The sequence below is a fragment of the Myxocyprinus asiaticus genome, chromosome 7, assembly GCF_019703515.2.
Source record: "Myxocyprinus asiaticus isolate MX2 ecotype Aquarium Trade chromosome 7, UBuf_Myxa_2, whole genome shotgun sequence".
Classification (NCBI taxonomy): domain Eukaryota; kingdom Metazoa; phylum Chordata; class Actinopteri; order Cypriniformes; family Catostomidae; genus Myxocyprinus; species Myxocyprinus asiaticus.
Genome location: NC_059350.1, coordinates 22,279,014 through 22,398,785, shown reverse-complemented (window position 1 = coordinate 22,398,785; position 119,772 = coordinate 22,279,014). Strand labels below are relative to the sequence as shown.

At 38.4% G+C, this 119,772-nt stretch overlaps 3 protein-coding genes and 1 non-coding gene across 12 annotated transcripts; 1 reads left to right on the top strand and 3 right to left on the bottom strand.

Moving 5' to 3' along the window:
• Positions 1-14,821: 14,821 nt before the first annotated feature.
• On the top strand, positions 14,822-31,853 carry LOC127444305 (matrix-remodeling-associated protein 5-like). Of its 3 annotated transcripts, XM_051703577.1 has the most exons (8): positions 14,822-15,145; positions 15,421-15,671; positions 17,094-17,223; positions 17,366-17,756; positions 18,035-22,210; positions 23,474-24,395; positions 24,770-25,308; positions 25,413-25,570. In XM_051703577.1, exons 2-8 carry the CDS (start codon positions 15,493-15,495, stop codon positions 25,427-25,429), a joined length of 6,354 nt encoding a protein of 2,117 aa, XP_051559537.1. In that variant the 5' UTR covers positions 14,822-15,145; positions 15,421-15,492; the 3' UTR covers positions 25,430-25,570. The 3 variants fall into 3 exon arrangements, with proteins under 3 accessions (XP_051559537.1, XP_051559536.1, XP_051559535.1); XM_051703576.1 differs by having other exon boundaries at positions 15,463-15,671; positions 24,770-31,853; XM_051703575.1 differs by having other exon boundaries at positions 24,770-31,853.
• Positions 31,854-55,432: 23,579 nt separating this feature from the next.
• gyg2 (glycogenin 2) lies at positions 55,433-77,170 on the bottom strand. Of its 5 annotated transcripts, none has more exons than XM_051703595.1 (9): positions 77,024-77,170; positions 71,710-71,848; positions 69,578-69,752; positions 67,851-68,013; positions 65,309-65,435; positions 64,945-65,158; positions 64,312-64,476; positions 62,390-62,533; positions 55,433-55,873 (listed from the first exon to the last, which is right to left on the bottom strand). In XM_051703595.1, exons 1-9 carry the CDS (start codon positions 77,028-77,030, stop codon positions 55,748-55,750), a joined length of 1,260 nt encoding a protein of 419 aa, XP_051559555.1. In that variant the 5' UTR covers positions 77,031-77,170; the 3' UTR covers positions 55,433-55,747. The 5 variants fall into 5 exon arrangements, 4 of the variants coding, with proteins under 4 accessions (XP_051559555.1, XP_051559556.1, XP_051559554.1 ...); XM_051703596.1 differs by lacking the exon at positions 77,024-77,170 and adding an exon at positions 74,776-75,348; XM_051703594.1 differs by lacking the exon at positions 77,024-77,170 and adding an exon at positions 72,215-72,632.
• Positions 77,171-78,382: 1,212 nt separating this feature from the next.
• LOC127444320 (CD99 antigen-like protein 2) lies at positions 78,383-108,055 on the bottom strand. Of its 3 annotated transcripts, XM_051703609.1 has the most exons (15): positions 107,960-108,055; positions 107,725-107,786; positions 94,284-94,325; positions 93,816-93,866; positions 93,645-93,677; positions 89,200-89,241; positions 88,933-88,953; positions 88,740-88,772; positions 88,186-88,236; positions 87,963-88,046; positions 87,331-87,354; positions 86,585-86,608; positions 81,343-81,459; positions 80,723-80,776; positions 78,383-80,367 (listed from the first exon to the last, which is right to left on the bottom strand). In XM_051703609.1, exons 2-15 carry the CDS (start codon positions 107,780-107,782, stop codon positions 80,339-80,341), a joined length of 663 nt encoding a protein of 220 aa, XP_051559569.1. In that variant the 5' UTR covers positions 107,783-107,786; positions 107,960-108,055; the 3' UTR covers positions 78,383-80,338. The 3 variants fall into 3 exon arrangements, 2 of the variants coding, with proteins under 2 accessions (XP_051559569.1, XP_051559570.1); XR_007897797.1 differs by lacking the exons at positions 78,383-80,367; positions 80,723-80,776; positions 107,960-108,055 and adding an exon at positions 81,594-82,096 and having other exon boundaries at positions 107,725-107,953; XM_051703610.1 differs by lacking the exons at positions 78,383-80,367; positions 80,723-80,776; positions 81,343-81,459; positions 107,960-108,055 and adding an exon at positions 82,566-83,936 and having other exon boundaries at positions 107,725-107,953.
• On the bottom strand, positions 80,916-81,007 carry trnar-ucu (transfer RNA arginine (anticodon UCU)). Its single transcript is given in 2 exon segments — positions 80,916-80,951; positions 80,971-81,007. It is a non-coding gene; the product is annotated as a tRNA-Arg (tRNA).
• Positions 108,056-119,772: the final 11,717 nt, after the last annotated feature.

Here is a 119,772-nt window from a genome sequence, read left to right as displayed (position 1 = left end):
CAACCAGTTCAGTTTCACTGTAAAGCAACAGTGAATTTATTTTGAAAAACGGAAAGGCGAACAGTTTCCCTTCTCCCTCTTTTTCATTCAACGTTGACTACTTTCTGCATTCTTCTCCATCGCTGGATCCGAAGAATAAAGCAGAGAAGCGTCTTTTCGCTGACGAGCGTAAGACAAGGGACCATCCAGACCGTTTCTCCTGACCGCTCAATGCAACAGGAATTCCAACGGACAACCCTACTGAAATCACACAGGATTTCCCAAGTAAGGCTTGATATCTGGGCAGATTTAGTTTAGAAACTGTGATTTTTTCTTGTGAAACTAAATCGTATTTTTGATTCTAAATGCTGATGTTTTGAGTATATTTGTATGTTAAACTCTGCTCGCTGTTTCGAGTTGGGAGATTTGTTTTTAGTTTCTTTTGGGGTTACGTTTGTTTTGTTGAGTGATCTGAACTAGTAATTCAGTCCCGCTGTTACGAGCGGTTACCCTTAATTAACTGCATGCACTTTTCCTCTCTCTCCCGCTCTCATTCTCTCTCTCTCACTGATATTCATTGAGTGAGCGGCGCCGTGGTTTGTGTTCGACTCAGGCTGATGAACCAAATTCTCCTGCCTGTTTCGTCAGTTCCTTTGTGTGTCCGCTCATTTCCACCCTCACGTGGTATCGGCTCCATTTTGGATTTAACCCTCCATTTTGAACCTGATCCTCCATTTTGATTCCTTTGTTACCACATCTGGACACACACACACACACACACACACACACACACACACACTAGCATATAGCTCCACTGTTAGTTTAGGATTTCCTTGATTTATTTTTTGGATTATATTCGGATAGTATTGGCTGTGTTCACTACTGCTTGATTATAATAAATCTTGTTATATTATAATAAGTACTCCTGTTTGTTTTTGTTTGTGTTGAAGCCAACCTCTGCCATGTGAAGAACTCCCAAGTTACCTCAGAGTACTGTTATTTTATTTGTGTTAGAAACTAACTGTAATTAGATTAATATTAGATTTGTATATCAATAATTTAACTAGTTTTTCCCCTTTTTGATTATTTTGATTAACAATTAAGATACTCAACCTACAGGGTAGATTTTGTTTTATGAGACTCAATCAGTAACTTGCTATCATTTTACTCTTTTCAAAGAGTGGTGCCCCGAGAATAGAATTTAATGAGTTAAATTCTATTTAATTACTATTTAATTATTTAATTGTTATTTGATTATTCCATAATTAATAACAATTAATTATTGATTATTTCTGATAGTAAAACTGATTTAAACAACCAGTAGCACCTACAGCATGAATGGACGAGTTAGGGGCCATTCACACCGAAGGTGTTTTTGTGCATGTCTGTTCTGTTTTCCCATTGTTTAAACACTTGCTGGACGAATGTCTTTGACATATGCACCGCATCTTGCTTTTTCATCAGCGTCTCGCACAGGACCGGCATATTTTAAACACCATGTCAAGTTAAAAAGAGCTTCACATTTTCAAAAACGCATGTTGAGACATCTGCGCTGTTTCATTCTTTGCGCTGCATCTAGATTGTTTTCAGCGCGGTTATCACAAAGATTCAACAATCTGAACAAGTTCATGCCGCATAGAGGGGACTGTTGCATTGTTTCATATTATTGCTGATTGTTCTGCACTAGTTGAAGTTTCAGCAAATAAACAGTAAGTCAATGCTTTTTTTCCCCTTCTGCTCTAGTGTACTAAGGCCTTGTTAAAACTGTGTATGTTTACTGTTTCAGTACTGTTAAGAATGTTGCCTCTATGGTTACATAAAATAGGCTACAGCTATACTGGGAGAAGATACTAGGAGAAGAAATTAGATAGTAAGCGAATCTGCGTTCGGGCTTAAATTCTTATGGTATTGTTCGGGCCGGGTAGGGTCAGGCCACATGGTCTTGGGTTTGGGTCGAGTTCAGGTTTCATTTTAAGGTCCGTGCAGACCTCTAGGCAGATTTCTGTGCGTACCCTCAGATTAAATCCTGCAGGCGCCCATGTATATATACTCTCTCTCTCTCTCTCTCTCTCTCTCTCTCTCTATATATATTATTTTTTTTCTTTTCTCTTTACTGTTCACAGAGACAGATGTGATTTCCAAGGACACCTTATACAGTGACATCTGTAAGCTAGTAGGAACATTTTAGGCATGATATTCCAAAAAATAAGCTTACAGCACCGTTAAGGCCTAGCTTTTTAAGTGTTGTTTATTCTCAACAGCCTGTCCTGATATTTTCCAGTTATGTGAATTGGGCACTGTATGGAAGGACTTTAGAAGGAAAGGTCATCAATATAATGTAATGAAGCCAACATTAAATCCTGCAAATCATTAGTCAAATTTTAGTAGATAATTATAAACACTTTCTTCATTTCAAGCATGTTTTGGAACATAATTATTCGATATTTGCTTGAGGTAAACAAAGAAAGCAGACAGCTGAATCTCATCCTTCTCTGGACAGTGTATCAAGATTATCTCAAATTGCATGTTTCTAAGTCATGCACTGATTACTTTTCTCTGCTGATAATATCCGCATCCTTGTGCACTATAGATGATAAAGGTAAACACATAATATAATGTAACTGCTCTTCCAAAAAGAGGAAGGGTTGCTGATCTAAAGATTTGACAAGATGCATGATTTAGTTTGTAGAGACATGTAGGTCTATCACATTTATATTCAAATATTGGACAAACAAATCTTTAAATTGCCATTCCACTGTCATCCCAGGATTAAAGAGGTAGTTCTTCCAAAAATGTACATTTTGTCATAATTTACACACCCCCATGTCGTTCCAAACCCATATGACTTTCAACTCAAGTATGGCAACATGTCAGTAACATAAAACCTCATTGGTTTTTGTGTCATGATGTCATGACAGTTTGTCCAATGAACCAATAAAGTTTAATGACACTGACGTGTCACCATATTTTATTTGGGCACTGAATACATGATTTGATCAATGATTTGATTTCAGAGTGAATAATGACTTAAATTTTGGTTGGTTCATCACACTAAGTGATTGTTTACCTTCAGAAGAATTGGAATATGAAGCATGAGTTGTAAGGACATCTTTTAATGACACTTGTGGGTGCTTTTTTAAGCTTCAAAGTGATTCACTATTAACTGCTATTGTATCGAAATCAGTTATTGTGACATAATTGTTTAAAATGTATCCTTTCATATTCCACAGAAGAAAGAAAGTCATATGGGTTTGGAACGACATATGGGTTAATGATAACAACAAATAAGAGTAAATAATAATATCATCTTTTGATTAATTTATTTTCTGGTTGAACTATTCCCTTAAGGTGTCAGTAGAATTATGAGATATCCACCCTATCATAGTTTTATGGGACAGTTTTTGCAGGACAGTTAAGGTCAGCAGATACAAAAAGACCATAACTAGGTCAGCCAAGATCCCCCATTTTTACACCGGCAATGGTGTAATATTTCTTGATTAACCAGCTGTTGAGTGTAATGGGAACTGAATTTGAAGCAGGCCTCTCTGGTGATGGTCATTGCACAAATATGCTTACTCAAATCTGAACGTCCATTTGCAAGGCCTATGGGGAAAGGATTAACTGCCACTCTTGTGATTGCAGTCTTACAGTCTGATGAGATGGGACGTCTCTGCACGGAAATGAGAATCAAATTAGAGGGGGATCTCCTTGCATGGAGAAAAAGATCTAATTGAAATGATATTTCACTGGTCTTATTCAAGTGGTTTATCATTTCAGCTACTTTGAGGACCAGAGGAGACTTTTATGTGTACATACTGTATATATGGCTGTATCTGTCAGAAAGATTTGGACTTTGGTACAAAATATTGATCCAAAACACTCAACATTTATCCAACATAATTTATTCTCTAGTGCTTTGCCATTAGCCTTATGTGTACAAGACTGCTTTATCCAGTGTTGATTTGTGTTATATTGATTGTGTGTTACAGTATATTGATTGATTCAACTGGACTTGAACTTCAACATGAACTGGTCTTCAGACCTTTACAGAAAGCAGATACAGATATGACACAAATAATTAAGCAAACAATTTTGTAATGGGAAAGTAACTTTTGTATTCCACAGAAGAAAAAACATTGTATTTGGAATGAGACGAGGGAAGCATTTTCCAGGTTATTGACATACATCAGTGTTTTCTATTGCAGAAATAATTATTATAAGTAACCAAATGTGGTAACAGACTCTTCCTTTATTAAAATAACTTCCTTTCTTGAAGTGTTGGATTGGAGGCTATCAAAATTTTTATGTGTGTATTTTATTGATTTGTAATTCTGTTTGTTTATAGGTTGGCCTCTGTGGGACTAAAAGTCGTAGCATTTCATACAAGCCAAGTCATTCAATATCTTACGATTTTGGCATTTTGAACGAATTATTCTGAGTTGTCATGAGACTACATGTTGGAAAGGTATAGTGCACTTGTCAAATTCCGTCTTTGTTTCAGTAACTGAAATATGTATTTTCTGTTGTGCGGGTGTGACTGTGATAATGGTAGTGTCATAATAGATGCTTTTATTTATTTATGGTGTTTCTGCCTGCAAACCAAATTTCCCTGTGGGTTAATAGAATTTGAATTGATTTGACTTGATTACATTATTCTATTTGAAAGCATTGACTGATTTATTTTCCAGTTCTCATAAAAGCACAAACCAGCCATTCTAAAGACAAGACACTTCTCTAGCATTTCTGTTTGTTAATCCTAACCTCTGTTTTGATGTTGCTTCCAGGATGTCTTGTTGTTTGAAGCTGCAGAGCAGAAAAGACTCTGATGAGGTTTCCACACTCATATGTCAAAGGACAAAGCAGCAATGGTGAACAAATGTCAATTTACCTGTAAGGCAGTAATCACTGGGTGATGACAGGGTCACCCTTTACGGGAGACCATGTTTACTTGATAATTTAATGTCAAAAAGTTACAGAGTTCATGGTATCAGCAAGATATTAGCCCAAATTTGGTTGAAGTTCTCTTCTCTTCTCTTCTCTCCTTTTCTGCTCTGCTCTGTTCTTCTATTCTTCCCTTTTCTTCCTCAACTTAGCACATCAGCTATTTAAAAAAAAAAATTGCACACTTCAATAAAGAATGCTGAATCACGCAATACATTTCTAAATGTCTGTATAACAAGTGAAACCGGTGTTCTATACATGTCCTATTTGTTTGTAAGCAATTTTATCAACCTGTTATCACTAACCTGGAAATGTCTGAACTGTCTTTATAGGAAATTGCAATAAGCAGCAAGATGGGCTGATAGGAAGGCCTCAGGCAGTGCTTAAACTGATGATAAATCTTTGTTTTGTCTTTCATCCATGAGGTTCAGTTATATGTTTCCTCTCTCAAAGCTAAGACATCTTCTGGAAACTATGCCAGAATACACTTAACTTCTGCCAGGGCATGACTCACTTGTCTGCTGGTGCCTATTGAGTATGTCAGTGTGTCAAGGACTGAGGGGCGTTTTATTGGGGCTTAGAACAGGAAGGACAGCTGGGACCTGCTGGGATACTGAACAGTGAATGATCATATAAAATTATAAAGTAGAGATGTTGTTCACACGTTATATTGCAATGTTCAGGTTATTCTGAATTTACATATGCTAGAACTGAACAATTAATTAAAATTTTTCTCAATTGCTTAGATACAATTCTTGGAACAACTCACATTTTCTCAAATCTTCACACACAATTTTAAAAACTCACACGCAACGGTACAAACATCTAACTTCCCTCCGACAACACACACAAGCTGTCAAAAACACAGACTACATGACTGTTTGTTACACACTGGAGGGATTAATTCACAACACTGCTACCAAAATGTTTAGAATAGTTTTTCAGATAAATAATCTGGAACTTTGTAAAATCACAGCACTGACTATCCAGAAAACCCTTTCAGGAACACCCTGGTGAGAGAAATTCAAAACAGTACTGTAATACTGTAAATACCTCTAACATTAGTGGATAAGGGGATACTACTGTATATGCTGTTTTGGTCAAAAACTTGACCTTTGAAATGTCACACTGACAAAACATGTAAGGAAGAGTCCATGCACAGATTTCCAAAAGCTTTATTTCCAAATGCAGCAAATGTACAGGTTACTCAGCATCAGCATCAGCATTCTCTTCAGCTCGTCTCAGGTCTGGGTCAGGCCATAATATCTCATCAGCATCACATATTATGTTTGCTCTTGCCAGGCAGTGTGGGAAAAATGCCCTTGGTGTGCCTTAGATAACCCTGGATAGATTCCACAGACACATCACCACAGGTGTCCACCATTGCCTCCAGGAGGTTTTGCTGTGCGTAGGGGTTGCGGTCATATACTCTCCACCGCCATGCTGAGAAAAATTCCTCAATTGGATTCAGAAATGGGGAATATGCTGGCAAAAAATTAACGGTGAACCTGGGGTGGTCATTGAACCAGGCACGAACCAGAGCAGCCCAATGGAAACTCACGTTATCCCAAATGACAACATATTGGGCTTGCTCTGGTTGCCCTGGCTTCCCTTTCTCTTGAAGAATGTTATTGTGCAGCTGATCTAGAAATTGAAGGAGTTGTGCCATGTTGAAGATGTACTCATGTGGGTCAGCCATGGCATCCAGCTCAAAGATTCTCTATAGAAGTAAAAAAAAAAAAACACACATTTTACTGTACTACAAATACAGTACTTTAGTGTACTTCTGTACTGGAATGAAAGATTGTGTACGGCAGTTACTGTAACACGTTACTATACAGTACTGTAATACAATTCTGTACAGTATAGCAATAGACCCTATTTATTAACCCTGCAATTCTGATTGGTGTATTAACAATTTTGAGGCTTAGTGTTTGCACCTGGAGAAAGGTGTGCTCTTTGAGTTTAGGTTGTGATGACTTGAGTTAATTATATTGAGAGCATGTGTTGCTGAATGAACATATAGTGCAATTAATGATTTATTTGGCTACTTTTGTGTACATTTTGCAGAAAGAGTTTTGAATTTTGAAACGTGTGGAAACAGGTGAATAGTGTTTATGGTTATGGGAAATGTGTGAGTGTTTTGGGAATGACATAAGGGCATGGGATTTTGTGCTACAGGAACCAGTTTTATGTTTAAACAATCGAGAAAAACTGTGAAATCGTAGTTAGGTTTAGGGTTTGGGTAAGGGGTTAGACTTTATGGTTAGGTTTAGGTTTGCGTTAGGGGTTAAACTTAGTTTTAACATTGTTTGAAGGTAATTTTATTTTTCTCAGTGTGAATAAAAGTTGTACACCTTTGTACGAGCCAACTCATACAATTATAACGACATGTCACGAGACCACGTTTGTCTTTCCTCTTAAGATTCAGCATCCTAATTGCTGTGGTATTTAAAGAGTGTCTTTGACTGAGACAGTATTAACTTCAGCTTTCTAAAACAGCAACCAGAGAGCATCAGTTCAAACTGTTTTTAAGGCGATGGCCAGGGCAGTTGATGATAGCATTAGCTCCTAAGAACATGTCTCTCAAAAATTACTAACATCTTAGTCTGGCTCACCCCAATAACTTTAGTAGATACTATAATCAGTTTATCTAATCTGAGTCTGTCACAAAGATAAAACTCTGGTAAAACAAAGACATAATATACAAAGACATCAAATGCATGATTTCAGTAAAGTGATTTCCTCTCTAATTGTGTGATTGTTTCATTCCTTTCTTTCCCCTTTTTCATATTTATATACAGTAGTTTGTATATAGAGTATCAAGAAACTGTTGAAAGGGACATTCAGAAGGACACGTTTAGCTTTCCAATGTGTCTTATTCCAGAGGCAAAAGGACAATAATATACACCACATATTCCAGATGAGCCACTGACTGTCAGTGTATGGCAACTTTATTAATGCCTGCCATAGGAAGACACAAAACTAATCGTACATATGATTTGAGATCTTCTTGTTCTAATATCATCATACAGATGATCTAACTGAATGAGCAATATATGACATTCATGTCACAAGCTCTGTAATTTAATTACTCTCCCATAGGAGACCCTCCCTCAACTTGTGTATGAATCCTGTAAGGGTCTTTTCCTCTGGGGGTCATTCTAAACCTTTTCCCACATACCAGCCTTTCACTACATTCCTCAAAATGAGCCCATGTGGATTTGTTTAGAGATACATCTGTTAAAACCCCTAATGCTCACAGCTACTATTTGACAATACTTCTTCTCAGGACATATTTTGCATTGGTGTGATATCAGTCTTTACATTGTTAAGCAGGTAAGCACTCAAAATTTGGGGTACAAGTTTATTCACTTAGAAAAGATGGATTCAAACCAATATTATTGTATAAACATTTAGCAGTCAGACCACTAATGTATTAGTAGACCTTATCCGGTGCACCCCAACCATGGCTAAGTGGTTTCAGAAATCTTTCAAACAAAATCAAAGTTTAAGAATATATCCCTTCTGGAGGCACAGTTATCAGCATATGGCGAACATGCTCGTCTAAATAATAAAAAAAAAAATAATAGGTCTGTTACAAAATGTAATGGTACAGTTTTTTATCTGGTAATCAAATCGAATTGAATCGAAAGGCATTCTTGTACATTTGTTGAGTTAATTATGTGAGCAGGTTTGTTTTAGTCATTACTGTTTCTTCAGGTAGTTGTTATGTTATATAATCCTGTACTTACAGTAGAGATTTTCCTTTTTATGTGCTTAGCATCTGTTTGTGATATGAGCCAGACATGTTGATAATATGTTACACAGCCTAATCTGGGATTTCTAGGATAATCTTGATTTATATTTTCTCGTTTACCTCAGGTTTTCCAAGCAGTTTCAACATTTGCATCAACTAAATTTAGCATACTATCCCAAAATGTTCACATTTATTATAGAAAAGATTGCTCAATTTATGTTATATTTCAAAAGGTGTCTACCTTGTTTAGGTTTAATAAATAAAAAAAAAAGATTAGATCGGGCTTTTTTTTCTCTCTCTCTCTCTCTTTTGCTGTCAGGTATTTTATTAATGATCTTTCTGTCACATAGTCCCTGTTTTCGTGCTTTTATTTTGAAACTCTTGTTTAGTTCCTCGTTCCTGTTTGTGTTGTAGTCCTTTTGTAGTTTCATTTTATGATTGGTTTTCTCCAGATTGTTTCCCAGGTGTTCCTCCTTCCCTGCTTGTTTCCCCGGGTTTTCCTTGTCTTCTCTTGTGTATTTAAGCCCTTGTTTCCATTGGTTAGTTTGTCAGTCTTCACATGTGTTGTCATGTTCTGTGCCTGGTTTTCCGTGTTTTGTTTCGTTTTGTTCCAAGTACTTTGTTTATCTTTGGTTTCCATTAAAAGCTGCATTTAGATCCTCATTCCTCGCCTGCCTCCTCACACTTTCTAAGATACTCTCCCTCAAATGCAACAACCTGGAAAGAAAGGTATTCGTTAAAGTACCATTCCACATATGGTCTTCATTAAATTGTTTTAATCAGAATACCAGAGTTCTGCTTCCATCTCTATGGGGTGCATACATTTGTGAGAGGGGAAAATCACCATGGACAGGGTTGGGAAGGTTACTTTTTAAAAGTATTCTGGTACATATTACAGAATACATGCTGTAAAATGTAATCTGTAACATTGTTATATTACTCAAAGTAAATAATGTGATCTAAATTATTTGGATTACTTCAGCCCTGGCACATTTTTTTTCACTTGTTTTGACTATAAACAAGTAAATAAAGAAAATTCACTTAAATGTATCTTGTTTAAGGTTTTTTTTAGATATTTTTACAGAATAAGATTTTTGAAGTACATCTTTGCTCTAATATCAACATGCATTTGTGAATTAATTATAAAATATAATCGTGCTGGTAACAGATGCATGTAAAGGCTTGAAAAAGCATTTTAGCTTAGTATTAAGCTAAATGTTCACATGATGATTTACACAAGGTTATTTTTGCTGCTCCAAACTTCAAAACCCTACAGAGTGTACACATTGATATCCTTTTCTGATCTTATGTGGATTCTGTTCATAGAATGAGACAGAAAATATATTGTTTGTAGCTTTCAATACAATGTTAAAGGCTACATTGTTTAGCATTTCTTGTAAAAAATACCCAAACTGTATAAAAAACATTAACAAGGCATGTAATCATGTATTTATCTGTCAAAGTGTTTCTAACTGTTTTTGTTGAGATGTAGAAACATTATGTAGCTTCTCTATGAAGCTCCCAAGGGAAAGTTCCTCAATGACGTCATACCCACCTTTTCACTCAAAACATTATGAACTTATATGAATGTAACACATCACAAGAAAATGTTTCACCGCTGTTCAAAAGCTCCTTGGTTCGCATCATTTATATGGATAAATGTTTTCAAACTGAATAGTCTAAATATTAAACAAATGACAATATGCAAAGTAATCTCTTCTGTAATCAAAATACTTTTTGAATGTAACTGTATTCTGATTACCAATGATTTAAACTGTAACTATAGTGGAATACAGTTGCTAATATTTTGTATTTGAAATGCGTAATCCTGTTACATGTATTCCGGTACTTCCCAACCCTGACCATGGAGGACACAAATACTGCTTCCTTCTCTGAAGAGCTGGATAGCTCATTTCTTCATGATTCTTTTATACCTTTTAATTTGAAACCTGTAAAAAAAAAAATGTGCCAGGGCATGTTTGCATAAGTGTGTCATCATGTCCAGTAGTTTCCACACATACCTTTGCCATGATTTCTCAGTATTGCACACATTTCTTTGATTTACTGTCATCTCATATCACAATAATCCAGACCAGGTGTTGTGTTGCAACTGACAACATGTGATTTCTGTTGCAGGAAGCATACATGAACAAAAGTGGGACAAAATATATTTGTCAGCAAACTCATAACTATAAAGTGTGCCTACCTGAAGACAGATGTTGCCAAGTGTATATACTGTAAATAAAGCCCCATATAAAGATTTAAATGCTGTTTTGAAGGGCTATAATGCAATACTACTTTAAGATAATTCCTGCATTCTTAAGACAGATGTATCTGTAGAGAGATCCTCTCAGCTTCTCTGCCGAGATATTTCACACACTATACTACGGGAGGTATACTTTTTTATTCTAGTCAAGATTAGCAGTATTCATCTCAGAAGTATGATAAATATTTTTTAAACCAACTATTCTGTGCAGTAAACGAGTGTGCACACTAAAGGATTAGACTAATGTGCATTTGATTTTGAATTATTTGCTGTTCTTTTCAACTTCATTCATGAGACTGTTTGTTTGTACCGACCAGTGACAGACTGGGGGAGTGTTGGGATTTGTTTGAAACCTGTTATTTTCTTTGCAATTCCTAGCAGTAATTACACACTTTACATTTTCTTTACTGTTTCACTGTGCTCCAAGTCTAACGTAAGACTGTAAGACAAGGAATATATGGGTTTCCACTCTTCGTCTGATTCTAGCAATTGCCCAGCTGCACACAGCAGGTTGGGAGGCTGTTTATTATACAGTTCTGTCAATGTGGAGGCCTTGGGGATCTGGGCCATAATGGCAAGACAAAGGCTATATGAGAATTCAAGAAGATGTACCAATAAACCTGAATGCTATAATACTGACATAATGGAAACCATATAGTGAGCTCTACAGTAAAATGCCAAAAGCAATTACAGCAATGGCTGCCGAACATGGCATCTGTAAATGTCTTGTCAGTGCTTGCCTTCTAACTCCTATCTTTCTCAGATATGCCCTTTTCATGAGTTCGAAGGTACATATATTCCTGCAGTATATTAAGGTAAACGTATTTGGCATGCTGTCCAAAGCAGAGGGGCTCAAGCACAGGATTGTGCTTGAGCTCCGAGATAAATGGTTTATACATTATGAAATAAAAAGTTGGAGATGGGGAGATGGAGGGATGCCAAATTAATCGTCGCAGAAGCGAGGGAAGCAAGCGCTTATATATCCTTGGAATATGATTGGCAGGCCTAGATGAACAAGCTCCTCCGAACTTACATTTGAAACTTCATTAAATGTCCATCAATCGCTTTTTCATTAAAGTGTAGATAAAGTTGCCAATATTTCAAGAGTCATGGTAATAACAGATGTGATCGGTTGATTAATTTCAGGCTTACTGAAAGTTAGTTATGTATGCCCTTGTATTCCATCTTTTATTAGAAACTTTGTTCATTATAGCTACTTTACAAATTATAAGGTAATTTGTCTCACAAATATCACTAAAACATATGTGATCAGACCACCTGTGAAAATAAACAGTGCTTAATTGTCTAGGGAATGTTGTTTATTATTAGAGTTGTATGCAGGTCAGTCTTGTGCCAGATGGTCAAACAACCAGTACTTGGAAGTATAGAACATTGTTTGTAGCTGCTTTTTGCTAATCTAAGACCACCATTGCTGTTTCTATTTCAATGGATGAGGATCAGCATAAATGGGAAACTGACGCTTTTTCATTAGTACAGGGAGTAATAAAGAACACATTTCAGGGCCTAAAGAGGACAACAAATAAAAAATTTAATACAGCTGGTAAAATGTTATAAAGCACTGAGATTAAAGGAATCAGCTATTACATTTAATATTTGCCACATGTGCTGTGGGTAAAGACTCACAGTCTTTTTCTATAGCAATATTCATGATATCTCAAAGGTCTAAAGCAAAGCTTTTAATGCATCTACAAGGTATTTGCCAGAAGATCATGCATGCATTAAGTGTTTAGGTCATTTCCATGTCAGGGGAAAGCTCAGGAACCACTGTTAACATGTGCTAGCCAGGTGGACAGGGCCTACATTGTATGGCTTCATTGTTACTTACATTCGCTTTCAAAACCGTGTCTGGAAGAACAGGTGCAAGCTTTGATTCCTCCCACCTCTGTAAAATATTATTAAACCAATCCAGGGTTCTTGTCAAAGTGTGACTGCACCCTTTAATGTTAATTGTAACTAGTTGCTAATTCTTATAGAGCCTCTCTTGGAGGCCTGACTTAAGTTTGAGAACCCCTGTGCTAGGCCATCAAAGGTGATGGAGGAAGAATTCACAAGTTTGTTTCAGGTGTACAATCCAGTTTATCATCAAACCACAGTAGAAATATATTCAAAGTCAATTTTGCATGGTTGTGGTGTGGTCTGTGACATGGGTGACCTTTGCACCTTTGAAATGAATCGCCACATACTTTTGAACCAGTGTGAGTCAAAATGATGTCCCTCTTTTTTTCACATTCTTGCCCTGTATTTAAATGTCATTCTGACAATAAATTAGTGATATTTAAGGGTAAGTACATAAAATAGGAATTAGTTAAGCATTTTTTTTTTGAAGAATGTAAAGGTGCTCAGATAATCAGTCACCTTAGAAAGCTTTTTTTGATTACTTTTTAACAATGCATTGATTGAGAATGCTGAATGGAATGTCTATAATTTCCATTCATGTTTTCTTAATCTCTAGGTATTCTGGCTATCAAAACTGAAGTGTTATTAGATCAATTACTTTATTTTTTTCCATGTAGAGGTTTCCCATTTTTATCCCAACATTCAAGACTTACATAACAAAGGTTTCATGAGTTCGCTGGCTCATATAATCTTTGGCATATTGGTAAACTGATTTGGCGAGCTGAACAGACCCCCTTAAGAAATATTTAAACACCTATTTATTTTTGTGAACCTATTTATCATCTTCATAGATTAGGTCCATATCTAATTTCTTAATAATACTAACAATGGTTGTTTTATGTTATACTTTATGTTGGAGATGGTGATTATATTTTCTGTTTGTATTATAGTTTTATCATGTATACAGTCTGTTTATGCTCAGTGCCTCTGTTTCCTACATTGATGATGACTGCACCTACATGTCATTTTCAAACAGGTGTGCTATCTGCTTGAAATGACGTGATGTATGGAATCTCCCAAGTGGTCAATAACATGGGCAAGATCTTTGACATTTGCCCTGGCCAGCCCCCTACATTCTCTTCTTTAATGCTTCAGGGTACCTTGTGAACTCACTTAGGGGAATTCATGGGTCAGTTTAGAGTATGCTCAGTGTGTGTGTGTGTGTGTGTGTGTGTGTGTGTGTGTGTGTGTGCGTGTGTGTGTGAGTGAATGGCATGGAGGATCAGGGTCTAGGAGGAAAATGACAAGGCTTTGAACTTTGCAACCTTTACTTAAATAGAGTCTAACCCTTTAACGTGGGGCCAGAACATTCATGAAAATGTAATTATTTCAGGTACCATTCCTAAGGTACCAATAGGAACACTGTTTACATATAGGATCATGTATGTAGATACTGACCAAAATTTTCCTTTGGATTGAATTAGAAAAAAATACACTATTTTTTTGATGTGGACTTTTTTAAAGCTTTTGGTAGCACTATACAATAAGGTTCCATTTGTTAACATTAGTTAACAACATTAGTAAAAATGAACTAATAAACACTACTTATTAAGCATTTATTAATCTTAGTTAATGTTTTAACTTTAACATATAGTAATACATTTTTAAAAACAAAATTTGTGTTTGTTAACATTAATGCACTATGAACTAACATGAACTTACAATGAACTGTAATATTTTTATTTACTAACATTAACAAAGATTAACAAATGATGTAAAAAAAAATATATTCTCAATTGTTTGTCCATGATAGCTAATGCATTAACTAATGTTAATGAATGGAACCTTTTTGTAAAGCGTTACTAAGCTTTCCAGCAAGTCCTTGTCTAATAATGCATTGCCTTCAGGACAGCGTGGAAAGGCGGTCGGTCTGTTACTCCCCCACTGTGCCCAGAAGAATTGACGCGCGCGCCACCGCCATATGAAAGTTCCACTCTCACGTTTCCCAACATAACGAGCAGTTCCACAGCTGGAGTCTTCAAGGCTTTTCTCAAATACAGAAAGACGCTTCTTTCTGTAAGATTTTAAAGATTTATATTTATTGCATGAACAGAATACAAACGATCGGATTCGTCGTAGATTAAGGAGATACTTTATGAATGAAATCAGTTTCCTTCTCTCTCTTTTTTTTTTTTATCATCGGTTGAGAATTTAGCCTACTGCCCGAAGTAAATGGACTATCACACCATTATCTCCGGTGATGAAATTTTGAAAGGTGCTGTGGACCAAAATCATGTCGGATTGTAGCTGGAATAATTTCCTATCAACAAAGAAAAAATAAGGTTTGCTTTTTATTTGATTATTCAGTAACTTGATGAAATCAGAGTTCAGTATTGATAGCCATGACAGTAGCCTATTGTAACACCTTTATGTTTATGTATAGTATTGCTAGATGAATCATAACCGCTACATTCAACATCAAATGCTTTATTTCATGTGTCTCGATAAGCACCGTTTTGCTTAGTCTTTCTATTTAAATACTTCTGGACAAGCGCCTTGCTACTGTAGATATTAACTTCTGATAAGGCACAAGTAAATTTTTTTTTTTTTTTGACAGTATATTGCAATATCCCGCTCCAACTGCTGCGTCTTTCTGCAGTTTGAGGCGGTTGCAGCTGTGGGGCTGAAGATGGGCCGCTTTCATTCTCAGGTTTTCATGATGCTGGTGATGGTAGCACTGCCAGTAGTGGTACGTTGTTGCCCACAGCCATGTGCATGCCACCAGCCCGCAGAGGTGCACTGCACGTTCCGTTCCTTACTTACAGTGCCAACTGGCGTGCCCAAACAGGTGCAACGGATGAACCTGGGGTAAGACTGTGTGCCATGTGAATATTGTCTACACACATTGTTTTTTTTGTTTGTTTTTTTTGCTTTCATTCTAAATTCAAGCTTTTAAAACAGCAAACACTTCCAAACTGATTTATCTTTAAGGCTTGTCAGAAGGGTTATTAATTTCATTTTTAACATTTCACTAGAGTTTGTATTTTTATTTGGTAAAAATCAGTTTATTTGTAATTAGTTATAATGTTTCTTATCTTCTCATCTTATAGCACCACAAATTGTTTCACCTACCTATTACTCATACTGCATGATCAGGAACTGCACAATAATCAAACTAATTGCAACAAAGTTGTACTTGTGAAATTTACAACACAACATACTGCAGTGCATGGAGTTTAGACATCTGCACCACTGTAACCTGCACATTGGTTTACTATTGTGGAGAGCCCCTCTCAGATTTACCTGCCCCTACACGTCATGTACAAAAAGTGAACTGTGATTAATAGATGTATATTGATAAGACACCCCTTCCTGTCTAATTGAGCAGAATCAGTAAATAGAGTAAAAAAAAAAAAAAAAAATCTCCAAAAATGTTGTTCCTGTTGTAGTGCAAGTTTTTCATTTAATTTCAGTTTAGTTTAGTTTAGTTTAGTTTCAGTTTTGTTTTTATTTTCGTAAGAAAAAAAAAGAAAAAAAAAAAAAGAAATTCACTCTAGTTTTCATCTGTAACAGTTATTGTTATTGTTATTGTTATTGTTATTGTTATTGTTATTGAATAACTGACCCCAAAATGACTTTCTTCTGTGGAACACAAAAGCAGTGGCATAGCAACCATTATAACTGGGGGGTCATTCATACACCCCTACACAAAAGGAAATTAAAAACAAATCTTCACTTTATAAATATATATCTTCACTTTATATTACTTCACTTTTATATTTAATATACAGTATCTAGTGACTCTGGGCTGTCAAGCTTAAAGGACAAAAACACCATAAAACCACAGTAAAAGCAGTCCATATGACGTGCACTATTTTACAAGTCTTCTGAAGCCATACAATCACTTTGTATAATAAACAGATCCAAATTTAAACCATTATTTATAATATAATAATAACCTTGGTTATCATTCATCTAGGTCATTGTAGCATGTCTGAAACTAAATTTTATTATTCATTGTTTCAAGACTTTTCACCAGTCATCCAGTTGGGTTCATCTGTAGGTTAGTGGGAATGTCCCTTGATGATGTTAAATGCCAGGAATATTCAGACTATTTTACAGATGAACTACAACAATGCACGGATGTTCGAGACTTAGTCTGGCTGTCCCAGGCAAGATTGGCATCATACCGAAATATATTGAAATTTCATGTTAGATTCTATTTGGTAAATCTGCAGTATATCAGTTAACATTCTTGTTATTTCACTCCTTTGTCCTTCCTCCACTCAGGTTCAATACTATAAATAAAATAGCGTACAGCTCTTTTGCTGGGCTACGAAAACTAGAGCTGCTTTTGATGCATGGGAATGATGTGAATCGAATTCCTGATGGAACATTCCGCGACCTCGTATCCCTTCAGGTGCTGTCAACACTATTGTTTGAAATTTCCCATTAAGAAATCATTCTCTCTGTACTTTTTTTTTTTGAAGGTTTTGAATTCAGATTGTTAAAGCAAATGTAAATAAATAAATTTATTTGGTTCAATGCTTCTTTCTCCTCAGATGCTGAAACTAAGCTATAATAAGCTGAAGGTAATTAGCAGACAAACCCTTTTGGGTCTCTGGAGTGTCACTAGGCTGCACCTGGATCACAACAAACTTGAGTTCATTAACCCTGATGCATTTCAAGGCCTCACCTCTCTTCGTCTTCTGCAACTGGAGGGTAACCAACTTCAGCAGCTCCACCCAGCCACCTTCTCCACTTTCTCTATTCTTGGGCACTTCCCAGTGTCCACCCTGAAACACCTGTACCTGTCTGATAATGCACTTACCACACTGTCACAGTGGATGCTGGCAGGCATGCCATACCTAGAGAACCTGTCCCTGCATGGGAACCCCTGGACCTGTGACTGCCACATGAGATGGTTCAAAGAGTGGAATACAAATTCACAAGGTCATTGTTATCATGACGTTGTTGTAAAAATCTCCAAATTTGGATGTTCTTATCATATAGATGGAAAGTAATAGAAATAGATTTAGCACAATGTGCTGCATAAGATTATATGATGACATTTATAATTATACAGTATTAAAAACAGCAATATTAGTTGCAGATTTGTTTTCAATGTGTTTACAGGATAGAGCATGCTAAAGGGACATATAATTTTAGGACTTTATCTTATCATGATGAATGTCCACTTACTTCTGACCCCCTCTTTTTTTATTTCCCAGGTGTGTTAAAATGTAAGAAGGACAAAGCTTATTATGAAGGCCAGCTCTGCCCTGTGTGTTCCTCTCCAAAACACCTAAAGAAGAAACATCTCCAGGAGATAGAGAGGCCCACTTGCAATATTCCCGTTCTCAGCACCCCACATGGAGTCATTTCCTCTGAGGACACAGAAAGTGAACTCCTGACGATGGATGAATTTCGTCAACCCCTAGGCAACATTTCCCTGGGCCTGTCAGACGAACATGGACATCAAGTAGACTTGAACTGCCTTGTCATTGAGCCAAGAGAGCTGACTAGCATAGGCTGGGACTATGTTAACCAGAATCAAATATCAGCAAACCTGACTCTGACATTAGATCTACAGTGTCCCATTGACAGGTCGAATTATGAGAGGTTGTGGAGATTGATTGCATATTACAGTGGTGTTCCAGCCCACCTTCAAAGGGAAATTATGTTAAGGAAGGACCCTTACGTTAGCTTCAGATATCGGCAAGATGTTAAAAGGGATGCTCTTTACTATACGGGAGTGAAAGCAGATATAGTAGCTGAGCCATCCTGGTTAATGCAGCCATCAATGGACCTCCAGCTTAACAGACTTCAGTCTACAAGTAAAAGTGTTAGACTCCTTCTAAGCACCCATCTGACTGAAGTTGTGGAGACTGAATCTTTAAGACAGCAGAAAAGGGGGTGGGTTATAATTGATTCCAAAAATGACACTAAAACAATGCAGGCTGCTGTGGTGGGAAGTCCTGTTGAGATAAGCTGTGCCATACATAGCTCAGGGAACCAGTCAGTTAAATGGATGCTCCCTGATGGCTCTATATTAAAAACACCTTATAGCAGTGGTGATAACAGGCTCTCAGCATCAAGTTCTGGCCTGCTTGAAATCAAATCTCTTGAACATTCTGATTCAGGAGTGTACTATTGTATTGCACAGGTCTCTGATGACCTCACTATCCTCCCTTTTCGTCTGACAGTGGAGGAATCCTCCAGCCCACCTCCTGGAGGTGAAGGAGTAACAGAGCCAATTACAAGATTTGCAGGAGGAGCTGTTTCCCTTCCATGTGTTGCCACTGGGTCGCCTGATGCTGATGTACACTGGATTCTTCCTGATGGAAGCATTGTAAACAAGTGGGTAAACATTTCTAAGACAATTGTGTTATCAAACGGAACTCTGATTATTCGACACAGTCAGCTTTCAGACAGTGGATATTATAAGTGTGTAGCAGGAAACCAGCATGGGATGGACACTTTGGTAACAAAAGTAATAATAGCTAGACCACAAGGTACCCTCCCCTTAAGGAAATACTCCAGCAGGCCTCAACCTGCTGAGGGACTTTCAACCAAAATAAAAGTCATCATGACTAATGATGTGGAGTCATCTGGGGATAATGATCCTGAAGAGCTTTCTGAGAAAGCCCCTCTAAGGCGTGCTGATTTACCCAATGGAAGGAGGGTCCCAAATATGGGAATAAGGGGTGGCCATCCATCTAGGAATACTTGGAGACGCCCTATTATGCCAAGGGGAAGAGTAAGTACCACAGGAGGGGACAGGGTTAACACTGTAGAGTCAAGAAGAAGAATTAGTATGTCAAACAACCAAATAGATCCAAAGCGCTGGGCTAGCATTTTGGCAAAAGTTCGCAGTGGTGGAACTAGTCCAAAAACTACTAATCCAAACTCTGTTCAAAGCAGTACAAACAGAATACAGGAGTCAGAGACTGCCTACACAAAGAAGTCAGAAACTACTAACAGGATTGAAGGATCATCTGCAGAAGGTACAACAAAAACAGTACCATTTGAAGAGGCACTGTACGCAGTCACAATGTCACAGATGCCTATTCAGGTTACTAATTACAACATGGATATAAGACCTCTGGATTATGAGGACCAGAGACATGTTGTTTACCAGATAGCTGCACCTGAAACTGATATGAATTCAGATGTGTTTACAGTTAGCACACCTATTGCACAACCCACAGTTGGTCCACAGATGACCCATTTTACTGTGGGACATTCAGAAGTTGCAGAGGGGTTTAAAATGAGCACTATGTTGAGCACAATGTCATATGGAACTAATTTACAGGAAAAACAAAGCCACACAATGGATGATAGTAGAGCAGTTGAAGCAATGCAGAAGTTTGATGATGACGATGATGATGATGAATACAGGGTTTTAAAAAGTCTTGAACATGTGGGACAGGATTATCAAGGAAAGACTTATTACAGCTTAGCATCAACCTCCGCAAAGGCCGACATAGGACCAAGTTCAGAAACATATGGTGATGCCAACTCATTTACTGAAATCCCAACTACAATTAAGCAAGGAACACAGCCCCTACAAAAGCACACAACTCAAGAGAAAAATAATATCTCAAAAGTTCCACTGCTTACTACTGTGACATCAACCACCAAACCCACTTCAGGAAATAATAAAGCAACCTCCTCTAATTCACTTACTGCTTCATCCTCACGTGCTAGGAACTCGTCCAGCAGGAGGAGGACTGGTGGAAGACGTAGAAAGCCTAATAGAATTAGAACTAAGGCAAACAGTTTTAAATCATCTGTATATCTCACAAATGCCACCCCACAGCCCACTTCAGCTTTAATTGCTGAGGTCATGAATGGGTTTTCAGTCGTTACTAAGACAACTGCTTTCTTTAAAACTAATATTGAAACATCTCAATGGGCCAAAAGTGCAGGAGCCAAGATTAATACTACTGTTCCATTAACTCACAGCCAACTACCGTCACTAGGCAAAATGACTCATAACGAGAACACAGATCCTTTATACAGTGGCAGGAATCACCAAACCCATAAATTCATACACCAAGAAAAATTGTCTGTAACAAAGTATAGATACTCACCCAATGCTAAGACAACTCAAGAACTCAAAAGCACCACAACAGTTTCAGTGACTCCATCAACATCCATTAGTTTTGGAAAAGAAGACGAGAAAGCAACTTTGCACAATGAAAAAATATACACATTGTCTCCTATTCCAAATCCTCCATTGAGGGCAGCCGACCATGAGTGGTTTACTAGTATCCGTACCCCTGCAACTAAAACTTTTGAAGAGACACAACAGAAAAGCATTACAGAAGACACCAGCTTAAGCCCAACATCAGATGACTCCCTTGAGAGCTCTCGAGCACAATCAGAAGAGATCCCAGGTGAAAGTCCAGACAAAACAAACAACCAATATAAACCCACAGATGCTGAAAATGTGATGTCATCCAAAGAGCTTGTGAGGATGTTTCCACTGAGGCTATTCTCTTCATCTTCCCCAAGCACCCAGCATCAAACTCTCGAAAATGATTATGCAAAAATCCCACGTGGTTCAGTGACGGCAGTCATTTTTGAAGGAGCTCACCAGAGTTCACTGGTTCCAACAGACAGGCCCAAAAGCTCTCAACAATTAATGCTTGCAACCACACAACCCAGCAGGGTTTCAGCTGATAGCATTCACAACAGAGAAGATTCAACTCCAGCTATGAATCTTTGGAGTCCATCAGGAAATGTTAATGAGCCTCCATTTACTAAAGAAAACATACTTACCACAACCACAATAACTACTACAACAGCCATAAAGCCCCCTACAGCATGTACACATACGCATTGCCCAATTACACCCCTTTCTGCAAGCAGGGTAGTTGAAACAGACAATGCAAATCACATTCCTGACAGTCACAAAGAAAGATTTGTAACCCCAGGCCAGGAAACCATTGGTAAACTTGAATTTAACAGACCATCCAATAGAACAACATCTCCAGTTAGACTATTTTCTTATCAATCAGCCAGTGTTAAACCATATACTGTCAGTGGCACAAATTTCAACTCTGAGGAGACGAGATCTCAAAGATTAGAGGGAAACATCTGCAAAAAGACCATTACAAAAGCATCCATAACTCCACCACTGTCTTCAACATATTCCTCAACACAGCAACAATTTCCTATGAGGCAAGGTGTTCAGAGTAGTGGCAACTCTTCTATACATTACACCATATCAGGAGGAGTTCAACAAAGACAAACAACAGTGCCCGAGGGTAGAGGAAGACCTCAAATCACCAGCACAGACATTAGCTCTGTTGCAGCACAGATTGAAACTGATGCATATTTGCCCTGTGTTGCTGTGGGGATGCCCAATCCTTTCCTTTCCTGGACTAAAGTTTCTACAGGTAGGATAGATTAGGAAGTTTTTTTAAACTATCACTTGACATGTCCTTAAATTTATTGTGGATTAATTTATGTTTTGTTTTTTTTAAAGTAAGTATCTTTCATTCTGTCAATATTTACTCACCCTCTGTGCCATTCCAAGCTTGTATGACTTTCTTTCTTCCATGGGAGACAAAAGGAAAAATAAGTCTCACTACACTTCACACTTCTAAGACCTGAAACGCAAGCAAAAAAAAACAAATCACATTTCATAAATACGCAATCTGCGCACCAAAGTTTAAACTTGATAAACTCTTACCTGCAAATTTGGATGAGAAGACATGTGACCAATAGAAGATCAAATGTCACAAACTGGCCTCTTGGCTTTTTTAAGCTGAATGTTTTTATTGTTGCAGTAAAGTAAGAAGATAGTATGTTTCAACATTTTTAATATTATATTATTTGTTATTCGTGATTTATTATTAAAAACAGAAGCCCTCAAGCGAGACATCATATCCTGTCTGTTGCTGTGTCCAAAATAATTGACAGTAGTTTTAAGCAAAATGTCAGGGACTGACAGCCTCAGTCCCCATTCACTTTCATTGTATGGGAAATAGCATTGTTAAAAAACTTTCCTCTGGTGTTCAGTGGAAGAAAGTAAGTCATAATGGGTAGAAAACATCATGGAATCATGTTTAATCCATACACCAAGTTTATTCTACACTACTAAGTCAAAAGTTTGAGCATTCTTGACTGAATTTATGTTTCTCATGATCTTAAATTGAGCTTGAATATGGATTCTTTACTAAACAAAAATTTGAACTATTTTTTTTAATGTATGAGTTGGACAAGATAGTGAAGGAAAAGTAGCCAACAAGAGCCCAGAATGCATTGGAACATATTCAATACTGCTTAAAAATCATCCCAAGTGGATATCTCATGAAGTTGGTTGAAAGAATGTCCAGAGTGTGCACTGCTGTAATCTGGGCAAAGGGTGACTACTTTGAAGAAGCTAAAATATAAGATAGTTTGGATTTGTTTGAAATTCTTCCAGTGGTGTTATTTCATAGTTTTGATGAATTTACTTTGGCTAAATAACTATAAATGGCAGAACTAGTAAGAATAATATAGTAGTATTCCATTACGAACTCAGACAATTTTTCTTTTATATGGAAAATAGTTATAATAAAAAATGAGAAGGTGTGTCCAAATTTTTGACTCGTGGTGCATTTTGAGAGCTCAAAATGATTTTGTGGTGTAAAGCATGTCATTGTATTTTCCTGCAGGAGTTAGTGTTGCACAGAACACTAGGGTCCAGAGGTTTGAAGTCCTCTCTAATGGCACACTTGTTATCCGCAAAGTAATTCCTCTGGACCGAGGCCAGTACCTCTGCAGTGTCCAAAACCAGTATGGAGAGGACAAGACCATGGTTAATTTAATTGTTTTGGCTGAACAACCCAGAGTGCTGCAGCCACGCTATAGAGAAGCCACAGCATACCTTGGAGAAAGTGTTGAGCTTGATTGTCAGTCTCAAGGGCATCCTCAGCCTCGAATCACCTGGGTCCTCCCTGATAGGGCAATGGTACATTCTGGTGGACCTACTCATGGCTTGTCTGATCAGAGGGTCTCAGCCTCATCCAATGGCACGCTTCACATAAAATCGGCCAGTCACACAGATCGAGGAATTTATAAATGCATTGCTAGTAATGCAGCAGGTACTGATGCCATATCTATTCGACTCACTGTTGCTGCCTTGCCACCCATCATTCAACAGTCAAGGCATGAGAATGTCACTCTTCCAGAAGGAAGCACTGCCCAATTGAAGTGCATTGTCAAGGCTGCCCCTCCCACTTCCATTAGCTGGACTACCCCTGATGGCATGCAACTCCATCCCTCTCAGTTTATTAATGGCCAAAACATGTTTGTCTTCCCCAATGGGACACTATATGTTCATAGTCTTTCTCTGACAGATACGGGTAGATATGAATGCACAGTAACCAATGTGGTTGGCACTGCATGGAGGGTCATTAATTTGACTGTAAGGAAATCCATAATATCCTCCAGGGCCAGGATTACATTCTCATCATCTCAAAAAACAGATGTGGTCTATGGAAGCAGGTTGAACCTGGACTGTATTGCATCAGGGGATCCAGAACCAAGGATCATCTGGAGGACTCCATCCAAAAAGCTTGTGGATGCTCACTACAGGTAATATAAACACTTCACTGAAGCACATATCCTGTCCTGTAAAGATACTGGGTTTGTACACTTAGGAAAAATGTGCACATAGTACCTTTCTCTTTCCTCCCTTCTGCATCTCTCTCCATTCGGCTTTGACTGATCGGACAGGTACACTTTGCATGCCACACAAACACTCTAACAACTTCCTAATTACAAGCATTTCTACAAAATAATTACATAACTTATTTAGTCATTTTTCTATAATACAAATGTAATTTCAGCAATGTTTTTGCCTGTCACACATAGGCCTACCCCTGCAGGCTGCTTTTTTTGTTGTTAGAACAGAAAATGTTTCTCACATGCTTTGTCACATGTATTTATTTATTTTTTTCATATTTCAGTTATGATCCGAGGATCAAAGTATCTTCCAATGGTACACTATCCATCCTTCCTGTGACAGAGAAAGATGATGGTGAATACCTCTGTGTTGCTCGCAACAAAATCGGTGATGATTTTGTGCCCCTTAAGGTCAATGTCCTGACAAAACCAGCCAAAATTGAGCAGAAGACAGAGGTGGATAGGACTGTATTGTATGGCGGTAACCTAAAGGTTGACTGTGTGGCCTCAGGGCTACCCAATCCAAAAATCCAGTGGGCATTGCCTGATGGCACCATGATCGACAATGTCATTAAGCCTGAACATCATATTTGGAGTCGAAGTCGAAGGTATGTTGTCTTTGACAATGGAACACTCTTCTTCAATGAAGTAGGGATGCGTGAAGAGGGTGACTATACTTGTTATGCTGAGAACCAGATTGGTAAAGATGAGATGAAAGTGCATGTTAATGTAGTTGCAGATGTGCCTGTTATTGAAAATAAGACACATGATTTCATCAGGGTTCTCTACGGAGAATCTGTATCTCTGAAATGCAGTGCCAAAGGTGAGCCAACGCCTCTTATATTGTGGTTCTCACCCACTAACAAAGTCATCACTTCAGTTTCAGGCAAGTATATTATACATACTAATGGGACTCTATTCATTCAGAAAGTTCAGCGATTTGATGGTGGGAACTATGTATGTCTGGCGAGGAACACTGCAGGGCAGGATCGCAAAGTGACCAGAGTAGAAATCCTTGTCTCTCCTCCAACAATTAATGGTCTCAGAGGCACCACAAATTCACTAAGAGTGTCTGCTGTAAGAGATCAGCGAAAATTGATTGAATGTGAGGCCACTGGCACCCCTGCTCCACGTGTCATGTGGGTTCTCCCAGAGAATGTTGTTCTCCCTGCACCATATTATGGGAGTCGAATGACAGTACATCGCAATGGCACTCTGGATATCCGCTTAGTGAGAATAACAGATTCAGGCCAGTTAGCCTGTATTGCTCGTAATGAGGGAGGTGAGACAAGGCTTGTTATTCAGCTTGATGTAACAGACATTTTAGAAAAGCCAAAACTTAGGAGTCCAAAAATGGAGTCAGTCTCATTGACTGTGGGCAGGATCATTAACCTAAACTGTTCAGTTGAAGGGTCACCAGCCCCACAGGTGACATGGATCCTTCCAAATGGCTCCCCACTATTGAGAGGTGGGCAATTCAATAAATTCCTCCACAAGTCTGATGGGACATTGGTCATCAGTAACCCTGCTCTCTCAGAGGCAGGCACATATCGCTGTTTGGGACGCAATGCCGGTGGAGTGGTTGAGAGAACAGTTACACTAACGCCAGGGCAAAAGCCAGATATCAATAACATGTACAACTCACCCCTTAGCGTCATAAATGGGGAGGATGTCCAGCTGCACTGCTTGTCAAACACAGACTCTGTCCGTCTCAGCTGGACTCTGCCAAGTGGGATGGTCTTAAACCAACCTCAAAGAGCAGGTCGTTATGCCGTTCTTCCCAATGGAACCCTCTCCATCCAGCAAGCTTCTGTCCATGACAGGGGATCATACACCTGCAGGGCTTCCAATGAATATGGAAACTCCCTGCTCACTGTCCAAGTTATTATCATTGCATATCCACCTCAAATTACTAGTGGCCCAGCTCCTGCCACCTATTCTAGAAGAGGAGTAGCAGTACAACTTAACTGTGTGGCCATAGGTATCCCCAAAGCAGAAGTGGCATGGGAGACCCCAGATCGAACACGGCTTGTTGCCAGCTCTCAACCACGTCTGTTTGGGAACAAGTATCTCCATCCTCAGGGCTCCTTAATCATCCAGAACCCTACAACAAGAGATGCTGGATTCTACAGATGTACAGCCAGAAATGTGATAGGGGTTGACTCAAAAGGTACATACCTTTATGTATACTGAGAAGCAGACAACATCTTCTGTTCATATGCCCAAGGAACTGCGTTGTTGAGCTGTCATCCAAGTTTGATAGCTTTAGCATTTGTCAATGTGAAATATTGAATGGAATCAGCCCAACTCAAAAACATTACATTATTTCTGACTAATCATGGGTGCTTAAAATTACAATGTTTGCAACAAAAAATTTACAAAACGTTTAAAGGTACTTTTCTTTAGAAGCTTGCAAAGCGATTCATGTAAGCAACATAACCAACCTACTGATATTATGAGGCATCTTTCTACCTTTATTGTTTGACAATGACAGTTTATGTCAAAATGTATAGATGAAAAATACTTTATGGCAGCCTTTTATTCTGAATGTCACAATTTTTCAGGGATATAATTATTGTAATAATACTTCTCTACATATTTTTTCAACCATACTTGGAGAACTTGTCATTGAATGACAAAAGCTCATAATCTGTTATCACAACTGTGGCTAGAGCATGTTTTTTTGTTTGTTTGTTTGTTTTTTTTTTTTTTGTTTTTTTGCAGTAGAAGCAGCCTTTGAGAAGCAGCATTTATTTGCATCACACATTATACATTTTGAACATATACAGTGAAATTTTTTTTTTTTTTGCACATCCCAGCTAAGCTGGGGTCAGAGTGCAGGGTCAGTATTAAATTTATTCACAGATTCTCATTAATAATTGACAGAAAATCAGGAACACAGTTGTCTATTATAGTGTCTGCATATGACTCCTGTCTACATAGGTCTGTTTAAAGATGGCTCATTCTTGTACCCACTTTTAACACTTATAAATTATTTGTCTTTTGAAGACTAATGTATTTCTATTTTGTATATTTTTTAATAAATAAGACTTTAAAAAATGTTCATGTCAGCCTTTCTGAGGTCAAACAAGGTGACCCATCAGTAGTTGTGACAGTCATAGCAGACTTGGCCATATTACTATTATTAGGGGTTAAGCTCTTAGCCCTGAATCCCTATTGTAATGTAATTGTTAAGATTTTTATTATTATTATTATTATTATTATTATTCCGCCATAAAACTGATCGGGCAGAGCAAACCGTAAGGCCTAGAGACTTGAAAATTGGTCAGATGGTAGTTTTCGCAAAAACGCGAAACTGCTCATAACTCCTGGACCATTTGTCATAGACTCAAGTTCTTTATACCATTGGAATCCTTGGCTCAAACAAAACAAAACGTATATCTCTGATTCAATTTCTGCCTATAAAAGTTTTCCGCCATCTTGGATTTTTTGTAAAACCTACTATTGCGAACTAGTCCTAGGTTTTTTGTCCAATCGGGACCAAACCAGTGCCAAATGATTCTATGGAGTGTCATTATCAAAAGTTATCAAAAAAAGTTTGAACTTTCGACTTGAGCTAGCTACGGTATGTGAAAACATAGGAAGTAGGAGTGGCCAATTTTATGTAAATGGATATAACTCTTGAAGGAAATGAGATATCTTCACCAAACTTGGCATGCTTATGTAAGAGGTCAATCTTTGATCGCCCAGAAAAGGTGGTACAGTTTTGCCACATGATGGCGCTATAATAGCAAAAAAAAAAAAACATGACATTGGTTGTAACAATGAAACTGTTAAACCTATTGACTTCAAAATTTGCATACATTGTCTTTGTCTCATCTGCCATTATTGTCTGTATGGACATTCACATATGTTGAAAAACATGGACGCTATCAGCCAATCAAATTTCAGCAGCTATTACACAAGATTAACAATGACCGATCGGAACGAAACTTGGTGGACCTATTTGACTCTTAGTCTGAGAGGATTGTGCAAAGTTTAAATAAAATCGGGCACTAGGTGGTGCTATCACGATTTTTGTAGGTGTTAATGGTTGTATATAATGCAGTGTTGTGAAAAAACATAAGTAATGTATATCACCTGATAGCTCTTCTCATTCTAAACAACTTTGCCTCAAGAAGCATTGGTGTCTGTCAAACCGTTCTGTAAATATTTCAGATAATGTTAAAAACCTACTTTTGCGAACTAGTCCTAGGTTTTTTGCCTGATCGGAACCAAACCAGTGCAGAAATATACTATACTATATAATATACTCTGGAGTCTGATTATCAATAAATATAAAAAAAAAAATAGCAAAAAATGGCTATAACGCCCGAACGAAATGAGATATTTCACCAAACTCAGTACACATGTGTATGAATGAGCTCAATCTGAGGTCACAGTAAAAAAAACACGGAGTTTTGCCACTTGGTGGCGCTATAACAGGACAACAACATGAAAACAGCTCTAACTACGTAACCCTTAGTCTGATTGAGTTGAAAATCGGCATGCAGTGTCTTTGTCCAAGGTACCATGACTGTGTATGAGTACATTGGCGTATCTCAAAAAACATGGCTGCCATCAGCCAATGAAATTTGAGGACCTATTAGACAAGGTTAACAGAGGCCGATCGGCACAAAACTCGGTGGGCCTGTTCGACTCCTGGCCCTAGAGGTCTGTGAGAAATTTGAAAGAAATCAGCCAATGGATGGCGCTAACGAGTTTTACGCCTCTGTAATCATGTGGTGTTTCACACATACACACAATGGCTGTGTCCCAATTCAAAGGCCACACCTTCGAAGGCCGCGAAGGTCGGACTGAGCATTGTTAATTGGGACAGTCTAGCCTACGGAGGACTGTTCTTGTCACCTAACAACTGTGACAGCTGCCGAGTAACTGTAATGTTTGTATTGGACTTTTTTGAAAGTTATATTAAACTGTCTGAAAACAAAACAGGGTTCACAAACTGTCTAAATATTTTCATCATGGTCCATTTCTGTATATAATAAAGAGTATAATCTATATATAATCGCATCTTAGTAAGATATGTCAACATTTTAACCACTTTAAATTTTTTTTTTTTTTTTTTTTTTTTTTACATTTGTATCATTAGATATTTGAGTAAGTTGAAACCCAATACTTACGTTTAAAAGAGTAATTCGGCAATTTCTCTCAAAATAAATCCTGTCATCACTGGCGCGCAATGAATTCTGGGGTAGGCAAGGCCGCAAAGGTTCCATCCGTTGTATCCTTCATTTCACGAGAAACGAAGGACACATTTGGAGGCCGCATTTGAAGGAGCCTTCGAATTGGGACAGCCTTTGTCACGCAGCAGTGACGCAATCGGCCTTCAAATGCGACCTTTGAAGGATGCAGCCTCTGAATTGGGATGCAGCTATAATTCATATCATTTGTTAGATCTCCTCATACTAAACAACTTTGCCTCAAGAACCACTGCTGTCAATCAAATCGTTTATTAAATATTCATGATTATGTAAAAAACCTACTTTTGTGAACTAGTCCTGGGTTTTTCGCTCAACCTCAATAAAACCAATGCAGTACAATTCTCTGGACTCTCTAGGTCAATAATTATAAAAAAAAAAATGTTAAACTTTACCCTTTGGGTAGCTATAACAGTGTCATTTAGAAAATGGGCGTGGTCAAGTATACAAATAAGCCCATAATTCCTAAACAAAAACTCAGAACTTCACAATTAGGTGAGCACATGCGACACATGATTCTAAACAAGCATGCAGACTTTTATGAGGATCGGACCATAGGTGGTGCAATGAGCTTTAAAAAGCTTTAAAAACCATGTATTTCCTTAGTAAATTGCCTGTATTGGCTGCAAATGGTCTATTCCATATATGATCTAGGTGGTTACATGCTTGCTAAATAAAACATAATAACTTTTTACGCATGTGCTTAAAGGGCTTAAACTGCTTGAACCCCGTTATATTTATTATTATGATTATTATTATTATTTTAATTATTTTATGCTGTTTAGTCAGGTCAGTTTAATTTGGATAGCACATTTCAGAATAAATTGTTTTTAAGCTGCTTTACATAAAATAGTTTCATAGTACCCCCAGTGAGCAAGTGAACACAAGAAAAATCTCTCTGATATGGTTAGGTAAAGGAAAAAACTTTGAGGAACCACACTCAGCAGGAAGAAATGCAAACTGTCTAGTTAAATAATATGTGTAATACAAGTCATATGTTTATTTAAGAAAATTTTAATTATTTAATGTTTTAGTAAGATAATGATTACATTGTAATGATAATGATAAAGTTGTAATCTTTTGAGTCTGAAAGAATGCAGGCAGTGGTCAGTAAATTTTCCCTTGATGTGATTTTTATTTTTATTGTGCAGAATTAAGATATCCTTAGAATTGTTTGTGACTAATGCAAGCATAAATACAAGATTGACTGCCAAATTAAGAGTATGTCTGGCTAAAGAGATAAGTGTTAAGTCTAGACTTGAATTGTGAGAATGCGGTCTGACATAGTAAACAGAGAGCAGGAGTCAGACATTTCAACGGATCCCACACACATTTAAAGCATCTGGACCATTAAAGAAACTTAAAGAACAATATCCTTCTGTGGTTTACAGAAATGGGAAAGAAATCAGAAGGAAATGTTTTTCCAAGAGAGTGACTGAAAAAGCATATCCTCTGTGGGAGTCATTACACTGCCATGAAAATGTTATAGAGATATAAAACATCAGGGGGATTTGAGGGGGACTTCATTTTCTATATTTACAAAGAGTATAGGCCTGGTCCATAATCCATCCTTGGGGACTCAAATTGCTAATAATGATGAGCTAATCAATAAGGATAAATAAAGTCCCTTATTTATCTTGCTTGGTAATCTGCATTTCAGCAGAAATTATTTATTCAAGGTGAATTGCTTTTGTCCTAACCTTCACTGTAGCTGCATTGTACATATTTGCCTGTCATTAGCATCTTAATTTATTTGAGTGTACTGTTCTGTATTGCCATGGAAGAGTAAAAACAAAAACAAGATAACCTGAGTTTTTTTATTTATTTATTTGGTGCCTGTTCACCAGCTGCTGAAGAGTCTGCTACTAACTCAATGTTCTGCATCAGTGAAGACAGACATGAAGCTTGAGCTCCACATCTTTGGCACACCTGGGCACGCTTGTCTGCACCGGTTAAGATGAGGCAGTTAAGGGATGACTGTACATTCTGAACAAAACCCAGCTGTCTAGCTCTTTTTCCATGATTTTGTTTTGACACTCTGGAATTGGTGTTTTGACAGAGATGTGAAAAAATAACTAGCCTAAAACTGCATGTAATCTATTAATATAGCCTATAGAGTAATGTAGTTTTCATGCCAATCATAAACCCTTCCAAAAGCAAAGTCTGAATCCATTCTTTATTTAATTAAATATAGGTATCCCTTGATGTTATTTTTAATGGCAGAAATGTGAATGTTTTCTCTATTCCCAAATAATAGATGACAATAAATAAATGAGTACTGCTCATGAAAATAAGGATTTTGGAAACTTGGAATTGGGGTGTTCTCTGACTTGATGAAACCTCTGACTAAACTGAACTCTCATCCACTCTATGGTTTTTAGATGTAGCTGATTAGTGTAATAGATTATTACCATGTGTGTGTGGGTGTGTGTGTGTGTGTGTGTGTGTGGGCAGGTTTAAGTGGTTAACGAGGACTTTTTTTAGGTTACAAACTGGTAATTACAAGGGTATTATGCTATAAATGTGGTTTATGAGGACATTTCTAGTGTCCCCATAATTCAAATCGCTTAAAAAACATACTAAACGATGTTTTATTGAAAATGTAAAAATGCAGAAAGTTTTTTGTGAGGGTTAGGTTTAGGGGTAGGGTTAGGGGATAGAATCTATAGTTCATACAGTATAAAAATTATTATGTCTATGGAGAGTCCTCATAATGATAGCTAAACCAACGTGTGTGTGTGCGTGTGTGTGTGTGTGTGTGTGTGTGTGTGTGTGTGTGTGTGTGTGTGTGTGTGTGTGTGTGTGTGAAAAACTAAGTCTCAGCTTTTGTAATTGGTGGGGTTGGAAGAGGTTTAAGTTGCAGTTGTCATCTTTACATGTCTGTCACAGTGATATTTATGTGTTTTGTTAAATGCAAAAGCAGATGGGCCACAGCAGATGGGCCTTAAAACATCTTTTTTAAAGAGGAAATACTCAAATGTGTCTCAGTGTGGCTGTGGATTGACATTAGCAAACATGGAGCTACTGAAAGTTCTGAATGAAGAGCTTGGCTAAATAGCCTTCATTTGATTTAATTATGACATCAGAAACAATAATTTTACATGTAAAACGAGTTCAGCAAGTTAACATTTATGCTTGTCAGAATGTGCTTATATTGGACTGTATTAAATATGTTACCTCTTCATTCTATAACACCCTACTAGTCAAAGATATATATATACAGTGGTGTGAAAAAGTGTTTGCCCCCTTCCTGATTTCTTATTTTTTTGCATGTTTGTCACACTTAAATGTTTCAGATCATCAAACAAGTTTAAATATTAGTCAAAGATAACACAAGTAAACACAAAATGCAGTTTTTAAATGAAGGTTGTTATTATTAAGGGAATACAAAATCCAAACCTACATGGCCCTGTGTGAAAAAGTGATTGCCCCCTAAACCTAATAACTGGTTGGGCCACCCTTAGCAGCAACAACTGCAATCAAGCGTTTGCGATAACTTGCAATGAGTCTTTTACAGCGCTGTGGAGGAATTTTGGCCCACTCATCTTTGCAGAATTGTTGTAATTCATCCACATTGGAGGGTTTTCGAGCACGAACTGCCTTTTTAAAATCATGCCACAGCATCTCAATAGGATTCAGGTCAGGACTTTGACTAGGCCACTTCAAAGTCTTCATTTTGTTTTTCTTCAGCCATTCAGAGGTGGACTTGCTGGTGTGTTTTGGATCATTGTCCTGCTGCAGAACCCAAGTTCGCTTCAGCTTGAGGTCACGAACAGATGGCCGGACATTCTCCTTCAAGATTTTTTGGTAGACAGCAGAATTCATGGTTCCATTTATCACAGCAAGTCTTCCAGGTCCTGAAGCAGCAAAACAGCCCCAGACCATCACACTACCACCACCATATTTTACTGTTGGTATGATGTTCTTTTTCTGAAATGCGGTGTTACTTTTACGCCAGATGTAATGGGACACACACCTTCCAAAAATTCAACTTTTGTCTCGTCAGTCCACAGAGTATTTTCCCAAAAGTCTTGGAGATCATCAAGATGTTTTCTGGCAAAAATGAGACGAGCCTTAATGTTCTTTTTGCTCAGCAGTGGTTTTTGTCTTGGAACTCTGCCATGCAGGCCATTTTTGCCCAGTCTCTTTCTTATGGTGGAGTCATGAACACTGACCTTAACTGAGGCAAGTGAGGCCTGCAGTTCTTTGGATGTTGTTGTGGGGTCTTTTGTGACCTCTTGGATGAGTCGTCGCTGCGCTCTTGGGGTAATATTGGTTGGCCGGCCACTCCTGGGAAGGTTCATCACTGTTCCATTTTTTCGGCATTTGTGGATAATGGCTCTCACTGTGGTTCTCTGGAGTCCCAAAGCTTTAGAAATGGCTTTATAACCTTTTCCAGACTGATAGATCTCAATTACTTTCTTTCTCATTTGTTCCTGAATTTCTTTGGATCTCGGCATGATGTCTAGCTTTTGAAGATCTTTTGGTCTACTTCACTTTGTCAGGCAGGTCCTATTTAAGTGATTTCTTGATTGAGAACAGGTGTGGCAGTAATCAGGCCTGGGTGTGGCTAGAGAAATTGAACTCAGGTGTGATAAACCACAGTTAAGTTATGTTTTAACAGGTGGGGCAAACACTTTTTCACACAGGGCCATGTAGGTTTGGATTTTGTTTTCCCTTAATAATAACAACCTTCATTTAAAAACTGCATTTTGTGTTTACTTGTGTTATCTTTGACTAATATTTAAACTTGTTTGATGATCTGAAACATTTAAGTGTGACAAACATGCAAAAAAATAAGAAATTAGGAAGGGGGCAAACACTTTTTCACACCACTGTATATATATATATATATATATATATATATATATATATATATATATATATATATATAAACATTATTTTAAATAGAATAAATACCAGATTAAACTATTAAAATTTGATCATCTCAAATCCAAATTTTTATTTTTCTTATTTAAGAGTTGACACAGACCTGAGAAATGTGTATATCACAAACAATAAGGATGAACAGATGTGGACAGGCTCTCCTTCTTTGTCCACTTCTAGAATAGTTCTTAGAAGACTTCTTTTTATAACTGGGTAACCATGTTTACTTCAGTTTTCATGATGCATGTCTAGACCAGACCATGACACATGTAATGTAGTAGAGCAAAAGACAAAGAACAGCATGACAAATCTCTCAGAGGAGGCATAATTAAAAATAAACATACCATAAAATGATTCCTTATACAAATTGATAATCTTTAAAAATCTTTGCGAAGCACTGAAAGTATGTCCGGTGCCAGATGTTCAAATCAAATCAAATCAAATCACTTTTATTGTCACACAACCATATACACAAGTGCAATAGTGTGTGAAATTCTTGGATGCAGTTCATGTTTCATGTTGATGAATTTAAAAGTATATTGATAGTATAACAATCAACTTAACTTATGCCATGGCCTTGCATGGCAAAATCTGTACATGTGGAGGACAAACATATTGCTAAACATGACAGTAAAATATGTTTATGGCTAAATTATATACAAAGTATGGAACAGTTTTATGTTGGAATTGGCCACTAGTATTGAATATTAATATAAAATGTTGCTGGTATGTAAAGTGCATCCGGAAAGTATTCACAGCGCTTCACTTTTTCCACATTTTGTTATGTTACAGCCTTATTCCAAAATGGATTAAATTCATTATTTTCCTCAAAATTCTACAAACAATACCCCATAATGACAACGTGAAAGAAGTTTGTTTGAAATCTTTGCAAATTTATTTAAAAAAAAAATCTAAAAAAATCACATGTACATAAGTATTCACAGCCTTTGCCATGACACTCAAAATTGAGCTCAGGTGCATCCTGTTTCCACTGATCATCCTTGAGATGTTTCTACAACTTGATTGGAGTCCACCTGTGGTAAATTCAGTTGATTGGACATGATTTGGAAAGGCACACACCTGTCTATATAAGGTCCCACAGTTAACAGTGCATGTCAGAGCACAAACCAAACCATAAAGTCCAAGGAATTGTCTGTAGACCTCCAAGACAGGATTGTATCAAGGCACAGATCTGGGGAAGGGTACAGAAAAATGTCTGCAGCATTGAAGGTTCCAGTGAGCAGAGTGGCCTCCATCATCCATAAATGGAAGAAGTTTGGAACCACCAGGACTCCGCCCGGCCAAACTGAGCGATCGGGGGAGAAGGGCCCAGTCAAGAACCCGATGGTCACTCTGACAGAGCTCCAGCATTTCACAGTGGAGAGAGGAGAACCTTCCAGAAGAACAACCATCTCTGCAGCACTCCACCAATCAGGCCTGTATGGTAGAGTGGCCAGATGGAAGCCACTCCTCAGTAAAAGGCACATGACAGCCCACCTGGAGTTTGCCAAAAGGCACCTGAAGGACTCTCAGACCATGAGAAACAAAATTCTCTGGTCTGATGAAACAAAGATTGAACTCTTTGGCCTGAATGGCAAGCGTCATGTCTGGAGGACACCAGGCACCGCTCATCACCTGGCCAATACCATCCCTACAGTGAAGCATGGTGGTGGCAGCATCATGCTATGGGGATGTTTTTCAGCGGCAGGAACTGGGAGACTAGTCAGGATTGAGGGAAAGATGAATGCAGCAATGTACAGAGACATCCTTGATGAAAACCTGCTCCAGAGCGCTCTGGACCTCAGACTGGGGCGAAGGTTCATCTTCCAACAGGACAACGACCCTAAGCACACAGCCAAGATAACAAAGGAGTGGCTACAGGACAACTCTGTGAATGTCCTTGAGTGGCCCAGCCAGAGCCCAGACTTGAACCCGATTGAACATCTCTGGAGAAATCTGAAAATGGCTGTGCACTGAAGCTCCCAATCCAACCTGATGGAGCTTGAGAGGTCCTGCAAAGAAGAATGGGAGAAACTGCCCAAAAATAGGTGTGCCAAGCTTGTAGCATCATACTCAAAAAGACGTGAGGCTGTAATTGGTGCCAAAGGTGCTTCAACAAAGTATTGAGCAAAGGCTGTGAATACTTATGTACATGTGATTTTTTTTTAAATTTATTTATTTATTTAGTTATTTTTATAAATTTGCAAAGATTTCAAACAAACTTCTTCCATGTTGTCATTATGGGGTATTGTTTGTAGAATTGAGGAAAATAATGAATTTAATTCCATTTTGGAATAAGGCTGTAACATAACAAAATGTGGAAAAAGTGAAGCACTGTGAATACTTTCCGGATGCACTGTAAAACCTGGGTGAGCTCAAATTAAGTATTTAGATTATGTTTTAGGATGACGCTAATCTTACTTTAATTATTAATCTTAACTAATCTTACTAATTATTTTAATAATATTGATTTAATAAGATATCCAATATAATATACATGTACAAATTATGCATACTTATATTTATTAATGCATTATTTAATAATATGCAAAACAGGTCATAACTGTAATTCATCAGAACTGACTTACCAGATAATAATGATAAGCAACTGTCTTTGTGCTAAGTTTAAAACATTATTTGAAGAGAAAGATCCCTCAAGCAGAGCATTCCTGAAGGCAGGCCTTAAAATAACATCAGAATGCTGTGGCAGTGTTTATTTCACTTGCAGCACCAGATCAAATCTCTTAAATTCACTGAAAAACATAAGCATAAATAGAAAGGTACAATGGGACAACCCAGGGTAAAAGGCACTTATGATTTTATTTTCTTCCACAACATAAAAAACAGATTTATATCAATGTGAATCCCTGAAATCATCACATATATTAAAAAAAAAAAAAAAGAAAAAAAGAAAAAAAAGACGATTATTTTTATTAAATTAATTGCATTTGATGACAAATGTTTCCCTATCAATATCAACCCTATATTTACAGTATACACTATATGATTATAGTACCTCCTGGAGCCTTTTACCCAAGTGTGGGGTATTTTCTAAGATCTCTTATGTAGACCAGGCTAAAGCATGCAATACTGAAGGGACTATAAATACTGGAAAGGTATTTGAAAATATGGCTCCATCATATGGTTCCAGAAAAGGTAGTACGTTTTAAGTTTGTGTACCAAAAAAAGTTTGTGGTGCCTTGTAGATAAGATTTGGAGACAGGGCGTAGCTCAATGTCCCTGAAGAGAGATAAATGGGCCATTCTACCAAATTAGCTCAAACTGCGGTGCCACAATAAAAAGATATTAGATATTCCATATGAAGATGTTATGATCTAATTTAACCCAAGGCATTACAGTTTTTCTCAATTGTTTCAACACAAAAACTGGCTCCTGTAGCACAAAAACTCATACCCTTACATAATTCCCAAAAACACACACACATTTCACATAAACATAAACACTATTCACCTGTTTCCATACATTTCAAAATTCAAAACTCTTTCTGCAAAAACGTACACAAAAGTGGACAAATAAATCATTCATTGCACTATATATTCATTCAGCAAACACATGCTCTCAATATAATTAACTTAAGTCATCACAACCTAAATTCAAAGAGCACACCTTTCTCCAGGTGCAAACACTAAGCCTCAAAATTGTTAACACCCCAATCAGAATTGCAGGGTCAATAAATAGGGCCTAGAGATGTTGGGCCTCATGTATTCAGATAGAAGACAAAGGCAGGCCTAACACAGTCATAAAACCTAACTCAGCCCCCCACATACCAAGTCGTAAATCTTACTGATAAAAACCGTGACAAAATCAAACAAAGGGAGTCCAAAACAGACTACAAATCCCATGAAGCCTTGCTCACTAAAGGATCGAACTCTCAACTCCTATTGGATGAGGCACATAACAGAACGCACCTCAACCATGACATCATCAGGAGTAGAAATAACTCTGAGACCCTTCCGGGATTTGCTTCCAGCAACTTTGCTCGCCGTAGATAGATGCAGCTCATCGCTGCTCTCAGGTGCAGTCTCGTGGCACGAGGAAGTAACGTCCGACTTGAAACTGTGGACATACAATCTCCATCTTGCTGGACGAGTTGAGATTACTCTGTGTTCAACCGAACACTCTAACGGATCCAAAGGAGACCGCCGAGCAATCCGCATCTTCATCCGTTTGCCTGCAGGAGTGAAGAGATTAAAGATTTCTCTTCCATTTTCAATCAAGTCGACGTTTCTGATTTCTCCACCAGCCCGCCGAGAATCAGCAGCCATACCGCCCGCCGACAGAGCGAGGAAACGGCCTCCCGTCATCACCCAAGCCTTGTGGAACCGAGTCTGAGTTAAAGGACAGATGAACACACATTCCACCTGCATCCTCATGCGATTCAAGTAAGAGGTTTACGTCTGGGCAGAGATAGAATATTATAGTGTGTTATTCTTGTGTTTCAAGGTTTTTGCTTGTACAGTTTACAGACCACCATGTCCGCTCATTATTAATACTCAGGGTATTAATTATCACAAATTTGATTTGCTGTATTGTGGTCCAACCACAGTTGGCTGTTGTGCATTTCCACCATCACGGGTGAGACCGGCAAACTGAGTTTATCCATTAAAGAATCAAAGAACGCGGGACTGTTTACGAGCCGTCCACCGCGTCTCTGAGTGATAAACTAACAGCTGCTTTCTCTCCCACGATCGCGAAATCACTTAATTCTCTCTCTCTCTCTTTCGTATTAACCACACACACACACACACACACACACACACACACGTGCACACGCGCGACCCCTCACAAACATTCTGGCACACATTTTTGGCTCATAGATAGCTTCGTTATAAAGCTCAGCTTTGTCCCTAAGCTATCGTACAAGCAGATACACGCGGTAACTGGTAGACGCCATTGACTGGTTTCTCTTCGCCCACATTCGCGGTCATATTTCCTGGCCGGAAGTCTCGCGTGACATACTCTCCACGAGAGTCATGTCCGCCATTTTGTGCACGTCCCTCCTTACACACACACATACACACACACACACAAACTCTCTCACACACACACACCCTCATGATTATTTTGATTTCCATATCTAATCATATCACTGTTTAGTTTGTAGTTGTAAGTCAGAAGTTTATTGACTGCATTGTATTAATTATTAATTGATATTACTGCATAAATAAACTTTGTTATATTACAAAGAGAAGTGTTTTGGTTTGTTTTGCATACACCTGTGTCATGCTGACGGGATTTCAGTGCTCAGATTCAAGCCTTCATTCATAAAATCTATATTCTTCAGATGTCAATTTTCCTAAGAAAACAATCTAATATTGAGACTGTTATACTATCTGGTTATTAGTCCCTAATTCCAGGGTGGTGCCCCATCAGTGTTAATCCTTATTAATATTCCATTGATTTTTGATAATTGATCATTATCTTTGACGATTGTTGAATTTGAATGATCAATAAGATAGTGTTAATTTTAATTAATGTTTCATCAATGTTAATGATTGGTGATTATCTTTGATAGTTGTTGATTTAAAGGATTAAAAAAAAGCTAAAATTGATTCTCATCAATGTTCTATTGATTTTAATAATTAATAATTATCTTTGATAATTATGAATTATTGCTAATAACCAAACCCACTCCTAAACGTAGCGCACTACATTTACTGGAGCCCCATATGAGGTTTTAATGAGTTAGATTCAATTAATTAATTTAAATATTCATTCATAACTAAAGAAATAATTATTAATTATTTCTGATAGTAACACTGATCTAAACAACCAGTAAAGCCCTACAGAGGCATGTCCATGTATTTTGGAACAATGGATCCTAACAATGCTGAAGTAGCAAGACAACAGAGAGGATGACGACGACAACGACAACAAAGATATTTAATCTCCGATTAAATCCGTGCCACTCTAGTTCATGTGCTCATACATCGGAGGACTATGAGAGTAGCTGGACAGCTAGTGCAACCCAACTGAAGCTGTTACATGCTTGCATCCATTGTCTGTACTTTCAGAAGGGAAAATAGGTAATTTGCCTTGTTGTTACTGTGATATATGCAATGTTGTAGTGCATATAGACTGAATCTCCACTTTGTTCTCAGTGTAGTTTTTACCATCGTAATTGATGATCTTAGGTAAGTAATGGTCAAATTTCATTTTTACAGAACTGAGAGGTGGCCATCTATTGGAGGTAGGTGGAGACTTTTAACAGCTGAACAGGAGACTGCCCTGGTGAATATGGTAATTGCCAGAAATCCATCCATTTGAGGGACATTCAAACCCAAATAGCTGAAGACCAGATAGTCTTCCAAGGAACTGACAGCATCAGCATTTCCACCATTGACTGGATTGTTCAGAAGAACCACATAAGGACAAAGCAGCTGTACCTTGTGCCTTTTGAAAGGATTTCAAACTGAGTTAAGGAGCAATGATTCCATTATGTGCAGGTAATTGCTATACTGTACAGAATTAAGTATGTAGAGTATGGCTCATCTCTCCAGCATATCAATACAGTACTGTATAGTAATGTGTTACAGTAACTGCAGTACACAGTCTTTCATGCTAGTACAGTAGTACACTACAGTACCGTATTTGTAGTACAGTAAAATGTGTTTTATCTTCTGTACAGAATCTTTGAGCTGGATGCCATGGCTGACCCATAGGAGTACATCATCAACGAGGCAGGGTTCAACCTAAAAAGGAGGCACAACATCCTTTGTCACCATGCCATCATAAAAGTTCCTGGCCAGAGAGAAGGCAACGTCACCCTATGTGCAGCCATCAGCAATCATGGTGTTCTCCACCACCATGTCAAAGTGGGTCCATACAACAGCACAACTCCTTCAATTTCTAGATCAGCTGCACAATAACATTCTTCAACAGAATGGGGAACCAGGGCAACCAGAGCAAGCCCAATATGTTGTCATTTGTGATAACGTGAGTTTCCATCGGGCTGTTCTAGTTCGTGCCTGGTTCAATGACCACCCCAGGTTCACCGTTCTTTTTTTTTCTTCTTTTTTTTTGCCAGCATATTCCCCATTTCTGAATCCGAATGAGGAATTTTTCTCAGCATGGCGGTGGAGTGTATGACCGCAATCCCTACACACAGCAAAACGTCCTGGAGGCAGTGCCTATGGTGATGTGCCTATAGAGTCTATCCAGGGTTATCTAAGGCACACAAGGGCATTTTTCCCACACTGCCTGGCAAGAGCAAACATAATGTGATGTTGATGAGATATTTTGACCTGAGACGAGCTGATGAGAACGCTGATGCTGAGTAACCTGTACATTTGCTGAAATATTGGTATTTTACTGTGCGTGGACTCTTCCTTACATGTTTTGTCAGTGTGACCTTTCAAAGGTCAAGTTTTTGACCAAAACAGCATATACAGTAGTATCCCCTTATCCACTAATGTAAGAGGTATTTACAGTATTACTGTACTGTTTTTAATTTCTCTCACCAGGGTGTTCCTGAAAGTGTTATCGGGATAGTTTGTGCTGTGATTTTACAAAGTTCCAGATTATTTATCTGAAAACCTATTCTAAACATTTTGGTTGCAGTGTTTTGAATTAATCCCTCCAGTGTGTAACAAACAGTCATGTAGTCTGTTTATGACTGCTTGTGTGACTGCTGAGGGCAAAGTTTGAATTGGGATCCAGAAGTTAGATGTTTGTACTGTTGGGTGTGAGTTTTTAGAATTGTGTGTAAAGATTTGAGAAAATGGTGAGTTGTTCCAGGAACTGTGTCTAAGCAATTGAGAAACTGTAATTGAGAGAATACAGTTTTTCTGAATTGTTAAAACCTATTTCTTGAAACCTTCAACCATTTTCTCACAACTTTAAATCAAACCAAATCTTCAAACTATATTCACAAAACCCTGACTCTTCCGGCAAAATCAAACTATCTCCTTAAAACCATTTACAACACAGCAAGTCGATATATAAACACTACAGGGCATTCATTAGACACTATATCAAAAACAGCATCCAGGGCATGTAGTTACAGAAAAGGTTTATTGTATATAGTAAGTGCATTTTGCAATTACGGTCAAAAAAAAGTATAGTAATCACGGCTTGCAGTAGTACAGTGAATATATTATATACTGTAAGTACTGCAAGTAATACAGTATTGAATGTCTGTATATTCAGTACTTGCATACTTTAAAAATACAGTAGTCCATCTGCAAAACCCCAAAGAACACTCTAAATGAATAACACATTAAAGTAAACTCAAAAATGTTTTGCAACTGCAAAATCAGTCAACAAGAGATTCATTCTGCCTCAGCATCATGTTTTCAAATCATAAGAAACAAGTCTGAACAATTGAGTCGTTGGGTGTAAATTATGACAACTGTGTTGTAGTTGTTTAACTTTTGCTGCGAAATGTGTTTTAGTGAGTGATAATGTGCTTAGAGTTTTGCAAAAAGAGTGACTGATTTGACATGGGTTTAGGCCACTGAGCATTTGGTTCAGAGAATGAGGTTTAGTTTTTTAGCAATTCAGAAAAACTGTAATAAGCTAAATATATATACAAAATCATCATTATAGAGTACCTTCTATTAGGAAGTGGCTATCCCAAACCCTAACCCCTAAATTTCGACTTTATAATACTTAATACAGTTTTTCCACGATTGCTAAGACACATTTCTTGAAACCTTCACCCATTTTCTCACAACTTTAAACACAAAACCAAATCTTTAAACTACATTCACAAAAACCCTGACTCTTCTGGCAAAATCAAACTATCGCTTCAAAACAATATAATCTGTGCTCAAAATCAAACAATGCTTTCAGCTCATACACACAGCCAGTCAATATAGAAACACTACAGAGCATTCATTAGACACTGCATCAAAAAAATGGAGAACACAGCATCCAGGGCATGTAGTTACAGAATTTTTTATTGTTATTATTGTATATAGTAAACACATTTTGCAATTACTATATATTAAAAAAAAAGTATAGTAATCACAACTTAGTACAGTGAATTTATTCTATACTGTATGTACTGTGAGTAATACAGTATTGAATATCTGTATATACAGCACTTGCATACTGTAAAAATTCAGTAGTTCAACTGAAATAGCCCAAAGAACAAAGAAAACTAAATGAAAAGCACGGTTTAGTGTTTTAGCAATTCAGAAAAACTGTAATACTTTAAAAAAAAAATTTTTTTTTTAATTAATATATACTTTTTTCAGTGTTGTTTTTAAAAATATTTTTGTTTTCTTTTAAAATGAAAGGAAAAGATTTACATTCTACTCAGGGTTTAATGTTTAAATAATTCAATTTTATTTTCAAATGTTGTCCCAAGTTTAAATTTCATTACCGAACAACAAAAGGTTTTAGTCCATTAACTAATGTATCTTCAAAAAGTCTGTAACAAATTAAATAGATCCAACATCTTAACGAAAAACACAACCAGGAAGTCAGACTGCATCACTGTCCATCATGGCTGTATGGATAATAGTTAGATTTCATCATTTTGAAGTAAATGTGCTCCAAAGTCTGAAAAAAACAGTGTGTAACGTCATGGTTACTTTCGTAACCTCCGTTCCCTGATGGAGGGAATGAAACGTTATGTCGATGTAGTGACACTAGGGGTCACTCTTGGGAGCCCCAAACACCTCTGCAGTGGAATTTGCATGCCACTCCCCCGGACATCCAGATATAAAAGGAGCTGGTATGCAACCACTCATTCAGGTTTTGTGCTGAGGAGCCGAGACCAGGTCCCGGCCATTTCAGCGGGTAGTTCAGCACTGTGGCAAGAGGGACACAATGTCTCCTTCCCTTCATCAGGGAACGGAGGTTATGAAAGTAACCATGACATTCCCTGTCTGTCACTCACTTGACGTTGTGTCGATGTAGTGACAAAATGCAAAATGCCACAACTAGCTGAACTGTGTTACGTGAACTGGCAGTGCGAGACGGGCAGACCTCTGTGTGCCTTGTAGCCAGCGCACCAGGCTATCACATAACCTCCCCCAACACTCTTATGAGCGTCGAACGGTTCTTCAGGAACAAGTCGACTGCCCAACAATAGGGACAGGCTAGCCCAACCGAGGCCTCTTTTCCTCTTTTTCTCCCCAAAAAGAGTGGAATCTGTAAACAGACTGGGAGCCATAAGTGTCTACGTCGGGGGGTGTCCCTCCCAAGGGGAAGACACTGCGAAGACCAAAACGGGGGGGGGGGGGTATTTTGAGTGGAATACGTCACATGGTCTTACCGAGTCTTGTCAGAAGTATATCATGTGGAGAGGTCCCATGGTAGGTCCTACCCGAAGGGGGAGGAGTTTCTACAAAGCATGGTGACCGCCTCTGCCCAAGAAAGATGCAGTTTACTGACAGGGAAACGTTTTTGTGGAAAATATCACATGGGGTCGCCTTCGGGGAATCAGCACATGTGGAGCACCTACCTCAGTACAGGGCCTCATTAGGACATGTACTGGGCCGGCAGCAAGTTTCTCTGCAAACTTAACTGCCAGAGGGCTAAGGAGGTATGTCATCCAGGGATCACAGTCTGTGAACATGACTGGGAGTCAAGAGTGCACGTCTTCACCTCAAGGGAGGGGAAAGGCGCTATGCGCAAGTGGTACACCCGGCCAGCTGTCCCAGAACTTACCTGCTCGTGCCTACCAATACACGGGATGAGACCGGCCCAACCCGGAAATTGTAGAACCTCGCAAAGGTGTTGGGTGCTGCCCAGCCCACTGCTCTGCAGATGTCTGCCAAAGAGGTGCCACTGGCAGGGCCCAGGAGGCCGCCACACTCCTGGTAGAGTGGGCTCATAACCCCGTAGGGGGTGGCTTGTCCTGAGCCTGATATGCCATCGTGATGGTGTCAATGACCCAGTGGGTGATCCTCTGTTTGGAGACAGCGCTTCCTTTCCGCTGTCCACCAAAGCAGACAAAGAGCTTCTCGGAGCTTCTAAAGCTCTGCATGCGATCCAAATAGATGCGTAAAGCTCGCACCGGACACAGCAACACCAAGGCTGGGTCTGCCTCCTCCTGGGGCAGTGCTTGCAGGTTCACCACCTGATCCCTATAAGGGGTCATGGGAACCTTGGGCACATAGCCCGGTCGGGGTCTCAGGATCACCTGAGAGTAACCTGGACCAAACTCTAGGCATGATTCGCTGACAGAGAACACCTGAAGGTCCCCTACCCTCTTGATGGAAGTGAGCACTGTCAGGAGGGCAGTCTTCAAAGAGAGTGCCTTAAGCTCAGCTGACTCCAAGGGCTCAAAGGGAGCTCCCCGTAGACCCCAAAGGACTTCAGAAAGGTCCTACAAGGGGACGAGGTGCGGTCTGGAGGGATTCAACCTCCTAGCGCCTCTCAGGAACCTGATGATCAAGTCGTGCTTCCCCAAGTACTTACCATCTACTGCATCGTGATGAGCCAAAATAGCGGCTACATACACCTTCAAGATGGAGGGGGACAGCCGCCCCTCCAGCCTCTCCTGCAGGAAGGAAAGCACCGATCCGACTGCACATCTCTGGGGGTCTTCGCGTTGGGAAGAACACCACTTAGCAAACAGACGGCACTTAAAGGCATACAGTGGGGTGCTACTAGGATGATCTGCTCCTCGTCCTCCCTGACCTTGCACAGGGTCTGTGCAAGTAGGCTCACTGGGGGAAACGCGTATTTACGTAGTCCAGCGGGCCAGCTGTGTGCCAGTGCATCTATACCGAGGGGTGCCTTGGTCAGGGCATACCAAAGCGGGCAATGGGAGGATTCCTGGGAAGCAAACAGGTCTACCTGTGCTCGACCGAATCGACTCCAAATCAGCTGGATCACCTGGGGGTGGAGCCTCCACTCTCCCCTGAGCGTGGGGAGAGCGCGTCCGCTGCGGTGTTGAGGTCACCCGGGATGTGAGTGGTTCGTAGTGACTTGAGGCGCTGCTGACTCCAGGGGAGGAGATGGCGGGCGAGTTGTGACATGCAACAGGAGCGTAGACCACCTTGACAGTTAATGTACGCTACCGTCACTGTGTTGTCTGTCCGGACCAACACGTGCTTGCCCTGGATCAACCGGAACCTCCGCAGGGCGAGCAGTACTGTCAACAACTCTAGGCAGTTGATGTGCCAACGCAGCCCGTGTGGGCATCTTTGTGCCACAGCTGGGCACACAGGGGTGGGGGGGTCTGCCGCTGGAGCACCTTACCTGCAAAAATGGGACGGTGGACGGTGGTCCTGACGACAGCTGTGCGCACTGGACATGTGACCCAGGAAACAAGAAAACCACCCTTTTGTTGAACTTTTGGGTACCACAGCCTCTTGGGCATGCGGCAAAAAATGAAACAAAGGATTCTCCTCCCGGCCCTCCACCAGGGGATGGAGTGGTCTGTTCACCAGCTCCAGAGAAGCAGGTCTCCTCACCCCTGGGTTGCCCATCTCAGGGGCGCTTCGAAGCCTTCCTCGGTTTCTTAGCGGCCGGCTGTGAGACGGGTGGAATCTACTTCCTGCATTGGGCTCCACACCAGGGCCGGGCAATGGGGGCGGGCTGTGGCGAAGCCGGTGTTGTTGCTGCAGGAGGATGCCCTTGGTGACAAGCAGACAGGGTGCGGGGTCTTGAGCCGCGCCGAGGCAGGATGTGTTGTATGGCCTCCGTCTGCTGGGCAAAAGTCCTCGACGGTGTTGCCAAACAGGCCAACCTGGGAGACGGGGCGTCAAGGAACTGTGCCTTGTCAGCCTCTTGTATCTCAACCAAGTTGAGCCAAAAGTGGCGCTCATGGACCACCATGGTGGACATCGCCTGCCCGAGAGTCCGCGCTGTGACCTTCGTCGCCCGAAGAGCAAGGTCGGTCGCCGAGCACAGTTCCTGCATCAATCCCTGGTCATAACTACCCTCGTGCAGCTCTTTTAGCACCTTGGCTTGGTGTACTTGCAGGAGAGCCATGGTGTGACAGGAGCTTCGGGTGCCCATGCCAGGTGGCGGCGCTCTGCAGACACAAGTGCACCGAGAGCGCCTTATCCACCTGGGGGATCACCGAATACCCCCTGGCCGCTCCACCATCGAGGGTAGTGAGAGTGGGGGAGCTGAAAGACCAGGACTGGGTAGTAAAAGGTGCCTCTCACGATCTTGTCAGCTCCTCCTGCACTTCCGGAAAGAAAGGAACCAGGGTGGGGCATGACCGTGGGCGGCGCCCTGAGCCCAGGAACCAATCGTCAAGCCGCGAGGGTTCAGGGGAGAGTGGAGGGTTCCACTCTAGCCCGATGCTTGCGGCCGCCCGGGAAAGCATGTCCATCATTTCCACATCGGCCTGAGACTGGCCGACCATTCCCGAAGGAGGAAGCCCAGCCGAAGCCTTTGCGTCCGACTGGACGAGCCCACTCTCCGATGCTGCACTCGATAACTCATCATCTTCCTGGGCTCCGAACAAGAGGTCAAACTCGCCCTGAGATGAGCCAGCGGTCTCGTCCAAGCTGTAGGGCTTTACTGGTTGTTTAGATCAGTGTTACTATCAGAAATAATTAATAATTATTTCTGTAGTTATTAATTAATATTTAAATTAATTAATTGGATCTAACTCATTAAAACCTCATATGGGGCTCCAGTAAATGTAGTGTGCTACGTTTAGGAGCAAGTTTGGTTATTAGCAATAATTAATAATTATCAAAGATAATTACTAATTATTAAAATCAATAGAACATTGATGAGAATCAATGTTAGCTTTTTAAAATCCTTTAAATCAACAATTATCAAAGATAATCGTTAATTGTTAACATCGATGAAACATTAATTAAAATTAACACTAGCTTATTGATCATTCAAATTCAATCATCAAAGATAATTATCAATTATCAAAAATCAATAGAATATTAATAAGGATTAACATCTCAGTATTAGATTGTTTTCTTAGGAAAATCGGCATCCGAAGAATATCGATTTTCGGGAAAAAAAAAAATGAATGAAGGTTTGAATCTGAGCACTGACATCCTGTCAGCATGACACAGGCGTATGCAAAACAAACCAAAACACTTCTCTTTGTAATATAAACAAAGTTTATTTATGCAGTAATATCAATTTATAATTAATACAATGCAGTCAATAAACTTCCAACTTCCAACTACAAACTAAATAGTGATATGATTAGATATGGAAATAAAATAATTCTATAACACATAAGGTGTGTGTGTGTGACAGTGTGTGTGTGTGTGTCAGTGTGTGTGTAAGGAGGGACGTGCACAAAATAGCGGACGTGACTCTCGTGGAGAGTATGTCACACGAGACTTCCGGCCAGGGAAAATGACCGCGAATGGGGGCGGAGATGGCGTCTACCAGTTACCGCATATATCCGCTTGTATGATAGCTTAGGGACAAAGCTGGGCTTTAGCATTTAAGCTATCTACGAGCCAAGAATGTTTGTGAGGGGTCGCGTGCCTGCGTGTGTGTGTGTGTGTGTGTAATTAGTACGAGAGAGAGAGAGAAGTGACAGCCCTAAAGCTGATTTCGCGATCGTGGGAGAGAAAGCAGCTGTTTAGTTCATCGCTCAGAGATGCGGTGGACGGCTCGTAAACAGTCCCGCGTTATTTGACTCTTTAATGGATGAACTCAGTTGCTGTCTCACCCACGATGGCGAAATTGCACAACAATCCAATTTGGTTGGACCACAATACAGCAAAACAAACTTGTGATAATTAATACCCTGAGTATTAATAATGAGCGGACATGGCGGTCCGTAAACTGTACAAGCAAAAACCTTGAAACACAAGAATAACACACTATAATATTCTATCTCTGCCCAGACGTAAACCTCTTACTTGAATCGCATGAGGACACAGGTAGAATGTGTTTTCCTCCGTCCTTTAATTTTGACCCGGTTCCTTGAGGCTCGTGTGATGACGGGAGGCCGTTTCCTCGCTCTGTCGGCGGGCGGTACAGCTGTTGATTGTCGGCAGGCGGAACGGCTGTTGATTCTCGGCGGGCTGGCGGAGAACTCAGAAACATCGACTTGACTGAAGATGGAAGAGAAATCTTTAATCTCTTCACTTCTGTAGGCAAACGGATGAAGATGCGAATTGCTCGGCAGTCTCCTTCGGATCCGTTAGAGTGTTTGGTTGAACACAGAGTAATCTCAACTCGTCCAGCGAGATGGAGATTGTTTGGCTACAGTTTCAAGTCGGATATTACTTCCTTGTGCCACGAGGTTGCACCTGAGAGCAGCAAAAAGCTACGTCTATATTCGGTGAACAAAGTCGCTGGAAGTGAATTCTGGAAGCATTTCAGAGGTATTTCAACTCCTGATGAGGTCATGTTTGAGGGACGTTCTGTTGTGTGCCTCATCCAATAGGAGTTGAGAGTTCGATCCTTTAGTGAGCAAGGCTTCATGGATTTGTAGTCTGTTTTGGACTCCCTTTTTTTGATTTTGGCCCGATTTTTATCAGTATAATTTACGACTTGGAAGGTGGGGGCTTGAGTTTTTACGACTGTATTAGGCCTGCCTTTGTCTTCTATCTGAATACATGAGGCCCAACAAAGCGCCCGACTGGGGCAAGCGAGTGTGCTGGGGAATGGGAGGTCTGTGGGGGGATACCTGGCGGAGGTGGTCCCATTGATGTCCCCAAATTGCCCCAAGTGCAAACCGGCATGGCCTCATACCCGTAGGTAGAATGACCAAGGAGGGGAGCCGCTGGGGTGGCTTGCTTTCTTACGAATGTAAGCCGCGACCGCAACATTGCCATGGTCATGTTCTCGTAATGAGGACAAGACCCATCCATGAACGATGTCGCCGCATGGGCAGTGCCCAGACACGTAAGACAGCGATCATGGTTGTCAGAAGCGGAAAGATAACGACCACAACCAGGAATAACACACAAACGGAAAGGCATCTTTAAAAAGACGTTCTGTGTGTGCCGCTCTTTTCGAATGAAAATATACTCTTTTTAGAATATACTCTTTTTGTTATTCTGCCGAAGTGCCCAGGGGCGTTCTCTGCACTCCACGGGTGCAGAGGGGGAGAAGCCGCTGAAATGCGCCGTAAAATCCAGCAGATGAGGTGAATGAACTCGCGGATGAATTCAGCTTCAATGAATAGAACCGCTCCGCTCCGAAGAGAAAATCTGAATGAGTGGTTGCATACCAGCTCCATTTATACCCGTATGTCTGGGAGAGTGGCATGTAAATTCCACTCACCAATTCCCATTGGCCTTTTTTAAAAAAAGCAGAGGTGTTTGGGGCTCCCAAGAGTGACCCCTAGTGTCACTACATCGACACAACGTTGAGTGAGTGACAGGGAACTAAGAATAATAACAACCGAACACATTCTCATTTAATAAACTTTTTTGGGTTTTATTCTAAAATATAATATGTTGGTTCAATTTATCAAAGCTTATGACTATTTCCTCATAATCATAAGATAAATTTAAATTAGCTTAAACTGTCACAACCGACACATGATAATCTTTCGGCAGTGACATTATTTCAGTAGTGACAAAATGTTATGTTCAGCCACTCATTTTAAGGAAATAGTCATGCGCTTTGAACAGTTGCACATACACAAAATACGTTTTTTAGATTAGAGCCCAAAATAATAAAATAAAAAAAATAAAAAGCATTTTTGAGTAATGCTTAAAATCAGCTAAAATTGTTACTACCGGAGTAGTTTCGGTAGTGACATAATTATTTCAGTAGTGACATGTCATATTGAAAATTTTATGTTCAACCATTCATTTCAAGGAAATAATTATTAGCTTTGAATAGTTGTACATTACTAATACATCATATTTTATATTAAATCCGGAAAAAAGCTGAATTGCAAAGAATGTGTTCAGTAGTATAATTATTAGTTAACCCTTTAAATGCCTGGGAATTTCACTAAATGCTTACATATTTGAGTCTTTAGAGACCTGGCACGTATATCTATCATAAATGGATTTACAAAATGGCCAGATAGTGTAAAAGTTTCAAAATATTTTCTACATTTTGATGTTTTATTTTTCATATATCAAAGAGATAATGCAACAAATGACAAATCTAGAACAGGATTCATTATTTTCACACTGAAATTTCATGAGATGCAACTGGCTGATAAACACATATTGAGCTACACATGACACATAATCTGTACATAAACTACACAAGTATTTTCTCAGGCACTTATTGAGTCTAAATAGATGCACAACTTACATTATTTCAGTAGTACACCCAAATGGCAATATTCATATCATACTGTTGATGTGTACTTGCTATAGTTTACTTCCATGTTGTTTCTTCAGCAAATAGCAATGTCAAATGTAAATCAAGTCAATGACTGAAACAACAGCGCAACCTTGAGTAAGAGATAGCATGTATATTATGTATGTGTACATGCATATAAAATACTGATAATTCACTATTGTTGATTTCAACATGATATAGTATTTATTTGTATGAATATAGTAATAATTTCTCTTGTAATAAAGAAATAGATATCCTGTGATAGTAAACTTATATAGATATTAAATAATCATAAAAATAGAATTTATGGAAGTGCAAAAAAAAACAAAAAACAAAAAGAAAAACAAACAAAAAAAAACATTATTACATACCTAGGGTCTCAAATGACCGTTAACACTTTTGGTACTTAAACCATTGTATATATATTTGTGTGTGTGCTACACTATTTATAAGAGACAGATTGAGGAATACTAAAGCGGTGTGGGCACAACTCCAAAAAATGGATGAGGTAGGGGGTGAAATTAGGTCAGGGTCTCTAAAGATCTGAGGTATGCATTTAAGGGTTAACAGTACCCAGAAAGTCAGACAGCTATGTCTTAATATTACAGTTTTTTTTTCAATTGCCTACAAGCATTGTTCAATACTGAAGCCACATTTTCAAAAGTCTTCACACATTCAGCAAAACAGAAGTCTATGCGGACCAAACTGTGAATCATTTTTCATTGCTTTCAGACAAAATGCATTCAATGACCACATTTTTCAAAATCCACGAACACTTTTGTCATTCATACTCCACAGCCAGCAAAACACTTTATATTTTCAGCTCATTTTTCAAATGCTAACACACTGCTTTCAAAACTGATAAAAACACATTCAAAACAGAATGATGGCAAATTTCAAGCATTTCTGCAGTAATTATTTTGAAATATAGAAAACCTTAGCAGAAAATGAAATAATAATCATTCCAAGCTAATTGCAATTTCAACTGAAAGCTTACCCAGGTGTCCTGCTTTAGTCTCATTACCATGTTTTAGTAAAAGGGGATAGCTTGGAACAGATTTTGTTTGGAAATATGGATCAAAGAAGACAGGTTGGTGGGGATAGAGGAGTGGTACAGAGAGGGAGAGTGCGTGGAGGACAAAGGAGAGGAAGACCAAGAGCGATGATCTCTGATGCAATAAGGGCCACAATTATTGACCATGTTGTAAACCATGGTCTCTCTTTGAGAGAGGCTGGTCTAAGGGTGCAACCAAATCTGCACCGTTCAACAGTTGCATCAATAGTACAAATTTTCTGGCAAAACAACTGGTGACATGAGCATCCTTTGATGATAACTAAACTACATATTACAGTACAATACAATATGTCTACATTTTTACATGTACTGACATTTTGAAACCTATTACAATACAGTAATTGTTGTGTTTTAAGATCCAAAGATTGCCTCCGAGAGGAGGGAGAGGCAGAATCTTTTCAGATGTGCAGGAAATTGCCATTGTTGACATGATAATTGCCAACAATGCAATAAAACTGCAGGAAATTCGGGACAGAGTGCTGGCAGACAATTTCACTTTTGGAAATGTGAATATGGTCAGCACAACAACAATTGCCAGAGTCCTAGAGAAACATAAAATAAGGATGAAGCAACTGTACACTATTCCCTTTGAGAGAAACAGTGAATGTGTAAAAGAACTCCGGTATCAGTATGTCCAGGTAAGATGTCTGTTCAGTAAACAAACAGGGTACATACACAGTTATGCATAATGTAAATTACTGTAAAACTGTCTGTAATTTAGAGGGTAATGGAGATGGAAGCCAGCCGAACTCCACATACTTTTATCTTTGTGGATGAAGCTGGATTCAACCTGTCAAAAACACGCCACAGGGGAAGAAATGTGATTGGACAGAGAGCAACCGTGGATGTCCCAGGCCAGAGAGGAGCTAACATCACGATGTGTGCAGCACTGTCCAATGATGGTTTGCTGTTACACAAACCACTCACTGGCCCCTACAATACAGAGAGGCTTATTTCTTTTCTGGATGACCTGCATAATCGACTTGTGCCAGCAGAGGAGAGAGGCGAGGGGCATCAAAATCCCCTACCTTCGTTGTTGTGTGGGATAATGTGGCATTCCACCACTCTGCTGCAGTCACAGACTGGTTTGCTGCACATCCCAGGATGTCAGTATTATTCCTGCCTCCATACTCCCCTTTCTTAAACCCCATAGAGGAGTTCTTCTCTGCGTGGAGGTGGAAGGTTTATGACCGCCATCCACATGACCAGATGACTTTACTGGAGGCAGTAATGCGGGGTGTGAAGACATTTCTCCTGAAGACTGCCAGGCTTGGATTAGACATTCCAGAAGGTACTTTCCAAGATGCATTGCCAGAGAAGACATCAGATGTGATGTTGATGAGAACTTGTGGCCAAATGCAAGAGAAAGGGAGGACTAGCACCCTCACAGTACTTTACAGTCAGTGATTAGACTACATATGTTGTTGATGTGTTGACTTTTTTTATATAATTATCATTGCAGCCCTGGAATTTCAGGATTTTTTTTTTTTTTTCACCTTTTTATTTTCACAAATAAAGTACTATATTCAAAGAAAACAAATTGCAGCATTTCTGATTCATTCTTGTTACATATGCTTTAGTACATTCAATAAAGTGAAAAAGTGTTATTCTATAATGAAATGCTGATTTATGTGAAAAATCATTCAAACTTTAAAAATAAAAGTTCATAATTTATGTAATGTTCCCTGTTGTTAGTGTTTTTTAGGTCAGTGTGTTATGAATGAAATGTACGTTTTCTGAATGAGAATTGTTGCCAGTGTTATGGTGGAACAAGCTTATTTTGAGACATATATGAAGTGTTTTGTTTGTCTGAGTGAGTTTTGGAGGTGAAATTAACTGTTTGTCCAAGATTCATGTTGGTAATGAAGACTGTATGAAGAGTTTTGAAAATGTGGCTTCAGTGTTGAACAATGCTTGTTAGCAATTGAAAAAAACTGTAATGCTAATATTCTAGAAAAATGCTTTTTTATTTTTTATTTAAGTGGGGGATGGAAACAAATTCAAAATAGATAAATATTATCCTTTTTATTATGGTGTCTTTTTTGTTTCAGTAGTGTCACCTTTTGGGAGAAGAAGAACACTTAAAAAAAAAAAAAAAAAAGTATATATGAAAGATGTGTTCTTTTACAAGATTTGTGTGCCTAAGATATGTAAGGACAACGTTTTTGGGGAAATTTATTTTCGAACCAATTCAGTAGAATGGTCCATATGTGTAATAAAACTCATGGAGGGATTGAAATATCATGACCATTACCAGTTGAAATCCAGGAAAACTCTATTAGTACCCGCATGAGCAAATAAACTATCTTGTTTTTTTAATCTAAACGGTTAATAAAGATGGTGGCAGATCTTGTTGTTTTACTGTTCACAGCCTGACCTCTAGTGGCAAAACATGCCTGTTTAGGGCAATAAGACAAAATTAGTACTGCAGAAAATATTACTAGATTTGTTACATTCCAGCTTATTATAATTCACAATTATTACCATCTCATCTCTAAGACCCCTACTAGAATCTTCATATTATTATGATAAATTGTTATTAAGTAATTGCTTCATAATGGCTATAATAACAAGTCTAGAGACTGAGATTTAGAGTTAAAGATTTATTAAAGCTGCAAACAAATGATCACTGCAGAGGCTAAATTACAGATAGCATCAAATATGCTATGTACTTTTTTAACACAGGAACTCAATAATGAAATCTGTTTCAACGGTTGTACTTATATATTTGAGACAAATTAAACATTTTCAAAACAGGTGGTTGTAAATATATACTACAGAGGTAGACAAAATGGCTATATTTGAGGTGGTGAAAATGTTGAAATGATGAACATACAGTGCAAAAAAAAAAAAAATGAGAGATCATGTGTTATATAGGCTACTCATAAAATACACATACACTGTTAATCAAGGAATCTGTCAAGTTTCCTCTCGATGTTGTCAAAGGCATCTATGCCCATGTAATCAATGTGACCCTCTTCCCACATGCGCCGATGCTCCAGGTTTTCCTCCTCTGTCTCGGTTGGGATCTACAATCAGGGGACATGATTTAATCAAACTTTAATTACCATATAATAATAATAATAATAATAATAATAATAGTAAGCCAACTACACTTGGGGATATACTGATGGGCATCAATTTATGATTTTAAACTCTTATACTGCTCTCATGTACCACGATCAGATGGCAGTATATATTCTTAAAAAACAGACCCACCTCAAATATGGACATATTTACGAAAATAGTCACATCTGTCCTGAATAGAACCGTGAGCGGACCGGCTGCGCTACGGCACTACCCCGCCTTGGCAGGATGTGTCTGTAGACAGCCGACTGCTTCTTAGACAACAGGAACTTCTTGGTGGAGACACTCATGGCGTCACCGAAAAGACCCTGCTGCGACACAGGAGCATCAAGCAAAAAGGCCTTGTCTTTGTTGGAAATCCCTGACAACTTCAGCCAGAGGTGTCGCTCTGTGGCCACTAGGCCACCCATAGTCCTGCCCATTGCCTAGACAGTGATCTTGGTGGCCCGGAGCGCCAAATCCGCAGCGCGTCACAGCTCTTTGGTGGACTCTGGTTCGGGACCGGACTCGTCCATGCTTCAAGAGGTAGGCTTGGTAGGCCTGGTCTTGTGCGGTCCCTCGGGAGTCGCAGAGGTCGGATATCGGGAGGCATAGAGATTGCCATCATATTTCTGAAAGAAAGCGTGCCTGGAACGAAGGGGTTTAAGCTTCAAGCGCACGCAACGAACACAGTCTGTCTCAGAGAACGTGGCTTCAGTATGGGACTGGCCCATGCATTCCTAACAGCATTCGTGTCCGTCAGAGAAAGGGATAAATCTCTCACTTGGAGAGGTTTACACACTTGCGAAACGCCATTTTGGAAAATACAAGTTAAAGAAATTCCTAAAAAAAGAAACACAGAGTACACAATCATACAAATACAACCCTATGTACACAGATACGCAGTTCGCCGCCACACAACAGAAAAAGAAGCTATTTCAAATCACTGATAAAAGTGCTGAAGAAGACGATGAACTGATGTGTCGGAATTGCAGATCACAAAATGTTCTTCTTTTTCTTCTTCCGTATTTTATGGTGGATGGTCCACCTTTGGTGTATACAGCCTCCTACAGGACTAGTGCAATCAGCATGGGAAATTTTATCCAACTCTGCTCTGTAATATTAATGTGGAGATGTGTTCCCAAAATAAATAAATAAAATATGTTCCAAAATAAATAAATAAATAAAATGTATGATCCCCTCTAAGTAAGGTCAAGGCTAGGGTGGCCACTCATCCTGGACCGTCCCGTTTTTGGCCATCTGTCCTGGAAAAAAATAATTCCATTCTGGGATGCAAATTGTCTCTGAATTCCAATATTTTCCCCACGAAGTCACACATATGACACACTGAAAGGCACAGAAAATCCGTTCTGCCAACTGCCATTGGCATTTTTAATTCACTATTCTGAATTGTAATTTTAACTCTTTTTAATATAGTGTTATTGTATGTATGTTGTATTGTATTTTGCTTAATAACTGCACTTTAATATTTATGTGCTACTGTAACAAAGAAATTTCACCTTTGGGGATTAATAAAGTATTTAATATTACTGGATAGATTGCTGGATAAGCAATCTATCTACAGGAGTCTGCAGTTGCGTGTAAGTGTGTTTATTTCATTGTTTTACTTTGTTGAAGAGTGGTATTCATTGCTAGACTTGTGCTGTTTGTTTACTGTCTTGAACCCGCGTCGCTTATACGAAGGTTGGTGTGTGTGTGCTATATTGTTTTTGACTGGTCCCAGGTTACTCACGGCTAGATTTAGCGTTGATTGGCCAGTGTGTGTGTAAAACTATCGTGGTTTTTAGTGTTTATAAACAGTGCTTCACTTGTTTTAGGGTATTATTTATTGCTAAAGTGCAGCATAATTTATTTGCGGTGCACGGAAGTCGCACTTGTCACCTCACGCGACCCTTAGTTTCGGCTGACCACGTGACTGGCTTTGTTGTGCTAAGTAGCATTAAGGCTTGTCCTGCCTTTTTCATTGAACGGCTCATTATCATCGCGTATGTATTTGACTCGAATGCTGACGCGGAAGTGACAGCGGAAGTGGTAGCCCTCGTTTAAAGCCCTCCTCATGTGAAGACCTACTTGTGTAAAGACCAGCGAGTCTACCTGTGCGAGTCCACCGAGCAAGGACACCGACAAGGCGCCACTCACCATAGCACTTAAGTATCTTGTTATTGTATCTCTTTTCCTTCTATATACTAACATATCTACTTCACGAATAACACATGCCTTCAAGCACATCCCTGTTATCTGTTACAGACCGTTTACACGATATCGATGCAAGACCAAATGCAACCCACACAACCTACGGCCACTTTGCACTTCAGCACCTGCTCCACTCTCTTTCTCAGTGGGACTCTGGAACTGCCAGTCAGCTGTGAACAAAGCTGACTTCATTCCAGCCTTTGCCACACAGTCCACCCTCAGCATCCTGGCACTGACAGAAACATGGATACATCCAGAGGATACAGCAACACCTGCTGCTCTCTCCAACAACTTCTCTTTCTCTCACACCCCTCGACGCACCGGTAGGGGTGGGGGAACAGGTTTGCTCATTCATAACAACTGGACTTTTTCACCACGCTCTTCACTATGTAACAATACTAGTTTTGAATTCCATGCTGTTACTACAATGCAACCCACAAAAATCCATGTTGTTGTCATCTATCGCCCTCCAGGTCAGCTGACAAACTTTCTTGAGGAGTTGGATGTCCTGCTGTCCTCCTTGCCGGAGGATGGTAGGCCACTTGTGGTTCTTGGTGATTTCAACATACACCAAGACAAGCCCCAGGCCACTGAATTGAATACTCTCCTGACCTCATTTGACTTGGAAAAACTTCACACCACAGCAACTCACAGATCGGGCAACCAGCTGGACCTCATCTTTACACGTAACTGTACCAACTCAAATATTCTTGTTACTCCTTTACATGTCTCTGATCACTACTTTGTTCAATTCAACATGACACTCCCATCTACATTAAAACAGACTCCACCATTGGTTTCCTCTCACCCTCTCGCCTTTCCACTGCTGTCTCTACATCTCTTCCTACACAAAATATATTTACCATGCTTAATGTAAACACTGCCACAGACACACTAAGCTCTACTTTAACAACCTGTCTAGACAACATCTGTCCTATCTCCACTAGGCCAACATGTGCTACACCACCCAGCCCCTGGCTGTCTGACGTCCTTCGTGAACATCGGACTGACCTCAGGGCAGCTGAGAGGAGATGGCGGAAATCTAAAGATCCAGCAGATCTAGGTAAATATCAGTCCCTGCTTGCAACTTTTTCAGATAATGTTAAATCTGCAAAAACCTCCTATTACCAGAACAAGATCAACAGCACCACAGACACTCGCAGCTTGTTTAGAACATTCAACACACTTCTCTGCCCTCCCCCTCCACCGCTTGACACATCACTGACAGCAGATGTCTTTGCCACATTTTTTACTAATAAGGTTGCAGCCATCAGCAATACATTCTCAGCACCACACCTTGTCAAACACCTGTCTCCTGTATGCAACTCTTCTGTCTCCATATTCTCTCCTCTGACTGACACTGAGGTCTCTAAACTCCTCCTCTCCAACCACCCCACCACCTGTTCCCTTGACCCCATTCCTTCCCACCTTCTTCAGGCCATTTCTCCGTCCATCCTACCTGCACTCACACACATAATTAACACATCTCTACTTACAGGCACTTTTCCCACTACATTTAAGCAGGCTCGAGTAACCCCGCTGCTGAAGAAACCCGCACTTAATCCCACACAAATAGAACACTACAGACCAGTCTCTCTCATACCATTCATGGCAAAAACACTTGAAAGGGCAGTTTTCAATCAAATCTCTGCCTATGTCTCACAGAACAAGCTGCTGGATGACAATCAGTCAGGCTTTAAAAGTGGACACTCCACCGAGACCGCCCTGCTGTCTGTCACCGAGTCGCTGAGACGGGCGAAAGCTGAATCCAGATCATCAGTCCTGATTCTGCTGGACCTTTCTGCAGCCTTTGACACAGTCAAACATCAGATATTACTCTCTACCCTTTCCTCGCTGGGCATCACAGGAACTGTGCTTGACTGGTTTAATTCCTATCTCTCAGGTAGGTCCTTCAAGGTAGCCTGCAGAGGTGAGGAATCCAAGCCACATCAGCTACTTACTGGGGTACCTCAGGGATCAGTGCTTGGGCCACTTCTCTTCTCTATATACACAGCATCACTGGGACCCATCATTCAAGCATATGGTTTCTCTTACCACTGTTACGCTGATGAAACGCAACTCTTCTTGTCTTTCCAGCCCAACGACACCACAGTGACTGCTCGAATTTCTGCCTGCCTGGCGGACATCTCGGCCTGGATGAAGGAGCACCACCTGCAACTCAACCCAGCCAAGACTGAACTCCTTGTCTTTCCAGCCAACCCTGATGTTGAACACAACATCACCGCGCAGCTGGGTGCAACTACAGTAACGCCTTCCAAATCGGTCAGAAATCAAGGGGTAACCATCGACAACAGACTAAATTTCACAGACCACATCTCAAAGACCGCAAGAACATGTAGATTTACACTCTACAATATCAGGAAGATAAGACCCTTCCTCTCTGAACATGCCACACAACTGCTTGTCCAGTCACTTGTCATAACTAGACTGGACTACTGTAACGCTCTCATTGCAGGCCTCCCTGCATGTGCAACTAGACCCCTCCAAATGATCCAGAATGCAGCAGCACGTCTGGTCTTTAATGAACCAAAGAGAGTACGTTACACCACTCCTTGTCTCACTCCACTGGCTACCGGTTGATGCACGTATCAAATTCAAGGCTCTGATGCTGGCATACAGAACAGTTACTGGGTCTGCACCAGCATACCTAAAATCATTTATGCAGAGCTACACGCCCACTAGAAGTCTGCGGTCAGCTAAGGAACGTCGCCTTGTTGTACCAACACAAAGAGGCACCAAAACACTTTCCCGGACATTCAGCTTCATCATACCACGTTGGTGGAACGACCTTCCCAACTCCATCCGTGAAGTTGACTCACTCTCTGTCTTCAAAAAACGACTAAAAACACATCTTTTCCATGAGCACTTAACCAGTCATTAAAAAAAAAAAAAAAAAAAAAAAAAAAATCTCTGTTGCACTTTATTCTATTTTGAATACTATTATGATGCTAGTGATACTTTGTAATACAGCACTTTTCTTACCACTGTCTCCTAAGATGATTCGCTTATGTTTTCCTCTCTTGTAAGTCGCTTTGGATAAAAGCGTCTACCAAATGAATAAATGTAAATGTAAAATGTAAATTTCAATCAGTCAAACAGTCAATCGATATGAACCAGTGTTGGGTGCAATCCAATGACAAAGTAATTGGCTACTGTAATCTAATAACTTTTTAGTCAAAAAAAGTAGTGTAATGCATTACATTTAAAATTCTTGTAATCAGATTAGTTACTGACTTTCAATTAATTTAATTAATTTTTAAGTACATTATAGGGTTATGCTTATTTCTAATATATTATTTATGTAGAATACATGAATTATGGCCCCGTAATGAGTCGTTGTGCAGGAGAAATGTGAGGTGCTGAGTGTATATCTTGTGTGTAACAACAAACAAGAAATATAGACATCATTTTGAATTTGTTGAGCAGAAAAGTGTTTTTGAAAGTAACTTAAAAGTAAAGTAATAATTTTTTTCAATGTAGTAATTAGTAAAGTAATCTGATTACAATTTTAGAGAAGTAATTAGTCATTTGTAGTGGATTACTATTTTTAAATAACTTGCCCAACACTGGTCATGAATACCATGAACACGAATTCGGGCACTGGTAAGGGTGTTCATCCACTAAACATTGAGACACTTATGACTCAATTACTTGCGACACGATAACGAGGTTGAGCATTTAAACGCAGCTGTTAATCAGCAATATTGCTGTATAAATGATATTATCGTGCTTTTTCGTTGTAGATATCAAAATGTACACTGTTATTATGAAAGATAAATGACATCAAATAAAATAAATGCAAATAAAAAGTTACATATTTTTAATCTTCTTCCTAAAACACATTATTGATTAAAGATACAACATCTCTTTTAAAGGGAAAATATTTGACTTCATAATTTTAAACATGCACTAGTCTTCTAAGAACTTGACAGACTTTAGAGGGCATGATGATGTTTCTGGTAAAGGAACATAATGAGCAACGATGCTCCCTGGTTTTTACGCTGCATTCTTTGAATTTTTAGGGAGTGAACATTTCAGTGCACTGGAACGATGGCCGACTCACTGATCAGTGCCCTAACTACAGTGAACTAGGGAGCTGATTGAAACGCACCCGAATTTATTTGATAAAAGTACAACAACCTTTTTTATCCTTTTGAGCAGAACTCAGAGCTCAAACCAACAACAACAAGATTAACCGTAGATGCTCCTATAAATCAGTGACAGAAATTAGCTTATTTTCATACATTATCTGGTTCAGCTTCTCCAGTGGTTGCAATAGAATCATCAGAAGTCTCTGGGCCGGTGTCCTTACTCTCTTGCCCAAAAAAAGGCACAACTAGAGAGCGCTCCTCTGGGTCCCCACCAGACAGGACATCAAAAAGAATATTCTTGGAAGACAGGACAAAAACCAATAAATGATGAAACCAATCACTGATGAAATCAGCAAAACTGTGAGAGGACTGTGGAGCAAAGGCCTTCTCATGAAACACTTCATTTGCATAAGAAAATGTATGTGGATTCACATTGTATGCTATACAACAAAATACAGTAAATGGCAAAAATACTCACTTCTTGTAACTTATTGGAATGTAAACATGATCAAATCCTTGCATTATTTGTAAACTGATCACTTCACATTCTTAGCCTTTTTAAAAGCATATTAACTGTTTTATGATCTCTTTGTGTTGGGTGAGTCACTGTTGTTGGGTGTGTCACTGGATTTCTCAAAACCCCTAGAGGGTGTGATACTTTTAACCATCTGTGATGTGCACTATGTTCTAACAATAGAATATTTGTTCCCATTATTTATTTATAGTAAATGTATTATTATAAATAATAATAAGAAGAATGTTGTTTATATGATTAAATGTCCTTAGGCCTGTACCATGAAGCTGGTTTCGGTGGCTAGCCAGTTAAGTTTTAGTTTAGTTTGCATCAACTATGGGTTTTAGGTGGCCGGCTTTTAACGGTGTCCATCGCCATAGTAACTAACGCTACACAGCTAACCTTCTCCGTAGCAGGTTTTGTTCTGTGTAAGTAAAAACAAAAGAAAACAAAAGTAAAAAATAAATAATAAAAAAGAGGGTAACATTTGTGGAAAATTTTACTAGATGGCAACTCTTTAACACAGCAGAAAATGGTCAAAAAAACTGAACAAATTCTCAAAAAGTACAAATATCTACTCAATTTATATTCATGTTATTTTATGAATTTATATATTTATAAATTTGAAACTTCTAAAATCTTAAATTAAGTGATTCATTATTATATATCATTTAATATTGCTCTTAAAAACCAAGATCATCCTCATTTTTAAAAAGTTAATTGTCCACCCTTGTTCTTGGTCTTTCTGTGAAATATAACAGTTTTTGTTTTTCAAATTACATGAAACAAAAATTATAAAAGTGTTACTTATGTGTAAACACAATTATATCACCATAAACACTTCCAAATAAATAAAAATGTATAATTGATGCCACTATCTATGAATATTCCAATGAGGAAATGCATTACTGCAGTTTCATTGTGGTATAGAGTTGCCATATAGCAATGTTCATATTTTCTCAATTTTGTGAACTACAGTATGTTATATAAAGTTGATATGTGAACAAAAAACATATATTAAACTTATCAAAGATGAAGTAAGGAAATCCAGATGTAGAAGAAATGTACAAAAATATGTTTAAAAGCTCAGTTTGAGGAGCATTTCAGCATGCGTCTTCCCTGTGAAGCAGTATTGGAGAGAAAATCTAATTTGGTTAATGTGGCTTGAAAACATATTATCATGTCACGTGGCAACATAAAACAGCCTGCCATTTTAATTCCAACAATGCAATTTGTGGCTTTTTTTATTTTTTTTTTATTTTTTTGCCAATTGAGTTTTCTTTTTTTCTTTCTTTTACTTTTTATTATTATTTTTCTTTTTATTCTGAATAGTGAGAAAGTTAAGGAAAATGTTGGGACCACCAAACCTTAGAGACAATGTGGAGTTAATTTAGAGAGATAGAGGGGGGGTGGGGGGAGAGATTACACAAAGTCATCCCTCAAATATGCTAGAGCAATTCTGCTTTCTGAGGACAACCCTCATTTCTCTGGGGATTATGAGCTAGAGTGGGAGAGAGAGAAAGAAAGAAAGAGAGAGATGACAAGAAAACAAACCACTTACCATCCCCACAGGCTTCTCAGATGAGCTGATAGTCAGTGTATCTAAATTCAGATCTAAGAGAGGTTGAGAGGGTGTCTTCTCCACTCTGTGGTGGGCTTCAGTATTGCTCTTTTTGCTTTGTGATGGAGTCTGGGGTGTCTGTGAAGGAGCCAATTGCTGCTCTAACTGCAAACCAAGAGAAAGACCAGAGATGATTGACAGATAACACAGATGTTCTGAAAGCACACCAGGAGGAACTGGACTCTGACTTGTTCTACTACATGAGAAAAACATGCGTTGAATAAATAACAAAGCTGAGTAAATACATGTTCTGTAGGATTATCATGAAAACATGACATTCTATCTGCACAGCTCAAATATTTACAGAAATGTTCCAAAGCTGAATGGACTCTACTGATTTACATAACTTTACAAATTTTATGTCAAGGTCCTTTAAATAAAATATTTATACTAATGGTAATGTAAAGTTTCTAAAAAAAAAAAATATATATATATATATATATATATATATATATATATATATATATATATATATATATATATTTTGCAATAACTTTGGTATGCACAATATGCAACACTTTAACCTGAAATACCTTTGAAATGACAGAATTTACAGTGTAAGTGTAGTCTTACGTGGTAATCTAGAGATGAATCTTCTTTTAAGTCATCCTTTAGAACTTTTGTCTGTCTTTGACTGTAGTACTCTGACCACCACAAATGTATTAATTTCTCAGTGTTCATGTTGGAATCCCTAAGAGATGACTCATTGGCTTCCTGTGCATTTAATGGATAGTGCCAGGGCTTGGTCCCACCCAAAAAGTGGACAATTTTTGCCTGATGGCCAAACCTTTAAAAAGAACAAATAATTTTACCATGAAGTGAAATGCTAATTTGTACATTTTAATTATGGGTTTGATACCTAATGGTAGTACACAAATAAATGCCATCAGGGATTACTGGTATACCTAAATAATTAGAGTTTCCTTTGAAAACTTACCGATGAAATGCTGGCAGGTATGTGTACAATGCACTGGCTGTGAGGTTGTACACAAATGGTAAATGCTTCTGGATATCCTTTACAGCCCAGTCGCTGAAGAAAGTGTTTAAAACACCCTGGTCTCCTCCTAAACATGACAAGTTGTGCCATATAAACAATCACTTAAGCCATTTTTAAGAGATTTATCTAAAAACACCTAAATTAATTGATCTAGATTGATTGGATTAATGAATATAGATATAGCTCCCATTTTTATTTTTTTAAGATTTAAAACTATAAATATGAGCCTGATCTCATGAAAATTATGTGACTGTGGTTACATTTTTGCAAAATGATACTACATGGATCCTTAAACGTATCACGGCTGTTGAGGTTGTTTTAAGTTTTAAGCTGTTTTGAGTTTTAAATCAACAAAACCTACCTCCCTTGAACAAAACCTACACCTTCTTTTGAGTCACCATTGGCTTGCTGAATGGGGGCCTAAAGATAATAATTTTTAAGGCATGATTTTCAATAGATTTATGCATTTAAACCGCACAATGAGGACTTTAAGACATTTTAGCATTTTCTGTTACAGCATAATTTTCTGTAAAGCTGCTTTGAATGATGTGTGTTGTGAAAAGTGTTATACAAATAAAACTGACTTGACCTTCCAACCCTAAACCTTAAACCTAAACCTATCTGATAGTGTTATAAAAATCAAATGTGAGATGAAAGACTGATGAGGTTTTTAAGTATAATACTGTATTGAACAGGAACATGTACATGGGGGTAGCTACAGTGGCCCGAGACACTGCCCCTTTTCCCTCTTGTGCCCATCTGGAGAAAGTAATCAAATTTGCATATATTCATTTTGCTTAAAAATTTTAACCACAGCGTCAAAACTGTTTATATCTGATGAATATTATAAAACTGTCTGCGTGGTTTTTTTAAAAATTGTTGGTTGATGTAAACTTGCGCTAAATGGCCATCTTCAGCTGTTGCGTCACGTCTTGAATTTGCTGGGCAGCGGATCAGGGGCTACAAGGGGAAGAGGAGGGGGAGAGAGGTCCTAAGTGGGTCCAACACTTGACACTTGAGCAGGCCCAGGTGCGTTAAAAATGTGCATTACTTCATAAGATGAACGATCTGATTGCAGAGCTAACATTAGTCTCTAAAAATTAATACTTTAAATTAATTTAAACTTAAATTTAGGCTGTCCAATTATTAAAACTGCTGCACAGCTAAATCATAAAGTTATAATATAAATAATGAATATAAAGTGAGCCCTTGGATTCTTGCTGAACTGAATATATAAAGCAATAATAATGTGTATTAAAGTATACTGTATATACTTATATAAAGCTTATGTCAGTCCAATAAATAAAAATAACAGTGATATTAACAATTTAGTAACCATGGAATTTAAAAGAATATTGTTAAATAACACCAGGTCTGCATATCAGACATCATATTATGCTGTGCATATTGTATGTGTTCAAATTGTATGTTGCACACTGTTTATAGCATGCCTTCAAAAAGAAGATTGAGACAGAAATAGAAAGAGCAGAGGGAGGCTCATAAAGGGAGTGTTTCTTTGCAAAGCTGGATTCAAAGCACCAGCAAGCAGGCAAGTGAATCATGATGAAAATATAAAACAAGAAATCCTTCATACTGTGTCTCACGTACAGTATTTTTTTCTCAAAATCATCTGCCACTGGAGAAAGTAATGTATAACTTTGTGTTTGAAAGTAAATCATATTTTAATTCATATTAGTATACAGAATTTAAAAAAAAGTATATACACGGATATATACATTATTCTACATGAGTTTATTTAGCATAATAATGTATATGTAGACAATACTATTCAGTGTAACAATTCTTCCACTGAAGATGAGGCACAACCACAAGGTTCAAGGTCAGAGAGTGAGGGAGAGTCTTCTGAGTATCAGCAGCAGGTACTGGTGAGAGTATTTTACTGACTTACTGGGACATAATACTAAGTGTTTGATAACGAGTGAGATAGATGTGGAAATCTTTGAATGGAACACTAGTAGCAATATTAGCATTAAGACTAATTATAAACAATATGACTTTAAAAACTTTGTAAATCATTCTCTGTAACTGTATTTACAGTAGGGGGTAGAAAAGGGAGGGGTGGGGGTGCCCATTTTCTCAGTTTGAGCCAATGCCCCTCAAAATGTCTGTGCATTGTGTAAGGATAGCATTGTGATGAGGAACAGGGTGAAAGGTGTTTATAAATTCATAATCTGCTCTTTCATTTGTGATTTGTGTGAAAAGGAGTAAAAGTCATTGTTGTTTTAGCACCTCAAGTGTTTATTTCACCAGAAAACAGACGTAAGACATACAACGAGCCATGTTAATATCATTTTGCAAAACTGTGGTATAGCATTGTGGTTCAATGAGACAAGGTTGACAAATCTGTCAAAGCAGCATTCAAGGCTACTTAAAGTTAGAACATGCTTTGAGGGCAACCAATTTAGATTAAACTAATAATAACTGAATGTAACTTAACCTAAAAATAACTGAAATGACTTACCATCAAAACTGCCATGCTGAGTGGCATGCTCCAGTAGTTGGGTGTGGGTGTTTAGAGAAGGCCTGAACACAAATACCCCGGAATTGAAGCAATCTGGCCAGCCTGGATCAGGTGCAGCAGACAATTCCTCATAATCAAACAGCTCATCTATATTACACAGTACCTGCAACACAGATTAACATAACAGCCAAACTGTGGGACCACTAACATTACTACCAGAAAGATGAGAAGTTTGCCAATGCAAATGAGAAGATAGACTGGTAATCATGATAGAATGATGGATAGAATAAACATAATTTAAAGAATTATAGTATGACACGAGTAGCAAGAAATGTTTCCTGTAACTGTGACTAAAGCAAGGACCACTTTACAGCTGCACAATGTCTTACTCTAGACTTTGATGATTTCACACAAGGACAATTGTCATTTACTTTCTTTCAAATGCTTCATTCATCTCATAATCAGACATCGTATCATCTAAAGTTCTGTAATTAAAGGAATATTTTGGGTTCAATAAAAGTTAAGCTCAATTGACAGCATTTGTGGCATAATATTTTTTTTCATGCTACTCTCCACGATCCACGCACAACTTACCACACGCCCCATTGAGAGCGAGAACCACTAATCGCGACCACGAGGAGGTTACCCCATGTGAATCTACCCTCCCTAGCAACTGGACCAATTTGGTTGCTTAGGAGACCTGGCTGGAGTCACTCAGCACATCCTGGATTCGAACTCGCTACTCCAGGGGTGGTGGTCAGTATCAATATAATATTGAATACCACAAAAATTAATTTTGACTTGCAGTCCTTTTCTTTATGTTAAAATACTCACTTTTTTAAAAGTATAGCCACAAGACAAACAATATGCTTGTTAACATGATTAAGTTTGATAAAATCGCTTAATAACCTTTTCTATGTAAAGTGTTAGCCAATTTAACAACTTCGTTGCCATGATGATGTAATGTCAACAAACCCTAAAACATTCAAATTTAAACAACTTTACAGCTCAATTATTACATGAGTTTTAACAGAAGAATTAATGTAAGTTCTTTTATAAAATTCTAATATTCACATTTCTGCCTTTAACCCTCAAAAAATTGGCCACATTCATTTCCTTTGAAAGTGCCTCACTGTAACCTCGATTTTTGCTTTTTTCAAAGAAAAGGAGGGGCAAAGTTAGTCTAAATCACTTTTTGCCACAACATTTTGCTTTGTTTTGTTGATATACTGTATGTGTGTGTGAATATACAGTATATATATATATATATATATACATACATACACACACACACACACACACACACACATACAGTATATATATATGTGTGTGTGTGTGTGTGCGTGTGTGTGTGTGTGTGTGTGTGTGTGTGTCTGTTCAATTGTGTTTGATGTGTTTTTGTTCCATTTGTTCCTTGTTGTACTGTATATACATAATTGGTCAATAAAATAAAAATCAAACTTAAAATCATATTATGTTTTTCTACCACTTCATATAATTAACTTGTAATAACAAGGTCCACATTACATACACTTTGAACTTGTGCCCTAGAGTGATTTGGCTGGCCATGGTCCTCAAACATGAACCTACTCCAATTAAAAGATTTTTTGGTTTGTATTTTAGAGTAATAACACAGAATATTGTAGTATCTTTAGCATCTTTATCTTATTTTGTTCAAACACACCAAGAATGCTAAATACATTGCTCCTTCACAACCAAGTACTCACAAGTGTGTCTGCATCCAGGAACACACACTTGCTGTACTGTGTAAGAGTCCAGCAGTGGAGCTTTGTAAAGGTAACACCCAGTTCAGGTCGTCCCAGCCAGGAGAGATGAGCCCTGTCTCCACTCTCCAAAATGTCTACCATGACAACTTCATCAAAAACATCCTCCAAAGACAACCTAGACAAATGCATAAAAATCAATGAGGCAAAAAATCAATCCAAGATAGATGAGAAGCAATAGAAAATATGATTATGAATATACAGTGCATCCTGAAAGTATTCACAGCGTTTCACTTTTTCCACATTTTGTTATGTTACAGCCTTATTCCAAAATGGATTAAATTCATTATTTTCCTCAAAATTCCTCATTCAATAATGACAACGTGAAAGAAGTTTGTTTGAAATCTTTGCAAATTTATTAAAAATAAAAAAACAGAAAAAAATCACATGTACATAAGTATTCACAGCCTTTGCCATGACACTCAAAATTGAGCTCAGGTGCATCCTGTTTCCACTGATCATCCTTAAGATGTTTGTACAACTTGATTGGAGTACACCTGTGGTAAATTCAGTTGATTGGACATGATTTGGAAAGGCACACACCTGTCTATATAAGGTCCCACAGTTAACAGTGCATGTCAGAGCACAAACCAAACCATAAAGTCCAAGGAATTGTCTGTAGACCTCCAAGACAGGATTGTATCGAGGCACAGATCTGGGGAAGGGTACAGAAACATTTCTGCAACATTGAAGGTCCCAATGAGCACAGTGCCCTCCATCATCCGTAAATGGAAGAAATTTGGAACCACCAGGACTCTTCCTAGAGCTGGCCGCCTGGCCAAACTGAGCGATCGGGGTAGAAGGGCCTTAGTCAGGGAGGTAACCAAGAACCCGATGGTCACTCTGACAGAGCTCCAGTGTTTCTCTGTGGATAGAGGAGAACCTTCCAGAAGAACAACCATCTCTGCAGCACTCCACCAATCAGGCCTGTATGGTAGAGTGGCCAGACGGAAGCCACTCCTCAGTAAAAGGCACATGACAGCCTACCTAGAGTTTGCCAAAAGGCACCTGAAGGACTCTCAGTCCATGAGAAACAAAGATTGAACTCTTTGGCCTGAATGGCAAGCGTCATGCCTGGAGGAAACCAGGCACCGCTCATCACCTGGCCAATAACATCCCTACAGTGAAGCATGGTGGTGGCAGCATCATACTGTGGGGATGTTTTTCAGCAGCAGGAACTGGGAGACTAGTCAGGATCGAGGGAAAGATGAATGCAGAAATGTACAGAGACATCCTTGATGAAAACCTGCTCCAGAGCGCTCTGGCCCTCAGACTGGGGCGAAGGTTCATCTTCCAACAGGACAATGACCCTAAGCACACAGCCAAGATAACAAAGGAGTGGCTACAGGACAACTCTGTGAATGTCCTTGAGTGGCCCAGCCAGAGCCCAGACTTGAACCTAATTGAACATCTCTGGAGAGATCTGAAAATGGCTGTGCACCGACGCTCCCCACCCAACCTGATGGAGCTTGAGAGGTCCTGCAAAGAAGAATGGGAGAAACTGCCCAAAAATAGGTGTGCCAAGCTTTTAGCATCATACTGAAAAAAGACTTGAGGCTGTAATTGGTGCCAAAGGTGCTTCAACAAAGTATTGAGCAAAGGCTGTGAATAATTATGTACGTGATTTTTTTCCGTTTTTATTTTTAATAAATTTGCAAAGATTTCAAACAAACTTCTTTCATGCTGTCATTATGGGGTATTATTTGTAGAATTTTGAGGAAAATAATGAATTTAATCCATTTTGGAATAAGGCTGTAACATAACAAAATGTGGAAAAAGTGAAGCGCTGTGAATACTTTCCGGATGCACTGTATTATATTACAACTATATGAATACAATGTTGCACTCAAATAGAAAATTTTTACAGACTTAATGGACGTTTCAAAGTTGAGAAAGTATTATCCTTTTGAAAGTCATTTTCTAATGTTGACTGTGTCACTCCTAATCACCTTTCTATCTGTTTCTGAGCTCTTCTGAACTTTGATAGTATGGTTAAAAATGACAATAATTTAAACTGTGAATGAAACTCATTAATGTTATATAAAATAGACATGAGAGGAATGTTCAACTCCCACCTTACTTCTCTGGTGACACTGGGGGACACCATCACCACCAGCTTCCTTGATGTTCCGTGTCTACGCAAACTTTTGCCTATCACTAAACTCCCCATGCAGTATTCATCTGTGGTGGCCAAGGTTACAAAGGCCTGAGCATCTGAGAGAAAGAGAGACAGAGACACATAGAAATGGACAGATATGGTAGACAGAGACCAAGAGTGCAATAAGTGTTCTCTGGGAGAATCTGCATCCCATATTCTGTATGTTACATGTAGCCTTCACTGTGAAAAACAAAACAAAATCTTGTTTCAACTTAAAATAGCATTCGTGCTGCCTTCAATTTTTAAGTTGTGTCTTACTTAAGAGGGAAAGTTGTTCAAAGAGAACATAAAAGTTGACTTAAATCAATATAAATTGTTAAATGAGCTTAATGTCTTTTCATGTAAACTTTACTTATTTTAGTTCAATCAACTTATTTCATTCTAATTCAATTTAAACTGAAAATAGAAATTCAATTACTTACACTGATGAGACAAAGCATTTATGACCATCTGCCTAATATTTTGTTGGTCCTCCGCATGCTGCCAAAACAGCGCTGACCCGCCGAGGCATGGACTCTAGAAGAACCCTGAAGATGTCATGTGGTATCTGGCACCAAGTCATTAGCAGCAGATCCTTCAAGTCCTGTAAGTTGCGAGGTGGAGCCGCCATGGATCGGATTTGTTGGTCCAGCACATTCCACAGATGCTCAATCAGATTGAGGTCTGGGGAATTTGGAGGTCTGGGCAACACCTCAAAATCTTCATCATTTTCCTCAAACCATTCCCGAACAATGATTGCAGTGTGGCAGGGCGCATTATCCTGCTGATTGATGCCACTGCCATCAGAGAATACCATTGCTATGAAGGGGTGTACCTGGACTGCAACGATGATTAGGTAGGTGGCACGTGTCAAATTGATGTCCACATGAACGGCCGGACCCAGGGTTTCCCAGCAGAACATTGCCCAGAGCATCACACACCCTCTACCGGCTTTTAGTCTTCCCACAGTGCATCCTGGTGCCATTACTTCCCCAGATAAATGGCCAGGGTTGGGAAGGTTACTTTTGAAATGTATTCCACTACAGATTACAGAATACATGTTGTAAAATGTAATTTGTAACGTATTCTGTTAGATTACTCAAGGTCAGTAACGTATTCTAAATACTTTGGATAACTTCTTCAGCACTGGTAGATTTTTTCACTTGTTTTGACTATAAAAACTCTGCCAGTACAGTAAGACAAAATACACGTTAAAAATACATTCTCTGAAAAACCTAAATATCTTATGCAGTGTAAATCAAATTGATCTTGTTTTAAGGATTTTTAGATATTTTTTTACAGGAAAACAATACAAAAATTGTTATCAAGAATAAGATTTTTGCCTTAATATCAAAGGTCTTACTAGAAAAAAAGAAATTATGATCCAACGTGAATTTTCTTGATAAAAAAATATGATCGTACCTGGTAACATGTGCATGTAAAATGGCTAGAAATAGCATTTTAGCTTAGTGTAAAGCTGACAATTTACACAAGGTTTATTCCTATTTCTTCTGCTCCAAACTTACTTCAAACTTACTTCTATGTCTGCTTGTATGAATGTAACACATCATAAGAAAGTGTTTCACCGCTGTTAAAATGCACTTTGGATCACATAATTTATATGTATACATTTTTCCATCTGAAAGGACTAAATATTAAATGAAACAAATAACAATAAAATGCAAAGTAATCTCTTCAGTAATCAAAATACTTTTTTAATGTAACAGTATTCTAATTACCAATTATTTAAATTGTAACTGTAGTGGAATACAGTTACTTATATTTTGTATTTTAAATATGTAATCCCGTTACATGTATTCCGTTACTACCCAACCCTGTAAAGGGCACACACGGCCGTCCACCTAATGTAAAAGAAAACGGGACTCATCAGACCAGGCCAACTTATTCCACTGCTCCAAGGTCCAGTTCCGATGCTCACGTGCCCATTGTAGGCGTTTTTGATGGTAGACAGGGGTCAACATGGTCACTCTAACAGGTCTGCGGCTACGCTGCCCCATACGCAGCAGAGTGCGATACACTATTTGTAGACCTTCTGTTGGTTTGGACCAGATAGCATAGCCTTTGTTGCCCTTGTGCATTGATTAGCCTTGGGCACCCAACACCCTGTTGCTGGTTTGTGGTTTGTCCCTCCTCGGACCACTGTCGGTAGGTACTCACCACTGCTGACCTGGAGCACCCCACAAGCCTTGATTTCAGAGATGCACTGACCCAGTCGCCTGGCCATAACAATTTGGCCCTTGTCAAAGTCGCTCAGGTCTTTACTCCTGCCCATTTCTCCAGCATTCAACACGTTGATGTTGAACAACTGATTGTTCGTTTACCATCTAATCTACCCAGTCCTTGACATGTGGCCTTGTTAGGAGATGAGCAACGTTATTCACATGTGAGTGGTCGTAACGTTTTGGCTCATCAGTGTATATTAGTTAGCACTATCCCATCGTAGAGGTAAAATTAACAATTTGATAATAAATGGTCAATTGATGATCAGTGACTTACACCTAAACCCTCTATCACATTTAGATTTAACCTTACTAAGGAGACATGCATGGTCCTCAACACTTTACATGCAAATCCCAATGAAGGTGACAATTAAACACATCATTGAATAAAAAGATGAGCTTTGTATTATTGCTACATGACAAACAACTGAAAGTGACAACAAACACAACAACTAACAGCATAAATAAAAGCAGCAAACAGTAAAAAAAAGAAAAGAAAAAGAAAAGTCAGGAACACAGCAATTTACGTAATTTATGCGTGTCGCAGTGCATGCTGGGAATCTAAATAGGTGAGCGTGATGTGCATAGTTCCCTTGACATTTTTTTCAGCTGAATAGTTTCTCTAAGTTCAACAACTTGGATAATTGAGTTATCTCAACAAGATCATTCCAGGGTGGCTACTCTAACTCTACATTTTAAGTTATGATAACTAAAAGGCAATATATATATATATATACACTATATTGCCAAAAGTATTCGCTCACCCATCCAAATAATTGAATTCAGATGTTCCAATCACTTCCATGGCCACAGGTGTATAAAATGAAGCACCTAGGCATGCAGACTGCTTCTACAAACATTTGTGAAAGAATGGGCCGCTCTCAGGAGCTCAATGAATTCCAGCGTGGTACTGTGATAGGATGCCACCTGTGCAACAAGTCCAGTCGTGAAATTTCCTCGCTACTAAATATTCCACAGTCAACTGTCAGTGGTATTACAACAAAGTGGAAGCGATTGGGAATGACAGCAACTCAGCCACAAAGTTGTAGGCCACGTAAAATGACAGAGAGGGGTCAGCGGATGCTGAGGCGCATAGTGCGCAGAGGTCGCCAACTTTCTGCAGAGTCAATCGCTACAGACCTCCAAAGTTCATGTGGCCTTCAGATTAGCTCAAGAACAGTGCGTAGAGAGCTTCATGGAATGGGTTTCCATGGCCGAGCAGCTGCATCCAAGCCATACATCACCAAGTGCAATGCAAAGCGTCGGATGCAGTAGTGTAAAGCACGCCGCCACCGGACTCTAGGGCAGTGGAGACGCGTTCTCTGGAGTGACGAATCACACTTCTCCATCTGGCAATCTGATGGACGAGTCTGGATTTGGCGGTTGCCAGGAGAACGGTATTGTCTGACTGCATTGTGCCAACTGTGAAGTTTGGTGGAGGGGGGATTATGGTGTGGGGTTGTTTTTCAGGAGCTGGGCTTGGCCCCTTAGTTCCAGTGAAAGGAACTCTGAATGCTTCAGCACACCAAGAGATTTTGGACAATTCCATGCTCCCAACTTTGTGGGAACAGTTTGGGGATGGCCCCTTCCTGTTCCAACATGACTGCGCACCAGTGCACAAAGCAAGGTCCATAAAGACATGGATGAGCGAGTTTGGTGTGGAAGAACTTGACTGGCCTGCACAGAGTCCTGACCTCAACCCGATAGAGCACCTTTGGGATGAATTAGAGCGAAGACTGCGAGCCAGGCCTTCTCGTCCAACATCAGTGTCTGACCTCACAAATGCGCTTCTGGAAGAATGGTCAAAAATTCCCATAAACACACTCCTAAACCTTGTGGAAAGCCTTCCCAGAAGAGTTGAAGCTGTTATAGCTGCAAAGGGTGGGCCGACGTCATATTAAACCCTATGGATTAAGAATGGGATGTCACATAAGTTCATATGCGTCTAAAGGCAGATGAGCGAATACTTTTGGCAATATAGTGTATATATATATATATATATATATATATATATATATATATATATATATATTTTTTTTTTTTTTTTAAACAGTGTACCACATTGTACAAGGTTTTGAGTAAAAAAAATTTTTTTTTAAATAATAATAATAATAATAATTCACAAATGCTTGTTTTCTTTATTATTATTATTTAGCAGGGGTTATATAAACTGGTTTCAAGCACCTAGTTCGAAATTGTCCTAAAGTCGAATAGTTTTTTTTTTTTTTTTTTTTGCAAATTCTGTCCTCTAATTAAAAATCCAATTTCACATTTTGTAATAGCTCATGGGTAATCAAAAGAGCACATTAAAACCACACTGGCATTCAGGCAAGGATCGCCTAATGAAGGTGTTTTAACAAAAGGTAAACTGTGTTCTCAGAACAAGAATATTTTCAGAAATGTCAGGCCAGGGCAGGCAGTCGTATATTGGGGCATGTCACATTTATATTGGGGCAAATATGTTGTAATTTTCAACAAATCATTAATTACAATTACTGTTGGCCAAAACAATACTTTGATATTTTTGCATTTTGTAATTGTTTTATTGTTTAATTGTACCCCTAATTGTGACAAAATGCCGCTATGTAAAAATGTGTTGAATATTTTCCATTGGCTACATCGTTTTTAACAAAGACTTTTAAGTTATGCGCAAATAGCCTACAGAAACTGCGTGTGCGTGGAATGGCATACTATAGCCTACAATCAAACAACAGAGGCCAGGCATATAAGTGTTACTGTTGTTGACAGTTCTTGGAATAAATCTTTTTTTAACTTCTTCAAAATTCTTCCATTGTCATCTAATTATTATAGCTTTTATGTTAGGTTAGGCCTATAGATAAAGAATAAACCATGCCAGACTACATATCCAGTGAATACATCCAGTGAGCTCTAGAATACCCCATCTATTTTCCTATGATTTGACTTTCAAAGTACGCAGAACCCTCTGGCGATCTGTTGTCTGACATTTAGACTTGACATTAGACGCAAATGGCAACAGAAGTGTCAACTTACCTGCCATTCTTCATCCAATTTTGTATCACTCTTCAAAAAACCGGAGGAAAGTCTGTTACGAATAAGCCAAATGGCACAAGTGCAATGACAGTGTTTAAAAATATAAACAGTCGATGAGAAGGAACTCTTGCGCGATTAAAAAAGCAGAGTGCCTTCAATCCACGCTCAACTGACAAGTGAAATAAAACAAATGTTTGATGAGACGGTCACGTGAGAGTGGTCATTCAACTCCCATACAGTACTACGACTGGACACAGAATATCGATTATTAGGTCATTAACCTTATTACCAGGATCAGATGACACACACAATTCAATTAATGAATAAAGTGATGACACCATACTGTCTAACAAATCATCAGTTCAATTGGATGACTAAATAATAACAAAATAACAACAAAAATCTTTTAAATTCAGAAAAGGCCAGTGGCTTTATTTTGTGAACAAGTCAAATTCAACCAGAACTTAAATGTAACTCAGAATTAAAGAAAAACACAAAACTGACACTATTTGTAAAGACAAAAAACATGTCTGTAATTTATGGTTCAAGTTGGTGACTCTTGTGCTGCATTTGCTCCTTAAATTCAAGGCAAGTTCCACATATTACACATTAAATGCAAGTCGATCAAATCCTACTTCACCAGAATTTACAATAATAATGAAATAAGGGTATTTCTACTTATCTTAAACACATTTTAAATGTATGGCTGAAAATTAAGGTTTTTAAATTTGTGTTATACAAAATAAAATCAGATTATCATTAGCGTATAATCATCATCATTTTGGAAACAATACAGTCTAGGCTGCTATACAGATCAGTGCCGTTTTCTTCGTGGAGGCAAGGGAGGCAGTGCCTCCTCAAAAAAATTGGGTGAGAAAAATCCTCGACTGTACATAAATAAAACAATTAAATATCACGAAATGTGGGCTCAGATCATGTGTCTAACGTTCATATTTCCAAAGTGACTCTGTGTAACAATGACACCAGCAGATAAAGTTTCAGAGGCAGTCAGCATCTCTCAAGCCTCCCTTGAGCGCACTGCAATCTCATTGAGCTCCTAAAGCGTGGCGTGAATGTGAGCCGAGAACCGCAGAGTACAGGTGAAAAGTCATGTGAGGAGAGACATTGTCCCAACTTTGCACTGATTTGTTCAAAACGCTGTCAATCAATCAGTGCGATAGTGGCCGGCTTTCATGCTCTTGCACTCGCAGCGGGTCTGCGCAGATCGCTATGAATGGGATGCGCTTATGGAAGGAGAGATATTTACAGAGTAAAAACCGACTCAGACAACTCCATGTTTGGTCATGTCCAAATTTAAAATTAACTTGAAGTGACTTAAAATATTGGTGTGTCAGTGAGCCGTTTTTTTTTTTTTTTTTTTTGTGTGTGTGTGTGTGTGAGCACTCACTCTTAAAGATACAGCTCCATGCCATCATTACAGTGGAGTAGATGTCTGATCCAAAAATAAGGTGACTATAAAAAATAATAAGCGAACAGATAAAAAATACATGAAACATGCCCATTGCTGTATTGTTGTAGGTATTATTTTTGAGGCTATGTAAAAACTAATTACAATAAAAACTAATGAGTCTCTGATGACTTAAATAGTTTGTTTATATGCACAATATGAACATAATAGATTTTATAGTATACTTCTAAACAGTGTTTAAGGTATTTAATATACCTTTCCATACAAAAATCTGATATATGGCCATGAATGTAAATATAAAACCATATTTCATATATTTGGACATTGGCTATACATATTCAAATTCCACTTTTATTTGGAAAAATATGTTACATACATGAAAGCAGCCGTTCTTGCAGTACTTTGATAAATATGTTGTTGCATATGCAAGTATGTGACTTTTTATTTTTTTTTATCAGTGAAAACCATACATGAACATACAAATGATAGGCTTATGTGTTTTACATATTGTAATATATCAGATTTATGAATGGATTCAACCTGAAAACCAAGTAAATGTCAAATGTAACTGAAATATGAATTTACATTGGACAAAAAAAACAACAAAAAAACTCTGCCTCCTCATTTCAGAAGTCCACCACACACCACTGATACAGATTATACAGAGTATGTTTGTCTTCTGCAATTTAATCTGTCTCCAGTAACCAATAAAAATGCACATGTAAAACATTTTCATTCAACAAATGGCTAAAGAAAAGTAAATGCAACAAACAAAAGCACAACTGATGCTGTTAAACAACAACAACGTTTTGGGTCAGTTTACGCTTTACACAAGTGCCTCGTGCAACTTGCTGTACTTCTGCAAAAATAGTAACAATTTCCTTAATTTAAAGTGTTGTATCTTTTGCACTAATTGGAGAATACTACAATCTATTTAATGGCTTATTCCTCAGCCACCTCCAGAAATAAAGCAACTAGTTGTCAAAAAATAAATCAACACAAACACCAATTTTAAAAGAGAAAAATACATTCTTAAAAAACATCATTAATACAACTTAGATATTTGAATTTAAAGTGAAAAAAAAAAAAAGATTGTGAACTAGGGATGCACGACATATTGGTGGCCATATCTCTATCGGCCGATAAATCTGAATTTTTTAAGTTATCAGTTATCAGTCCAATAAGAAAATTAGGCCGATATATTAAAGCAGATAAATTATGGCTTTTTCAGGCACACACTGCTAACCATGAGGGTATTGATTGGTGCCTTCTGCATGCACTCCTTATTGTGGTCTTTTGACAGGTTTGAATTAAGTGCAATACACTGTATTTATAAAAGTCACTCACTCATCAAATTAATTATAAATTGCAGTCAACAGACTTTTTTCAATGAAAGAAAGTTGGCCATAGGAATGTAAAATTCCTTTATTTAACTGGTTCAAAGTAAGCTACATTTGGTAAATGGTTATGGGAAAAGAAAGATTTAGATGTTTCCTTGCAGACTCCTTGTTCTCTGCATTTGAAGTTGTTTTAAAATTAAAGCAATTATCCACTTTACATGTTTGATTTTTATCTGAAGTGCTCTGGATATGGCTTTATGAGCTGAGCCTTTTGTTTTTGTAATCAGGCACACAGAATGTAAATTTATATCCAGATTTTGATTTATCTGCAAATATATCGGCTATCATCCTCCAAATATAATGAAATATCAGTTATCGGTACCTGCCAAAATTTCCATATACTGTAGGTGCATCCCTATTGTGAACATGTTAACTTTAAAACCAACCTCTGACATAACAGATCTTTTCATGGAGCAGGGTTAAGCTCTCCATGTTTGTACATGCTGAAGGTGCATATATTTTTTCAGTGAGCAGATCTGAGGTCAGTTAGGATGAACGAAGCAGGTTGCTGAGAACTTTGGGAGAGAGAATAATAAGTTGACAATAGTGAATCTACTAGCCGAGATATTAGAAAACAGTGAAATCCATACAAAACCTTAATAACTGGTCACAATAATGCCGAAAATATAAAATAAATCAAATGAAGTTGACTTGTCTCAATCGTTAATCTAATTTAAACCCACTTAATTTAATTTAAACTCACTTAGGTGATTTAACACTGATGATTCAAGGGCTGAAACAATCATAAAGAAGCTTTGTGTGTGATATTTGGGGTCAAAAATGCATACATACAGGTAATCCTAATTCTAATAATGCTTAATCCATTTAAAATATTCAATGTTCCTATTATGCTAAATTAAAAAACTTTACCTTGAGGCTCAGACTGAGCACCACGTTGGTTTTTGCCACTCTCTGGGTCTTCGCCTATGAAGAAAAGCACATTGAAATTTACACCATGAATAAATTCTGTTTGTTTCTAATGTTGTATGTGAACAGCATTTTCACCATTGACAACACTGCTAATTCTGTTGTTAGCCTCTTTTAACAATCTCTCAAAAAAACTCGACTCTGGTGGGACTCGAACCCACAACCTTTGAATCGCTTCTCTACGTATTACTTAGAAGTCCAATGCGCTATCCATTGCGCCACAGAGCCAACTGTTGAAGACTTTTGGCCTTTTGTAACACAAGGAAAGATGTTTAACCGTCTGCCGCGTCACATGTCCAATCCCTCCCCCCTCCAGTACACTGTGTACTGTTGCTACAACCCGTCTACATTTACAGTTTAGGGAGCTAACTATAAAAGGATGTTAAAAGGTTATAGATCTAAAAGAGTGTCTTTGTCAAGTATAAAGAGTTCATTCTTTTCTTTGCAGTCTGACCTGCTCAATCATGTGAGTAAACTTTTCAGAATTCAAAACCAAACTGAAAAAAAAAAAGTGCTGAAATGAGGATTCCAGTTCTTTTACCGGAGAAAAGTTCCAAACTCACCTCCTTGTACTTTGAAACATAGTTTCTTTTTCTGATATGCAAAGTAACTTGAAGCGGCACCAAGGATAGCAACACCAACAGAACTCATGATAGCAGCAAGAGCCCCGCCTCCAGCTTCTGCACGGAACAGGATTAAACTGCTTTTAGAGTGTGTAAACAAAGTGATAACTCTAAGAATAAAAACATTTTCCTCAAAACGGGTTAATCCGTTATTAATACATTTAGATAAATAGAGCTAGCTGACAAATTACAGTATCTTGTGGAAGAAAATGATCACTGGGGATTTCACAGCAGGAAAAGCAAATAGTGACAGTTTTGGTTTCTGCCACTAGGGAGTGCAATAGTAATTTCCTGCCAGAATGCTACCCTACCAGAAAACAAGCCTCGTGGTTTGCACGAATTGTTCTTGCAGACATACATTTAATGCAATAATTCATTTGGCAGATGCTCTTATCCCAAGCAACTAACAGTGTATTCAAGTTATACATTTATCAGTACGTGCGTTCCTTGAGGATTAAAGTCATGACCTTGGTATTGTTAACACTATGTTCTACCAGTTAAGCAAGAAATTATTAATAATAAAAATCAGTTACAATTTATAGACAATTATCAGTTAACAAGCAGATGGTGCATTTTTTACTCCCAATTAAAATACCATAAAGACTCTTGTAGTTTACAACCTATTTTCTGCCTTGGTTAAGATCTGTATCCTATCCAAAGTCATCCAGTCAGTCAATGAGTTGGTCCAATTGTTCTAGGTCAGAAAGCGAGAGATTTAAAATACTGGAAAGTGTGTAATCTGACATTAGGGGCAATTTTAATTTAATAGAATGTAGCAGAAATTAGCCACTGTAGTAGTACCAGTGTGTTGTCTGAACTTACTGGGTGTTGTCTGAATACGCCCATTTTTGTGTGTATGCAAACATGCATGCAGGAGTTAACCTGACAGACAAGACTGTAAATAGAAGCTTCCAAACGATATATCTAAACTTATCACTGAATGTAAAATCTATTGTTAAAATACACTAGATTTCCTTCCCTAAACCTCAGGCAGTTCTATAGAACAAGAAAGAGAAGCAACCCCAAATTACATTGCCAGCTGTGAGGTCAGTCGCTTTCTTCACATACACTCAATACATTCTCAAAGTGCCATTGTTAATAAGGTGTACCCAGTGGGATCTGCTCATAGTTGGGTGTGACTATGACATTAACCAAACAAAGAAAATTCTCACATTTCACTTTATTAAGAAGGAACAAAGGTACAAAAAGTAGCCATTTCAATGCTTTACCAAAACTGAAATTAAAGAAGAATGATAGTAAAAATACCCGTTTCTGTAGAAGAGAAGATTTAAAAGAGCCAATAAGAAAATGTGAGCCTGAAAAACTACAAGCCATTCAAAAACAAATGGCAGCATACCTGAGGGGTGGAAGTCAAATAATGCTATCAATGTTGAAGGTATCTTTCATGAGACATGATTGTACCAGAAATTCAGATGTTCAACAGTTTAACAACTCAATGCGCAAAATACTTTGTTTGCCTAAGGGAGTTCTCTCAAGGGACAAATGCCTGCTATGTGTATGTATAATGTTTCTTTATACCTGACTATAGTGAAAGCTACAGTGTAATGTAATGACATGAGTCTGGGGTTAAAAACATCCCTTTCCCACAACTAGTTTCTTTGAGATTCAGGACAACAAGGACAAACCTTTGCCAACTTCAATCCTCTGGTATATTTTTGAGGTCAAATTAAGCTTAATGTTAAGTTTTAGCCAAAGGGGTATTGTACCACATCATGTTACACACACAAATGTTTGTAGTCAGAAATGGGTAATAATAAGATGGCCGCCATATGCATAAAAAAAGGAAGCGAATATACACCATTCAATAAAACCAAAGGAGATGAGAAACTAGATCTCATTTGAGATGATGCACCGTGTTACTTTAGAGTGTTTTTAATCATAGTGTCTATGAAGAATCTCCATTTCTGCATAAACACAACATAAGAGGATGTCACGAAGGATGTCCTGAGGAAAAATATGGACATGTAAAGGGATAACCCCACCCCTTCTGGTTTACTAAACAAACAACAAAAAATGAAGTAACAGGATCTAATATACTGTATAATAAGTTCCATTTCATAGCCAAAATCATTACTTGATGGTCTTCTCATATGCTTTACAATTCTTTCAAACCACTATAAGTAGCCTCCACCTACCTCTTTTTACATAAAGATTAACATCAAACCAGTCAGCAATACAATATAATTAATATTTAATAACTGCCAGCTTTGCAAAAATAATGTGATTACCGTAATTACTACCAGATTTGTATCTCAACCTCAAAAAAGCCTAAGCACCAGCAGTCCAAGCCTTACAAACAACTTTAAAACCATGTAAACACTCATGTCAAGCAAAGAAGATTCCCAACCAAGACATTTAGAGCTCAGTCTTTTGCTCTGCTATATTCAGAAGTTCCAGAACCCGCTCTAACAGGGGCTCCACTACTTGTTTAAACTGAGCAATCCAGACACTGAGGCCTTCAGGTATATTATCGCCTAGCATCTTGATAAGCTGGAGCCACTGCTGGTTAAGATCTGCAACGACAGACAATCGAAGCAGAGATTTAGGACACAGCCACTGGCACAATGAACAGTCAAATCAAACAGTCTTTAGATTAACTGAAGGCACTGCATAAATCTATCATCAGAGACTGAATTATCTGGATTTCATTGATGATTTGGCCCAATCCTGGATTGTTCAGTCCTTGGAAGATCATCTCAAAGTTGCTGTTATAGGAACAGGTCCATAAACTCAAAACTGTCTGAGAGCAGGCATTTTTAACGCAAACAGAATTAGATTGCGGCTATTAAGCGAAGCTGATTATTTTTTAATAATAATTTAAAGCTGAAGTATGCAACTTTTTCAGTGTTAAAATACTTTCTTCTATACTGGCTTAATATGTAGAGACAACTATAAGTAAGCAATTAATAGGTTAATTTTCTCAAAAACTGTAAACACTGTCTCTGTGACGCAACAGACCTCATTCACAGCAGCGGCATCTTTGATTTTTGACGGGAATCATAACAAGGCTGTGAGGGACAGATATACGGTCTCTTCAATGTGCTGTACTGCAGTAGACAAAAAAACGCCATACAACATGCTTATTTTCGACATACCGTGCGTGCAATTAAAGAGGTGGTAAGTCTGTCCCTCTCTGCTTCATTTTCATTCCCGTTAAAACCAAAATGGCGCTATGTGAATGAGGTCTATAAAAATTCCTGTGTTTGTTTTGATCAACCCACTTAGACCTACCCCAACAAAGTTACTCGACCAATGGCGTGAGTTGGGGGTGGGACTATCTGACTGTTTGAACAACTGCAGACCATGGGTGTATTCAGAAAGCGATTTTAAAAACATAGTTTTTGTTTTGTTTTGCAATTCTGTTCGGTGGCACTAGTGTCACAGAAATTAAATATTTCGGTTTTAAAATAAAATAACAATATATTAGATAATTATAGGTGCCACCAATTTTACTCATCTAGGCATACTGCTTTAGTCATACGGGAGTAATTTACCTAATACCATGTTATGAGTCTTATATTGGGTACATTTTATCCATGTAAACTACAACGCCAACAGTCTGCATTGACCTTGGTTCTTAGCGTCCTCTTTAGCTCAAGAGATGCAAAGAACTTAATAAAAGAGCATTGTTTGTTGTGCCATTAGAAAATGTAGTCCTCTTACATAAATATCAATCTTTCATGATTTTTGTTGTTTCTCAACCAAGTAACAACACAGACTTTTAAAGAGAGCATTTATGTCCTTGCAACCCGCATAACTATACAATTAATTTATCATCTAAGTAGGATTAACATTTATGACATCGAAATAATAATAATAAAAAACTGTTTTGAAATGGAAAAATCAAGGCATAATGCAACTGAAAAAAATGTAGTAGTTACACATTTAATTTATTCACAACTTGTTAGCCTTTTCTCTTTATTTTGGCTGCTTTGGGAGTGTTCCCTTTTAAAATTACTTTTGTTTTGGCTGGTGTTAGCATTAAAGGGTTGTTCACACAAAAATGAAAATGCTCTCATCATTTACTCACCATTATGCCATCCCAGATGTGTATGACTTTCTTTCTTTTGCAAAACACACATTTTTATAAGAATATCTCAGCTCTGTAGGTAATGCAATAATCACCATCCACTTGTGGGTCCATACAATACAATGATCACCATCCACTTGCATTGTATGGACCTACAGCACTGAGATATTCTTCTAAAAATTCAGTTCTCCTGAAGAAGGTCATACACATATGGGATGGCATGAGGGTAAGCAAATGATGAGAGAATACATAAATTAATTTATACAGAAATATATAGATGGATATGATTTATATCATAACCATATTTTTACTAAAGTTTATGATGTCATTGCATTGGTCTGTCGTGTCGGCAATCATTCGCTGCATTGCTGGTCATGGTTTCAAATATTGAAGAATGTGCAATTCTCTCAACTCAATCCAGATATATTTATCAAATCTGGGCGAATTAGCTAGAGATTCATTATTATAACTAGAAGATCTGGAATACGTCAATTATCATACGTCAAGTATTAAGCAATGTATGAAGAGCGGGCCCCAGGGTAACAATACAACTATTTGCCAGGTAAACAAATAGAACACTGCAAAGCTCATGAACTAATACAACATAGAAGAAAAAACCTGCTAGTGGAAAACTTCAACGTACTCCTAACAATAATTGTTTCTGTCTGTTGGACCGCCTTGTCCTTATGTAAGAACTGTGTGAGAGTTAGTCATCAGACCAACTCAGTTTCCATGGTCTTGCTCAGACGTTATGTTAAAATGTTTTAGCCTGTGGTCAGACATAAAATGTCCCATTCTTGACAAAAAAAAGCTAACTCCACTATGAAAGCTGTTACAGACGAACACTGGCAAGTAGAACCATGGTTTAGAAAGGACAAATAGCTACAAGAGATAAAGGAAAAAAGAGAGAGCAAAAGAAAGAGACCTTCCCTGAGTACTGAAACATAAAAGGCACTCGTTCACACAGTGTTTGTGAGACTGACTTTAAACTGTACACAAGTGCACAAGTAAACTCTATAAACAACAATCATTTTATGGGTGATGTTTTTTCCAAAACATTGATTAAAGGATAGGGGGAGAATCTTCCTTAAATTACACATTTCATTATGATTAGTGAATATAATAATTTACCTTGAGGATGGTCAGAGGCGCCATCTAACAAGAGAACAAATGACATACAATGAAATATTCAGTGAAAGAAGAAATCAAAATGTTCTACTTTTCTATATGTGTACATAATGTTTCATGTTACAGTAACCAGAAAAATTAATGACTCAAAGGGTATATTTTTGGCATACATACACTACCGGTCAAAACTTTTGAAACACTTACTCATTCTTTATTATAATATTTTTTTATTTATTTCTTTCACATTTTAGAATAATAGTAAAGTCATCAAAACTATGGAATAACATAAGTGGAACTATGGGAATTATGTTGTGACTAAACAAAATCCAAAATAAATCAAAACTGTGTTATATTTTAGCATCTTCAAAGTAGTCACCCTTTGCCTAAAATTTGCAGACATGTACTCTTGATATTTTCTCAACCATCTTCTTGAGGTATCACCCTGGGATGCTTTTTAAACAGTATTGAAGGAGTTCCCATCTATGTTGGGCACTTATTGGCTGCTTTTCTTTATTATTTGGTCCAAGTCATCAATTTCAAAAACTTTTTTTAAAATTAAATTTTAGTTTTATAATGAAATAAATTAATATGGTGGCACAAGTATATTTTTGTCTACAAAACTAATTTCAAACATTTAAGCATACGCCTTCAGATCAAAAGAATTGTAAGATCATGAGAAACATTTCAGTCAAGTGTTTCAAAACTTTTGAGCGGTAGTGTATATGCAAATGATGTAAGCAGATAAATACCGTTTTGAGGGTCTGCGCCTCGCCCTTAAACCAAAAACAAAACCCACAGTCAGATACACCCACAGCACTGATTTATTTCACTGAACAGATGACTACACAGTAATATGTAGTCAAATGTATTAACAAAGACTGCAATACTCAATACTTTGACATATTTTTATCAAATCGATCAAGTCTGAAATGACTGAAGTCAGTAAAGTTATACAAAACTTCTACAGGAAACCTCAGTGCTTCACGGTGAATTACACAGAACTATTTAAACTAAATGTGGCATTAATTACAAGGCCAACTTTATACTTTAATATTTTTCATTCTCTTGGTTCCATTTTTACTGTAAAGAAGACATATTAATCTCTAAGACGACAATTAAGAATATCTCTGTAACATTAGAAATGGATTTCTGATTAGTTCCAAGTTTTAAAGGTTATATAATAGTTTGATGGGAGTTTTTTTCATACCACAATTGGATTAGGTAACATTATCTATCTATAATTTTAACTCTGGACTTAATACAAGTTGGTTGTGATTATTGCCATTTCTTTTCATAAAAGGCCTAGATTTACAACCACAACTCAAACTGAATAAGGATGATTTAAAGAATATGGGAAACTAAGAAAAACAATGACACAAACCTCCACTTCGGCCTCCATCGGGCTTGTATTCACTCCCATCTTCGGTCAAATCAAACAAGTCGTTGTCATCTAAAGATCCACCACCTTAATGAAAAGTGAATGTAAGATTTTATAAAAAATAATAGCAGAGCAAAGCAAATTAGAATCTTAATGCATGTTTTGGGATGTACTGTAAAAGTGGTGTAATACATTTAAACAGTTGCACACATAAACAGAAGCATACCAGTTCCTCCTCCTTCTCTGGGTGGGACTAGAGGCTTTTTGGGCTCAAGATCTGCAGAGGGGAAAAAATAAACAATGAATCAAAATAACAGCAAATGTATTATTTGAGCCCACTGCTAATTACAAATAAAACCCATAATCCGTTATTCCTATAAATCATTCCAGATAGCACCTTCACAAACAGCAAAATTAAAGGCATTGGACATCAACAGCCATGTACTGTATTACTGAAGAGAAGTGAACAAATGCTCATAGGAATAACTCAAATATAAGAGCTGGAAAGTCATTTGTAATTTCAGATGAATCCAATCGATTTTAGTACATCATATTGTTAAGCTTAGCTGAGTTCCTTTACAATGTGCCAATCCAACATGATGCAAACTGCAAGCAGGATTGCAATTGAATTAGTTTAAAATCAATTAATGGTTCTGCAACCAATGAAAGATTGTAAACAACACACAAGAGAAAACTACAGAACAGATGTTACTATAGTAAACTACAGAAGAAAACCCCAGCAAGTTCCAGAGAAAAAGCAACACACACTACAATTTTTACCTGGACCAAGAGCATCAGACAGATCAAAGCCCTCTAAGAATGAAAACATCATAGTGTCATGTGTTAACACCTGGCCTTTGAACAGATAGTTGTAAGCATTCACTTATCACAGTCTTCTGATTACAAGAATTAAGCAATAACTGATTTAGAAATGGAACTTATTTAATGACATGTGTGCATTTGTATATTTTACCTTCAGTTGGTTTCTTTGGATCTGCAAATGAGATAAGGAATGATGTATTAATTTATTTGATATCTCACACTTCTTGACACAAATGACAAAAAGCATAGTGAAAGGATAAACTCGAATGAACTGAAAACTGTCCTTCATTATACCACCATTAAAAGCAAAACTGCACTGATGCAATAACCAATTGAACTACACCAAAGAAAAAAAAAACATACGTAAACACCTCACCACAACCCCAAAATTACATAAACATACTGTGTGGCTTCTTACCATCTTTTGATTTGGGAGGATTAACATCAGGTTTCTTGGGTTCTGTGCACAATAAACATAAAAGTATCATAAATAAACATATTTTTCATTCTGAGTGCGGATTGTTAAAATCAGAATCAGAATCAGGTTTCAGTAAAAAAAAAAAAAAAAAAAAGAAAGAAAAAAAAGAAGAGGAAAATACAACTGCTCCAGAATGTTCTCATATATACACTGATGAGCCAAAACATTATGATCACTCACAGGTGAAGCGAGTAACGTTGATCATCTCCTAAAAAGGCCACATGTCAAAGTCTGGGTAGATTAGATGGTAAGTGAACAATCAGTTCTTGTAGTCAACGTGTTGAATGCAGGAGAAATGGGGAGGAGTAAAGACCTGAGCGACTTTGACAAGGGCCAAATTGTTATGGCCAGATGATTGGGTCATGAGCATCTCTGAAACGGCAAAGCTTGTGGGGTGCTCCCAGTCACCAGTGGTGAGTATCTACCGACCAAGGAGGGACAAACCACAAACCAGCGACAGGTGCTGGGCGCCCAAGGCTCATTGATGCGTGAGGGCAACGGATTCTATCCTGTCTGGGAAAGACAGAAGAACTGCTGTGGCACAAGTAACAGAAAATGTTAATGATGGTTACAGGAGGAATGTGCCACAATACACAGTGCATCGCACCCTGCTGCGTATGGGGCTGCGTAGCCGCACACCTGTCCGAGTGCCCATGATGACCCCTATCCACCACTGAAAATGCCTAAAAAGGGCACGCAAGCGTCGGGACTGGACCTTGGAGCAGTGGAAGAAGGTCGCCTGGTCCGATGAGTCACGTTTTCTTTACATCACATTTGGACAACCATATACAGGTGTGCCGTTTACCTGAGGAAGTGATGGCACCAGGATGCACTGTGAGAAGACGACAAGCAGGTGGACAGAGTGTGATGCTCTGGGCAATGTTCTCCTGGGAAACCCTGGGTCCAGCCATTCATGTTGGCATCAATTTGACACGTGCCACCAACCTAAACATAGTTGCAGACCAGGTACACTCCTTCATGGAAAGGTATTCTCTGGTGGCAGTGGCCTCTTTCACAGGATAATGTGATTAATCATATCCCCAGACCACAATAAGGAAGGTTCCTGAGCAATTCAAGCTTGAAGTATCACCTGTTTTCTCCAGGGGGCAGTAGGCGAAACTTCAGCTGTATAGGCAACACGCAACTTCTACAGTGAACAAACCAACCCTTCAGCAGACAGCACCAAAGTCTTTCACATGACAACATGAGGATGTGTACAAAACACAGCTTGATGGGGCGCAAATCCGAATTTAGGGATCTCAAGGCATGTTTTTCAAAGCATTAAACTACGTTTAACTTGACACAGCGACCTAAAAATGGTATGTTTATGATGCAACGCAACCAAAGTGAGATGCTCCAAAAGCATCCGTCTGACACAGGTGTACATTGACAGGTCCTTAGACAAGCCCTCATAATAAATCTCAGGCTGATTGACAAATTCAACTGCATAATGGATTGCAGTGAATTGTAGGCCAATGATTGGCTTATGTTCAATAATATCCATCCATCCATCCATCTTCTATAGCCGCTTATCCTATGCAGGGTCACGGGTAGTGCTGGAACCTATCCCAGCTGTCTCGGTCTGAAGGCAGGGAAACACTCTGGACAGGTGGCCAGTCCATCACAGTGTTCAATAATATGCAAATAAATAATACATTGGATTCTAAAGCCACTTTTTGTATTGTCTTATCAATGCTTAACTCCTCTGCCACAATAATGTAATGCATTTTAATTATCTGAATACATTTTTTAAATTGTATATATATATATATATTTTTTTTTTCACAATAAGTTGCTAGAATTTTGGCCCATTCCTCCAGATAGAACTGGTGTAACTGAGTCAGGTTTGTAGGCCTCCTTGCTCGCATACTTTTGTTCAGTTCTGCCCACAAAATGTCTATTGGATTGAGGTCAGGGCTTTGTGATGGCCACTCCAGTACCTTGACTTTGTTGTCCTTAAGCCATTTTGCCACAACTTTGGAGGTATGCTTGGGGTCATTGTCCATTTGGAAGACCCATTTGCGACCAAGCTTTAACTTCCTGGCTGATATCTTGAGATGTTGCTTCAATATATCCACATAATTTTACTTCCTCATGATGCCATCTATTTAGTGAAGTGCACCAGTTCCTCCTGCAGCAAAGCACCCCCACAACATGATGCTACCACCCCCATGCTTCACAGTTGGGATGGTGTTCTTCAGCTTGCAAGCCTCACCCTTTTTTCTCCAAACATAATGATGGTCATTATGGCCAAACAGTTCAATTTTTGTTTCATTAGACCAGAGGACATTTCTCCAAAAAAAAAAAGATCTTTGTCCCCATGTGCACTTGCAAACTGTAATTTGGCTTTTTTATGGTGGTTTTGGAGCAGTTGCTTCTACCTTGCTGAGCAGCTTTTTAGGTTATGTCGATATAGGACTAATTTTACTGTGGATATAGATACTACCTGTTTCCTCCAGCATATTCACAAGGTCCTTTGTTGTTGTTCTGGGACTGATTTGCACTTTTCACACCAATTACGTTCATTTCTAGGAGACAGAATGCGTCTCCTTCCTGAGCAGTAGGATGGCTGCAGTGGTCCCGTGGTGTTTATACTTGCGTACTATTGTTTGTACATATGAATGTGTAACGCTTTATTTTAATGTGCCCTTGATTTCAAAAGAGATCACTTTGCATTTTATTGTCATTCGTTTCATTTAATATTTAGTCTATTCAGTTGGAAAACATTTATCTGTATAAATGATGCGATCCGAGGAACGTTTGAAGAGCGGCGAAACACTTATAATGTTTAACATTCATATGAGCAGACAGAGGGCGATTACACTGTTATGAGTGAAAAAGTGAATATGACATTATTGAGGAAAAAGTGATGGGGTTTTGAAGTTTGGAGCAGCAGAAATAGTTAACCTTGTGTAAATTTTCATTCAGCTTTCTGCTAAACTAAAATGCAATTTCTTGCCCTTTGACCAGCCACGATTTATTTTTTTTAAAATAAAAAAATCAGTTTTATGTATATATACAGATATATATATATATATATATATATATATATATATATATATATATATATATATATATATATATATATATATATATATATATCTTCTTTTAGTTAACCCCCCCCAAATAAGACCTTTGATCTTAGAGCAAAGATATACTGCAGAAATCTTATACTTGATGATAATTTTTTTATTGTTTTCCTGTAAAAATACAAAATGGTTAAAACAAGATAAATTTACTTTGCATAAGATATTTAGGCTTTTTTCTCCATAAAATGTATTTTTTCTTACTGTACTGTTATTAGCTTGTTTATAGTCAAAACAAGTGAAAAAAAAAAAAAATCTACCAATGCTTAAGTAGTAATCTAACGTACTCAGATTACGTAACAGACCTTGAGTAATCTAACGGAATATGTAAAAAAAAAAAAAAAAAGAAAAAAAAATTTGATCGCATGTATTCTGTAATTGGTAGTGGAACACATTTTAAAAGTAACCCTCCCAACCCTGGCTATAGCCACACAAGTGTATTAAAAATAAACACGATCATAAAATTCTATAATCTATAAAATCTGTAAAGGTTCTTGAAAATAAGCAAAAATGAATACATAAAAAATATAATATAATACAGCAGGAAAGAGGACACCACCCGAAGGATCGTTCCAACGAAAGTAAGAACTTTTTATTTTTATTTTTACGAAGGGCCCTTCCACAACACTATTAGCAAAGGGTACATCCATAAAGTAATACCATGCTCACTTCAGAGTACCCACTTCAAGGGCTCTGTCCTTTTGGAGAGAATAAAGCATAAGGATGATAATTTTCAATTGGAATTTGCCCATCATATGGGGAAGAAGTATACTAATGGTATACTTCTACAAATTTTAATCCACCACAGTTAATATTTGATATTATGTGTATTACTCTCTTAAATTCAGACCACGGGTCTTCAATAGTGTTTATATCCTGAGGCTGAGAAGACCATTGCGAATGAGTTTTTAATTTGATGAAAAGGTCAATCTATGGTCAGGTCTAAACTGCAGACAAAAGCAAACAGGTTATGGGCTGAAATGTATAAGTATAGGCATTCTTTATACCACTGATCTTTGCAAAAGCCTGAGCGATCCATAACTGACCAAATATTATCAGCCTCATTTTCTATAGGAAATCTATATGAAACACAAATGTTTACAGGTGGCATTTCATACAATAAATATTAATAATCATAAAATTTTTCTGAAAATACCCGATATGTTCTCTGTATGATCATGTTTATGGATCATATTCGTTCTGAATGTGATTTTACAGCAGTTAATTTAATTTCTATTTCTTCAAACTTCATTACAGAAAAAAAAAAATAATTGAGGAGAAAATCCCACACAGCCTTACCTAAATCAAATGCATCTGACAGGTCAAACCCATCTGGAAGAGTAAAGCAGTAAGTGAAACATGTTAAGTAAAGCTCTACAGTATATGTATTGTGTCCTATACTAAATATAACAATAATAATATGTGTGAGCATAATACTGTATGTGTAAAAAAAAAAAAAAAACTTCTTACTTGGATTTGAGTTTTTGGGAGGGGTTGGTTTCACCGGTGGCTTTGCAGTGGCTTTTTAAGATAGACAAAAATATCATTAGTCATATTAAGAGGCATATTAGTTGCATAGTTGAAAAGTTTACACAGTTTACAAAAATAGTTTACAAAAATAAAGATTTTCACCATGCAATACAATTCTCTAGCTTACATTTGTTATACACACTCACATATATATATAAAACGGCAAGGCGCCGCCCATCAACAACTTTGGGAGCGTGCAGAAGCGCGTTTCGCCCAGGGCGCCATACAAGCTAGAACCGCTACTGTATATATATATATATATATATATATATATATATATATATATATATATATATATATATATATATATATATATATATATATATATATATATATATACATATATATATAAAGTAGCACATCAACATACAGGTAACCATATAAAACAAAAGAGAACTCTTTACTTACGCTTGCTGTCATCATCAAAAAGGGCATCAGAGAGGTCCAATTCTGCAAGGAGACAGTTGTTTTTAATGTTATGTTTAATCAAACTATGTTGATTTTCAGTGCATAAAAAACATTTATTGGCAGTAGGGCTGCAACTAACGATTATTTTGATAGTCCACTAATCTAACGATTATTAGAATGATTATTTGACTATTTGGGCGATTGTTGCAACAATTAATCATTAGCTCTTAACCGACTATTCAGCTTGTGCCTCAACTTAAAAGGTTGTATGTACGTGCTTGCTAACAGTAAAGCAGACAAAATCATCTTTTAAAAATACCTCTAAATGATATTCACTGAATTACAAGAAAAAACATTTTTTTTTATTAAGTTTAATTCAGTAAAAATTCACTGCAAAAAATCCTATTGATATCAAGTGGTTTTGTCTTGTTTTCCATTTAAAATTGTCTAGAAATACATTTACTTGAGAAGCAACATAAGATATTTAGATATATATTTTGTATTTAAGTGCATTTTTTCACTTGGTTATACTTCTGCGAGTGCAGTAAAGTGCACAGTGACACATATATAATGATTCAATAAGTCGCGAGCCATCACGTTATAATCTAGCTGCATTAAGCGCACACGCTCGAGGGATGAGCGTCCCTGCGACAGAGTGTGCATCAGCCAGGTGCAGTTTCAATCTCTCCCCCTTAGATCGGGACACTTCGCGCAATTTATAGAAGAGGTGCTGGCCGCACAGAGTAATGCCAGTTTTGGAATTTGTAGTTATTTACATGACCTGCTTCCTGATTATTTGAACTTTAATAAAGCTACAACGCATTAAATACAACTGCATTAAAGATGTAACGCCGGGGTGTTTCCTTTAAAGTCGCTCGACACACAAGTTTTGCTTCAGCAGAGCAGCAGTTCCGGCTCCATTTATTCCACAACGAGAGTGCTTCTGTTATCATTTATTTGGTATTTTTGTATAATTCCCTCATACTTTGCGATCTACATCACCTGAAGCTGTGAAAATGTAAGGCCCAAACATACTCTACGCAAGTATGTGAACGCAGACGCACCTTGCTACACAACCTCGATTTCATGCGTTGTTGCGAAATGTGTCAGCACTCAATTCATTACACAATGCAAGTACACACTGCATTCTCAGCGTTGCTGCAAGGGGTGCTAGAGGAGATTTTCTTCTTTCAATCAACAACTGTCATTACGGACTCAGGCAGAATCTTTTCGAAAAATATATACGACTTTTGCATCCGAAAACATAGGCAGCTGACTTGCTGCTTAATCAGTTAATGGCTTAACTGACAGCTGTTTTGAATGAATGGAACTCTAAGCAACTGGTCTCCAAACAGTTTGAATAGCACCTTATTTTTATCCTGCCGCCGTGTACAGCCTCCGAAGGCAGCATTTTCCTGTTTTCGGACACAGCACTGGTTTCGTGGTCAGGCCCTCTTGTGGTCTGAGGTTTGTAACCACCAGAGCAACGCAAGAGTGCACGTAATGTACAACAGGACCACGCATTGGCCAAGCGCTCGCGTCTGTGTACTTGCGTGAAGTATGTTTCGGCCTTTAGTGTGCCTCTGGACTGTGAGCTGTGTTTTCTTCCTCTCCTCAGTCAAGCGTGAGCTGCAGTGCTGCTCTTCCGCATCATCATTAGAGTTTCATTTGATCTCATGTTACGTTAAATGACATCAAACGACTATTCGACAATGAAAATGTTTGTCGACAATTTTTTATTGTTGACGTTGATGATAATGTTGACTAATCATTTCAGCCCTAATTGGCAGTGTATTTTAGTTTATTTTTTGTCATTCTCCATGCTTATGGATAGTTTAATCACATTCAAAAATGTATACATTTATTAAACAAAAATTTATGTATATGTCTAGTGGTCAACCAATATGGGGTTTTCAATAGTCAATGCTAAGGGCCCTATGAAATCAGTTTATTTTATTTCTATCTAAATTCTGTGTTCTCTGAATTTCGTGTTTTAAAAGTTTAATTCAATTTTATCATCATAAAATCTAAAGTCTAATTAAAAGCTCCAAAAAGCACATTAAGGCAGCATAAAGGTAATCCATAAGACTCCAGTAGTTTAATCCATGTCTTCTGAAATGATCAGATTTTTTGGGGGGGTGAGAACAGACCAAAACGTTACTTTTTTCACTATAAATGGTACCATCAGCAGTCTCTCTGGCAGTCATGACTTCAGGCTCGATTACACTTCCGAGTGCCATCTAGTGCTCTGTGCATGCGACAAGCGCTAGAAAGTGTACTCAAGCTTGAAATTATAATCGTGCCTAAAGCCTGCAATGGCAAGATGTATAGTGAAAAAAGGAGTAACATTTTTGTCTGTTCTCCCACAAAAACTGGCATTTTTAAGTCTCATAATAGTTACACATCTCAAAAATTAATTTGCGTCCCCTGAGAAATCCAAACTTGTCAATAGAGAATGCATCCAGCCAACTGAACAGCAATCTTGTTTGATTCCCTACATTTCCATTGCAAGCAACAAATGTGCGTGGATCTCATTTATAGACTCAATGGGCAAAATACTTATTATAATTAACAACCCATAAATGATTACTGAAATGTATTGACCTATTCATTTTCCAGAACACATTCATTAGAAATCTAAATAGTTATACTTCAGCAAGTGGAACCAAATACACCTGATTTGAGCTTGAGACTTACATGTGGTCACACTTCACATAGTACAAACCCCAAAAAATGGTTGTAAGGAACTCAAGTGAAGCAACTCAAATGAGTCCAAGTATAACATCTATTAGCTTTATAGTGACTAATAGCATTACAGTGAGAAGTTAGTGGCAAAACATTCATAGAAAGCATCTGTAACATTGCCTTTCCTTCTGCCTAATTTCTCTTGCATGACCCCCTAACAGAAAGACTCAAAAAACCAAAACCAATTATGAGAGAGTGAGAGAGAGAAATATAGCCCATTCCTAGAGGGTAAAAGCCTGGACTGGAGTTTAACAGGTCACTTTCACACACTAAAAATGTTGTGGCCCCGCCCAGTTTTACATGTGCTTATTCCAGGGATGGGCAAATGACAGCCAGCATTAGCTTTGAATAGGGCCTGTCAAACAATATTAGATTGAAAATGCATTTTAGTACATTGAAAAGGTGTTCATGTGAAGATTGCATTCAGGCTAGTGTGTTATTACTGCTATCTATATGTAGAGATTGCTTGTTCCAAACAATTTGACAAAATGAGAAATATAACAAGAAAATTGACTATGAAAACCACATTTTCCAGTTGAAATGGTATTTTTCTGTTTACAGAGTTCATGGGGAAAACCATGTATTTAGTGTGTTTGGACACAGAATCTGCCATGAAAGATTTCAATTTAAATCACTGTTACATCACTGCTCACAAAGAGAAGAATGACAGAGATACACCGGTGACACCAGAGCTGCTTCTATCACAGATACATTAGCAGCAACATTTTTACCAAATACGTGACCGTGCGAGAATCACTAAAGGCACCTCATGCTGTTTCGCTCAAGCTTCTGAAAAACGAAAAAAGTTGTTTTTCGGTGGTAACTGCAAAGAAATGAGCAATTGAGATTAGGGTTGCAGCGGTATACCTCCAAAATTGGGTCGCAGGTCTATTCGGACTGGGTCGCAGACAGCAGGGAAAGAACAATGACATGGCCGCCCAAGTGATAGCCAATTTAGGACTCCTGAGGCAGATTTAATGATAATCTCGCAATCAGCTAAAGGCTTCTCATCTGCACTTTCGCACGAGTGTAATGGAACCAGCTCGCGATCATGATCTGCTCTTCTCTCTGGCGCATGCGTGCAACAACCGGGCTTCCCTCAATATTGCAGAGCGCAGACCTCAAAACTGATGTGACCAATTTCAATTCTAGTGAGACTTTTCTAGTTTAAAGCGTTACTGAGGAAGTCAAGTCGAACCTCTTAAACAGTAGGCAGCCCTGACATGCCAAACAGCACTGAGGAGGAAAAGAGCAACACTGTGCTATGCGCTCATTTTTTTTCCATTATGCATCAACACCTTTACAAAATTGTTTCACAGTTTTACATGATTAATAGTAACTGTTATATTTTGACAAAATGTTATAGTTTCATATGAAATAATGTAAAGGTAGAATCTATTAGACCTCATTTTATATCAACAGTGGCAGTTGTAGTTAAAGTTTCAAGATGTGTTTCAGATAGTATTTATTTTTCATAAATAATATAATTTCTTCTTATTATTACTATTATTTAAAACTAGCTACACTGAACTAACTATGATAATGAGGAGACTTTCCTCCTGTGTAATATGTATGTTCTGTTTGAATTATGTTTGAAATTAGGAAACAAATGGGATAATAATGGGCTCATATAAGTAAATATGCTCTTCAATTTTTAAAAAGGGGGAGAGAAAACTTCCTGTTGCTTTTGTTGTTGACGTCAAAACCATGAACATAACTATGCAACATAAAAGGAAATGCGACCCAGAATATGTTAAATACAGGTTACGTTTTTACTATAGTGGGTCGCCACTTGATTTCCAATGTAAAATCTAGGTCCTGAAGCAAAACCAGTTGAGAACCACTGAGTTAAAGGTACAGACAGGAGCAGTCTGGCTGCGCTGTCATGCACCTACAGTATATGTTAATTGTTAATAATCCTAGGACATTACTTTAAAAGCTCACACGGCTGATGTTATTTTTCATTTAGTAGTTATTTAACATGCTATGCTAACATGTAAACTAACATGCTTTAGTTATATAACATGTTATAGTTACATGCTATTTTTTTATCATGTTTATAATTCAGTTTAGCTTTCTTATTTATTCTATTTGTTTTCAAAAGGAAGACTTTTTTACACATACTTCCATAAAAAAATGGTTTCAAGTTTCAATTACAATAAAGCCTTTGTTAAAAAAAAAAAAAAAAAAAAAAAAACCTTCTGTTTTCACTCCTATAAGGGTCATTGTAACTGATAATAATAATTGTGTAATACCGTACACCGTGTCGTTTTCTGAGATGGTTATCGTACCATGAAAATCTCATACCGCTGCAACCCTAATTGAGATGGCCTGTCAGATTGCTGAAAAGTCTTGTGAAAAGTGAGATGTGTTTTGTATTGTAACTGATCGGTCCGTGCACGTGTGGGGTGTGGAAATTTCGCATCACGTGGAGGAGGAGTCAGGAAGGGTGTCATTGTTTACATTGTTTTTTTTTTTTTTATTATTATTTGGAAATGATTTTTTATTTTATTTTATATTGTTTTGAAATTGTTTTGGACTGTTTTGGTTTGTGAACAGCACAAGTTTCTCTTTTAAACAATCACGACTCCTCCTCCACGTGACGCGTGACCTTACGAACAAGCTTACGTCATCCCTCTCATGAGCACACGTCACAGAGATGTACGGAAGCGAACGTTTGTAGTTAAAAATTATATAAGTATTGTTTTGTTTCTAAAAAATAATCAATCGTTTGGGTTCAGAAGACCTTTATTTGTCAACTGGAGTCGTGTGGATTATTTTGATGCACCCTAAATATGCATTTTGGACATTCACTTGCATTATTTAGAGAAGGAGGCCTGAAATGAAATCCTAAAAGTCTTAAATTCTGTTTTGATGAATTTTTTTTTCATTTTTGGGTGAACTATTCCTTTAATAGGTTTATTTATTTGATAAGTGTAAACATTGTGTCTCTGCGGCACTATAAAAATTCCGGTGTTTGTTTTGAGAGACACGCTTAGACCCACTCCCACAACGTTACTCAACCAATGGTGTGAGTTGAGGGCGGGACTATCTAAACAAATGCAGGCCAGAGGCCTATATTGTGAAGCCGGTTTAGGTGGCTAGTAAGGTAAGTTTCAGTTTAGTTTGCGTCAACTCTGGATTTTAGGTACCATGAAGGTGGGTCAGCTTTTACCGGTGTTCATCAACATAGTAACTTACGTTCCATGGCAAACCTGCTGCTTTGGCTATAGAAAGGGATGAATGATGCAAACCACTTTGTTTCATGGACTAGAGATGAACATCATTTCACTTGAAGTTCAATATAAGCGGTAGGCTTGAGATCGATTTTGGGGCCTTTTTCAATCGGAAGGTTTTTTCGATGATTATAGATATATATCAGGATTTTTTTCAGATATAAATAGGGCTGTTCGTTTCACAATAGTCTTTGTCTCTTCAGACATATTTCTCAACAAAACTTTAATAAAGTGTAAGCGGCAGGGTAAATTAAAAGGGGTCGCACACTGGACGCATCTGGCGGACGACATGGCGCTTTCTAAAATTCAAAACAATTATTTATTTTCTACAAAATATACAAAAGAAGCACACCACCAATGCTCAGCGTCAAAATTCTGCAGCACCGCGGAACGCAACTCGCATAGTTTTCCATGAAATTTTACCCAAATCAAGGACAAAGATTATTTACTCTAGCCATCACTGGATGATCTATTGGGAACATGTACATATATTTCATAGAGCCTAGGGGTGGGCGATATGACCAAAATCATATATCACGATATGAGTAATTTTATATCACGATAACGATATATATCACAATATAGTTAAATATTTCTGAAAAATCAATAAAATTTTATTATATATTAAGCCATGTCGCAATGTGTAATTTGGAGTAGTCCAGTCAGTGAATTAAATACTTTATAAATTAAAACTTAAAATCTCATATAATTATCTTATTATATAAGATATTTATATCTTATCTTATAAAATCTTATATAATTTTCTCTTTATTTTGAACTTGACAAACATAGTCAAAGTTAAAAACAAATGTCACATTTCAGTCTGATGATGTGCACCAATTTTCTTTTTATTATTATTATTATTACTGTTATTATTATTATGATTATAGAGGATTCAGTGTCATTTTTTCTTGTGTTCTAGACAAGCTTTTCATCTAATGACACGTGCAGCGGTCAGAGAAAAACTGCGTTTCATTATTTCTATCAGTCTCACGTCAAGCCCTGACCACTGATATATATATACACGCACATGGATATACTGACATACACAATGTACAAACCTTGCAAATCACTGTTTTCTGCTCGGTATCGCGTTTTCTAAAGCCAAACTAATTCCACACGATGGAGGACACACTTTTTCCTTCATAATCTCCTCTCATCTTCTCATTCAAATGAATTTGAGAAACAAGCAGTCACTCCGCCTTCCTCCATTTATCCGACAGAGTGTGTAATGCGTACGTGCTATGTGCTGTACATAGTGCTGTACACGTTTCTCGTGTGGAAATTTTGCGATACCACGATAGAGACGATATTCCAAAATGTATACCAGTTGGCAAATTTCTACCAGTTTATCATGTCTGAGGTTACATGTGTAACAGGAGATGATCCCTATCAATTCAGTTCACTTGATATTGCGGTGAATGCTTTTGAGTCCCATCACGTCACACTACATGACATCATACCCGAGAGATATACCATGGTATAAACACTTGTAAAAGAATATGTATATGAGGTCACAGGCCCGCCAGGCAGTGACTTATTGCAAACATATTTCAAGTGTATAGAATAATGAATAACCCCACATGGTGACAACCAGACAGGAAGTTAATCTTATGCTGGGAATATATACGAGTCTTATAATACACACAGTATAAATGTAATTCTTTCATAACAAGAGGTAGGTTTATTATTTTTGGAAGTGCTTGTGACTTCTAGTGGGAGTAAACTGAATAGCAGCCTACACAGTATTAAAATGATAACAGGTTGCCTGCCTGTAATAAGGAGCTCAGGCTCACCCGTTGGTATTGAAATAGCAAGCTCTCTAGACAGAGAGGACTCGAAGCGATGGATGCCACGCCTAGTTTATAAAACCTCACAAACGTGTTCTATAAAGGCCAACCTGCTGCAAGGAATATATCCTGTAGGGATACACCGTTTGTCCATGCACATGAAGACACTATGCCTCTGGTTGAATGCGCTTTCACGCCAATAGGGCATCTCACATCCTGTGATTGATAAGCGAGGGCGATCGCATCAATGATCCAGTGAAAAAGCCTTTGCTTGTAGACGGACATGCCTGTTGTGAATCCTCCATAACAAACGAAGAGCTGATCTGACAGTCTAAACTGGCGGGTACACTCCACATATATGTATAATGCCCGCACGAGCCATAATAAATGTGTTAAGTGCTCCTCATCTGAATTAGACTGTGGGGAAGCAAAGGTTTTTAGGTGGACTACCTAGGCCCTAAAGGGTGTGGAAAGCACCTTAGGCATATAGCATTTTTTGGGCTTGACGGTGGCTTTTGAAAGCCCTGGTCCGAATTCTAGACATGAACTGTCAACCGACAGTGCCTGCATATCACCCACCTGTTTAACTGAGGCCAGAGCCAATAGGAGTCTTAAAGAAAGCACATGCAACTCAACAAATTCCAATGGTTCAAACAGGGGGCTCGTGAAAGCCTTCAGCACCAGGTTGTAACAGTTTGGTGCAACTGTTCCTTTTGTAGTTTTCCTCCCTGTCACTAGGGGGAGGTTAGGAAGGTAATCATGTAAGCTTACCCTTTTATAGAGTAAGATTGTAGCCATGTGCTGTAGCAGGGCTAGAAGCTCATCTCTTTTTAAGACGCTGTGTTTGCCCTATTTTGAGGAACATCATTGTTCTTTCAGCTCAATGTAAGTGATGTTTTTGGTTTTGGTGGTTGGGTTGTGTATATATGTATATGAAATATTTCATGTTTGGTCTGATTGCAGTTTAATCTTGTTTGTATACAGAGGGTTTTCGTTTGTGGGCGCATGGGCTGTACCAACCATCAGTCCTGAGTATTGTAAAGTGTAAAGGCCTACTTCATCCTCAATATTCGTTTGGACTGTTTATTCCTGTGATGTTCCTTGATACTTGTTCTGGAATGGGGACTGAATACTTAATATGGACATTAACCACTGAGTGCTCCTTCATCAATGTTCAACTGTGATCGCTTTGTATCCTCTACCTCTATAAGAAGAGTATTGCAAGGTGGTGTGGACTCATGTCTTTATGTGGTCATGTTCAATGATGTATTTTCCCAATGAATGTTTGGTTTTTCTTTTTTTATTTATATTATAAAGGGGTTAAGTGCTTTAAAAATACAGTTGGTGGATGATCCCCCCTCAAATTTTGTGTGACTCTTGTTGTTTTATTATAGCCAGTGTTACAAGGTTTAAATCCCAAGCTGGGACTGTAGCAGGGCGAGGAGGTTTAGGCGCCTCGCTCCCTTGAGGAATTGAAAAATAGAATATGTCTGCCCATGGAGGAGACAGCCTCCGGGGCATGGTATGCTGACATAGTTGCTACCTAAGCATCAATGTGCCGCTCTTGGAAGAACGCAAGGATCTCAGCTATGGAGCAGTTCACTGAGTCTTCACCATGTGAAAAGCACCAATTTGCAAAAACACAGCACTTAGCGCATAGAGGCATCTCGCGGACAGTGCTGTATCTTGCAGAATGACATTCACCCCAGCAGGGCATGGTATTTATGTAAGCTACCACTGTCATGTTGTCAATTCGAATCAGAACGTGGCGATTCGCTACCTTGGAATGAAAAGCCTTCAAGGCTAAGAGACAGCTAGTATTTCCAGACGACTGAAGTGCTAGGTGCCAAAGGCTGGGTGCCCGCCTGAACACATCTGTGATTACCACCTTTTGCCAGAAGGCCTGACCCAGCATGATGCTGTTAAAATGTCGAAGCTGTGCTCGCACAACAGATCCTCTGATCGGGCTAATAATAGCCCATCATAGAGGTAGTCGGTGTAATATCCTTGTCCCAACGAACTCCGGCGGGGAAGGGGTGAGAAATGAGAATGTGTGTGTGTCTCGTGAAGGCATCACGAGTGCTTTTCTCTTTTCTGTAAGAATCATTCTTTATTTAACACATCACACAAAAACATTGCAACATCCAGGCAAACTCTGGCAGGGAGTGAACAGTGTGTGATGTGTGCACGTCTCCCGCAACAAGTGCTTTCTCTTTTGTGTGAGAACATTGGTTGTGTGAATACAACACACAGAAACACATTTGTGTATCATCCAAGCGACCTACGGCAGTGAATGAGCAGCGTATGACTGTGTGCTTCTCAATATTTGTGACTAGCACATTTCAGATTTTTATGAAAACATAGTTTATGTGAACACAATACACAGAAAACAGCCTGTGTGAAGCCTCCCGGCGAACACCAGCAGGGAGGGGAAGCGAAGAGCATGTAAATATTTGTGTGTGTGTCGAGCATATGCAGCGTGAGCAGATGCAACAAGCACTTTATTTTGTGAAAAGATTGTTCATGTGAAAATCATCACACAGAAATAACACACATGCAATCTCCCAGCGAGCTCCGGCGAGGAGGGGAAGTGAACAGCATGTAACAGTGTGTGTCGAGCATGTGCAGCAAGCCGGATCTCCGGAAAGAATGACGCTGCCCTTTGAGACACAGTCTTTTGACAGTGACCGGACTGCAGGACCACTCATCCAGGCTAGATATTTCCAGCTTGACTGGAGGGGAGTACTATAAACCGAGCTCCTCAACCTCCTGTGAGGGAACGCGAATCAGCTCTTATCAGTGGCGTGCGCAAGCTCCTCCTCCTCACTGGGGGAAGGAAAGGCAACATCCTCCGTGGACCATTCACTCATATTTGATGCTGCGAGGGACACAATGTCATCCCCATCGTCAGAACCACCAATGTGATATGTTTGTGCACTCCGATAGAGGGCCAGAGCTCATCATGCATATACTGTACTGATGCGGACGCTACATCTGGAGATCTAGGGGCTTGAGCCGGCATGGGATATTCCTCGACTTCATCCAACTCAACCTCATGGCCCCGCCGTGGCTCCCTGTGTGAACCCTCAGGATCTAACACAGAAGAGGCGGGTGGGAGGTTTGCAGGAGGCGGGATCGTCCCTCAGAATGAGGGTGATCCTTGAACAGAGCATCCGGAGAGTCATGTCCTTGCAGTCAGGGCAGTCTGTCTTTATGAGAGCCGTGTCAGCGTGGGTGCAGCTCAGGCACCGAATGCAGCTCTCATGTTCATCTGACGGCAGGATGTGCTGCTCGCATGCGGAACTCTTGCATAACGGCATCTTGAAAAAGACGCGTTGCATGCATATATGATACATCAACATATTAATATGTATATATGAAAAGGATACAATATCTCCAGCTGGAATGCTGCGGGAAGCAGGGATGTCTCACTGAAGCACTGCATTGTTCAATGGCGAGCATGTGAACAAGAACCCGTTCACAGAGAAGCGTCTTCGACGGCGAGGCAGAGAGAATCTTTGCCGGAACACTGCAGGGGAGGGACTGTGTGCGCTAAGTGGTACAGGCAATAAGTCGTCCTGTCTGCGTCTGCAGGGAAGTCCCGTCCGCTGGAGGGTGTCCGTCGACGGCGAAGAGAGGGCTGTATAAGATGAGATGATTGTCGTAGTCAAGACGAGACGATGACGGTCTTGAAGGAAGAAAATTCTGAATAAATGGTGTTCGCGCACCCGCTTATATAGGCCAACTATGTGCCTAAAGGGGCAGGGCCCAAACACCATTGCCAATCATAATATTGGCATTATTATACAAGGGCTTCAGCTAGGTTGTCGGAGAAGGTTTTCCCCAAAAATGTTTACCGCAATGTCAAGTGAACTGAATCGATAGGGAACTAATCCTGTAGCCCTGAATTTGTTCAATTAGCTTGATGGTATATGCCCAATTCAGAAAGCTGTTTTAAAAACATTGTTTATTTTTGCATTTTAGTTCAATGGCGCTAGTGTCGCAGAAATTACATCAGCTTTTAAGCACACAATTCTTTCTGAGGTGGGGTTGAAAATAGATCCTTGTTGGAAATGTACAGACAATACAAATGAGATTTATTTTCTTGATAATACTGTATGTATTATTGAAGTCGTATCTATTGCTTGTCAAGTGAACATGAATTTGTCCATTTTAACTGCATGTGTATATACAATACTGTGTACTATACAAAACATTTAAAATAAATTGCATTAGTCGTGCATAGATTACCCACAGTAATTAAGAAATTGAGTAAGGGGGTCAACAATGTGAGAGTGCGGATTTGTAATCCAGCACTTCGGTAGAAAGGAGAGAAAATGTTGGCCCTCATCTCCATCAAAGTTGCCCATTCTTTGTCTATTCTATGAAAACAAAGGAATCATAAATTGACCAAACCCTCCCATCCATATGACAGCCGGAGCACAACTTTTAAACTTGGTGTCTATAAATAATTCAATTTAAAAAATCATTAAATTCAGCATACTTTCAGAAGAAGTTGATCATTTAAATTGATTTGGGATCAGTTAAAATTCTAAATAGAATAATTGTATTGGGGGAGGGGAGAGAGACTGTTCTCAGATTACCAAACACACACCAGGTGGAGTGTGCGACTGTCTGTGTGTGCCACATGAAATGAAACACCAAATCTTCCTCTGAGTTAGGTTGCCAGGGTGATGGAATGTTTTTGTTTTGGTCTACCCATAAATAATGATGACAGGCTGTTGAGTCAGAACTGAAACAAGAGATTTATCCTTTTATCTGAGTAGTCTTTACGCAGTTGACTGCTCAGCCCAAAGGCTACAAGTTACATTCACAGTTCTGGTAAAGTGAAGATTTGTGCAAACGTGAGTGTCACAAGTATTATATGAAAAAAAATTCAAATTTGAATTACCTTAAAGTAGGCTAATTCTGCTTAACCTACAAGTAAAACTTGCATTCATGTGAAACTCAAGCATGACAAAAGATCATATTAAACAAATGTCTACAGTCAATGCCCCATCTAGTACAAAGGAGAATGCCTGTGGTTTGCTTTGTTGCCCAATCCAGCAACAACATCACAGGAAGTATGTCATGGAATACAATGTATGTAGTACACAGTGTTCCAACACAACTCCTCTGCTGAAAAAGCAGTTCAGACCAGAATTTGTTTTGGTTGAAAAGGGGGTTTTCTGTGACCTTCAGGGTCTAATTGGAGATATTCTGAGTTGATTGCTCTGCTTTATCTCTGTCATTTTTGGTCATACTTTTAAAAGTATTAGGCAATGTTACCATGTCACAGAAACTTAAAATACTTGGTGCCAACACATCTCGTGCAATTCTCCCCATGCGCTGGTGAGTGAGCATGCAAGTGGAACATTTTTAATTTCAAGTGTCAATCCCATATATGTGCAGTTCTTTTGAAAACTTAAAATATTCAACCAATTCTTGCGAGTGATATCTGGGCAAATAACTTCGCTAACAGCAAACTCTGTTTAATTCCAACTGACGTTATTGCCCATATGATCTGCTCTGCCGCCTCATTGATTATCCAACTGTTGTGTTTGCGTTGCTATGTTGAACTATACTGGCCAACTGTTACAAGGCTCAGCGATGTTACTAAAATAAAACGTGAACAGAACAAGAAATGTTTAGAGAGGGAAATCACTATACCTTGCGCTCTTGTTGCCACAATACTTGCCAAAAGTAAAATCCACAGGTGTGAAGTCATCTTGCTATAAAAAGATATACAATTTAAGTGCGGTCAGGTTTTCAACAAGATCACAATTGAAGAATCTCTGTCAATAATACGTGGATGTATGAACGCTTCACAAGCCATGAACGTTACTTAAACTATATTACAAGTTGTTGAAAACTGAAGTTGAGAGCAGCAACCAAATTTACCCACCCCTCTGAGTGATCTAAGCGTGGTCCTATTCAGCAGTATTCAAAACTGTGCAGTAAAAAGACGCGCCTTGACACGCCCTGAATGCGTTTTTTAAGTGCGTGCACGTTTGTACAGGGTTGTGTTCACTGTTACGTATGGAAGCCGGTTTCCGCCACAGTTAAAAAATGCGATTTTGTAAGTCAATATAATGAGATATTAAGCCATTATTATGAGATAGTATATCAAATTAATGAGAACATTTCTCATAATTATGACTTAGTATCTCATAATAACGAAAAACTTTCTCATAATAATGGCTTAGTATCTCAAAATAATGACTTAGTATCTCATAAGAACGAGAAACTTTCTCATAACAATGACTTAGTATTTCATAATAATGACTTAGTATCTCGTAATAACGACTTAGTATCTCAATAATGACAAGTATATCATAATAACGAGAAACTTTCTCATAATAATGAATTAGTATCTCATAATTGACTTAATATCTCATAATAACGAGAAACTTTCTCATAATAATGACTTCCCAGCTAACAATGACCTATCAGTCCACCAGCATTTTTTGGGTAGCATGCCGCCAGAGGCTTGCCACGTTTGGGCCTCCGTCGGCAGACCACTGGCCAGCTGATGGCAACTCGGTCCACTGTGGCAGACTGCTAATGCAGAATGCATTGTTTATAACTTCACTTGACAAGAATTAAATTGCACCTCAATATAACCATGCATATTTGTTTAAAAATGCCCATAAAGTTCCACATAATGAAATTGTATTACAAAATGTATTATTGCAAACTGCTTTTTATGTGTGTTTTGTTGATGGTTCATCTTGTGATTGAGAGTTTTGGTTAATATAGGACAAAATTACAGTAAACGCATCTTTATTTTACAGTTATTTATTTTACAAATAAAAAATCAAATCAAAGTAATGAGACTAGTTTTAAGTTTTGGTATAGAAAAATAAACAGGTAATATGCTCTGTATAGGCAAGCACACTTAAAGGGGTACAGTGTTTGTAAAAACAACCATATAATAAAATCTTAAACTACAAAAAAGTGCAGGGGTGGCATTTTGCACCAGTGAATAATAAATGTAATCATTTAAATTAACTGACCCTGAAAAATGTGTTAGGGTCACATAGGGATTGTTAATTATTTCTATAATGTTTAATCTTTGTATATATGTATCTATACATTTAAGTATATTGTGTTGATGACTTTAATGTAGTTTAATGGGTGTGCATTGAATGCTTGTACTGCTACTGCAGAATGTGCTCAAAGCATGTCGCATGTAACCACTTGACAAGAAATAAAATGCACATCATAAAGTTCCACGTATTAATGTGTGTAAATGGCTCATCGTTCTGAAGGAGAGTTTTAGTGAATATTTTAGACAAATTACAGGAAATACAGCTGTATTTTACATTTAAATATTTTGCAAATAAAAAATTAAGAAAAAGCTGAATAAAATAAAATGGTGAGACTAGTTTTTATTTATGACATTAAGGAAATGTTTAAAAAAAAAAGTGATCCCCCCCAAAAAATGAGTTTGGGTCACATAAGGAATTTAAATTATTGATATATTTATAATGTTTATTCTTTGTATATGTTTATCTATATACATTTATATGTTGATGACTTAATTGAACATTTGAGTAGCTTTCTATGTAAAACACTGGAGGGCCACAGTTACAGGATGAGACAACAACTGACAAGCAGCAATGCAGTCTCTTTTCTTTTCTACTGATTAAAAGGTAAGTTAGTCTCTAAGATCACACAAATAATACATCATATTGTTATTAACACATGGGTGATTCTATAATTGCGGGTACATTTGGCATTTCAAAAAGGAAAAAAAAATGTTCACCAACAAATATTCTTTCTAGTATCTTATTGAAAACATATTCAATTCAGTGCTTGCCAAACACAAGTTACTTCCTTTTTTTTTTACTTTTAACGAAAAAACAGATTTATTTATAGTATCGTTTGTCAACTGTTACAGACAAATTAGGCAATGTGTAGAAATAACAATAAAACATAACAGGAAAAATCCTTCTTGTTCCATTACACAAACGGTCCTTACATTCCAGCACTTGAAACGGAGATATTTAATCTATGCATACATAAATGGAAAAAAATAAATAAATAAATAAATAAAAAAAAAACTATTTCTTTCACAGAACTGTCCACTAGGAGCAAATATTTTTCATCTAAAAATGTATTATATACAATATCCAGTTAAAAAAAAAAGTTGTTGAAATATTATAAGGGTGCAAAAATACATCAATAATGTTTGAGACTTTAAACAACAATTTAATTATTTTTTGTGAAAATAGTTCAAACAGAGTTGACCCTTTAAGTAACAGAATTGATCAAAGTAACAGATTTGACAGAACTGACTAGGGAGGGTACAAACCCCCTGCCCCCCAACCCCCTCCCTGCCCCCCTGAACAACCATGGAAAAATATAGTTAGGGTAACAAAAACAATTAACAATTCCATCAATGTAATAATATAATTAGGAGCAAACATTCTAAGAGAACTCTCATTCAAACATCAAAAAGCCCTGTCTTCACAAAAAATGGCATAGAAACAGAATCATGTATGATCTGAATGCCTGTACTGAAAATTCATGTGCTCATTCTGGTGAAATACTGGCCCATATTTCCTTCTGTATTGCAACATGTCGTGACGCAACCTTGGTTGGGGATGGAATTACTTTTATAATATCCTCATGAGGATACCACAACACATCATCTCGTGTTGGCCAGAAGAAACGGTTCCTTCCTATGTTATGCATACACTTGACCTTTGGATGCGTTTCACTGATTTCGAGGATGGTTCCAGGATAGATGTCATTATATTTCAGGACACACCAATGTCCTGCAACATCTTGACACTCCCAACGGATTTCCACCTCTTGCTCTTCACTTGCTCTAAGAGGCTCAACTGCAAAATTGAAGGTTTTTGTATGGTGGCACTGGCACACCAATTTTTGCTTTGTGGAGCAGAAGCAGCTCACATCACGATAGTACTTATATATTAGCAAGTAATACTTGTTTTCTGTTCTAAAGTGTCACAAAAACAGCACAACACTTTCTACCCTACACCTTCTCATTAAACACACGTTCCATCAACTTTTGGTACCCTTAGCTGTATGTACCAACATACACCACAGTGTCTACTAACCTCACTGTAAGGGCTCTGAACTCTGTGGTGTGCTTAGTAGTTCTCTATGCTGCGCTCTTCTGGCTCTACTTGCAGCCTGTGCCTCCCTCCAGTATCTCCGTTGTCTTCTCTCTCTTGGTGTTATGTCTGCCACCAATCTGACTCTCCCCATCTCCTAGTTGCACCTCCATCTTTCCCTGCCTTTTGCTAAGTTCTCTGTTCTTCTCTCTGGGTTGGCATCACGCCTCGCCCGATACCTCCTCTGCTTCTCAGCAGCTGAGAGTGGCATATCTAAAGCAGACATGTGTACGATGTATTGTGATTGTAGCATTTCTGTCACACACACACACACACAGAGAGAGAGAGAGAGAGAGAGAGAGAGAGAGACTCTCCCTCTCACACACATACATGACTGTCAATTCTGTTACATACTGTCAACATTGTTACTCTACCTTGGTAACAGAGTTTGATGGCAATAGAATTGACAATTTTAAACTTTTTAGCGAAAAACTCCACTTGCTAGCATAAATGCTAAGAGCACATGGCACTAATGAATTCATGATTAAAAGACTTTAACAACCCACTGTGTGATCAGTGATAAATTCTGTTTTCCTTTTGATATTGTGGTAACTATTTTGACGTTTTACAAAATAACTCTTGGTGTAAAAACTTTAAAATATTTTCTCAGAGAGAGCACATATACCTTTCAGTGCTTTAGAACCTATCAGCGAGGGAAAGTGACATCATTTCCTGTATCTTACATAGTTGTGGGAGATAATTCCACCAGTTTAAAGGCAAAGTATGGTATGGTAACAGAACTGATGCAAGATTTATGAACACACATTTTTAAGATAAAATATTTTTAAATAATTTAATGTTGTAGAATTAGGAAAATGACTATTTAGGGCATTTATAAATAAAAATGAATTACCAAAAAAAAAAAAAAAAAATTAACAAAATGTTTTGATTACACAGTGGTACATGGAAAAAAATACACTGACTAATTCTGAAAACAAGAAATCATGATTTTCAGCTATATAAGACACTTTTTACAGAAAATATTATATTGTTATGGCCTGTAACATCTTGTGATCCTTGACAATGAGTAACAAATTATTAAAATAATTAAATATAACCATTTAAAAAAAAGACACCAAAATGTACCCGCAATTATAGAATCACCCACACTCTGACATCTAATTGATGTGTTTCTGTTGAATACAGAACTTTATAGAAATTACTTCCTATAAAATTGCTTCGTATCTTTGATTTGTAATGGTAAAGTCCGTTACTGTAAGTTTTTGATACAGAAACACAGCAGTCTTAATCCGTACAATTTTTATTCTCCACCTGCGCGCACTCCACAGGATGACGTCATTCGGGGTACCGGTGACTTAAAGAGAAATACCACATAAGGCTACAGTTACCAACTTAACCGTTTTCTGAGGTGTAAAGCTTCAGATTGAGAGACAAAGCTTTTGTTTATGAAAGTTTGGCATTTTAAACATCTTTATGCGCAGAGGAGTGTTTCTGATAGTGTAGTGAAGGTTTTAACTGTTAAATGGGTGATTTATTAATACTTACAGACCGTTAACGTTGGTGACGTCACTTAACTGAAGCTCATGAATATTTATTAGGTTGTGCGAGATAATCTCAATTTCTCAAATAATCTTGTACTGTTTTCATAAACAGTTATTATTTATGACCATTTGAAACGCTCAAATAAATATGTCACGTAACTAATTTGATGTCATTCTTTCATTTGCCACTGTCAGCCTGAGATTTTGTTTGTCAGTGGATAAATACATGGATTAGCCTAAACTGACAACTATAATTATGAGACACTGTCATTATTATGAAAAAGAAAAGTTTCTTTTTTTTCTTAATATATCATTCTCCCAATTATGAGAGTTTCTCATTATGATATACTAAGCCATTAAGTATAATATTAATAATATCAAGTAGGCTATAACAAAATAAAATATTAGGCATATAATAATAATAATAATAATAATAATCTAATATGAATCAATAATTATGATTTTATTATTATTTTTATAGTAATTTAATAATAATCATAATAATAGTCTAATAATAATAATAATAATAATATCAAGTAGGCTATAGCAAAATAAAACATTAGGCATACAATAATAATATCCTAATATGAATCATAATAATTGTTATTAGGCATATAATATACTAATAATAATCATTATTATAATTATTATTATTATTAGCATTTGAGGCGGTGTTCCATGACGTTAAATTGCAAATGGACTGGTTTCCTTCGCCATCTAGTGTTATATTCAGGCTCTGCAACAAAGCGCACAGACAGCGCTTAAATATGAATTAATCTACCTGCAATGGAAAATATTTTACCTCGATGAAAATCACCTCTTCTCTTATGGATCACCTCGTCGGTGCACATGGGTTTTTATTTTATTTATTTTGTTGTTGTTTTTGTAGATGGTCTTGAGACAATATGCAAAAAAAAAAAAAAAATTCAAGGATGCCTATTTTAAAACCTGAAATCCACAAGACCAAGGACATATCAATCCACTTATTTCAAACCTTAAGAGTTTCACTAACCATTTTTTCCACAACACAGTCGAATAAACAGCTATCAAAAGATGTATTTTATGGAGGATTTCCGGGTTTTTATTTTTATTCTTGTGTTTGTTCTTTTCATTTTTTTCACTTTTAATTAAGCTTTAAACTCAGTTTGTTTTATAGAGATCCATATATTTTCTGTGAGCAGTATTGGACGATGGGGTGGTCTGAGGAGACCTCAGTAGCCTACCCCCTTGCGCAATCGGTATTCACGCATAGAGATCACCAATGGATGCGCCAGTGCTCCTTTCGCGTGTCATGTTTTTGAAGAGCCCACGCGTTTCACTAAAGGTTCCCCACTCGGCACGCACCAATGCAGATAAGGACCGGAACAGACGCTTCTGGCGCCTGAACGCGTATCCATCATCATTGCGCTCACGGTATCTGCTTTCTCCAGCTCGCCGGTACCATGCAGTCTTTAATATCCCCAGTCACCAAAGCAATCCTGGTTGCTCTGTTTATTTTTGCGATCCTGCTAATTCTTTACGTGATATTATGGTACATATGTCGAGACGTGGATTGTGATCACGGAATTTGATTGACATTCTTGGATGCGTCTTTATAAGGACATGCACCGGGTGTCCCAGCATTGGCACTGATCAACAAGGGAGCAAAGGGTGACCCTGGTAAGTCCACCCTGCGAATAACCTGTAAAACTCCAGCAGTGATCAAAGAGAATTAAGAGGGGATATAACTGATTCTGTATTATTGTTATACACGCACAGTTATTGGTGTTTTAGTCCTTTCCAACGTGTTGCGCTTCAATAATACTGAACATCTTTAGTCACTGGAAAGACCGATGCATTGACCTGCTTTCTCTCCACCTGTTAACGTCTGGACGCATACGGAATCAATTTGTTTATTGTATCCAATTTTAAGCGTTTAAACGGTTTTGAAATCAAGAGGATGAAGTCTGAATATGTCAGATTGCTCCTTTCAGTCCCACTTTTGAATTAAATTCAGTGTATTAATAGATCGAAATGTAAGGACGAATTTAAAAGAACTTGCTCAATTAGTTGACGTGCAATTACGCAAACGACTGTAAATACACCTTTCATAAGCTCAGTTCTTTTGCTCCCATATAGACTTCACTGTTCCAGGCAGCTCTATGAACGGATTGCAAGAAATTCAAAATAAAAGTTGACATGAATGTAATATTAAGTACTTTCAAGTGCTTTTACGCATGGTTTATTTTGAGTGCCATCTGCTTACTATGTTTCTCCTTGCGGCTGTCGTAGTGTCCACATGCACTACCTTACACTAGTACAACGCATCGCAAGTTTATGGAAACCTGTATTACGCCTGTTGTGCGCATCAGATGTGAGAGCGTTTCAATTTGGTTTCAAAATAATCTTATACAATCGCCGTTGGATATTCCAAATTTGTTGCAATGATGCGTTGTTTTTCTGCTGTTAAGAGAAGATTTGTTATTTTGCAAACCAGCTACAATTTCATGCCACGAGCAATATGACTCACCGATTAAATACTCTGCTCTGAACGTGAGAGGAATCTCAAGTGTCAATATGGTCACCATAGCGCATCGGATGAGCGCATCCAAACTGCCAGATTGCTCTCAAACCGGGGCCACCCTTCCAAGTGAGCTTGAGAACTGTCAATTGCAGTGACGAAACCAAAAGATGCTTTTACCTTTCTTATTTGAAGGACAAATAGAGGACAAATTGGTTGTAGTTAACCCTGTGCTGAAGTGAACGAAATGGGGAAAACAAATAAATAAAATACATAAAACCATTTTATTTTAAAAAGAGCCTAAAACATTCGACATGTGTTTGTGCTGTATTTGTGCGCAAATAAGACAAAAATAGACTGTAAAAATAATGTAGAATTGTTTTAATGCCTGAAAATCAGAAGCATACAAATATGACTTGACCAGACTGATATTAAAGGGATAGTTTACAAAAAAAAAAAAAAAAAAAAAATAATAATTTGCTTACCCTCATGTTGTTCCAAACCTGTTTGGTTTTCTTTCCTCTGTGAAACACATTAAGATGTTAAGTGTAAAGACAGCTTGAATCACCATTTACTCTATGGAAAAAAGACTAATGTTAATGGGGACTGAAACTAAAATACTGCCTAAAATCTCCTTTTGTGTTCTACAGAAGAAAATCAGTAATGATGGGCATAGCAAGGCCGGGGAGATAAGTGGTGAATGAGAGTGGACTGTCACGTACAGGTTTTAACTGGGAGACATGGAATGTGGGGTGGATTTTCATAGACCTGGGTAGTTTGAGCTTAACGGCAGAGGGGTTGATGATTTTTTCAATGATGAAGGGACCAATGAAATGGGGAGACAGCTTCCTGGACACCGTTCTCAATGAGATTTCTTAGATGACAACCATACCTTCTGACCTGGCTGGTAATTGGGTGCAGTCATCCAATGGCGGTCAGCAAGGCGACTGTTGTTGTCAGCCGAACGGAGGAAGGAAGAGTGAACATCTCTCCAGATCTTACAGCAGCAGTTGAGGTGAACTTGGACAGATGGAACAGCAATGTCATTCTCCTGGGCTGGATACAATGGAGGCTGGTATCCCAAGGAACACTCAAAAGGAGACATGCCTGTGGCTGAGCTGAGAAGGGAGTTGTGAGCGTACTCAATCCAAGCAAGGTGGGCACTCCAGGACAATGTATTATGGGCTGTTGGAAGACATGTAATACCAGCAGATCAGCGGTCTCACGGGAGTTTGAGGAGAGCTACGAAAAGTACTGCCTTGGAGAAGTTGTCAACAATCGTAAGGATGGTGGTCTTACCTTGTGAGGGGGGCAATCCTGTAATGAAGTCGAGGGTGATGTGTGACCAGGGGTGACTGGGAATAGGCTATGGGTGAAGTAGTCTAGCCAGAGGACGACGCAAAGCCTTCCCACGAGCACATACAGAACAGGCAGCGATGAAGGCTCGAGTATCCGTGTCCATAGTAGGCCACCAGAAGTGTATTTTAAGAAAGTTTAGGGTGCGACTGGCACCTGGGTGACAGGTGAACGGGGAGGCATGTCCCCACTGGAGAACAAACAGCATCAGGAACAAATAAACATCCAGGGGGTCCATAACCAGGACCAGGTTGGGTGTGTTGAGCTTCTCGGACCACTGACTCAATCTCCCAAGTAACAGTCCCCACCACACAGGGAAGGAAGGATGGTTTCAGGGCATGAATGGTTCTCCTCAGGGACAAACTGACAGGAGAGGGCATCGGGCTTACCGTTCTTAGAGCCAGGGCTGTAAGTGAGAGTAAAATTGAAATGCCCAAAAAATAAAGCCCAACGGGCTGTCTGTATGCCAGTCAGGTTATGATCAGTCCATACCAGAAACGGTTGTTCAGTTCCCTCAAGCCAGTGCCTCCACTCCTTCAGGGCTAACTTGACTGCCAGTAATTCAAGATTCCTGACGTTGTTGTTATATTCAGCACTGGTCAAGCGGCGGGAAATAGGCACAGGGATGGAGTTTGCCATCAGGGGTGGAGCGCTGGGACAGAAATCGCTCGCACACCGGAGTCAGAAGCATCCACTTCCACTATGAATTGATGAGACGGGTCAGGCTGGATCAACACCGGAGCTGAAGTGAACAAATCCTTAAGTTTAGCAAAGGCTTGATCTGCTTCAACAGTCCAACGAAAAGGGGTGGAAGCTGATGTGAGTTTGGGGAGAGGTGCGGCCACATGACTGTAATCCCTGATGAATCGACGATAGAAGTTTGCAAAACCCAGAAAGCGCTGTTGTAGTTTTAGGGAGGTGGGATTAGGCCATTCTGCCACTGCTTGAATTTTCTCTGGATCCGTCTTCACCTGCCCACCCTCGATTATGTAGCCCAGGAAACTGACTGAATTGACATGGAATTCACATTTGACTGCCTTGACAAATAATACATTTTCCAGAAGTCTTTGCAGTACCTGACGGGCATGGCTGATGTGTTCTGAAGGGGTGCGAGAAAAGATCAGGATGTTGTAAACGAAGATGAAGCGGTTGAGGAAAAAGAAAAAAATCACAAAAGAACATCATTCACAAAGGCTTGGAACACTACCGGGACATTAGTGAGTCCCAAAGGCATCACAAGATATTCAAAGTGACCTAGGGGTGTGTTGAAATCAGTCTACCATTCATCCCAGTCTTGAATTCTCACCAAGTGATAGGCGTTACGCAAATCCAGTTAAGTGAAGACAGTAGCTCTGTGAATTGGTTCAAAGGCTGAGTTAAAGAGGGAGAGGATACTTGTTTTTGATGGTGATGTTGTTGAGGCCTCGAAAGTCAATGCAAGGACGGAGGGTGCCATCTTTCTTAGCCACAAAGAAGCCAGCACCAAGGGGTAAGAGTGGATTATGCCAGCAGCTAGAGAATCGTGTATGTATTTCTCCATGGCCTCCCATTCAGGTCAGGAGAGGTTATACAAACGACTCTGTGGGCAAAGGGGCACCAGGCAAAAGATCTATCGAGTGGTCATAAGGGCGACTAGGCAGCAAAGAGAGGGCCCGATCCTTATTGAAGGCCTCACCCAAGTCATGATTCTCCGAAGGAATAATGGACAGATCCAAGGATTCCTAGGTGGATGGTGCAACAGTGACCTCAGATGGAGGTAGAACAGACTGCAGACAGGAGGAGTGGCAGGATATACTGCAGTTCATTATCTTTCCTGAGGTTGTCAATGTGTGGGTTATGAATTTATAACCAGGTATGTCCTAAGACTAGAGATGTAGGTGAGGATATTAAATAACTGAATGTACAGTGATTTCCAGACAGGACCAGGAGTTGGTTAAGGATAGAAGAGAAGACACTGAGAAGGATGTAGTTCGGCTCACCAGTAATCCCCCTTCTACTGGTGAGTGCCCTCTTTTTGACCAAAGGGGACAAGTGGCTAGGAAATGTCCCATTTGACTGCAATATATACACTCACCCGCCCTCAATCTCCGAAGGTGTGCAGGGTGAGAGAGACTGGATCTTTCCCTATGGTGTTCCCACAAGCAGTTATCTAAAATGAGAGAGAGACAAGTCAGATCTGTCCTTAACAGCCAGTTCATCCTTAATTTGGTCATCGGGTCCATTCCAAAACATTGCCTGAAGAGCACCATTATTCCATCCCGTTTCAGCAGCTAAGATGCAGAACTCCACTGAATATTCAGCCACACTTTGAGAGCCCTGACGGAGCGAGAGGAGGCGCTTCTCGGCTTCAGCTCCATGAACAGGGTGATCAAAAACTTTCCTAAGTTCAGCAGTAAAAGAGGCAAAAAAAAGTTAAGGTGGTTTGATCACTTAAGACAGCTGTGGCCCATGCTAAGGCTTTTCCCTGAAGGAGCCCAATGACACAAGAGATCTTCGCCTCATCTTCGGAATGTGTGTGTGGCCGCTGGCTGAAAACTAGAGAACACTGAAAAAGAAAGGACTCACATTTTCCTAAATCACCGGAGTATGGTTCAGGATCCGGGACATGAGCCTCACGTAAAGGATGAATGATCCGAGAAGGTGACAGGGTGCTGTGGGCACAGGCTGACTGGAAGTCTAACTCATAGACCAAATAGAACAGATATCATTTATCTTTTCACAAATTTGTGAGATCTGACCTGTTATGGCTTGGTTGCTGTCCGTGAGATGCCTTGCCCAGGGAGAACTTTATGGACCGAGTCTGTGTCAGCTGGGTCCATGGTGGCCAGATTGTTCTGTTATGCCTGAACAATGGTTTGAACCCAATTTGCTGAACACAGACACGGAGAGAGATAGCATGATAAAATGGTATTTAATAACAAACTGGGAATAGATGAAAGATGAACAGACGGGATTGATCTGCCGCTGGAGGCTGAGGACTGGGCAGGCAGGAGGTAATGGTTGAGCGGAGCAGTGAGCTGGATGGTTTGGCATGGCAGGCTTGATGGAGAGGGGATCTGAAGATGGCTGAAGAGGTAAGTGGTTGAATACAGGTTGGCAGTTGGATGGTGAATCTGAAGTATAGGGAAACATATATAAGCACAAAAACAAATACTGAACGAGAAAAGAACTAAAATCAAAGTTGGCCTTAAAATTTGTACCACTCTGGTAGACT

Excerpts from the sequence above, each read along its gene's own strand:
- LOC127444305 (XM_051703576.1), top strand. The coding sequence starts at position 15,493 with ATGGGCCGCTTTCATTCTCAGGTTTTCATGATGCTGGTGATGGTAGCA. Across the intron at positions 17,757-18,034 it reads GTGGAATACAAATTCACAAG|GTGTGTTAAAATGTAAGAAG; the intron begins GTCATTGTTATC and ends TTTATTTCCCAG. Across the intron at positions 24,396-24,769 it reads CTTGTGGATGCTCACTACAG|TTATGATCCGAGGATCAAAG; the intron begins GTAATATAAACA and ends TTCATATTTCAG.
- gyg2 (XM_051703594.1), bottom strand. The coding sequence starts at position 72,242 with ATGGTCATAAATGCTTTGTCTCATCAGT. Across the intron at positions 71,849-72,214 it reads AAATGCTTTGTCTCATCAGT|ATGCTCAGGCCTTTGTAACC; the intron begins GTAAGTAATTGA and ends TCTTTCTCTCAG. Across the intron at positions 68,014-69,577 it reads TCCTGGATGCAGACACACTT|GTACTGTGTAATATAGATGA; the intron begins GTGAGTACTTGG and ends TCTGTGTTGCAG.
- LOC127444320 (XM_051703609.1), bottom strand. The coding sequence starts at position 107,782 with ATGACTTCACACCTGTGGATTTTACTTTTGGCAAGTATTGTGGCAACA. Across the intron at positions 88,773-88,932 it reads TCCAAAGAAACCAACTGAAG|AGGGCTTTGATCTGTCTGAT; the intron begins GTAAAATATACA and ends TTTCATTCTTAG. Across the intron at positions 80,777-81,342 it reads ATGTTTCAAAGTACAAGGAG|GCGAAGACCCAGAGAGTGGC; the intron begins GTGAGTTTGGAA and ends TTTTCTTCATAG.